The sequence below is a fragment of the Seriola dumerili genome, unplaced genomic scaffold (genome assembly GCF_002260705.1).
Source record: "Seriola dumerili isolate Sdu_G_001 unplaced genomic scaffold, Sdu_1.0 BDQW01000073.1, whole genome shotgun sequence".
NCBI lineage: Eukaryota > Metazoa > Chordata > Actinopteri > Carangiformes > Carangidae > Seriola > Seriola dumerili.
In genome coordinates this window covers 1,762,669-1,871,826 of record NW_019174328.1, presented here as the reverse complement: position 1 = coordinate 1,871,826, position 109,158 = coordinate 1,762,669, and the positions used below count along the sequence as shown (strand labels likewise).

Here is a 109,158-nt window from a genome sequence, read left to right as displayed (position 1 = left end):
TTTTCACAATAAAAGATTTCCCAAATAGATCTACTCAGACTCCCACATGATGAATCTCCTCCAAGGGAACTCAGTCTGGGTTTGCTATGATTTGGTACACAATTACATAACTGTGGTGCTGTGATACAATGTGGGCACAGTGACAACTCTAATGACAGATCTTCCTTAATTACAGGACTACTCCAATTCAGCCTCATACCATAAGGGAAATGCTAGTAAATTAGAGGCATCCTCACTTGGCCCGAAACCAATACAGGTATTTTTAGAGATGCTCAATAGTGTGGACTTTACAATTGAAGACAATTGATTTTTGTATTTTTGGACACCTGGAAATGGTGAGACAATTGATAATTACAAAAATAGCCTGTAGAGCAAATTCCTGTAAGGATTTTTTATAAGTTATTAGCCACACAATATAGGAGATAATGAATCATAAAGTAACCAGATCAAATCAGTCTGACCCTCTCTTGAATCCCTGTGTTTGTGCACTAGTGACACAAACACTTCTTATTGTGATTTTCTTTTTGCTAAGGGAAAATGTTCCAGTCAGTCATACATTATTCAGTTGTATGTGCAACAACAACTGATGCTTTTAGTCAGTGGAATGATTTATACAGTGATAAATATCATTGACAAATGATTATTAGATTCTTCATTCAGTGCTGACGTTGATGTTTCCACAATATTTCCAGAATATTCACATGCATCTCTGGCTTTTGCAAGCCTAGCAGCCAACACTGATAAGATATGAATCTGGTAACCAATCATCCTGCCTTGACTCCTCTCTGAGGTGACTTCTAACAGAGTAAAGACCTCAGTGTTACTCAGTACAAATTGGAACCACTAATCCAATTTGTGGATCCTAATCCAATCCTTAATGCAAAAAGTCATTGAAGAGAAACCGTTGCTATTTCTATGTAAATTTTCAATTTCAATTTAATAATTACACGGGATAACTCATACATATTAGCCCTTTAATTAAATGATTTCAAAATAAAAGCACTTGCCAGACGCTTGTTAAAACCACTATGTGGGGAAAAAAAAGATTTTATTCCTATCTTTGTCGCCCCCTATTGCTATTTTTAAAAGATACTGTGTGGCAGACAGCAATACATGTCTCTCACTTTTATTCTTTTTATTTATTGATGATCATAATTGCTGTATGTTCATCTGTAGCTGATAGATGCCCCTGTTCTTTTGACAGTTCTTAAGGTTTAGGTCTATTCTTACCATATTTCAAATAAATAACATTTATCCATTTTGTTTTTATTTTATCTATTTTTTTTTACATACAATTAATTAATTGATTAATTAGTTAAATAACATGTTTTTATTTAATCAATTATTTGTTTGTTTGTTTGTGTAAATAGACAGTCTGTTAATTTATGTAGAATAGACTGATACAGATATGTTTTCAATTAAATTTATTGCCCTTTTGATACATCAGTCAACACTTAAAATACTTAAATACACTGTTTGCACAGTTAGAATAACACTGCTTTAAGCCAGAATTTGTTAGTCAAATCATGAATGTGTTATTCAACACGTTCTCACACTGTAGCCTGAGTCAAAATCTAGAAAGGTCCCCGAGGTTCGAGCCATTGGGAACCGTCGAACACCGGTAATTAAAACAAGCCTACCCTTGCGTTCTACTTCAAAATAAAAGTCTCTATTGCAAAGTACTTCCCGACAGTACCAAATGTGACAAAATGAATATAGAATGTGATCGCTGTTTGGGCTTTTGTAGTTATTAATTAACCAATCACCCCCGATAAACACAACTATCCTGAATAAATGTATCATTTCCACTGATGAAATTGTAAAAATGCTGGGTTTTTGTTATTTCGCCCTGACCTCGCCGGGGCTTGTCATCACGCACGTTCTCTGGACTTCCAGCGTGACGTATGCCCTAGCGCCCGGTTAGCTAGCTTCTAAGCTAGTTAGCTAGTTGTTGTAGTTGACAGCGTACACGGGAGTCGGTTAACGTTAGCTAACTAGCTTCTAACTAACGTTTTCTGCCCTGCTGACTGTCGACATCGGTCATGGACGACGAAAGCCACCCCAAAACCCTGTAAGTAATTTTAGGTGTCTTATTGGTATCGTTAGGTATCGTTAGCTTCGCTAGCGCAGGGAACCGGTGGCTAACTTAGCTACCCGCTGTCTTCACAAACCTGGTGAATACTGTTAGACAGCATAAAAATGTAATGCTCCACTTACGCCAAGGTGGATAATATAAGGTTAAATTAGAAAAACAACACTCTAATTTAATGTGTGTGTATGTAATCTGTAAGCGTCAACAGCGACAGCTGTCTAACGATAGTCGTTACGTTGGGCCGGTTTATAAGTCAGTTAAACAAATGTAAATTTCGTCACATTAATAACTCACCATCAGTGACCACAAGGTATCAGTCGAAGTAAGCTGTCAGTGTTTCAGTTTAAGTGTCATTATCTGTAAGAGCCCATCGCTAACTAGTAAAAAACTGTAACAGATTGCGCATAAAGAACCTCTTGTTTTCTCCTTCAGGTATGTGGGAAACCTCTCCAGGGATGTAACAGAAATTTTGATTCTGCAACTCTTCACCCAGATAGGGCCTTGCAAAAGTTGTAAAATGATCACAGAGGTAAGCAGCCACGATTTTCAGGTTATATCCTCTTGTGGGCCGTTTCGTTTTCCTTCTATGCTCCAAGCCCAGTAATTTACATTAAAACGGTGACTATGTATCACTTTTCTCCTAAAAGTTACAAAGAAATGTATCTTTAACTAAAGCAGTTCTGTTAAATTGCATCCAGTGTTGAGAAATGTGGATGCAATGAAAATGGACAGTTGTTTTAAATCGCAGGTACATCACAGTTGTGTACAAAATAGTAGAACCAACCTTTTGAACCACTGTGTTTGACTTTTTCCCTTGCAGCATACAAGCAATGACCCCTATTGCTTTGTGGAGTTTTTTGAACACAGAGATGCTGCTGCAGCCCTTGCAGCCATGAATGGGAGGAAGATATTAGGAAAGGTAGGCCAACCTGTGTGATCTAAAATTAAAAGCGAGATTAGGAAGTTCATCCGTTGTCAGAATTCCCCTGTGATCTTTGTTCTTTGTGTAGAAAATTTCTTTTTTCCTGGCTTTCTATTATAACTTTAAATCCTCTCTGTGAACTCTCTGCTTTCAGGAGGTCAAAGTAAATTGGGCCACCACTCCAAGTAGCCAGAAGAAAGACACATCCAGTAAGTGTTCACCTATTGACTTTCTGCTCTGTTGAAATCAAAGTTCACCAGAGAATAGTAAATGGTTTCTTTCCTTTGTTTGTTTGTTTGTCATTTGTTTTGTTCTAGATCACTTCCATGTTTTTGTGGGTGATTTGAGCCCTGAGATTACCACTGAGGATGTCAAGGCTGCATTCGCACCTTTTGGGAAAATCTCGTAAGTTTTCACTTTGAAAGGATATTTCTTTTTATGTGCAGTGAAATAATTTAATTGCTACAATGTAAGCATATTGATTTCTCTAAAGTTGGGCACTATTAGGGTACTTCAAAATAATATTCTGTAATTTTATGCTGAGTGGAAGAACCATCTGTGACCATGTTTACATGCATATGGCATGGGTATTGACTTAACTGTAAAGATAAAGATATTTATAAATATCACATATTATAAGAAAGATTGTTTTGAAAGGACATCCTGAAGGTTTTTGTTTCTCCTAGACAGTTCTCAAGATACTGTCTAATCTCAGATGAATTCTTTTATTTTGGGATAAAAACAAGGGTTTGATATAATAGAAAACACTGGGACATCCTCGTGTCCTAGGTGTCAAGGGGCTGACACTGAACTGCAGTGTCTCCAGTTTGACTCTTGCCAGTGACCTTACTGGCATGTCACTCCCGTTCTCTCTCTCCTCTTTCCCTCTCATCTCTGCTGGCTCTCATGGCTATACAAAAAAGGCATAAAATACCCCCCCCACCCCCACCCCCCACCCCCTCACCCAAAATAAATAAACAAATTCAAGTAGCACTTAGCAAAGAGCACACAAGAATGAATGACTCATAAACTGTAAGGGGGAAACAAAAGCTCGCATTACACAAGGAGGCTTAAACTACTGATAGAGCATCTGTACAGATGGATGCAATTTATAGTTTTGATTGTTGATCACTGATAATCAGTATTATATGTACACCTTCTTGTGAGAATAAATTATTAGGTAGACAGACTGATATATGAGCAGGTGTTCAGAGGACAACAGAGATGGTTAGTGTTCAGGAAAACAGCTTCATATCTATTTCATCTTGATGTATTCTTTGTTACATTTGTATTATGTGCAAAAGACACCACATGCTTGCATGTAAACATAGTTAATGATGGACCAAGATAACCATAAGCATCATGTCAAAGTAGATATCAGAATGGACTTAACCTCTTTTCAGATGTATTGCTTTGTTTTGAAAAAACATTCTTGACAGATTGGAACATATTCATTTAAGTTATTAATTACAACACAAGTCCTGTAGGTTATCAAGTACTGTATTGCAGATATTTACTTGTGGTCTGTGTATTGTGTCTCTCTGTTTTTATGACTGAAGTGTGAGCTTTTAGCCTACTCTTGATTTTCCTTGCATATTTAGGGTGTGGTAAGTAAACTGTACAGTATGTCAGCAAAATGTTAGCTGTGTGTATGAACGTGAACAGCTTTTAGTTGTGGGTCTCAGTGAAGTAATAGCACTTTGGTTATTTTACAGAAATGCTCATAGGATTGGACAGGAGCTTGAAGGCTAACAGCAAGGAACTGTGCACTCTGGAGACACAGATGTAGTTTTTTTCTCTATTTATTCCATTTTTTCCATATGTCTTTATTTGTAGATGCTATGTATTAACATGACCTAGCTTAGATTAACAAATTCCAATACTCAATGTATTCCTCTAAATCTATGTTTAAATTGTCTCATTTGATTTGCATAGTGTTGTTTGTAGTGTAATGATCCTCTTCCAAAATTACTGAAAATGTCAATTTCTCAAAATTTGCAGCTCCCCAAACTCCATACTCCATATTGGTGGTAAAGAATTGACCAGGAAAAATAAAGAAATCTGTTAACAGGCCATGTATGCCGTTTAATTCCTTTTTTCTCTTTTGATATTTTCTATATATTTCTATTTGTAGGAAGAGCACCAACAGCAGATTTTAAGAATGCATGGTAATCCATATAATCTGTTCCTTTGTGAATTTAAATCAGTAGCCTACTGTTGAGAGGAGTGAACAAAAAGTGGTGCTCTAGAGGCAAGGATCCATTAATACATCTGAATTTATTTAAAAACAATACTGTAGGCTGCATGTATTTGTACTATTTGTTTTTTTTTTTGTTTTTTTTTTTTCAAGTCTTGCTTTGAAGTTACATTATGAGTCAGTGCTCAGTACAAGGCCATGATAGCTAACATACCTTAATGTAGGACAGAGTAGAGGATTCACAGTTCAGTGTGTTTTGCGTGGTTCCTTTTTTTAGTTTGAAGCCTTTAAAGTGAAAAGTGCACTGAAGCTGTTTTAACGTCTCCCTCCAGGGATGCCCGTGTTGTGAAGGACATGGCGACAGGCAAATCAAAGGGGTATGGATTTGTGTCCTTCTACAACAAACTGGTAAGGCTCCAGTGCAAGAACACAGACTGAAGGTTATTTCTATTTTCTGTTTATTATCTTACTTAAATGCATTTACAGTAATTAAAATAGAATTGATCATAACCCTAGTCATAACAACTTAAATCATCTAACATTACAGTTTCTTGTTTACCATCACCACTTTGAATGATACTTAGATTAAAAACAGTATATACATTCTCAGAACTGACTATGGTCACTAATAAACTTTACAGATTAATCAAATCCAGAGGCTTGACTGTGTTTGATTTGGATTTATAGGATGCAGAGAATGCCATTATTAACATGGGTGGACAATGGCTTGGAGGACGCCAAATCAGGACCAACTGGGCAACGCGTAAACCACCAGCTCCAAAGAGTGCCCAGGACAGTAAGTTAAAGGCTACTTCAGCTCTACAGCCACACAGGGGGTCTCACTTAATTTGGATGATTAGAGCTCTTCTCACAACAATGTTGGAGTTTGCACACTGTGTTTGACTGATCACTTCCTCCCTCTCCCCTTAGCGTTGTTGCACCTGCTACAAATTACACCTTTATCATTATTTGTACATGGAGTCCAGTGAACTCATGTTAACACCCTGCATAGTTGTGCCCAGAGCACAGGTCCAATCAGCCACAATAAGAGAAAACACCTCTGTGAGTGTGCAGGACCATAAAGGGAAAATGAAATCCTCGACCTGCAGCAGGTGGATGGGGGGACAAAATTAGATTCCCAGTACCTAAATATTATTAATGTGACAATATTTCGGCAGTTCTTTTAGAAGATACACACCAGCGTTTTGAGAGATCGTCACTTATATGGATGTGATGAACAGAGGCAGAAACATTCACAGTTCATTTTTCTCAGCTAGGACGAATAAATTGATAAAATTCACCTTAAGGTCCATGGCTTTTGAGTATTTAGGTACATTTATCATGTCATTAATCCCAGCTGTGACGTAGGTTTCATTGCAAGCCTAAACTTTGTGTATAAAGAGAGAAACATTTTTTCAATTTTCCAAACGTTGTTTGTTTTCATTTCAGACGGTTCGAAGCAGCTGAGGTTTGACGATGTAGTGACTCAGTCCAGTCCACAGAACTGTACCGTGTACTGTGGAGGGATCCAGTCAGGATTATCAGGCAAGTGTCATGTTCTCTAAAGATGCCATTGTTAGGGCCCTTAGTCATACTGCAATAGTAGTCTTATTATTTCCCGTACACTTCCCTCAAATAGCCTGAGAACTAACCACATGAACCTGTTTCTGTTTTTTTTTCAGAACACCTCATGCGACAGACCTTCTCACCTTTTGGTCAAATAATGGAAATAAGAGTTTTCCCAGAGAAAGGATACTCTTTCATCAGGTAGCGTCTCTGTCCATTGCAGCATTTGGCCTCTAGATGTCAACACAAACATTTTGCATGACTTAATGACAGGCCAGTTAATTCCACACTCAGTATCAGTGACCTTTTCTGTTAGGCTTGTCTTCACCGCTTTAATGAGGGATCAGGTAGCAAAGTTTTTAATGCTGTGTATTTTCTGAATTGCCTGATATAAGTCCTATGAGATAAATCTTCCTGCTAAGCTGCTGTTTTCCTTTTAAGGTTTTCCTCCCATGACAGTGCTGCCCATGCCATTGTTTCAGTAAATGGCACAGCCATCGAAGGGCATATTGTGAAGTGCTTCTGGGGCAAAGAATCTCCCGACATGGCAAAAAATCCACAGCAGGTATTTATTTTTTTCTGACAATAGGTAGATGACAGGAAATGAGGGAAGATATGGGAAAAACAACATGCTACAAAGATCTCTGGTCAGACTAGAACCAGGGAAATTACAGTCTGTGTCTTAACAATGGCCCTCTGAAAGCGATAAGTCTATGAAGGTGATTCAGATCTTGAATTAATGCAGTTAAAGGAATCCTGCTTTTTAGCCCAAACTATGAAACGGAAATAGAAGCTTTATTACAAATTCCAAGATATGTTGTCAGACTGAAAAAATGACAAGGGCACTTTCCATTTCTTTCATTAATATGACCCTTTTCTTGCAGTATTTGTAGTATCTACTCCTGATTGAACATAGAAATCATACCTAATGGGGCAGCTAAGATATGTGTTCATTTTCCTGTGTTGGGTTCACTCAGGTTGAGTACAGTCAGTGGGGGCAGTGGAACCAGGTCTATGGAAGTCCACAGCAGCAGTATGGGCAGTATGTGGCCAACGGGTGGCAAGTTCCCTCCTACAGCATGTACGGCCAGACGTGGAACCAGCAAGGATTTGGAGTAGAGTAAGTTTTACTCTGTAGTATATATTCAATTAATACATAATAAACCTCTTGACACCTGTCATTAATGACTCTGAATCCTGATGGATGTTAACTTGTCTCTAAGATGGACACAGCATACAGCTGATCTGTACAAAGTGACCACAGTAGCCGCGTTTCCACCAAAAAGTACCTGGAACTTTAAGTTCCATGTACGCCAGGTACTAACTAAAAGGTTCCTGTGGCCTATTGTTGTCTGCGTTTCCACTGCGACCTAAAGTCCCGGGAAGATTATGCAAAATTATTATTAATTACATTATTCACAGCATTTTGAGGACATAACATGAACGAAAATGTGTGTTTGCTCGCTCACTGCGGACATTTAAACTTTGCGGGTGAAATAAAATGCAGCGAGTACTCGACCAGTCGGAATATGTTCAGCACTGCAGACCACACCCCCCAAAGTTCCTGCACCTTTGGAAAGTACTACCCCCCGACCAGGTACCTTTTTGGGGGTCGATCAATTACCCCGGAACTAAATTTAGACCCTGGTTCCTGCGGTGGAAACCCACATAGTTCTCTAAAGGTTCCTGGTTCCTGGGGAAGGTTCCTGCTGTGGAAACGCGGCTAGTCATACTAATCAGGTATTTGTGGGATCTCCGCAGGCAGTCCCAGTCACCGGCCTGGATGGGAAGCTTTGGATCTCCATCAGCCCAGGCTGCAGCCCCACCTGGTCCAGTCATGTCCAACCTGGCCAACTTCAGCATGGCTGGCTACCAAACGCAGTGAGCTGGCCCTGAACTAAGTGTAATACCAAGGGGATTTTGTCAACCCTTTAGACCACATAGCACTCTTTCATCTGGACAGCTGCTCTGGTAAAAGAAGGGCGGGGCCATATTCACAAAGCCTTTGTAGCTAATAGTTGCTCCTAAGCCCGTTTAACATTATGTTTTAAATGACTTTGTTCATTTCACTTAGAACTTTTAAAAAGTTTATTTGATGATAATTTATAGTTCTGTTATGGAAAAGTGCTCTTGGGCTTCTGAAGTAAAGCCAAACCAGCCATCTTTGTCTGTCCAGTAGATGTTAAAGGACATACCAATCTTTTGAATGTTTTGCCCAATGAGAATCATACCTAGTAGGTGACAAGAGGATTTGCAGCATTAGCATGCTAACTGGTCAGGTATCTAACAGACACAGATGCCCTTCCTCTCATCACACATCAAAGACAACCATCAAAAAGTCAGTGTAGTACTTCAAAACTAATTGTTCCCCTCTCAGATTAAAGATACGAACAAACTATTTTGTGGAGCTAAAAGCACACTCACTACAAGCCATCATGTTACTCCAACAGCTCACTGGAATATGACAGATTAAAATCCCCCAAAACCTCAAACTTTATGACATTAATATTGAGTCATTCAACTATAGCAATATCTGCTCTCAGTTTGCCATCATGGTGTTATAATATTTTAATATTTAAGTGAGAACTCTTTGTTACAGCCTCGTCAAAATGTTTATTTACTTGTCATACTAGGGGCATTTTTCTGTCATTTTATACAACAGAGGACAAAAATCAAACCAAGTCTTCATGCATTGATGAGTTAGTTTTTGTAAGATATGTCAGTTTTTAAAACAGCACGCAGTGATCACAGTGTTGTACAGGTCAAGCAGGTATGATCAGTCATCATGAATTTGTGTGGCAAACTGCAATGAGCCACAAGAATGAACCGACCTACGAAATGTTGGTCTGGGCTTCGCTTCAGCTCATGCAGTGTGTAGACATTTCGTCCTATTTTCATATATTAATGAAAAATGCTTTGTGAATAGAGGCCCGGGGACAGTAGTTAATCTTTCCAGTACATGTGAAGAGAGTATTTGTACAAACAACTGTGGCTTTAAAGGAGACTTTAGTGAGAGGTGGTATCGTATCTCTTGGGTAAATTTTGTGTACAAAGAAAAATTTCACCTACACAGCTCTCAAAGCAAAAAAGAAATATGTTTTTCATGTTTTGTATCAGAGTGATCAGCATGTTCTTTGCAGACTTTTGATGGATTTTAGTTTACACCTTATGGTAGCCTAGATTGGACTAATTTATAATCCTGTGTCTCAAGGGAAAGGCTATAGCACATGCTTTCTGTGTAAAGAAAATATTGTAAAAACAGCGTAAACCCCCAAACTTTGTAAAGGTAACTGACGCTGTGTGCTGATTCTGGGGCTGGTTTCCTAGAGGAATATTGAATCTTAAATATTTTCTTCCTCCTTCCTTCCTCTTGTTAACCTCAGTTAATTGATAGTTATCTCTTTCTAATGGCTGTGAGAGTTTGCGAAGAACTTTAGATTTAATTTAGCAACAAAACCAGCCCCTAACTACATTGCATCACGTTTTATATCATTCAAAATGTTGTTTTTCTTTTTTTAGTCATCACCGACCTGTGTCAAGACAAATGTTTTAGGCTTATGATGAATTGGGATTCTTTTATTTTACTTTAATTCCACTGAAAGTGGAAGGTTTCTGCAATTGATTCATTAGGGCAGCAGGAACTTCTGCTTCCCTCAGTGCATTCACAGAATACTTCTATATATCCGAAATAAACTATTTAAAAATTACTGACAAATTGTGACAAGAGGATTTCTCAAAGACGTCCTGCCATTTGGATTTTATTTGCATATGTGCCATTTTGTACATTGTACTACACTCCTCCTAAGCTCACTCTCCCTTCCCTGTTGTATTAGCCAACATACATGATAATGTTTTTGTTTGTTTATTAGAGCTGGGGGGTGTTCACTTAACAAAACAGGGTCATGTTGGCTGAGAGTGTAAATACAAACCTTGATCACAAACCTTCATAAAACTTAAGAAATAATGTACATACTGTAGGTAGAATGTTATGAAAAAAATGCCATCATTAAATTTCAGCAATATAATTTATGCATAAGCCTTAATTGATGTGTTGGTAAATTCAAACTTTGTGTTATTTCCAGAGGCTCCATTACTAAATTCTTTTCCACTGTGGATTTTCCCATTTTTAAGTTTGTGTGCCATTTTGAGGTCGTAGCAGCAGGCGGGTGAAGTTTCAGCTTGAACTGCACGCTTATGACATGTAATATATTTCTTGCTTAAAATAATGAATGTAATTGCAATTTGCTTTTAAGACAATAATTCATGTAAGTTGAACAACAGAAGTGATGTTTAATAATAAAGGATGAAATCTTTTTTTTTTTCTTTTTTTCTTTTTTTCCATTTAACGGAAAACCTCAAGAAGTCACGTCAAATAAAGAAACATTTGAACCTGCTCATTTGGTACATTTATTAGACACTAATAAAATGTGCTTTTACACAGACATCAGACAGCAACACATAAATACACTGCAAAGTTATGTCCTTACAGAAACTCTACCAGACACAGGAACAATTACTAAACTGAGGGTCTGAGATTTTTACCATCTGAATGACAAATTCATTAGACCGCATCTGTTTTCTATACATTTGGCTTCATAATCCTTCTACCCTTTTTGTTCTGCGGCAACATTGGAAAGTATGACACCTGAAAGATTTTATAACAACACCCAGTCCACTGGGATAAAATGTCCCAGATCCAAGTATTTAATATTTAACCTAAATATGATTTTACTGAAGAGCCAGAGACACTGTCATCCATCAAATTTGCTGTTACAACTTGAGGTGGACAAAGTTGATGAATAAATACCGAATGATGTGTTACATATAGACATAAAAAAAAAAATACACACATATATATATGTATATATATATGGGTATTATTTTGAAGACTTCCACTAAACTGCAAGGGGGTGAGAGCTGCTGAGGAACTGCATAAACATTAAATGACTGAAGAAAAGCAAACATTCAGTTAGTCAGATGAGTGGCACATTGCACTGCCTAATATTGGATTATATTGCACAACTGTCTTTATTCTAACCTACTGTTGAAATAAATGTATATTACACAACACTAGCAATATACAGATTTACATTCAGGTCTCATCTACAACATTGTAGTATCCTATAAATCTGATTTTAAACCAGTTTATTATATTGGCTCTAGTGAAGCTGCCTAGTAAGCAAAGAAATTCAAAAAAAGTATTTACACAGTATTTACATATTCTCATGAAATGAATGGCTGAGTGTGTAAATCATACTGTCAATTTATTGATGATCTGAGCACCTAATTGTTGTTAGTTTGAATTTAGGAAAAATATTTGTTGGTGGGTTGACCCGTACATCCTCATGTGTCAGCTGACTTCCAGATAACCCGAGATTCTTTTCCCCAGAGGTTAATCACATGTGACAGTCATATGTGGAGTTGGTGTGACCTGCTGCTCTCCTGGACGACAGCTCGGCCTTCATGCCTCTGTCCACACAAACCAGGACGCTGCCATCTGAGGCAGTTTCATCACTCTGGATAGGGGTAAATGAAATTGAAATATTTTGTAATTATCATAAGAAAACTAAGAAAGTCTAATTTGCTGGAATGCTTAAATATAAGACATTTTACAATCTGTAAAATCTGTAATATTTGTAAGGTGAAGCCTCCTAGCTATTCAGTCTTCCATTGAAAAAGGAAAGCATTTGATACAACAAGGTTTAAGAATTTCTATAATTTATTTCCCTACTCACATCATTACTGGTCATGGACAGTTTCCCTGCTGTTTCGTTCCCTTTGGCTTTCTCTTGTAATCCCAGTTTCTCCATAATCAACTCAATCCTGGTTGTGATGCCTGCTACAGAGCTCTCAAGGTGGAGAACCTGTCTGGCCAGTCTTTCATGGGGAGAGAAAGGTAATTCAGATTTTGGTTAATGTTCGTTGTTATGAAATTAAATTCTCTTAGACATATCATAGGTTAAATATAAAAACCTTTCCTACTTTAGAAACTGTTCCCGATCCACCGAGGTTTGACTGGAGTGGTTCTTCTGCTCATTGGAGGTTACAGGAGGCTTCTCCAGTAATTCTTTCCCATAATTAATTCCAAGATTATTGAGTTCAGCACTAAGAGCATCCTGATGAAATACAGAAACACCATCATGAAAACAGCTTTCACTGCATTCATTCTTACATTTACTTTAATGTCTGTCCAGCCAGAGAAGAAATTAGTCAAAAAACAGATTGAACCACATTTATCCTGTAAATCAGGTCATACAATGAAGACTGTTGCACAAACCCTCTTTTCCTCCAGCTCGATTTTCATCCTCTCTTGTTCGTCCTCGTCTAGAATTTGGTTCCCGTCATGGTCAAACTGTGAGAAGGCTGCAGAAATTTCGTGATCAGCATGTCCCATCCTACAAGATTATCAGAGTGGTGAGGGTTACATTTAACACTAAATTCAGCATGTGCTCCCCTTTAAATATATTGTCACTTACTCTTTCAGAGTTTCTCTGAAGTCCTTGAATTCGATTTCTCCAGAACCAGACCGTAGCGCCTTCTGAACATCTGATATTTTCTCCTTTTTGAGTTTCAGCTTCATAAATGTCTTCATATAGCTCTGAATTACAAGGAGACATCAGTTTATTTATTTATTCATTGATTTATCTATTTCTAGATTAATTTCATTGCCTTTACCTGTTTGATGATGTCTGTAATCTGCAGCTCATCTTTTTGGGATGAGAGCTCCTCCTTAACCTCAGAATATGTGTCATTAATGATGGCCAGAAACATGTTCTGAGGAACAAACGCGTGAAGAGATGAAGAGACTTCTCATTTGTATAATTTTTAAATCAAACAACTTGCGTCGCACAATGACTTACCAGCAGAACAAAGAAAACAAAGAACACGTAGGTGACAAAGTAGATTGGCCCGAGAACTCTGTTAGCTCGGTCGATGGCGTCATAATCAAAGTCTCCAAGAATAATCCTGAACTGTGTGAAGCTGCAGGAAGGAAAAAGGGAGAGGAATTAAGTAGTTGACGCTCAATCGTCCTATTTAAATGTGTCCTGCCGAGCTGCTGTGATTGACTCCTCTTACATGCACTTTACGAAGGTGCTGAAGGATTCAACTTCTGTCCCAAACAGCAAATATCCGAGCTGAGCATAAGCGAAGAAGACAATGAAGAACATGATGGCAAATCCCAAGATATCTTTAGCACATCGACCCAGTGTGGAGGACAGCTGAGTCATGGTCTTATTAAAACTGATGTACTTGAAAACCTACGAGGACAAGAGGAGAACACTCATTCTTTAGTACGATGCCAGAGCCAGATCAAGTAATGAGTTGAAGTGATAGATGTCTGTGCTTTACCTTGATCCACGCAAAGAACAAGTTCACAGCGTTCATGTTGTTGTACTGTGTTTGCCAGAACGCCAGAAATTCAAAATCAGCATAGATATCAGGGTGTTCCAGCAGTTTGCCAAGCAACTTGTCCACTTTGACAGTTCGGAAAACATTGAAAATGATGGCAACGATGGCGAGCTGGGAGGGAGAATAATTAAAATTTTGAGTCGAAGCTAAATCAGAGAAAAGATCATGTTTGAATCAAATAAGAATTATATTTCCTACCATTATGACAACAACGTCCAGTATGTTCCAGATGCTTTTGAAGTAGGACAACTTGTGTATTCGCACTTCAAGAATCTCCTCCACAACATAGTAGAGGATGAACAAACAGAAGACTATCTCACAGCCGAGGATGAAGTAATCCCAGTAGGTGATGTAGCGGATCAATTTGACCGTTCTGATCTGATAGGAAGGGATCGCTCCACCGGTTGCTGGGAATTCAACCACCAACCTGAAAGAAGTACATAAAATGTTGGTAAACCAATGAATGGATACCAACCAACTAATGGATAAAGTTGCTTCTGTTAATGGTGCTCCTTACCTGATGACGCAGAACATGTTGATGTTTGCATTGTAAGTGGAGAAGTCGATGAAGGCAGCTCTGGTTCCTCGGTCCAGCCAAAGGTTGTCCACCAGTTCCCTCAGTATGACGGCGCTCTCCTCTTTGGTGCGACTCAGGTCTTGATAGTATCCCGCTCCACTGTAGGTGGTCAGCAACCCCCAGTGAGAGGAACCCTTCATTTCTTTCTCTGTGTGGTAACTCCAGCTGCAGATGCACAAAAAAGCACAAAAATAGCTAAGGAAAGCCCTAAACTTTGGTGCAGTTCTTGTCTATAACAGCACAGAGTGGCTTACGCAGTGCCATTAATGAGACCAAAGCTGAAGTCTTCCTCCTTCTTCTCATTGTAGACATCGAAACATCCCGTGATCTCGTCTTGGAAGTCGTCGTGGACCTTGCAGGAGTTGTTCTTGATCTTGATCTGCCTCATCCTCGGGACTCCCAGCAGCATGTTCTCATAGTAGATGAAGGACTGGTCCCCGCTGTCGAGGGACTGGTTATTGTACCATTTAGTCCAGTAGAGGCCGTCCAGTAATGGTCCCTGGGCGTACTGTTTATATAAAGAGACGGTGGATGAACGCAGATTGAAATTTCATACTCTTATTTTTTACTACGTTGACAATGGAGGAAATTAATATGGCGGGAAACTCACAGTCCAGAAGTCGGCCATGGTTCCAATGGACTGAAACTTAACCCCACTTTCACCGGCTGTATTCACAAACAGGTCCGTCATGGCTTTGGTGTAATAGTAGGTGCTTGAACTGGTCATACCATATGTCACTGAAAGACAACGTAATCACACTGTTGACACCCAATAATTGATCCCTATCTGGCTTTGCTCAGGCTCAGCTCTAAACATTGCTCCATTCAACAGTCCAAGATAAGACAGCTCAGAGGCAGACATGCAAAGCCTCATTCAAGACTTGCTGTTTGGCTGTGTTTATGTCACCGCCATCAAATTGATTCAGATTAGAAGCTGTAATTTGTTTGAAGAGAGAGCACGCTGACCTGACACAAATAGCCTCATCAAACAATGTAAATCTAACTCAGACAAAGCAACAATGGACGAGGCCTAATGCTCTTATCACTAAAAGGCAAGAGAGCAGTGCCCATGTCCCTTTCACTCCTAAAGCTCAGCCGGACAATGCCTTTCAGGCAGATGGATGGGAAGGGTATTTGTGGTAGGCATTAAAGCAGGGTAAATCAACAGTCCAAGTGCCCTATACAGTAACATCCTGCTAAATGGTGGGCAGTGATCAGCGCTGCTAAAAACAAAAAGTTGATTGAAATATACTGAAGTAGGAACAAGGTACATGAGTACGGGAAAGAAAACATGTAATTCACCTATTTGAAAATACACTGTTATGCATAAGATGTTTGTCAGACCCAGAGACACATTTGAAATCTCTTTATGGATCATGAATGTGTCGCATACATTTGGGATATGAGTATCTAGAAGTACTTTAACAGGTTGTATGATGTAACTTAAATCCAGGAAAGTATTGAAGTATTTAAGTGTAAATCTAAACCACAATTTTCCTTAAAATAACAATTGATGCAGAAAAACACTTTCCCATGTCAAACGTTGGAAGAAATAAATGTTTGACCGCTGAACTGAACATAGTTTTGGGTCGGGATTGATCCAGACTGTTAAAATAAGTGCGAGTCAGACATTTTGGTTAGAACACTTACAGAGGCATATGTCTACCAGGAACACCAGATAGACCAGTAACTCTCGTAGCGTGGTTCGGACAAACAGTTCCCTGTTGTTAGAGGTGTTTTCGGTCAATGTTGTTCCCCACAAACCTACACAAAAAAAATATCAATGAAAGTCATCAGTCATATAATTATGATGCAAATGTATTTTTGCAGGAATTGTAAAAAAAATTACCAAAAGTTTAGAGTTGAAGTTGAATTAAAGGAAAGCAGATGCTTCAAGAAAGACTAAAATTGTTTAGGCAACAAGGTAGTTCAGACATTTTAAGTTAAAAAACAATATTGAGACATGAAAGTCTCCAGTGAGATCAATTTTTGCTGAGATTTATCCAGAGAAGTATAATTGATATTCAAAGCAGAAATACAGTGATGAACTCCTACCTTTGATAACAGAGCAGCAGCCTCTTTTCTTCACCAGGCTTTGCTCAGTAGATGGTGGCTCCTCTGGTGGATGGTGGAACGGCCCGGGGGTGTCCAGTTTGTAAATGCTGTCCATGGAGCCCTGGAAGAGAGGCTGAGGGTTGTAGATGGTGCTGACAGCTCGGGCAAGGGGCGGAGGAGAGCCACAGTAACCCTGGTTCACCCAGGCACCGTTGCCCACGGTGTCCAACTCGCACTCCACCTGTCCGCTCAGGTGGCTTTCAGCCCGGTTGTTCAGGCACTTCATGCTGTGAGACGCCGGTTTGTCTGCTTATGAACTGCTGCGGTTTGGATCAGGAGAGAAAGTGAAGCAGGGCAGCGCAGGCAGCTTCTGAACACCTGCTGGAGGGATGATTATAAAGAGTTGATGACATAAGCTTTGTCGAGGGAGGAGCCTCTGGTCCTCTGCTGGAGCTTTTGTAGTCTTGAGATTGAGACCCAGCTACAACACATTAAGGTGATGGTATAATTGGTGTTGTACTAACTCAACATTGACATAGTTTGACAGGGTTTCCCCAAATACAAGAAGTTTAATCTTATTTTCATGAGGGGTGCAATCAGTGGTAATCAATAAGAGCTCATATCTTGTCCTTAGCTGTTTCAAACTTAGGGATATTTTTAGATATTTTTGTACTTTTATTGGCCAGGCACCTCTAATAAATTTTGTATACAGTAAATAATACTTTTCATTTTAATAAAAGGCAGAGAATTTGATAAAATACAATAAAATAAATCATCACTGTCCTCCCTCTCACTATCAAACCTCTTTCAAACTGGCAGAGAGAAGCTGAAATGACAGCTACTACCTCATCAAATTGAAGGAATTTCATTTTGTAGTAGCGATCTCTACATTACCACATATCCACCTATAAAACTGCTGGAAATGTCTTGTAAGAGAACGGGAGGCTAAATAATTCAGCAGTTAAAAGACATTTTAATTTGTTTTGCCCTCTCAGTTACATACATGCTGAGCACATTGTTGTCACCATTGATTAACAACTCATCTGGTGACGCGCTCCTATTGAGGAAATCAATTAATTGCACGTCGATTACATTTTCTGTCACCAATTGTTCACCACTCGCGACTGAATTAATGAAGAGCGTAATTGCAGTGTCACCGATGGTCTCCGCCTCATTACCGCTCAGCACTTTTGACTCTGCCATCTATTCATTTTTGACATGCCAACTGTCAGAAAGCGTTTTGTTAGGTATGCAAACACTCAACGTGGCGTGTGATTCATTACGACCATCTGTATCAGTGTTTGGCACCTTGTCCAATGTCGACCTTGCCTGCCAACCCAACAAGCCCCCCTGCAACACTTCTCATGTATTTAAGTGTTCAATGATTAGCAGATAAATTGTTTAATACTTCAGCTATATTTTATTTTTGTTTTCTATGATTTGATATATGATATCCCTCTACATATTTGTCTTTGTAGCTTTTCATGCGTTTGTTTATTTTGTGCAGGAGTTTAAACCAAACACACTGGAACATGAGCTCCGTCCAAAAACATATTTCCACATTTTACCACCCAAATCAACTGCACGTTAATAAGATGTGTGAAGTGTATTAGCAGTTCGGACAATACAGTTGATGCGCCGCTGTAGATGTCTTCTACTTAATCCAGATAGAGTTTGGGTCCAGCTATGGGCCTTCATGCCTGAGCGGCTCTGAACAGAGCGATTACACACAGCCATTACCACACAATAGAGTTTAATTTCTGCTCCCCCGCTGAAGCCGTGGCAGGATCTGGTACACAGGCTTCCTTAATCTGCTGCGGCTTGTGCCACCATTCAAACTTTTTCAAATCTGTAACAATCACTTTTCAGTGGACGATGATTGCCATTTAAATCTGTAGCTGTGTTGGCTCTAACAATGGACGGAGCGTGGATCATGTAGCATCCTGGTTTATCTCTGGTTACACTGAACTATCCTGTAGCAGACTCCAAGAGGTGTTATTTCTACAGAGAAAATTTGAGAATACAATAATTAAATGATAGTACTTTGTCCTATAATGGAGTCTATTTTCAACATTTAAACTTTGGTTACCCCACTGACGTAACAGTATCTTATCTCAAAGCACAGGAGCTCTGGACAAAAGGATGATTTATTCCCCTGAGTGCAGATTGAGGCAGTGCAGCGGACATGACCTGCCATCACTGCTACTGAGAACCTGACACAGAAACAAAGCATGTGCTGTAAATTACTTGTTCTCTGTGATAACCCTTGTTTTAATACCAGACAAAAGTGAGGGCTTAAATGCTAAAGCTAATTGGCGTCTAATTAGACGTTTTTCTTGAAATGAGAAAATACGCCATAAATTTCACTTGTATGCTCTAAAAGATTAAGAAATTTAAATCTGCAGTATGTCATATTTTTTGAGGATGAAAAGGGAAAATCATGTTAATAAAGAATGGTTAAAAATAATAAAAACTAGTATACTTAGCAAGTAGCAATTACATATAGGAGATTAATATTAAGTTGTACTATGAGAAGAAACCCATATTTACCATATTAACTTATTAATAGAGACGACGACAAAGAACAAGAGAAATTTTTTTCATATAAAATAGTTTTTATTTTTAATCAAAAATTATAACTCAACAAAATAGAGGTCTGCGTGTGAAAAATAACATAATATTTTTCAACTCTACAAACATGTACACTTTGACAGAATAGTTACATATTGACTTTTAACCAAGACCACAATGATTTTCTCAGAATCCATTGAACATTGCACAACATTTTAGGGCCATATCAAAATAACTGATAAAACTTACACCATTGCCTGTATCTTCAGTACAATCTAATGGTCATTATAATGACACTACATTTCTTTCATTGCTATTCTTTGAACAAAAAGATGCTCAACATTGCTGGGTTACCTAGCAAACAATAAATTAGACTTCAAACTTGAATAGAAGCTTTTTTGATTGTCATACCAATACTAGATAAATACAAAAGGAAAATAATGCAATACAAATGTATTTACTGTCTCCTAGATTGGAGGAAGAATATTCGCAGTCACTCACACCCAACCACATGACTGATTAACAAATGGCGGCAGTTTATGCGTGGACCTGATGTCCATCAAACTCATAGGAGAAGGACGAGTGGATATACTCCTGTCCGGTCGGGGAGTCGTACCTCATGAGGCAGGAGTAGTTTTCAGGCTGCACACAGTCAAACTGCAGGTCCAGCCACTGCCTGTGAGGAGCGTTGTGCCTCCTGGCGTCGGTCAGGATCCGGTTGAGGGCCATAATGTAGCTGAGGGCCATCTGCAGGGTTTCGTACTTGGACAGTTTTTTGTCCTGGCCCCACTGCGGGACCACTTTACGTAAGCGATCAAAGGCTGTGTTCAAACCCTGCATCCTCTTCCTTTCTCTGGCATTGGCCGCCATCCGTCGCCTCGTGGCAGTCTCATACTTCTCTGGGCTCTTGGAGTCCGGTTCTGAGGACTCCGATCCAGAGTCAGTGCAGCTGGGTCGACGAGATTTCATGGTTTTTGTTTGAAGAATCAAACCGGTGATTGTCCTCAGATCAGAAAGACTCAGCTGTGAGTCAGTGGTTGTCAGAGAAGTTTCCAGTTTTGGTTTCAGGGTTCCACAGAGGTCTCCTCTACGTCACAGCCTGGCTGATGTCCACGCTGTGTGTCCTTTGTGTTGAGTGTCAAATATGTGTAACCCGAGATAGTGGACAGCCTGAAGAGTCCAAGGTGTCTGTGATCCTGGAGACAGTGAGGAGCAGCTTTTATAAGACAGAGCAGATGAACAGGTGGCAGCAGGTGGAGTCCCTGCCCCCCTGCTCCCCATCCTCAATATTGCTCATAGAGAAACTCACCCATACAGACTCATATACACCCACACCCACTCTCAACACACCCACACACACACACACACACACACACACACAAACACACACAGAGAGAGGCATATATATGCACACTCAGCACACACACAAACAAGACCTTAATGAAATTCCAATTATCTTGGGCTGGGCTATCTGGCCGTGGCTTCACTCAGAGCCATGTGTCACAAACACCAAAGGTCTACCATCTGGTAGCTCAGCTCACCACAGCTGATGGTGCAAACAAACTTTTAAAAGACCAGGACTCTGGATGTTTCCTTCTTTAACTTACATTCCCACCAATTATGTAAAATCACTAAAAACCTTGTAATTACCAATTAAAGCTTGGACTCTTAATTAAGCTTTAAAGTAAAGGAAATATTGACAAATAATGTAAAATACATAATATTAGGTTTAAGCAGAATACATAAAACAATATAGATATCAGTTGTTAAATGGCAAAAAAAAAAAAAGAAGCACCGGTGTCATTTTGATAGAATTTAAAATTCACTCTTCTGTGTCTAAGAATGTATTTTTCAAATTTGATTGTATATGCAAAAATACAGTATTTTACCTCATTATATAATAAAATGTTTATTTATTTCTTAATCAATATTTTCTCCTTCTAAAATACAACCATTTTGTTTGGAAATTTTAACAAATTTGTGACTAAATCTTTATACTTTAGTAAATAAATCTGTAGTTATCACAATTTAACATCAAATCTATTTATAGATTAAATGTGACATTTTTCTTATTAGGTTTTATTAAATTACATAATCCACTAAGAAGTCTCCTTTCACTTCTCATGTAACTGGTCTCCATGTGATAATAACCATAATCTGAGATTAGCCCCAGGCAACAGAAGTGTAAGTGTGGCCTGTAATTTGAGGGATTTTAACAGCACATCAGGGGATTAACAATACTAACAATATGGGCCAAGATGGTGTAAAGATTACTGCAGCATCCGAGGTTCGGAGAGCTGTTTGTGTGCTGGTGTAGACACTTCTTCTACTTTATGTTATTGAAAGCACACCGGTCGGTGAGGATGTTTCATCAGTGCCGTGGTCTTAATGAATCACAGTATGTGGGATGCATTAATGTTCCTCATGTAGTGGGGACCACATGTGAAATAAATAATTGATCTGTGTAGTGGTCCGAGAAAATGAGACAGACAGAATAATTTGTCTGTCTGTCCTCCCCATCTGCCAACATTGAATTCTGTAATACAGGAGGGTAGTCTCCTGTCTCTCTCTCTCTATCTCACACACACACTCTCTCACACACACACACACACACACACACACACACACTATTTACTGTCACTCAAAAGCTCCACACATGACTTCTCTACTTTAACCACACTGTGCTGTTACTCTAAATTTAAATAATAATCACATTAAATTGATGTTTATCTGCACAAAATATGAACTACTGAAGTGTAATTGTACTTTGAGTATTTTAATTTTATCCTACTATGTACTCAACTACTTTTTGTTGGTATTGAAATTTTTGCTCATACATTTATCTGTCAGCTGTTTATTTTGACATACAGCTCTTAAAAAATATTATGTAATTTGTTCTGAACTACCCAACAACATACAGTTTAGTTTAAATGAATCAGACAAAATTGAAATACTGTTTACATATGAATGTATCAGTAATAATAATAATCCAATATCGTAATGATGTATAACAATTTGCACTGTAAAAATGAGCCATTCTGCATAAGAAGTACATTTAATACTTGAATACATTTAGAGGAATCCACTACTTATGTCCTTTTAACTTCAGTAAAACGTGAATGCAGGACTTTTACTTGTAATGGAGCCTGTTTACGGTACTGTCACCACGTAAAGGATCTGAATGTTTCCTCCACCTCTGCTGCTTTAACTTCTGCTGTCATCTTTGTCGTCCTTTGTCAGGAGGGACACACAGCTCCTGTCCCTGTGTATTGACTCAAACTCAAAGCTTGGGTGTAGAGGCAGGTTATGAATGATTAATCACTGTCAGAGGCCTAGAATAATGCCTGTCTCTGGTATTGGGTCATGCACACAAGCTGATGCTGTCTGGTCATTTTGGGATGGACTGGTTAGCTGTGCAATTAGGCATATAATCCCATCTACCAGTTGGTTCATTGATTACAGATTGATGTAGTTTGCCAGCTGCTGCTTGTCTTGTCTGAGGGCCTTGTCTGAGACGTGGCCCGGCCCTTCCGTGTCTTCTAATTTTTTTTTCATGCAACCTCTCACATGATTGGCTTGTCTGAACACCGATGGCTGAGCCATGCCCTCTGTCAAAAGCCATATGTCACAACTGAGGAGTGACCCGTCTGCTCTGACAGAAACACGTACCCTCATAAATCCAGATCTCCTTATGGAGAAATTGAGATTAGGGAACAAAGCGTATGTTTCAGTCCAGGAGAAAGTGTAAATCTCATTATCATCACAGTATTACTTTAAATGAGCAGCGTGATTAAGCTCATACTTAACTTTTAATAAGCACGAGGAAACGCATCACAAGTGTGTCAGTACTTTAGTTTTAAATGTGTAGACTTTGAAAATCGGGACAGAAAACTTTGTTACGACTGTTACTGTTGTTGTTTAGGTGCTGCAATAATCACGTTGAGCGCACGTAGAAAATATAAAACATCATCTGAAACATCGTGGTAATAGTCAGTATAAGTCATCTACAAGAGAAATAAATGAAAAATTAAAATTGAAGTTTCCAAAGCATTGTCCACAGATATTTACTTCTTAGCATTAACACATACAGCACCCAGTAAACAAGTATGTCTGGCAGCTGGTGAGATGAGGCTGGAACTATAATTAGGTCATGTAAGGTGAATGTAATTTTATGCCTATTTGAACGCTCTTCCCCTCTAATTGGACTGATTAGCAATGCTTAATTGGCTTCTGAGCTCTCTTATTTGTTTTAAATTTGGCATCAGTTTAAGCTAATAGGGCTCTGATTACAACATAGTCACAACAAGGTCTCCATAATGACATGATTTGAACTGCCTGTTTCCCTCTTTGAATGGATATAATGTTCTTAAATACAAATTATTTTCATGTCGAACACGAGATAAAGTTCAGGAGCAGTGAAAACGGTGCAGAATCGTTGTAGATGCTGTCTGTGCAGCGTGCAACAAAACCACTTGTTCCACTCATTTGAATAAATATAACTTTATTCTTAGGAGGACAAAACTATTTTACAATGTGCAACTTTACATCAGTTGAATATGTGCTTTCAAACTTTTCTCCAATATGTTTTCAAACTGATTTTCTATTAATCAAAGTCTATCAAAGTTGAATAGTAACCTCTGCAGGATACATTTGACTTGTTGGTGCCTTATCACAAATAAAACTCAGGAGATTTTTTAGTTTTTAGTCTGATGTGACTCATTCTTCGGATAATACGTCCTGAACTGTAGATATAAGTAAGGAGATAAATCTTTGTCAATACAAAGATGAATTAAATCACCTGAAAGCAAAAAAAAAAAAAAAAAATCAAAGTGTTTCAGTGTTTCATCTACAAACTATGAATTAGACTCACCTAACAACGTACTACTATTATGACTGTGAGCAGACACAGTGCGTTTGTCAAGTTATACAGTATTGCATTCTCATCAGCTATCGGCATGCACATGAAAAATATGGTGCAAAACTGTGAACCAGTGATGGGCATAAAGAAATAATTTAGTAAAGTGTAGAAAGAATCCCACCTTGCTGGAGCCATTCAAACTGATCTAAATGGCACATTCAAATGTCTATTAATATATATCAACTAATGTACTCAGATTATTAATAAACAATAACTTATGACTACTTTTTATATAAACTTTAAAAGAAACTAGTACTATCAGTACAGGTGCAGTGGCTTCAGGAAGTATTCAGACCCCTTCACTTTCTGAACTTTATTATGTTGTAGATTTAATTAGCGGTGGATAAAACTACAAACCACATAAAGCATCTGTGGAGAGACCTGAAGATGGAAGCTCAGACTCCTCCCATCCAGTGTGACAGAACTTGAGAGGATCTGTTAGGAAGAATGGGATAAACTGCCCAAATCCAGATGTGCAACGCCTGTAGAGACTCGCCCAAGAAGACCGGAACTGCTGCTGAAGAAGCTTCTGCAAAGTGCTGAATTAAAGGTCTGGATGCTTTTGTAAATGAGAAATTTCAGTTTTAGATTTTTGTTAAATATGCAAAAATTTCTGAAATCATGTTTTCACCTTGGATGGCATTTGTGTGGTGTTTGCATGTTCTCTTTGTGCCTGAGTGGGTTTCTTCCAGCTTCCTCCCACAATCCAAAGACATGCAGGTCAACTGGCAACTCTAAAGTGCCCATAGGTGTGAATGTGAGCATGAATGGTTGTTTGTCTCTGTATGTCAGCCCTGTGATAGACTGGCGACCTGTCCAGGGTGTAGACCGCCCTCGCCCCAATGTCAGCTGGGATTGGCTACAGCGCCTCCCTGAAGGATAAATGCTATGACGAATGAATGTTTCCACTTTGTCATTATAGATTATTGAGTGTAGATTGGTAAAAATTGTAATTTTATCCATTTTAAATTAAATTTTCAAAATAGTGGTGTGCAAAAAGTGAAGAGGTCTGAATACTTTCTGAAGCCACTGTACATGTAACTTGCAATAAAAAGAAGTGGCGTTAATACCACTTTGAGACTAGGACTAACTATTAAGAACAGATGTTATCACTTACATTCAGCAACAATCTGACTATAGTAACTAAATATGATGTAGAAAACACATGTAGATCATTCAGAGAACAATATTCCACTCCACTGATGGCTCACGAGCTAAGACTTTGCAAATCTGTCATTTTTCTGCATGTGAAACACTCTTCATACGACTTGAGTAAATAGGAATGGTGACAAACCCACTATCGGTGCTGATAGCTTCAACGCAGCAATTCTTTGCCTTTCTATTCTGAATGTATCACTTCAAATGCATCACACAAATCACATGACAATCTGCTCAGATAATCATTCTCCTTTAAACCCTCTACTGTTTATGACATCCTGCTGCTGAGGGTCACCATGCCGGAGTGATTGCAGAGAGCTCACAGCTCCTCGCTCTCCAGCATGAACTCAGGAGGGGAGCTGGAGAACAGGAAGGGGCTGGTGTCCGACGTGGGGAAAGCTGACTTGATGTCGAGCCCCTGGCCGGTCAGAGCGGCATAGCGGCTGCCTGTGCGCGGGGCTTTCTTCATGGGTGCGGGGATGCTCTGATGCCACTGTGCTGAAGGTGCAGCAGACAGCTAGTATTACTACTTAAGACTGACGTGCTGAATATGTGGCACATCTCTGACTGGAGCTATACAGAATATTTACCATAGATATCAAGCCTGCAGGTGCAGGACACAATTCCTGCCTCATTTTTTGCTGACACCGTGTACCAGCCAGCATCGTCTTTTGTTGTTGGCTGAATGAGGAGACACACGTATCCTGTGGCATCCTGGGTCATGCTGAAATAAACGGAGAATGGAGAATCCAGTTAGATTCCAGTAGATATCACGTAGAGTGGAGACGTAGAACTCCCACTTACCTGATTCTCTGCTTAGTTTTAGTGACTGTGTCATTGTCTTTCTTCCAGAAGATGACTGGGGGGGGCATACCCACCACCCGACACTCCAGCCTGACTGGAGTTCCCTCAGGGATCCCCATGTTCTGAAGCTTCTCCACAAACTGGGGAGGGTGCTTCGTCTCTTTCTCTGAGGTGGACATGACTTAGATTACTGGAACTTCCAAAAAAGGCGTGGGGCGTTACATCAAAGCGTTCAGCTGAATTGCACATGAGTAATTCATTCCTTTTCATCATCTAACAGACAGGTCATTGATTGTATCCAGTCCTTACCCACAACTTTCAGTTCTAGGCTAAAGGAGCTCTGTCCTGCTTTGTTGCTTGCAATGCAGGTGTACGTGCCGCCGTCATTCTGCGTCAGAGGGTCGATGACCAGGGAATGGATGCCGTTCTCCCGCACCAGCATCTTGTGGTAAAGGTCTGGATAGATTGGCCTCCCGTTGACCAACCACATCAGCTCTGGGTTGGGTAGTCCACTCACCTGAAAGACAAGAAAGCTGACAGTAAGGTGAGGTAAAAATGCAATGTTTTAGTGACTGTATTTCGTGCCAGGACAGGCTACCTACCTTACAGTCTAGTCTGCACAGTCTTCCCTCGTGAGCCAGCATGTCGCCCGGAGCCTGGAGGAAGTGAGGCCGGAAGAAGCGCTCCTGGGTTTGCTCGCTTTCAACTTCCTGTATGCGGGTTCGCACCCTGACAAAACATGAAGAGGTGAGCACGGACCACGGGCACAAACGCACACTTCCACGTTAATCCATCCGTCTCAGTTGTGCTGCATGTTAGTTTTTTAGTACAGCTGTAGTTACACAGAGGGATTCCTCTGCAGATCCCTCTGCACACTCAGTCCGGCTCACCTCTGGGAGTGAATCGGTGCCAGTCGGTTTCTGGGAGGTCCTGTTTGGACGATCAAATGACCCGAGCAGCTGATTCGTCCCTGGTGGTCATCGAATATCAAACAGCAAATCAGATTTTGCAGCTGGAGAGAAGGTGTTGACAACATAAACCTGAGAGTGAAGCACTACCTGTGGATTAGCTGCCATGATGGTGTAGTTGCCATCATCATCATTGGTTGTGGACTCTATGTGTAAAGCGCAGGTCCCGTCGCCCTCTCTTATCTTCTTGTAATGGACGTTCTTCCTCAAGATCTGCTTGCCATCCTTGAACCAGTAAACCTGAGGAGGGACACAGATGTGAGTGATGCATGTTGGGGGGGTGAAAGTGAAAGATCTTGCCGTCATTTGTGCAGCACAGTTGTTGACCCCTCACCTTTGGAAGAGGGATTCCCACAACTTTGCATGAGAATGTGACAGGCACGCCTTCCATGGCCCTGAAGTTCTTCAGCTTCTTGTCGAATATAGGCGCGATGCATTTTCCCGTAGGGACGTCGTCGTGCTGCACCTCGTCGTCCGACTCCTCCACCGGCGTTCGCTCCAAACGGAACTCAATCTCACTCATTAGTCTCTGCTCAAAACTGGACACTTTGTACTCCTGGAAAAGGAAAACCACTACATCAAAGTAATCGCCACAGTCAGTGTTGAATTACTGCATGCACCATCTGTCTTTGTCTCTACACCAAAACTTCCCCTGGGAGTCGATTTAATGTACAATACAACAACATGCATATTGAGATAAAAAAAAAAACAAACGCTCCTGGAGAGGTGTGCAGCAATGAGGATCAGGAGGCAACGTGCATCTGTTCACCATGAAGCAACAGTGGGATTAAAGTAAACAATCTATAACTCAAATCTCAAAACTAAAAAGGTTCAGATTGTGACTTTAAACCACCTGATGACAAGGATCATGCAGTGGCATCTGTCGGACAGTATCACTCCTGGATGGTAAAAGAAAAAAAAAAAAAAAGGCTCTTCCAACCAAAAAAACAAAATAGGGCCGAGGGTAAAACAGAGAACAGACAAAGACGAACTTGCAGAGATGAGAAACATCATTTCTAGATATTTAAACACCTTATTTGATTCATACTATGAAGCTTTTGGCAGCTTTTTCATCTGTGGGTTAGCAGAGAGGTTAAAGGAGCAGGAGATAATTAGAGTGTGTGAAATGTTAAGGACAACATGTGGGTTTGTGAGATGAGTGTTTGTGTAATGAACTATGTCTTTTGGGAAAACTTAACATGAAAATCGGGAAGACCGGGCAGCAAGCTTCAGTGGGAAACTGTGAAATCAGTTAACTGAAAAACTGGAGAATATTAGCTAGAATTAAAACAAAAAGTAGTTTCATTACATTTCATTAGCTTCATGAGTTTTAACCCAGAAATATGCTCAGATGGTTCGTGCAGGTTATATATTAGTTAACAGAAGCTTGAATGCTTGATTAGAGTTATTAATTAACCATGGTATTATTTACATAAGTAGATGAGAATATCCAAAGTTTCCTAATCTCAGGCTGAGACGTTAGAATAGTAACCCAGACAGCCTCGAGCAAAGCAGTGCTTGGGACGAGAAGATCCTTGTACCTCATCATAGTTAATGACAGTAGCAGGAATGTTTGGTCCAAGCGGTCTGCTCGCTGTTTTCCCCTCATTACTCAGCTTCTATGAGAGGATAGGGATGGATGATGAGCACCAACAAAGACACACAAACCGTACATACAAACGTGTACTGATGGAATAGCACACGAGCTATTGTTAGTAGCATGCGTAATTTGCTACGGTAAATCGACACACAGTGATGGATAACCATGAGTGGCTGGGGAGGGAATGGTGGCCGACGCTCTGTTATTCGCTGCCTGTGACACAGTTTCAGTGATTTAATGACTCTTTATGATTTTATATTTTTAAATATCTGTTGAGAGAAGTCGTCTATGGAGCTTCAAAGTAAATCATTATCAAATAATCATATGAATATATGGTGGAAAACATACAAATGAAAAATAAATTGTGAAATTAACAGAAAACATTGTTAAAGTTCAACTTATTATTATTTCATCCTTCATTTTTCATAATAAGAGAGTTTTGTATAAGACTGGTCTCATGTACTGTATCTATGGTTTTATGTTTTTTTCAGTTTATATATATATATATATGATCAAAAAAGACATTGAATATCGAAATCTACCTTTATACAATATGAGACCAATATGGGCTGCAAATGCTACCTACCTAGCTGGCTAACTAGCTAGATAGGGTTGTGAGTTTGGATTATTACTCATCATTTTTGCACAATTTAATCATGTGATCATTTCATAATTATTTATTTGTTCATTTAATTGAAGACTTTGTTGTTCCATAGGAGTCAAGTGAGAGTCTTTGGTTAATATACAGTAAACTTTATCCTCTGAAGAATAAAATTAACTAGATTGTGACAGTTGGTTAGTTAGAATTAGTGATATCAAATACTGACATGTAAACAAGCTGATCATTTTCTGATATCATATTCACACAGTGGTCTTGTATCTGTGCAGGGATGTAACAGAGGCTGAAATCAACTTCACCTACAATCCAGTGGACCCACCTCACGGGCTGAGTTACAGCTCGTGAAGATAACATATTGTTTACGCAAGTAGTAGTTTGCATTATTATGTGTATTCACCACTACATCGCTGCAACTGAGGGTCAAAAAAGGAGAAATCAACCAGAGCTGCAGAGCTGGAGAATACTCGGTACCTGTTGATATGCAAAATGTGGAGTTTCGTCTTTAAATTGAAGCTTTTTCTCGATGTCATGGAGGAGGATTTCTTTGCTCTCACGAATGTCTTCAATTGAGGGGAGGCGCACCTTGGGTACCTTCTTTTGTAGCCTGAAGACACAGATGGGAAAAAACATGTATTACAGCATGAGTTCACCAATCTTATGAGCATCGTCGTCCATCAGAGAGGGCGTACCCTAAAGGAGCTCCCTTGGGCAATCCCATTGAGTTTGTGGGATGACTCGGGGTCAGGGACGGCAGGACGGAGCTGAGGAAGGCCACAGGGTTTTGAATGGGGCTGGGGGTGGAGCTGCTGGAGGTGGGAGAAGAGGCCTGGGGAGGCGACTGGGCTCGTACGGCGAAGGTGCTGTTCAGGAACTGCGCTGATCCCGGTGTGGGCGAGGACACGAGGGAAGGAGGGCTGGTGGGAGACATCAGCACCCTTGTGGGGATGTTCCTGATTGGTGGGGGAAATGGCGGGAGAGTCGGGGAGCTGGCTGCTGAGGAGTTGAGCTCAGCGGCCAACTCATGGAGCAGGGGCACTGGGGATTCAGTCGGGGAAGGACTCCTGACTGGTGAGAAGGTCTGAGCAGCTATGAACTCCTTAGGCCGGGTGTAGTTGAAGGTGAAGGAGGAGGCGGTGAGGTTCATGAGGGAGGCGTGGGTGCTTCTCAGCAGAGCAGCAGGAGAGGTGACCTGCTGTAAGGCCGGGGTTGAATCTGTGGGGACTGTATTGAGCTTTGGTGCAGGAGGAGAGGAGAACTGGAAAGTGGGTGCACTTTTGGCAAGAGCTGCAGGGGACAGGTTGAAATGGGAGGCATGGATGGTGTTCATCTGGGTTATAGGAGCTGCACTGAAAGGAGGCGCTGTGTTCAGCTGTGGAGCAGGTGGAGGAGAGGTCACCAGTGAGGAGGTCTTGAACTGAGGGATAGAAGGAGGGGAGCTGAAAGGAGGGGCAGGAGAAGTGTTGAGAAGAGGTGACAAGGTGGCGTTGAGCGCTGGAGCGGAGCTCAGTGAGGGAGCAGGGGGGGTGGTGGTCAGCGGAGGCGCAGTGGAGCGGGGTGTCTGCTGAGGGGGAGTCGTGGTGTTAAGGTAGGGCTGGAAAGGTGGTGGATGGGGTTCACGTTGCATTCTGGACGACCACAGCGGACCTTCGTGGGAGCTTTGGACCTCGTGCTGGATCTGGATCTGGAATGGGGGGTGGGACTGAGGCTGGACGTGGGTTTGGGTCGGAGGTTCAGTCTCCTGCTGCTGCTCCATGAGGACTTGGTTGTGCAGAAGCTGGAGCTGGGCTGGGTCCCTGTCGGCCAAGCAAAAGCAAATTAACAGATCAACCACCAAAAAATGACACTATACATGGTGAGGAGGAGAGAGGCTCAGTGCACTGCTCTCATAAATTAGCTCCATGCAGTAAACCCCAGCAGGAATGAGCCAAAGTCAGCATGGAGAATACTCTGACCATTTATGGGACTACTAACAAGTAGCCTACAAACAAAACACTCTTCAAGCTCAACATACTTTCAGCTTTCACTCTAAACAGGATTCTCTGTTTTATTTGGACTGACTGAACCACATGGGACAAAGTCTTATATTCCTCTTTGCTGTTTCAACCCAATCACACCATGAACAAAAAAACCACAGGGAACAGCTTATCAATTTAAAACCATATAAGATCATATTTACAACCAACATTATCTGAAATATTAGATGAACAGAAATGCATAGAAGTAAACTTACAAATAGAAAATGCCATCCTTTGTTTTAGAAAGCTGGAAGGTCCACATTTGAAGTCCGCATGCATTCATTTATGAGTTGCAACTGATTACAGCTGCGAGTGGAGGCAGAGGAGGAGGAGGAACCTCCCACCTCTCAATACAGCCCATCTTATCTCAAAGTAAGGACATGATCTGGATCTGTACAAAACCTGTTTTCCTCATACTACACCACTCTGGCCTCCTTGTGTTAGTTCAGTTGTGAAATTTCTCAGACTCATCTACTTGTTTTGTTCTCGCTCTACTCACAGTTTGGGTTTAGCCAGCACCGGCGGTGGTTCTTTGTTAGCTGATGCGTCAGTGATGTCTTCATCACACTCACTGGATGCGTCACTTTGTTCATCCTCTTCATCCTCGGGCAGTTTGAAGTGCACACGCAGACCGACTCTGGAGCTGGAGCGTGAGTCTTTGTGGTTTGTCATAGTGCCTGTCTTGAGGCAGGAGTTGGGAGGAGGATCGGGGAGTGGCACCACTACGGGGTGCCCGTTCTGATGGCTCGGGGTCCCCTTAACTTTAGCGCTCATGTCGGGCGATGTCAGCACATGTCTGGATACTTCCTGCTCAGCTGAGGTCTCCGTTGCAGATAGAGCAGTGAAGGGTTTTGGGAATGAGAGCACCTGCCCGCTGCTCTGTGGTTCTGGACGTGCTCCACTGGATCCAGGAGGCTCCTGGCGGAGGTGAAGAGGATCTAAGTTCGGAGTGCTGGTGCTGCGAGAGTTCAGGAAGGAGCTGCTGCTGCTGCTGCTGCTGCTGCTGCTGCTCAGGCTGGAGGGTTCCAGACTGGGCAGGCTGGTGCGAAGGGGGTCTGGTCGCAACATGCTGGAGCTGTGGGGGGCCAGACGGAGGGTGCTGGTGTTTAAGGGGTCCAGGCGTAAGGTGCTGGAGACGAGCGGGTCTAGGCGGATGGTGCTGGAGTGGGGCTTGATGCTGTTGGTCACAGTAACCTCTGGTTGAGGGTTTACGGTGGGGGCTGATGGGGACGGCTCCTGGATTCGACTGGGCTCCATTGTTAAACTGTTGAAAGGCCTCACCTGGTTGCTGTTTCTGCCATTGCCTGGTGAGAACCAGAGACGTGGATACATCGACATTTTTGTGAACTTTTATAAGAACATATGATGACTTTTGCTGTTTTTGAAAAGCAAAACTGAACTGTTACCTCTGACCCTCAGTGCAGCAGTGCTGGACACAGTCCCATACTTGTTGCTTGCTGTACAAGTAAACACCCCCGAATCTTCCGGAAAGACCTCAGCAATGACCAAAGTGCATATTTCCTCTAGAGGTAACGGTAAAAAAAAAAAAAAAAAAGATACTCACATAATCAGGTTTAGTATGACTGCATCTTAATACAATGAGTTTGTGTTTCCAAAGCCTAGCAGTGGGGTTTCTCTACATCACCAGGGCTGAGAGTCTATCTGCAGCCACAGGTTGAAATGATCTGCCATGGTGGCTTGACACAGGATGAGAGACTACCTTATATGGTTCAGAGTCAGGGAAGAGCAGCCCTGGCTTATGTACAGAAGAAGAACAGACGCCTCGGCCAATGACTATAAACACTGGAGCACAGTAATATGTACACACTGCAGCATCATATACAGACAGACAGCTGCTCTGGTGCAGCCAACACTTGTTTTTGACAGATGAAGATTTCATGAAATGTGTACCTGATTCAGCTGGAGATCTGGGCTCTGAAATGGAAAGAAAAATCATTAGGAAACTGTGATAAAGTGCAACAGCTGAAGTTATGGTTCAAGTATAATCAGCACTTCTCTAAGTCTCATGTTATTAATGATTAGATACCACAGTCAGTTGAAGCAAGATGATTCATTTTTAATTTTAAAATGTCCTTTAAGAAATATAATGAAGTGTATTTATGCTGCTAATTCCACAACTGTAGAAACATTTAATTTAATTCAAGAAAATGTTTTTGTTCCCAGGGGCCAATTAAAAGCTTTTTTGGGCTCATTACAAATTCACACCACCAACTTTTTTGTTGTTTTTTATGTCTAATAAACATAATAATGTATTTTTTATTATTTGAATGTGTTTTTGTTTTCTTGTCTGCACGTCAAGGTTCTTAAGAATCACTAAACTATAAGATCACTAAAATATATTTGAATTAAGCTGAATGAAATTGACTTATTGAAGGTGGAATGAAGTCTTTATATCTTGCATCTTCAAAGACTCCAATGGAGCTGCAGCATAAATACAAAAGAAACAAGCTCTTTGCACTTTTAATACGACGACAGCAGCAGCAGGACTTACTTTTCTGCAGGACCCTGAAGTCAGGAGAGTCCTCTATGATTTTCCCCTCCCTGTACCAGTCCACTCTGGGTGACGGTGCCCCCTTCACACGGCACTCTAGCACCACCAGCTGGCCTTCTGACGCAAAGAGCTCCTGCAGGCTCTGCAGAGAAAAGACAGGCTTGATGTAACATCAATAAATACACAGTATAATGGACAGCAGAAGTGGACACGCTGTGCACACTGAACCTACCTTTGTGAATACAGGGGCAGCCATGATGGGTTGCCCGTTTAATCCCTGTAGGTAGTTGAGGTTGGACGTTTGACTCTGAAGACGAAAAACCCACAGAGGAAATGTTGATTAAAATATACAAAAGTAATCATTTCACAAAGATTATATTGGAAGGAAGTGTTTGTGCTGCTTCACCTCAGGTTGGGGTGTTTGTGTCGGAGCTTCCTGGACAGGAAGCACAGGTGAAACCACTGGATTCAAAGGCAGAGATGTAGCTATCGCCGTAGCTACCTGCCGTGGTGTGGATGTGCCTGGGTCAGATGCTGACTCTTCCTGGGACTCTGAAAGTTCTGTGTCGCCTTGTGACAAAGTAGGAAACGCCTGTTCAGGCAACACAGTCAACTGCTCCTGAGCAGGCTGAGCAGGCTGAGCAGGCTGCGCCGGGGACACCACAGAGACTTTTGAGACGTCTGGGACAGAGAGTACTGTGGTGGTCGTCTGGACCAGTAGAGGAGTTGGATCAGTTGATGGTAAGGAGGGATCTTCCGCTTGTTCCTCTGTGGCTGCTGCAGGTTGAGGTGACAGAAGCTCTTCCTCTTCTGCAGAGAAGGTTTGGTCTGATGATGGAGGTGAAGTTGGAGATGACTCTTGGGTTTTCAGCTGCAGCCTTTGAAAATCACAGAAGGAAGAAAAGAATGATCTCATTTAGAACTGCAATGAGGCAACTTCAGATACATATACATTTTTGTTTTTTTTGTTTTTTTGTTTTAAAACTCACTGGGCTACATGTTCAAAGTGCTGCTCGCCCTCAGAATCCGAAGAGGAAGCACCTGTAGGACCAGAGAACAAACAAGTGTACGCAGTTCATCTCCAATCATGTTTTCCATTAGCCTGTAAAACTGCTAATGAGAAAAAAAGAAACATAAGAATCACCTTCTACGTAGATCTCAGCTGACGTGGAGTCGGTACCATAGAAATTAGATGCAAAGCAGGAGTAGCGTCCGGTATCTTCCTCGAATGCCTCTGCGATGATCAGAGAGTGAAGCTCTCCGTTGGTGATGATCTGAATGTCTGGGCTGTTCTCCAACTCTTTGCCTTCACAAAACCACCTGCAAATGAAAATATACAGAAATCTGCTCAGTACTACTCAAAATCGGAAGCTTCTTCCAGTGCTACAGTTTACAATAACGTCCTGTTATTACTGAAAATATGTTGAATGTAAAAATCTTCTTTAGTTTCTTTTGTATTAGTTTTAAAGGTGCCCTGTGGAGTTTTTGACCACTAGTATTGCTAAGGAGGGATGTTTTCTTGAGTCCCCGTTTTGTCTGTATGGGCGCACACACACGAGCATGCATGCAGCAGAGAAGGAGACGACTGCTGGGCTGTAAACATGGACATAAACAATGAACAATGCAGAATATTTATTTATGAGGAAGGAGATGCGTTCAGTGTTTGTTAAACCTCAAGGATACACACAATGCATTTAGGTGAGAATCACTGAATGTAAACATGACTCTTACATGTTTACAAGAAAACGCCACAGGGCACCTAGAATGAAGTTTCATTCATTTCCTGAAACATTTCAGAGGAATTTCAAAATAAAACCTGATCAAGGAAGTAAGGAGGTCATTCATTTATATTTCAAAAACTTTTTGGTGCCTTTTGGTGGATCAGATAGAAATTGGAATCACTCTATATCTATTGGTCAGAGGTTAAGTGCTCTCATTTCTGTAACTGAATAGAGTAAATTTCATGTTCCTATGTTCCTCTAGTTTTGGAAAGGCAAGGATTAAGAGTATCCTGTGATTACAGGGCAATGGACATGGACTGGTGGGTAGCGTATATTTGTAATGAAATGGTTATAGTCAGAACACCACATTAGCATTTTCATCCTGACCACATGTACAAATGTATAAGTCAAAGGAAAAACAACATTACGTGTACGTGTCTTTGTAAGGGTTTGGGCTCCACTTCTATTGAATAGGCATAAATTCTCCAAGTCTGTGGAAGCTCTGTCAGTCAGAGGGATAAACACTATTCCTCCAAACACATGCCCTCATTTATATGATTCATATCATTTTCATACTCATTGAGTGACCTTCATGACCTGCAATTGTTGTGTTTCTGCACATTTGTATTCAGGATTTTCCTTTAATTTGCCACCTGTCTGTAACTTCCACTGTCATGATAGTGCTGTCAAGTGACTTAACTATTATTTCAGTGAGATATGACTCTCCTACCATTGTTTTACAATTTAAAACCCCACCCACCAGTTCTCTTTTTACTCCTATTAACCCTCTGACACTGTGTCTATGAGGCTGGTACCATGTGGTGTCTCTCCCAGTTGCCTAATAGTGCCTCTGGCTCAGTGCCATCCAGTAGAGTTATGCAGGCCAAGAGGAAAAGGTTTTGATGAGCAAGCCCTATCTCTTTCCCTGTAAGACAAGAAGCAACACCAGCACAACATGCCAGTTTGGAGGCTGCTTCAATTCAATGTTGATGTTATGAATCTAAATAGATTTAAGGCACCTAGGGTAATGTGTTAAAGTGAATGAAAATTGTGTGAACCTAATTATCTAATCAAATAATAAACCTAATCAATATTGTAATCTATAATTTCATACAGTCAAATTAGGAATAAAAGGACAAAAATCATATTGAAACATGTGATAAATGACACCCACTACCTGTCTAACAGTACACACCTACATTAGTCCTACTTAGTAATATCTTTGGGTGTTATCCAAAATTTAATATCTTGATACAGCCCAGACCAAATATCGCAATATACGATATTATACAATATTTTTATATATAATAAAATTATTAATTATCAAGCAAAGCTGTGAAATGAGGGTCGGAGGTGGCAGCAGAGCAGACTGTGCAAAACTACAAAAAGAAAAACAAAAAGGGCCCGAACCTACTTAGTGGTATCTAGTATCTTGGAGTGGCAGTTGGCAACAGGCTATTTTTTATTACTATAATAGTAAACCTGTAACTTCCCCCCTGCCCTGACCAGCAACATACGCAGCAGCCTCTACGTCTAAGTCGGATCTATTTTGAGCACATGACACCTCGATGCTTCATCAAATCCAGCCAATAAACAAACAGGAATGAGGCGCTGCGTTACCCTCTGTCATCATACAGTCATAGATCACATCCAGTGCTTTCATCAAACTCATAAATCGCTAAGATCAGATGCTTTTTCTTGTAAATATGCAGACAATTATCCTGCTTAGCACTGTGACCAAAAATGTCTCAAACCCCACAGAAAACAATTCCTCTAAACACAAACTAAGCTCCCTGTGGGTCTGTCAACTAGTCCGATCTATGGAGAGAAATTCATTTAAGTTTTTGTATTTTAAAAAAAATTACAGTGAAAACATGAAGCCACACTCGAGCTGTGTTCCTGGTACTTGGATGCAACAGAAGCGAAGTTGCTGGAATGTGCTTTCAGCCTTCTGCATGAGCTGAGCTGATGTCCTTTCTAATGAGAATGAGTAAAGGTCTAAATTGAAAGCATGAGTAGCAGAAGGGGGCGGCTGGTCTGTGAGTCAAAGACCTTACTCGCTCACTTGCTCGCTGCACCTGTCGGGGCTATTTTCCCTCTGGAGATCAGAACCAGAGAGGAGATTCCCTCTGGAGCCCGGGAGCTCTGACTGGCTGACCCAGTCACATACGCACAACGCTAAACATAGATGTAGATTACACACAATGCTACCCGGACACACCAGAGACAGTATACTGCTGCAAAATGATGGGAAATAAGAAGCTGACAACTCTCCTTTAAGTCACACACACACGCACACACACACACACACACACACACACACACACACAGTGGCTGCATGTACAGGGAATCAAGCACAAACTTCCCACTAAAGTCGATGAAAACTGCCTCTACATGTTAACAGAATAAGCAAAATAGGAATCAAGCTTGAGCACAGTTTTAACAAAGTCACATTTTAAGTAGAAAAAACAGCAACAGAACTCACATCCTCAGACACTGAGGCCAAAAACAAACCATATAAAGTTATACACCAAGCAAAAACTGTATAAATCATCTCACCAAACTCTTCATGCTTCTGTCACGAGCTCGCTCGCTTCCATTATCAGACGCAACTACAGCTCCCAGTGCCAGTCCAATCTAAAAATGGCCGAGAGCTACATTCTCCCCGAGCAAGTATATGTTAGTGGCTCAACAATGTTCAGTAGGACTAACAAGCCCATGCCCCCCTATAGTCTGACACCTCAGCCTCACTCAGTCAAGTCTTTGTTGTCCTGGGAGGGAAGCTGCAGGTCCACCCCGAGCTTTAAAACATATCTGACAAAACTGCCATCAAAGAGCAGAAGACAAGCGTTACCTAGAGTTTAAACTGCTGTGTCATCTTAGGGTTCAAAATTTAGACTGTATGAACTTTTGACTGTTGAACACTGTAAATTTCCCCACAGTGTGACTTATCTTATCTTATCTTATCTTATCTTATCTTATCTTAATTAGGATGGCACTCTGTTAAGAACCTACTGCTATTCTTCTTAAGAACAACAGAGAGCCTGATGTGATTTTTGTCCCAGACACAACCCTGACCCCACACAAACACACACTCACACCTTTCAGAATCAGCTGTTGGCTATCATCACATGTCACATGTCTGTATCCAACAAACTGCATCATTCATCTTAACTCACACTTTTTATAATACTTAGTTATTATACTGCATGATCTGAAGCCAAGACACAACATAGCTCATGATGTGGGTCACAAGTTATAACAAATTATTCTTTAAATAATACAAGATCCTGACTGATACAGGAGGTAAAAATCTGATATATAATACATCAGCTGCTATCTGTTTTATATAAATGTATAATATCTATAAAAACTTTTTATTAAGAATCTCTTAAATTTGATTTTGAACCAACACATTTCCTGAGTGGGACATTTTACAGCTGAAAAATAAACTTGTCAGTGATCTCTGGTGGACAAACTGACAGCGACACTGTTCCTGAATTACCTCAGACATACGTATGTTTAGTGCTGCTCTGCTGCAGTTTCTTGTAACATGTTAGCAGAGAGAGGTGGCAATACCGATGTATGTATGATAAGTTATATTGGATAATAATACTAGGCGCTACTATACACCCTGTATTTCTGTGTGATCATTGTCATCATTTAAAAGCATGTTTTACAGCTTTTTCATCTGCAGAATGACTTGTATACAATAAATTATGAATTAAAGTATATTCATAAACAGTCAAATTAAAAGTAGCAGTACTGCCAAATGAAAATTCTCCATTACAACACTGAAAATATGATTAAAATAAAAGTATAGAATTATTAGCAAAATGTATTTAAAGTATGAAAAGTAAAAGTACCCACAATTCAGAAAAATAGCCTCTGAGTGCTAAACTATCAGATATTATATTACTGGATTATTAGTGCTGATGCCTTAATGTGTCAGTTTTGTTGTAGTTGGTTTGTGTCTAATTGTTAGACTATTATATATGCTGTTGGGAGTTAAATATATAAAGATGCATTTGTTTTATAAGCTCTTCATATGTTTTGTATGTAAAATTTTCATCTTTAAATTAAATCAAATGTTATGGAGTAAAAAGTACATTTGTGGTGGAGTAGAAGCTCCTCAGATTTATACTCCTGTACAGAACATCATTCTTTATTCCACTCGTGAATAAAAGTAAAATCATGTGACCTGCTCTGACATGTTACCCTCATCTCTTGTTCTTGTAACATCTTCCCAAAACAAACAGGTTTCCTTCACTACACTGTGAAATTTCCAGGGGGAAGTCGACTGCTGACACAAAGCACACTGACCCTTTACATTTTTTCAGTGAGACGAACTTGGACTGATTTTGAAGGAGCCTGAAGCAGGAAGTCTTATTGTATCTGCTGCAAACTGAGACATAAACTAATATTAGCAGATCAAAGAGTGCAGAAAGTGTCAGGTTTCACTTACCGGACTTCAGGCACAGGGAGTCCTCTTACAATGCAGTCTAACTGGACCTTGCTTCCCTCTGGAACCTCCCTGCTTTTCAGTTTCTGGATGAAATGAGGAGGCTCGCACACAGGCTCTGCTGGGTAGGGAGGTTCTGTCAAGGCACAGCTTTCATCCTCCTCCTCAACCTCCTGGGAAACACAGTCGTACGGCTGCTCTTCAGTAATCCTGCAGTCCTGAAACTCCACGTGCCCAGCCCCAGAGTCCAGCTGGACCTCTGGTTGGTGGCTGACAGCAAGGCTGGGTCTCTCCATCTCCACCTCAACGGGCATGACAGCGCGCTCCCTGTCGTCTGAGCTGAGGGGATAAACTACCTCATCGTTCTGGCTCTTGTTCTGGACCCTACTCCTGTGAGTTTTGCACGTTCTTGGTCGTATCCGTTTGGAGCTGTTGGCCTTGAAGAGAGAGGAGAGCTCCTCAATGAAGTCCGCTGCCTTGTTGAGGAACTCCTTCTTGGACTGGGTCTCCATCCCGTACGGGGCGTTCCTCGCTGACCTGTTAACATCATTGAATTCTTCACTGGAGTCCCTGCTGTTCCTGATCATGTGGTCCTGCCGTGTGGAGGCTTTATGCATCTTTCTGTCTGATGTGAATGTTGTGTGTGCTGCTGGCAGTTCTTTGATCTCAGGGGCTGGCTGGGGGAAGGCCACAGTGGCGGGGGCAGCAAGAGGAGCGGGAGAGGGGTTAGCAAGGGGAACAGAAGGGGGTGTAGAGGAAGAAACTGAGACGGAGGAGATGTTAGAGGGGGTTAATGGTGCTACAGAGGCCTTGACCTCTGCTCTCTCCTCATGAGGCTCATGTCCGATGGCCTGGCGAGCCAGGTTCACGCTCTTATCCAACTCCTCCTGGCTGAGGAAGGCTGAGAGGTCTGGTAACTGGGGGTCATTGTGGCCCACAGAGTCCTCAGCTTTGCCTTTGAGTGACCCGTAGATCTGAAGACGTGTGGAGGAAGCATCTGAGCGGCTCATCTCGCTGTGGCGCTGCTGGGCTCGGGCCTCTGCCAGGTAGCTCTCTCTTAAGAGCTGAGACAGTGACGGTGGCTGGTCAATGTTGTTCTCTTGCATGCTGGGGAAATAATAACAAGGCATTCAATCACATTCAAGCTCACTTTCCATCCTCCAACACATAGTGTAGTTTTTTAGTGATTCCCTACCTCACAAGTAGGACAGTGCAACCCTAAGAAACCCTGCACACTATATCATTTGTATTCTCTTTAAAGCTCCATATTTTCCTCTTCTTCTGTGTTTTATTTGAAGTGTTGATCCATAAGAAGATATATTTATGGTTTTAAGAACCAAAAACCATCTCCATGTAGTTTTACTTCTCCTCTCTCAGGCTTCTCTCTGGAGCTCTAGTAACAACAGGTCGGTGAGCCAATCAGAAGAGAGGAGGCTCTGAGCCTCTCTTCTGATTGGCTCACTGTTTTCTGAGTGATTTAATAAAAATATAGCAGATTTCAGGTAAACAGTCAGAGAAACCAAATCCTGCGAAGTTGGATGGTGGGTCTAGGTAGGCGTGGCTTATGGCACGACTGAGAGCAGTAACTGCTTTGTTGTGACATCACAAAGTTCCAGAAGTCCTGACGGCTGGTTTTAAGGCTCAGTTTCTGAAAACAGGCTGTGTGCATTTCTCTGTGGTCTGAGGCTTTGATACTTTCACAGTATTAATACAGAACCTAGACCTGCTTTATAATCAAGCAACACATGGACATCTACCTTTAGACTGTACGGGACCTTTAAGAAATGGCGTTTCATTTTTTTGGTCCAAGCTGCATTCAGATGATCACATCTTTGTCAGAAAAACTAAATATTGAGGGAAAACAACTGATAATGTAACCAAACAAAAACTAAAGCTAACTAAGGTTTACTCTGATGGACAACCAGTTTAGTGCATATTTGGTTTTACCCACTGTACTGAAAATGACTGAAACTAGTGGCTGTCTGGAAGATAGGACATTGATCTAAAATATGTATGATATAATAAGCAGAGGAGTTGAAAAGATTAGTCAATTAACTGATGACTTGAATGACAGAGAAGTAACTGGCAACAATTAATGACATTTTTCAAGTAAAACTGCTATAAATGCACAGCTGTCGATTTACTGCTTTCTTGTCTTCTGAAACACTCGAAACTAAATACTTTTGGATTCTTTTGACAATTTCTCAGAACAACAGGAGAACAAGCAAGACGTCAGCTTGAGCTCTTTCTTTCTTTCTTCTTTTCTGACATTTTATAGAACAAATCATTTATCAATTAATCGACAAACTATCTGCAGATTGAGCTGCTAGTCGTTGCAGCCATAATAAAGCAGTAGTGTAAAGAATAAAACATACATGATCCTTGAAGTCACTGACATGTCTCACACACCTTTAAGTGCCCAAAGGAAGTAAAGGGGGAATGACTTATGGCCAGATCTCAAGAAATGAAAAGCAAAGCCTTTGTTTTAGTCCCTGCACATGTCAGTCATGTATCTGATAAAACCTTATACATGTGTGCATCATACATGCATTAATATTACACTAAAAATATTAAAACAATCCTTTGTGAAATATTTAGTGCAAAGACAGAGCATGTATACAGACACCGTAGTTAAAAGCAGGGGATATGTGGTAAAAATAGCTTTTTATTTTAGCCTAATTTCAGCCTTCCTCTCGTCTCGACAGGGTATCAGCTTCATGTGCTGACACCAGATCTGAGGGGATAAAGGCAGGCGGGTTTCTGCCCCTCTGCACCTCACGCCAACAACACACTAACATGTCGTTTAGCCTTCGCACAACTTTTTGACACTGGGCATGAGCAAGTTATTGAATACAGACATGAGATAGGGTACACATATGCTACTGACACTCAAATCAGCGCAATTAAGAGAGACAGCAATGCCCTTCCAACAGACCTGAAGCTGCAGCTGTTGTGTACATTAATCCTTTGCAAACAGCCTCCGAGCCCACCAAGTCATATCTAATAATAGCGAGGGGTCAGTTTACATGAAGAAAATCAACAAAAAAAAAAAAAAAGCAGTCCCTCTCTTCCTGTGTGCCCTTGTTATCGTGATTTTGATCAGTCATTAATTCAATTACACAAACAGAACTATAATTATCATAAATGGGACACTGCTGAGTGAGATAACACACAGTCCTGGCCCACACAGAGGAACGGACCCCTGGCTAAACACAGCACCACCCATCCAGGCAGGTTAAGATAATTCAATTAAATAGAAGCACAACATTCAAACAGAAATAGACTCCAGCTCATCTGAGGCTCAATGTCAGAGATTTTCTGAGGCTATACACAGCATATTAGGCTGATGCCAAACACAGTCAACGGGACACTGAACAACAATTAAATTAGGGGGGGTGGTATGCTTTACCTTCAGAATCAACCCAGCTGGCCCCCCGTGAAGGACCGGTAAATCCTCAGGGTGCACCTGTGCTCAAAGAGCGAGATTCCAGTCTTCCCGTTGCTGCCACCTGGGGAAATCTTGGACACAGGCGGCTGCCCAGCCTTCCTGGTTTTTTATCGTGCAGAGTTAACCTTGGAGTTTACAGGAAAATATGGAGCCGAGTAGCTAGGGTAACCTGTCACCAGTAAAAGTAGCAACATTTGTCAGTGCAGTAGTCGCAGGTTATTTTTGGGGGGAGGCCTGGCCCATGTGTCTGGGTAGCGTCCCTGCTCATTGGCCAGGGGGGGCGTGCTGTAAAGGGATTCCTCCTCCAGTGGCCCATCAGAGACCTCTGTCCTACAGAATTAGAAGCCCCTTGTTGAGACTCACACACACACGCACACACACACACACACACATTAATGTTAACACAGCAGACACACACAACAGTGATAATCATTTCTTAAATACTTATGTTGCCTGGGAGACATCTGGCTTCAACATGACAATTACCTTGATTAGTTTTCATATAAAAAGATTCTCCACCACAGATTCTGAAACAGCATTTGAACCAAGTGGAATTTTATTCATTTGTTTCAACATGGATATTGTTGCAGCATGTTAAAAGACAAAGTGATATAATCTCAGTAAATAACATAATACATCCAGTGTTTGGCATCTGCAATGATTCTGGTTTCCTTCTGCTTCATTAAGTTTACAATAATGCCTACTTATTGAAGAGAACATCACTTCTCAAGATCCAGATTTAAAAATACTGAATAGTGAAAAGTAAAATCAACTGTGTCCCAGGGTTAATGAAGTAAGTTTATTTGAAAGATGATGAGAACCATTTCCAAGAGCACAGACGGAAAAGAGGAAGCAAGCCTGAGCTTCTATTTACACTTAAAACAGTGTAAGACCTTGTATCAAATACTTCTATTCAAGTGACGCTAGTGTACGCGGAGCACTATCCAAAGACAAAAACTATTTACATCATGAACAGGCCTATAACATGTTAGGAACACTTAATGCACAGGTGTGCCAGACTTAGGTCAAAACATTATTTGCATATCATTTGTTTCAATAAATCCATGAAGCAACAGGTTGAATATATTTACAGTTAAGGGACGATTTAGGCAAGTTGTCAAACAGACTGAAGGACAATTAGGAAATTCTCAAACACTGTTCTGTGGTTGTCCAAGCTTTCTGGCACTCTGTGTAATGTTCGTACGTGGCAATCCCTGCCAGTCCTACATGTGAGGCTAAAACAAATAAGTAATATTCAAAGTTAGAATTTGACTTAAGTCTAAACAAACAAACGGGTCAACCAAAGCTCAAAACGTGTTAGTATAAAAAACTGAAATGGCTCAGACAGCATACAACATTAACAATGTCAGCTTGAATCCGATGTATTATATATATATATAAAAGAAAAAAAAAAACAAGTACTGCAAATCCTCTTTGGCGTAACTGGAAAATACAATCCGGTTTACCAACACAGTAAAGGCAACATGAAGAAGAGAATCATAGTTGAGGTCAATGATTTAGTTTCCATTTTTCTCCATACTCACTTGTGTTGACTGTAGCCACTGGGTTACACACACAGTGGGTGAAACCAAGGGATTTGTAGTATTAACACATGGACAGTATTATTAGCAGCAATAGAAAGTCTTGATTAGCCCAGTCTATCAAAACCACACAAGACACTTCCATGTTAAAGGTTAGGAATGAAATACCCACCATCAGCCTATCCCCTGTCAGGATACCTGATCAGACAGACATGGTGAAGGCACTCTTCAAATGAGGAGAGCATGAGGAAAACAGTCTGAGGACACACAGCAGCATCCTACAAATACTGAAGCTGGATGCGTCATAATCACAGAGGAAAGCACCATAATGGATGCCTGTGTGCTTGTTCTTTAGTGCAGTGAGATTAAGCTTCTGCTCGACAACTCAACATCATGTTCTCTTTGTTGTTCACAGTGTTTTGTGACCTTGAGTCGAGGGAGATGAAACTGACGCATTGTTAACATTGTACCTAGTGCAGTGAGCCAACTTGTGATAAAGATGTAGGAGGCACAGTAATAGTTCCGCAAAGGATCTTGTGGCACCGGCTCGGCCATCAGGAGTCATCGCTGGCACGCTTGCGAGACTGGTCACCTCTGGAAAATGAGGACAGCACATTAGTGGTTTAAGGCAAACCTTAACCCGTGTTATATTTATTAAGACTGTGATTAGCCTCCGAAAACTTACCGTGGAAATCCGTTCATGGAGAGTTCCATCTGTAGCTTCTGGTCATGAGCAGCGTAGTCAGACAGCAGAGACTCCACAGCAGGAGGGTTGATTTGGGGAATAAACCCAGAGAAGAGAGCTGGGGCTAACTGGGCCCATTCTGAAAGAGGAAACAGAAAATCTATTAAAAAGAAGAGCATGTGTGGAGCAGCTGATTCTGCTGGAGAAATGAATATATGTGTCAGTTTTGTTTGCTGTAGTGGAGAGAGAAAGACTGAATTAGCTTGTACTTAAGTGACATTTAAACAGATAATACATAGAAAAGCTTTCTGGCAGCAGAACAGGTAAGAACCATGAACGAAGCTCACCTGGTTGGAGGCTGTAGAGGCCTTTAACCACACTGGCCATTGTAGATGGCTGCACTTGAAATGGCATGGAATGAGCTTTGATGAGAAGAGCTGAACGAGAAAAAATAAAATAAATAAAAAACACAAATATTTCAAAAGTCACTCCTACATTTTAGCAAAAGGGTCAGGTCTTCTGTAGATGCAGTTTTGTTGCACAGTCACAGTTACAAGCAAAGGAACAATTTTCAAAATTCACAACAGCCATCAGGGCTTCAAATGAAGAAATACACTCACGCATCAGTGTGTTCACATGTTTTTCTGCGACGTGATCAGCAAACAGCTTCATCAGATCGTCTCTTAGGTCTCTGTTCAGCTTTGACTCGATGTAGAACTTGTTCTGAAAACATTCAAAATGAAGAAATTGAGAGGCCAGCACAAAGGTGTTCAGGTTATGTATTAATATTTGTTGAATATGTGTTATATTTTAGAAAAAGATGCCCACCAAGTACATAAATACAGGAACTATACATTGAAGAGAAGCTGTGTATTGTGTCAGTGCAACATTGAAGTTCTCAATGAAGTTCTCAGGTGGGCTGGTCTGGAAAACAATAACAAAAGTGTTAGTTAATAGTGTCTGTATGTGCTGCATATGATGATCTCCTTGTATCTGGATTTCCTTACTTGTAGATGGGTGGAGACGTGTTGAAGATGAGTTGTTATTTTTGATGTCAAATCATTGTAGAGCAGCTCAGAGTGCTGCTGACAAACACACTTGTAGATGTAACTGAGAAAATAAAGTAAAAGACCATTAAAGAAAAGCTGCATCTCAACTGAAACTACCAGTGATGTACGTGGCAACTTCATGGGTCTCAGCAGAAATCACATTCTGTAGAAAAAGCTGCACAAACAGCTCGTGTGTGTTTAATCAACATCCCTGTACGTGTAAAGTCTCACCTGTATATCTGTGCATAAGAAACAGAGATGTGGTCTGTGGGATTCTGAACCAGCAGACGGTCAATTGCCTTCTCCAGATTTGGCCAGTGGTTTTTCCGGTAGTCTTCTACTGCCATTGCATTCAGGACTGTGTGTAAAGAGGAGAGAGGAGGCCTCAGAAACCAACATTATCAGTGACCTGCCTGCCTGGCAGGGGCATCACTCTGTAGTCCCCCGGCAGCTCGGCCTGCTGTCGGGGGACTACAGGATTTCAGGCCCCGCTGCTTAAAGTCAACTTACGGAACTTGGAAGTAGAATCGAGGGTGAATTTTCCCTCGGCGGCGGCTGGCGGAGCCGTGCAGTCAGTCTCACTGACTTCGCTGTTCTCACTCCCTGAATCCGAGTCCATGAACTTTGACCCTCCTGTGCTGCCGGACCGTAGCTTCCCTCGTCGAGTCCCCGGTTCCCCTCCCGGTACCGGTGGGCAAACGGGCTGCGGGACCGTCGTTACATCCGACAGTCGGCTGCTAAGATACGTGCGGACCTTACTGCTGCTGCTCGCACAGTAGTTGTGGTTATGGTCGTCTTTTACGTCCAAACTATCATCCTCCATGGCCTCCATCTTCACAACCGGACCTGTGTACCGAACCCTGGCGTCACTAGATAGCGATAAACATTTCAGATAACAAATAAAGATGAAGACAGAAACTGTCAACCGTCTTTGGTTGAGTCCATCTCGGATTTGGTGTTGTTGACTGAATTTTTACGACATGTCGCATCACCGAACAGTCGAGAGAAAGCAGGGAAATGTAGTTCCAACGACTGGATGAAGAAAAGTTGCCAAGCCTAGCTTATTTGAACCAGTAAAAAGAAATTAATAAACGTACTATCAACACATTGAGTAGTTTTATATTACGGCATTACAGATTAAGCATAGAAAAATCATGTTACCGTACTACGCCTGAACAAACTAGTGACGTTTAGCTATAGAATCCCCCAAACGTTATCGACTACACAACGTTAAATGCTTACGTATTGTTCTGCTGTCTTAAAACACTTTCCTGAGAATAACAGGATAACAGTATCTAAACGAAATGCTACTCTCGCAGAAACCCTCTCACTCTAGTTAGTATTTGAAAGAGGAAACAGGAACTGGCAGGATGTGTTCAGTGGCGCTGGGTGACGCGCTTTTCACGCCTGCGCCATCACCTGGCAGGTGTGTTTGAAGTAACAGAAATGACTGGTCAGTGTTTTTCATTCTTGTTTTTACTGAGAACCCCAGGAGAAATAACAACTATAATGATGTAAAAATGTTTTTCCTTAAACCGTAAACAAAACATTACCTTGTAAATGGCATGTGAATTATGTTGGTGTAGACACTTATCCAACACATTGGCTCAAATATGTCCATCTACCAACACTTAATCTTTACAGGCAGCAGACTCTGTATGATGAAGGTAACTGTTTTTTCTTTTGTTTTAACTCTATGAAAAGTGACAGGAGCAACAAAACCGGTTTCATAAGAAGGAAAAAAGTGCTGCTTTTCAATGTGAACTCATTGAATATATTCCTAAGGCTTAATATTACAACTTAGTATAACTTTGTACAGATAAAATCACCTACTCTTCGATGAGTATGTCTCACATCAGAGTATAAAAATAAGAGGCTTGACCATAAAAAAGTAGCTGCCACATGTCAGAAGGAACACCTTGTCAATAGTTATATTTTTCTTCCAAGATTTAAATGACAGGTTAAACATACAAAGCTTGTGACAACGTAGGAGCGCGTTGATGAAGTGTTCTTTGGTCTAAAATTAAAGAGTACTGTTCCTTTTTCCAGCATTTACCCTCAGGAAAGAGCAGAGCTGAACTTTTTATATTGCAAGTTAGAATGATGCCTTCAAGTAAACCATCTGAAGATTTATGTATGTGTCTGAAACTCATAGTACCCACTATTTAGCAGGCAGTAGGTTTACATATTTACATGTTTCCCAGTGGTAACAAGAACCAACTCTGAAACACATCATTAGATCACAGTTGACATCACACTATGGGCTGAGATTCACATTTGAAGCCTTTCCTTGTAATGACTGCGATTTAGGAATTAAAGCTTAATCTAGTGTTGCATTTGTGGTATGCCGCAGTAGATGAGAGAATCAGCTAAATTTCTGAAAATGTAAATGCAAAATCAGACTAGCACATGGAAAGAAATCCTAAAAAAAAAAAAAAAAAAGAAAAAAAAAGAAATTAAAAACACAACTACTGCATTCTATTTAGTAAGTAGCATACAGTATGATGTTTCAGACACAATGCATGTGACCAAAGTGGGCACAGAAAAAAAAACAAGGGAAAAAAAAAAACTTGATGCATATTCACACAAAGTTGTCACGCAATTTCAACTTTATGAAAAATAATAGTAAGGTTGATGAGTCAAAAATATACGAAACATATATATATATATAAAGACAATTAGTGCTTTGTTGACAGGGTACTTTACATTTAAAGGTGTGTGGTGCTCTGTGTCTTTTCAGTATTGTCTGTCTGCACACTTGATGTGGCCTCATTGGCTAAAGTGTGTTGTATTGTGTCTCTGAGGCATGTGTCTCCATCTGCTGCTGCTAGTGCATCCGCTTCGTCTGGCTCACTGTCCTCTTCCACCCCGTCTGCACTGCACTCGGACTCGTCACTGTCGCTGCCACAAGAGCTCGACGTCTCATCTTCAGAGTCGGAGTAAACCTCAGCCCCATGAAAGACATAGTGATTCGGTGCTTGGAACAGATACTGGCCTGCTGTGGGAAACAATACAAACAATTTATTAAGCTGGAATCAATATTTGGAGAAAATCATTACTTCACAACTTTGGCATTTATAATAGGCTTACTCTCAAGGCGTTTGCTGATTGGACTTCTGTTGATTCGACTCATCCAGCATCTTCTACGAAATTCAAGGTTGGAGGTTTGGCTCTTAACTTCAGCGGCCTCCTCTTTTGGTGCATCGTCTGCTGGTAGCTCTGAAGGCTCGGCTGTCCCTTCACTGGGACACTGGGCATTTGGACAAGGCTCTGGAGGTGTAACATTATTACCAGCAGTCTCTGTGGCATTCAGACTTTCTGTCTCCTCTGAAGGCTTAGTTACTGAGTCTGTACTGTGCTGCTTCTGCTCCTCCTGAGCTGCGTCGCTGGAAGCAGGCAAGGCCTCGCTTGGTGGTTGTTCTGGTAACCGTGGGGGTTTCTCTGTGATCTCAGTGAGTCTTACAGTGTTGTAGCAGAGCTGCTCAAAGTCTCCACCCAATCGATGACAGAGCTCGTTGACAATGACATCACAGTCCCCAAGTAGCTCTACATCGAAGTTGAGGTGAGGCAGCTGCTCCCTATTGATCAGGACCTGAGGCACTTCATGAGGAATGGAGTCTGGATGGGATGAAGAAGAGAAAACAGTTATGTATTACATGTTTACATTAACTGCAAGCACAATGGAAAAATGCTGGTTATTGCATGCATCTTATAAAAGAAATCCATTCATCTGATGAAACCATACTTGGGATGAGGGCAACTGGTCGGACTTTAAGAGAAGAGCCAATGACTATCAAGAGGTCCACCTCATCTTTATCCTGCTTCATGGCTCTGTGGAACATTTCTGGAAGATTCTCTCCAAAGAAGACTATGTCAGGTTTCATGATTGCCAAGGGAATATCTGGACACCGTCGACAACGAGGGACAACCTGCAAGAAGAATTTATCTTATTAGCACTATAACAGAATATGGTGTTAAAGGAACGCAATGCCAAACGTCCTCCTTACTTTGGTAGGGGGTTGCATATCTATAAAATCCACAATATTAGCTAATGTCTTCTTAGCAGGCAGCTGTACACCCCTGATTTACTTCCACAAGTGACTGAAAGTTGTACTATCATGGATCTTGCAAAATCTCTGAATAGACCTGTTCATGCAGAGATTTCATTTTATTCTTTCTGTAGTGTTCTGCCAGTTTGAGCTTGAGCTGACAACCACATGTCACATTTTAAAGTATGTTCATTACATATGAAAAAAAAAAAACTAAAAATACATATAAAATATAAAATACACATTTTCATTCTTACCCCTGATGAAATGTATTAAGCAAACAGCTTTAACAAGTATTTGACATCTGCTGCTACATGTCCAATACAATGAAATTGAATTACATTTGAAAAGTTCTGTATTTTTTTGGATGAACCAACCCACTACAAACATTATTTACAGTGTGTTAATGATGATGGACAAACTACCTGAAAAACATTTTCACTGTCATTAATATAACACCACCACCACCACCACTAGAATCTCAAAAATGACTGTAGAGTTATTGACACTGGTTGATGCTTATAGTGTTTTAACTGCACCATGTTTGGGCAATACTGATGACACTCATCTATCAGAGTATAGATTAAGAACTTAATATGTCATTTTGCAGCATAAATAAAATTCAGACCCTTTTCATTGAAGAGACTTTGAATTCTCAAAGCAGGAAAATGACAGGTGGAGCTTATTACATAAACCATGGCCCCCTTCCAGCAAATGATGGAACACAGTGCAGCGATTAATAATTATTTGTTACCCCTGTGTCAAAGCGTCCAAATTGCTCCTCCTGGTCATGTTTGTCCCAACCCTGGAGTGGCACTTCAGTGCTAACACAAGTGTATGACATACACAAAACATCTTACAGTCAGCAAATGTACACTGATCAGCCACCTACGGCTCTGTAAGAGTTTTGACTGGAAGTTGATTGTGAAGGAGTTGCACTGACCCTGAAATTCTAGATGTTACTGTTGGACAACACAATTTGTACATTTTCATTTAAATTGTTGCAGCTGTTTCTTAACATGCATAGTATGTAATAGGCTTCAGGATTTGTGGGGAATACTTTGATAAAATGGCAGTGTCTTGTGACTTTGATGACGTGGTATCCAACAGTACATTAAAATGTGTTATCCTGGATCAGTTTGTAATGCATAAATACCTGGTTAAAGATGTCTTCCCTTACAGCCTCACAATCCACTTTGTGTTTACAGACGAGACAGGACGCAGTTGCAAACGACCCTGAAATAAAAGCATTATTTTATTTTCATTATCACCACAGACAGAACTATATACAAACTAAGATTCAGGATTAGCTGTATCACTTACCATGACACTGGATAATCCGCTGAACTCCAGCCACTTGTTCTAATGTATCAATGTTTTGTGTGTAATTGCGAAGCAGTTTCCCTTGCTTATCCAACATAGATATAAATTTGTGACAGGGTGAAGGCTGGAACTGACCAGGGTAGATCTCCTGTAACAAAGAGGATGCATTCAGCACTAGCGGACAGAATCCAAAGCTTGCTACATATCAGCTCTGTTGTGGCTTCACTGCACCCTTCATCTTTTCAACTGTTTAAATCCTGGTTGAGCTTAGTCTCGGAACATAAACTGGAGCTTTTAACACCAAATAAATATAAATGCAGCACAGTGGCTGAAGGACAAGTTGTACTTGCTCTCCAAAAGTTTAATGTTATGACAGCAGATGCCTCTGAATTTGCTGAAGCCTCAAAATGTTCACAGCAGAGAATCTTTTAGAGAATGTTATCCTAGAAATTGAGGTAAACAAGTTCAAAATCTTCTTTTAAAACATTTTGTATGCACCAAACACGTTTTCTGCACACAAGGATCTGGTGCACCATATATTATTACATTAAAAGCTTTTGTTCATAGACCTTTCTTCAGTCAAAGGGCATGTATCTCATCTCATACCCAAGGATAAACATTGTTTCATATTAGTACTATAAAGGGTAAGAGCTACAAAAATGGAAGCTACAGGATACTATGTATAATGATGCACACTCTTCTACAGTCATGCACCTGGAATACATAGATGTGCTTGTATGATGCTTGCATGTATATATTACTTTTCATTACTTTCTGTGTGCAGATATCTGCAACACCTTGCAAAGGTTCATATGAGCATATTTAGTTTTGAATACATAACTAAAAAAAAGTTTATTATCTTATTACACCAAACACTTGGATCTTAGTTGCAGGCAATCAAATCATTTTTCAATATTTTGTGGTTAACTTTGAGTCTGCACACGAGTAAGTGGACACGATGAACAAACCTTAGCAAACTTGAAAAAGGGTCTTGGGTCCCGTCTGAAGTATTCAATATCAAACATAGCTTGAGGGTCTGGAAGATCTGGGAAATCTACAGCGAGCCGTGCATAAATTCCATCTCTGGAACGAAAGTCTGGTATTCCACATGAAACGGACACCTATAAAAAGAGAATACAAGCTGACTTAATAACATTAACACTGCTACTAAGTATTAAATCAAACACATGGTAATCTTAAATATCTGTATACTTTATAGTACTACCGTAGATGCATACCCCAGCACCAGTCAGCACAAGGATCCTTTTACTTTCATGGAGTAGCCTAACCACGTCTTCTAAAGTGTTGATGTCCTTTCGCTTTTTTCTTTTTGGAGGTTCTGAGATGTTGATGATAATCTGCCACAATGTCATGTCGTCTAAGTCTGGTGGAAGTACAGTCTCAGGCAGCAAATCCCTCAGGATGGTCCTTGGATCAGTCTCTCTGATGTGTTGCTGGATGAAGCTGTAGGAACCTGGCCAAGAATACAACATCTCAGTATGTCTTGTATTCCCAATATGTATATCCTGTACCAATGCTTTAACACTTTCATAGTTACAAACTACACACTATCAGAGGAGTGTTAAAAGCTGCTTCAGTTTGTGGCAAGTGCTTACCTATTTGCGGTTGAGGAGTCCAGTCGCTGGAGCTTGCGTGCGAGGATCTGTCATCTTCCTCGTTGATGTGGTCCGGTGTGACAGCCAGACCGTTGGAGGGGAGATCATCGCGTTCAAGAAAATCTGAGCACAGAAATATGGGAAATGAACAAATAAAACCAGAGCTAAGTGGCGCCTATCTCTGATAACCACTATCATCAGTTAAAATCACTTTCCATGACAACAACTTCAGTGTGGTGACGTTAAGTGAACGTTGGTGGGAAACAGATATAAACCTTCTAATAAATGCTAAGTTGCTATCAAAGTTTAGAGCCGTGGGTCAGGTTTCTCTTCACTTCCCAGCGTTAACGTAAAGAAAAGCGTAAGTGTTCGTCTTGAGAAGTACACATCTCCTAACAATCACACATATTATCTACTGCGTGTAACGTTAGCTAATTAACGTTAACTTATCTTCTCTTTCAAATTTAGCTAACTCGCCGGTTAAGTTGGTAAAACAAGCACTGCCCGCTTTGAGCTGCGTAAATACTGAAGCTTTGTTAAACTGCCCGCCTGTTTTCATACCAGCACCCTCCTCGGTTGTCCCAAGTACAGCGCTGTCGTCAAGCTTCATAACTGGTTTGTGCGGCTCGGAGACCAGCAGTCCCAGTCCATTGTTGTCTCCGCCTAGCGCTGCTGGGGCCTGCTCTACCGCCATCACCGGCTTTGCTTCCTTCTCCGCTGGCTGCGCACAATTCACCGCCGCCTCCCAGCTCTCTGTGTCCGCAGAGACGCACGAGAATTGATCTGCTTCGGTTCCTTTGAACCCGTAGTTCGTTCCGGGACTGATTTTCGACCTTTTCGCGGCAGGTTCGTCCATTTCGGAGGCGCCTGAAAAGCCCGTTCCGAGACTGTTCTCTCCGTCCGCCATCTTCAGCCCGCAGAGCTGCTGAGCAGATCCTTCCTCTCCGACAGCTGGCTCATTTGCATAGCGCACGTGACCCGTTCTCCACCAGTAGTCACGACTGGAACGTCCCCCCGGTACATCGATGACATAAAACCATAACAAAATATTGATGCCTTCAAACACTGTCTGGTGAATTTCGAGCAAATGTAAAAGGCTGTGAATAACATCACAAAGTTTTAAGTAAAGTGCAGAATCAAATATTTTTCATAGTAGACTGTGAGCCATATCAACAAACACCATTTATAACTTTTGCATTAAATGTACACGTTGAAATTTTAATTACAACCTCAATCACATGCCTCATGCAAATGTGTCCTTGTCATTTTACCATCTATGCCACCTGCCGTGTAGTCCCGTCATCAGAGTATGATTTTATTACACAGTCATTCATTATGTTATCTAATTTTTTAAGGCTACCTTTGCCATTGTTTCATGCCTGTAAGAATTGTCGAATTTTGTGGGACTTTTAGTCAGACACTTGAATGCAGCATACGTCATATGGTTAAAAAGGACAGCTCAGTTTTGCCCACAACTCAGGAGAGAATTCCCTTGATACTTGTAAGCGTTTAGCATTCCCTCCGTTAATTATCCAGCGCTAGCTGACAAAATAATTACAAGATAAACTTGTGAGTGAGTGAGCCACAGCAGCGGGGCGGGGAGTCCATCAGCAACTTGAGCCAAGCAGAGCTGTGATCCAGGGTAACAGACGAGCTGTTCCGCTACAGAAAACCACACACATTTCCCCGACAGATTTTATGGAGGCTATTTTGAACTGCAAACCAGAGGAATTGGAGGATTACTACGGGTTATTGGGCTGCGATGAATTGTCGTCGGTAAGTTCTGGCCAGTGGGTTTAGGCTCAGCCTATTTGCTGGGTGACAATGATTGTGTTGATCTACAAACCAAAATGTACTGTAATAAAAGCTGTGAAGTGGACGATAATGGAATATGCTGGATGTACGCAAACGATCAGCAATTTGTAAATTGTTGAGTTGAAAGATTGATGAATTATGTATACACCAGAGGTTAGTTTGAGCCAACAGATACCTGTTGATGCTTCAGCTAAAGATGTCAGGAACTCGTGCGTCATCCAGAGCCTCCGTTGAGCTAGTATTTGGGCTCTGTGATTCACTCATTAAACATGTCCACATGTGTAACAGATGTAATACACGTTCAGCATAATATTTCATATTCAGATCATTAACAGTAGAAAGTATGACAACAGCAACTTCCGTGATGGGAACATCAATATGCATCTATAATAGACAAAATTGACAGTAACGGTAATGGTGATATCATGATACATTAAAATGTCTACATTGTTGGTACACTAAGAAAAATGTTTAATTTGAGCAGTAAACAAATGCATTTGAAGGCCATAAAATAAACTAAACCAAATGATGTCCTTCAAAAATAGAATAAGTGACTGATTCCCGAAGTACATATATTTATATTGGCAAAAGTACATTATATTTATTTAATCTGTTTGCAGACTGAACAGATTATCAATGAATACAAGATCCGAGCCTTGGCGTGTCACCCAGACAAACACCAAGGCAACCCAAGAGCAGGTAAATATGCGGTCCACTGCTGTAACACACTGGTGTGTGTTTAAAAAAAAAAAAAAAAACTCTGACAAATAAATAGAAAAACATATAATAAAACACTTTACATAGCCAGAAGTGTGATCTGGATTCAAGATGAACCCAGCCTTTTATTTTATTGCCTTTTTAATGATGTTTTTTGTCATTGTATCTTAATTTTTCTTACTTATCCCACAGTCAGTGCCTCTTTCTGATGTCTTGACTTCAAAGCAAATTATGTTAATGGGGAGCTACTTACAGCTGCATACAAAGAAGAGGGAATTTATTTCTCCTAATTCTGTAAGCATAATGTTCCATCTTAGACCCCTGATCATTTCTTTTTTTGTGACAGTGGCAGATTTTCAAAAACTGCAAGAAGCCAAAGAGGTTTTATGCAATGAAAACAAAAGGAAAAACTATGACCTGTGGAGAAGAAGTGGTGTCACTATTTCATTCCACGACTGGCAAGCCTTGAATGACTCCGTAAAAACTGTATGTGATGTCTTTTCTCTGGTATAGCTTTTTAAAAAATACTGTGTAATCTGTATGAGAAGAATTCCCAGTGATACATTTGGTCACCTGTTTGCAGTCGATGCACTGGGCTGTGAGAGATAAGAAGGAGCCGATGCTGGAGGCGTCAAAAGCAGAAATCCCGAACACTTCCCAAGCAGAGGACTTTCACTGTGAGCAGGAGGCATATGATGCCATGCCATCCTCAAGTAAGTATATTTCAAATTGTTCAAAAGCACTGGAAAGTACAGAAACCTGAATTACCTTTTATTTGAAATACTCCTGAAGAGCCAAACACAACATTGAAAAAAAACAATATGAGCATCTAATCCTGCATAATATAGCCTAGAAATAAAATATGAGGCTAGGAATTAACTTGAATACGTCCTCAATAAATTTAAATTAATATGTGTTGAATATAACTAAAATGACAATATCTGTAGCTGAGATCTTGATTTATAGAACAAATAGAGCACAAGGTGAACAAAAAGCCTTTATTTTTCATGGAGATGTACCAGCATCTGTTCTTATTAATTATACATTGATACAATTTTCCTGCACATTTTGGATTTTAAATATGGAAAATGTCACATATGCATCTGCGGTAGTGGTGGAAGAAATATTTGGCTGCTTTTAAGAAGGAAAAAGTTCATACCACAGTGTAAAAATACTCTGTTACAAATAAAATTCCAAAATTAAAAAATTTGCTTCAGTAAACTAATTAAGTGTTGCCAACAACGTCCTTAAAATAAGGGAGTGGCCTTTCAGGGGACAGAAATACTGGTGTTCAGCAGTGCCCCTAGCATCCTTACATACCTCTTCCATACTTATGGTAAGGTCACACCAGAGAGGCACTTGATAATCAGAGGAGCACTCTGGGTAACTAGAAGAAAAACTGGGGCTGCTTAAGAGCCACTCTGGTGTAGCATTTGGTCCATAGAATATTTTTCAAAAAAGGGGTGCACTTTGGCACTTCCATAAAAAAGGTCTTTTTTTCCTCACACTCTTCTTTGGGAAGCGTTCCACTTTAATGCACTGACCTTTGAGAATTTGAGTCCAGAAAAGTACAGGGAGCATTTCTCTTCAGTCCGTAAACACTTAGGAGAGCGTTTCTTTCTGGTTCGGATGCTTTGTTATTGTGATGTTTATTCTAGTGAAGGACCATTTGTAGCTTTAGACTCTAGTTTTCCATATGTTTCATTCAGTTTTCCTCATTAGTGCAGAGGGCTGCAGCTGGACCTGCTGCTCTGTTCCAGTTAACTGAGTTTGCCTGTGGTCTGAGAGAAAGTTCAGTCCTTTCAAGATGGTTAGATGGAGACATTAAAGTAGAAACAGCTGCCACACTGAAAGTTAAACAATGCTGAGTGCAGAATCTTCAAAAATGTTTCTAGTAGTTGTTACATCAGTTAAACTGTAAATCTCATCTTTATGAACTCATAATCATTATACAATAAAAGGTGATAGTATTACATTAATAAAGTTGAACAATGTGACTATACTTAACACATTATATCAGCAGATCTGATCTTGTTCTCCTGTTCAGGTTTCACTTTCTAACAACAAGGTGTATCTATTGTTTACAAGAGTATTAAATCCAATAACATATCAAATCCAATTAACAGACTTTTCATCTTCACTGTTTAGGTGATTACTGCCATCGGCGTTTCCGTTGGGCCGCTGACTCTCCATCAAGCCTACTGCAGAAGTTCAGAAATTATGAAATCTAAATATATCACCTGCTCTATTTTGTTTAAATGTTTGTGTTTTTGTCTCCTTGTTGTGACTTACTAACACGAGACCCTGGTAACTGTGATGTCAGTGTGTGTGAATATGATCTGGCTGTAAATGTGTCTGTTACACATGTGAAATATTTTGTCTCATGAAAATCTGATAGTTTAGTATTAAATCATGTGAATGATATATGTTGTTATTTGTCTTGCACAGTCCTTAACCATGTTCACTAACACACTGGAGATTGGAGAATCATGCCTGCTACTGGAGTACCTGAATGCTGTAATGTGTATTTTTGTGCAGTTTAGTTCACAATGTTGGGAAAATAAAACCGAAACATGTCATGTCCATTATTTCCTTATATGCATCATTTGAAGTCTTCAGCTGTAATGAAGAACATAAAAATCATTACTTCAGTCGGAAACAGAACATCCAGTTAGCTACTTTCGTGCATGTGCATGGCATCATTATGGCTACAGTGATTTACAGTTTAAATATAGAACCACTGACTTCCATCTTTGCATAGCTGGCATGAAGTGTTGTCAGGAGTAATTCAAATCATCCAGCAAAATCAGATTTACTTGGAGGTTTGTCGAAACAAATGTTGCAACCGACTGGCAGATGACATATCCTTATATCAAGTCAAACCTTTGTTATAATTGTAAAGTTTAGTTAGTGAACAGATCATATGAAACAGAGACTGGATTCCAAATGTTACATGTAATGAGGTTTAACGGTCCAGAAATTAGTAACAAAGCTGGAATTGTTGCTGTTATTTACTATTTCTCATATAACACCATAGGGATCGTTTTGAGCATATACTGTTTTCATGTCAGCTGTACTGCAAGTGGTCTTAGATGTATGAAGGCTGGCTTCACACTATATGTCTTATCTTTAGTCATCCATGTTGTAAATCATGCAATAAGGACTGAATGAGATGTGATAAGTTAAATAAAGACAGAGACAGAATAATGATGAAGTTGTATTGATTTAAAAAAGTAGATTAGATCTGAATATTGATCAATCTGAAGGTAGGAATGAACTGAAATTAACATGTCCTCTGTAAATTTAAATAAATGTGTGCAATATGATAAAAAGGACAATATTTGTAGCAGTCTACTTCTGGTTTTAAAATGTCATCACCATCTATATGATTCTGCACTGTCCTTCAGTGGTAGATGTTAAATGCCATATCCAAAGAAGAGAGGTCTGCTTACCTAACAAATGTATCCAACAATAAACATACTTCTTCACAGATACTGCTGGAGTCTGTGGTTGATTAATAGCAGAAATAGAGCATGAAGTGAACAAAAAGCCTTTGTTTTTCACAGAGATGTACCAGCATCTGTTTTCTGTTATCATTTTATACATTGTTACAATTTTCCTGCACATTTTGAATTTTACATATGGAAAATGTCACATATGCACCTGCAACATTGGTGGAAGAAATATTTGGCTGCTTTTATGAAGGAAAATGTTCATACCACAGTGTAAAAATACTAATAAAATTAAATAAATACAAATAAAATCCCCAAATTCAAAATACTGGCAAATAATGATAAATAAAACTAAAAAGAAATAAAACTACTCAGTATAGAGAGCAAATTATAACCACTTATTTTACTGTTTGATATTCTTTATTCAGTAATAATGCATCATATATTGTATAGGGATCATTTTGTATTTAAAATCTTAAAGTAACAACACACCCATCTTCTCCTTATACAAAATTAATACATATATATATATATATATGGAATAAAAGTGGAATAAAAAAAACATCATTTCTCTCTGAATTATAGTGGATGTGTAGTTTAAAATAGAATAGGCCTTAAGAAAAGTACAAATATTACTAAATAGTCGACTATTTAGTACTTTACTCTCTACCAGAGTTGACTTTGACAGTTTCATGTTTGTAAGGAAGGTTTGCACATTAATGACTTGAGGCAATGAAGCAGCAGCAGGTAGATTCTGCCAATAACAGTATAGTCACATACATAATCAAATGTTTTACAGGTGTGCCGGGGGGTGGGGCTACATTTGGTTCTAAATGGCGGATAAAACCATCAGCACTTACATATTCACATCATAAGGCTACTGCGCTAGCTTCATAATGTGCCATCACGGACTGAAAGCTGGCCAAATGCTACATAACCTTCACCACCAGATGGCGCCAGACTTTTTGATGACGTCACTTTTGTAAAAGCTAAAAGCACCATAAGCGTAACTGCTTCTCGCCGGGTGCGGTGGCGCGCGCCTGTAATCCAAGTCACTGGGAGGCTGAGGCTGGCGGATCGTTTGAGCTCAGGAGCTCTGAGCTGCTGCGGACTATGCCGATCGGGTGTCCGCACTAAGTTCGGTATCGATATGGTGCTCCTGGGGGAGCCCGGGACCACCAGGTCGCCTAAGGAGGGGTGCACCGGCCCAGGTCGGTAACGGAGCAGGTCAAAGCCCCCGTGCCGCTCAGTAGTGGGATCGCGCCCGTGAATAGACGCTGTAGTGCAGCCTGAGTAATACAGCGGGACCCAGTCTTTTTACACTCCTTTATACTGATCAACAAACAACCGGGACACACACACGGTCAAACATCACCTCTTTATATGTTACTGCAGCTTCTTTATCTTCTTATTTCCTCAGAAAGCAGAGCTGTTTGTTGGTCCTGCAGCGCCTCCACCTGGAGTAGAGGAGCAATCACCATCAATCACATTAAAAATAATTGGGGGGGGGTTTGGATCTAAAGGGCTCTTGAGCTATTATTTCACAGTGTGGACAAAACTCTTTTGCCCCCCCCGAGAAGTTGTTGGTGTCACACTATTGCATGAGTAAGAGTATGGTACAGGTTAAACCAACGAATAATATAAAGAAGCTGCAACACAGCTGCTGATTACAGAAAGTGTTGAGGAAGCCAAATACTGTAAAGAGACAGATAAAGAAGAGTCAGTTCCTCGCTTATCGTTTGATAATGTTTAAAGCTGGAATAAAATCAGCCAAAGGAGAAAATCCTGCTGATATTTATTTTAGTCTCGTGTTTACACCCAATATTCACCATAGAGGGTGTAGGGACTGTATATTACCACAAGATGGAGCTACATCTCCTAAAATCCAAATTCTCAAAAGATTTTCGACAAACATCCATGTTTTACGTCATATGAGGTTCAATTTTAATTAGTGAATCAAATTAGTATTTACATACTAAACGCTAAATGACAGAACCGGAGGAGATTTCAGGGCGTGCCTAAAATGTTTTCCTCTTTCGAGAGTGGTATATCTCAGCAGTCAGCACATACAGGGAGTCCCAGGAGGCGATGCTGATTCATCTGAACAGGCAGAGCAGAGCAATCATGGCTGACTCGCTGTTGCCAAAGGGCAGGAAGAAACAGCTGATGCAACATTTCAGGAGCCTGCTGTAGATAACAGGGATAAAAGAGAGGTGTTGGAAAAGAGCGATGTATGAAGAAATGAAGGAGATCCTGCATAATTTAACTGACAATAACTTGGCATTAGCCTGTATTTTTTAAAAGTCTACAGACAGTACCTACAATAAACATCTGTCCAAATCATTTAGCTATTGTGCTGAAAAACGAAATTAACAGCACCTTTTATCAAGAGAATCTAGGAATACTGGTAATACTTGGACATCTGGATTGATAACACAACCTTTAGCGTACATACTAAAGTATTCATTGAAAAACTAAAGATGAAGTTTAAGCTGTTTAACAGAGATGAGGTTTGATTCCCCAGATGCTGCAAACAACTGGCCTCCACTCAGAATTATCTGTATGTCATTTACCACTCTGTACTCTCAAAACTAAGATTCAAAACTAACTCCTGTGGAGTTTTTAATGATTTTTATTGAGTATGTAAGAAGTAGTAAGTTTTTTAATATGTAAGACTTATAGAACTGATGACTGATGTGTTCCAACCATGCACATATTGCATCACACTGTTGTAGAGTGAAAATGACAACATGTGAGTTTATGTCAGGAGTGTTCAGAGCATTTTTTTGAAAAAAAAGAAGCCAAATCAAAGGGACTTTGTTTCCAGTCAGGTGGGTGTCTGTGTGTGGCAAAGTATCTGACAGTACGTAGGCTTGGAAAAGAAATAAAAATGTGTGCATATATTCAAAATCCACTATGCATATGTCACTATAGTAATATCTGTGATAATAGCTGTACAATATATTACTGTATGTAGGCTTTAAGGTTACATCAGCACCATGGACAGAGCATACCAGGTACTGAATCCTACTGTAATTAGCATTATTGCAAGTACTTACAGAATATTGTGTAGGCTATCAATGTTGGCTATTTTTGCAAGTACTAATATACTGTAGTGCTGCTTGCATCGCAGGTATAGGTGGTAAACTTAATTTGAGGTTCCTTGTGAAGAATCCCCTTGGATAGGTCCAACACTGGAGACACCTGGTGGAAAGGTGTCTGTAAACTTGTGCTGGACATAAAGAAACATTTTTTAAAACACAGATAAAATAAAAAACATTAACATCAATAACTTATTTTACCTGTGGATAGAGCCAGGCTAGCTGTTTCCCTGTGTCCGATCTTTATGCTAAACTATAGCTAACTGGCTGGTGGCTCCAGCTACCTATTTAGTGTGAAACTCTCTGCAAGAAAGCTAAAGCTAGGCTGGTTGCCTCCTGGCCCCTATACCATTTATTTTGCAACTAACTGTCAGAAAAAAGAAATAGCATGCTTCCTGAAATGCCAGTCTATTCCTAAACACGACCTTCTGGGTTTTTCAAAGATCACCAGGTATACATTTTTCATCAAAACAATGCTTCGCTCTACTAGCTAGGTCATAGCAAGGGTCTTTCAATTGTCTGGATTAAAAAACAACTTCTTCTTCTTTATTATATCAACTTAAAATGCTTTGTACAGTAGACAAAATGAACACAGCTGTGAGAAGTGCCTGACTTCCAGGTATGTATGATGCTGCCTCTGTTCATCACCATGAAGCATGTGTTGACATGCAGCAGGTTTACTGTTCTAACAGTCAACTATTGATCCACTAAAATGTTTTAATTTTTCAGTTACTTTTGTTCCTTCCTAAGACTTTTTTCCTCCAAAGTCAAGGCCACTGTTATATGCATTTCTTCTGCACTGTGTCAACATACTTTCCCCACAGTCTCTCCCTAAGCTTGAACTCCCCCGTACAGCACTGTGGCAGGAGCGTCAGGGGGCGTGGCTCCGCTGTATGCTCTCTGCTTCTCATTGGTCAGTTCAGATGAAGTGGGCGGTGACGGAGGGGAATTCCCGGCCGGTTCTGTTCAACAAATATTACTTTTCCTGTGTATTGTCACCCATTCAGCTCGGGCTTCTCTGAGAGACAGTAACCTGTGATACAACCGAGAGTGAGTGTATGTTTGTGTGTGCGGGTGTGTGCACCATGAATGGTGAGTAGCAACACATTATAATATACATTATACTATAACAACAACAGTGCCGTTTAGACTGAGATGTTAAGGCAGAATTAAATACATACTGCTAATGTCAGTGATGTTCAACGTACTGACTCAAGTGTAAGTTATTGTTTATTTTGATAACTGAAACCTTTATGTAGAATAGCAACACTAGTGTTTAATTCGTAAGTTAAATAATAGTTGCGCTGTTTATTCTAAGTCTGTTCATCAACACAGTGAAACTTCCTCCTTTTTGCAATGATTGACAGCGTCATTGGAATCATTGTCAGTAATTACAGGATTGCTTTAGCAGAAGTGAATGCTCTTACAAACATTACAAAACAGTTAGAGTGAAATGTTAATACTTTTTCACAGTATTACTTCCACTCAGTACAGTTTTGCATGTGTATATATTTGCCTAATTTGTTCCTATATGATACATTTTCTTCCTCAGTTCTTATGTCCTCCATGCTGGGAGACGATTCTCACCTAAGTAAGGACATTTTACTACCTCTTGTGTCAAAATTAGTTGCCCGTCCCCACAACTTAAAACTTATACAATAAGTTAAAATCACAACAAATAACTTCCTCAATTTTTTTTTTTTCATTTTGTTTAGCTTTTTTCAGACCTGTGGTGTGAGTGTGTGTGAGAGAGCCTAAGGTTCTTGCAGTCATCATCCTTTATAGTTTGTGGTGTATAAGTCTATATATTGTGTTATAAACGTCTGTGTGTGTGTGTGTGTGTGTGTGTGTGTGTGTGTGTGTGTGTGTGTGTGTGTGTGTGTGTGTGAATCATCTTTCAGTTTTGTGTTTGTTAATGTATCTACAAAATGAGGAAGGCAGGACATGGCTGTGCCATTTTTTTTTGGCAAACACACATTTCTTAATTATGTCAGAAATGTGACATGACTTGTTTTATCCTGGTCTACACAACATCTGTATGTGAACACAGACTTTGGTATTTTAATGCTTAATTGTCACCTGGCTGTCATCTCCACTAAACCATATTTCTGTGCTGTTAAATCATTGGAAATGCTGTACACCAAAAACAAATGCACTTCCCGTATCAGTTTTGGTTCCTCTCTCACAAAGGCATCATGTGGTGCAAGTTCTTTTCACACAAAAGGGTCAAAGAATGTCAAAGAGTTTTGGATGCAGAATGTCGGAGGCTAGAAAACACGAGTGGGATGATTTGCAGGTTAAAAGATAGTATACCTCTAGTCGGGCTGGATTTGAATGAAAACTGACATCTAGGTCACATATAATGTTGTTTCCACAGTATGTCAGCAGTTTCGGTGGGCAACACAACTGCATTCTCACTTTTGAATGTAGACCTTGAGATCTCACATGTAAAGACGACTTCTGTCACTTTTCAACCAGATTTTTCAACCAGACTAATTGCAAAACACTCAATCAGTGCTTATTGGACTATTGATCCAGACATTTTAAATCTAGCTGTTAAGATGAGATGCACAGGTACAGTAAATTACACAGGGATTTAGGCACCAATGCCCATTTAAACTGAAGACAAAAAGGGGAAACAAAAAAGTTGTGAAAAAAGAACGTTAATCAGCAACCTTTTCCTGAAAGTATCAACACTAAAAACATTTTGCACTATTTTCTGACATTAAAACAATTTCTACACGTTCCACAGCAGCAGCACATTTAGACCTCATAGCAGCAATCACACAGGTCTTGCTATTTAACATTAATGATGATTCCCACTGGAACTCAGCCATAACTCATTTTATTATCCGTACCTGTGCTTTCTAAAGTCAAATTTCTTATTTTCTTTTTTTCGCCCAGTTTTAACGTGCATATCTAGATGCCTTTTGACCTGCAAATTATTAAATGCCAGAAACACGGCTAATGCCTATTGTACCATAGTTTATCTCCTGACTCTTTGACCCTGTGACTTTTGTAATTCCAGCAAGGAACAAAAATGAAGCAAAAATGAACAAAATCAGTTTGGTAGCCATGTTTGGTAACCACTTTGTCCTTCGAATCTTATTTGATAAAAGTATTTTTGTCACTGAACAAAACCACTCGTGCAAACAGGAAAAACAAAAAGCAGAGAGTTATGTCTTGTTTGTCAACTTGGCTTTGCTTTATTGCCGACCTCTGTTTTCTCATCCACTCATCACTTCCTCTCCACATCCCCTTCACTGACTGTTCTCATCATCTGTGCTACCTAGTGGCTGAGCCAGCGATCCAGATCTTTGAGCAGCCGAAGCAGAGGGGAATGCGCTTCAGGTACAAGTGTGAGGGTCGCTCAGCTGGCAGCATCCCTGGAGAGAAGAGCTCCGACAACAACAGGACCTACCCCAGCCTGCAGGTCAGTCCGCTCCACGCAAAGATTTACATGTTTAATTGTACATAGGAGCACTTTTCACCTCTGCATGTGTCTTTCCATACAAGTTTGCATGCATGGTGTCAGTATATGAAACAACCTCCTCCTCTTCCTCCACAGATCCTGAATTACTCTGGTAAGGGTAAGGTGTGCGTGTATTTGGTGACGAAGAACGAGCCGTACCGACCGCATCCACACGACCTGGTGGGGAAGGACTGCAAAGACGGATTCTACGAGGCAGAGTTCGGTCCAGAACGCAGAGTGATTGCGTGAGTTCACCTCCCACAGTCGCCTCTGTCCAACAGCACTCTGTCGCTGTATTCTCACTGTCACTGTCGTCACCAGAGTAATTATCTCCTCAGTCTCAGTCTTAATCAGCACACACACACACACCACAATATATTCAGTTCGCTCTCTATTAGTGTATTTTGTGTTTCGCTAGACTGTTTCGGAAGACACCAAGAGAAAATAGGTGACCACTGATACAGAGGAAGAAACTCATACACACACACACACACACACACACAGAGAAAGCATATTTGTTAAACCATGTCTGAGATGAGGATGGCAATATGGGAATTCCCCAAGTGACATCACCCATATTTGCTGTGTGTTAGAGAGGGAAAACAGTGTGTATGTGTGTGTGTTTGTTTGTGTGTGCGCCTGTTGTGTGTGCTTTGCTGCTCGTGTGCTGTATGTGTGTGTGTGTGTGTGTGTGTGTGTGTGTGTGTGTGTGTGTGTGTGTGTGTCTGTGTGTATGACAGTGTGAATGAGTCAGTATCTCTTGGGGTGTATAATTTGCAAATCCCTCATGGTTTTCTGTAGTAAATTCAGATTAATTTAGATCTTTGTGTGTGAAGTGAACTCCTCCTGCAGATCTGGATCAAGTCTGATCAGAAAGTCAAACCAAATGGGTGGTATTAATTGTATCATTGCTTTGACCTTAACAACAACAGCATTTATGTCATACGTCATTCAGGCGTGGCCCCGTGTGTTTTGTTTGTTGTCATCAGGTTGTTGTTGCAGTTGTGTCACTCTTTCATGCTAATGTTGTATGTTGTAATTATTGACACAGCTTCCAGAATCTGGGCATCCAGTGTGTGAGGAGGAGGGAAGTGAAAGACGCCATTGTACAGAGGATTACCAGAGCGATCAACCCCTTCAACGGTGAGTCTCAAATCCATCTTCAACTGTTTTATATCCTTCATAGTGAGAACGATTCACACTCACTGTAGTTTAACACTGGCATGTCAACATATCAGCTTCAGAGTCTGACTGATGCTGGATTGCAAATGGATATGTTCAGTTCACCAAAAACATGAGCATGTTCAATGAACGCGTTGATCCACAGCACTGGCCACAGAACTGCATTGTTGTCCAAACATTACTGAGAATAGTGAGCTGGTTTTACTCCGGTATCAGTAACGTTTGTTAAAAACTACACTGGTCCGCTGTTTTTGGAAATGAGTGAACCCTTAAAAAACATTAAAATATGTTGTGATTCGCTTCTTTATGACAAACACAACAAAATGTTTTAAACATTAATCAAGAAAATGTTGTACTGAAATTTGTGTTTGCATATCTGCCATAATACTGTGTATGCTGATACCAATATATATCTGATGAGCTAATATCAGCTCATCAGCTCACTCATGTATCATTCAGACTCTAGACAGAATAATGAGTGTCATTGTATACGTGAAGTGCAGACTGTATTCTGCTGTTGTAATCGTTGCTGCCGGTCACTGTTATTGCTGTTGCTGCTGTTACTTTTCCTGCTGTTGTTGCTGGTAAACGGGTTCAAAACAATTCAAAAGAATTGTTTTCAAATGCTGGTTGACCCAGTTCTCAGGCAGATGAGAAGATTTTCCTAACATCAAGTCAAAAATCTGTCCGTGTTACCGCTGCACTATCTACAGTAATGCCATTTCCTCTGTGTGCTTTCACTCTGCGGTCCTCCGGCGCACACAGACAGCAGTTCTCGTGTACAAACAGGCGTTGAGCTACTTCCCCATTCTTGTTCACAGTTGCTCAATTCAGCACAGTGCAGGATGCCACGTGAGAGCTGGGAATGCAGGATTCATTAAAAGGGGGGGGGGGTGGGCCGAGGGGGTTCCCCAGCTCTCAGAGATGATGATAAAAGTAGGGTATGGTGCTTTACAGGTCTGTAAAAGCGTAGAGGGAATGGAAGGTTTATGAGCAGTTCAGGTTCACTTTTTGTCTCTCAAACATACAATCATGTTCTCATACAATCATGATCTCAGATATTTGTTATTTGCTCAGTTGTCCTGAAACTTTCTGCGTTTGCAAAAGTGTTCTTACCTAATACTCGACTGTCACTTGGGCAAATCCTGAAGGGGCCTGGGCACCATGTACAGAGTCTCATAGAATGACATAGTAATGACCTAAAAATAAGCATCAAAACGCTCAGATGCAGATGGCCTCTTTGTGATATGAACCCCTAACCCCTGCTGACACTTCAAGTCTTTTGCTCTGTCTACTGAACTTCACCACAAATAACCACATATCTGCTCTCTCACCTGTATGATAGTATTATAGTCAACGAAATAATTTAGGCACATAAGTTCTTAGAAGTTGAAGCTATATCTGACAACTGTCGTTTTATTGTGTGATTCCTGTGGTCCAGGACCATGACATGAATATTTGTAAGCTCAGACATATCTTCCTAAGCTAGCTGCTTGATTTTGTAGATAAAATATTTGCATTTCTTTGCTTGAATGAGCACAAAATTCAAATGAACATTTATCTTTAATACAACCAGATACATTTAGATTTAGATTTAGCCAAATTACAGCTTACCCATCTTATTACTTAATAGAGCGGTTTTAAATTTACAGACTTTGGCTGATTATTGTCTTTGATAGATGGATCAACCATGTGAAAAACATAACAGAAGTCCTAAATGTAATATTATTTTTCTTTAAAAAGAAGTGTTTTCTGCATATAGGGAGCACAGGGAGGTTGAAGGTGACTAGATAACTTGAGCTTTGATGTCTAACATGGATGAGATCATATCAGAAATATTGTCTGTATTTTGTCCATAAAGAGCCATTCTGATAATGAAGTGTCATCATCATCTGGAAATTAACCATCTAGTGACTGTATATTTGCTGAGAGGGTGGATTTAAAGACAGGTACCAGATCATTGGAGTGTATTTTCAATATTTTTTTCATAGTTTTAAGAACCAAAAACCATCTCAATGTAGTTTTACATCTGAGTTTTACAACAACAGGTTGGTGAGCCAATCAGAAGAGAGGAGGCTCTGAGCCTCTCTTCTGATTGGCTGATTGTTTTCTGAGTGATCCAATAACAATATAGCAGATTTCAGGTAAACATTTAGAGAGACCAAATCCTACAAGGTTGGATTGTGGGTGGGGCTTGGGGCATGGCTGAGAGTGGTGACTGCTTTGTTGTGACATCACAAAGTTCCAGAAGTCCTGACGGCTGGTTTTAAGGCTCAGTTTCTGAATACAGGCTGTGAGCATTTCTCTGTGGACTGAGGCTTTGATACTTTCACAGTATTAATATAGAACCTAGACCTGCTGTATAATCAAACAACACATGGACAAATACCTTTCTACTATATGGAGCTTTAAGCGATTTTACAACCAAATAACCAGATTCATAGTGGTGGCATTGTGACGATGGGTGTAAAATAGTCTTGTGACACTCATGTGATCATATTTAGTGAACACTGTGTTATTAGTCAGGTAGACACATTACGATAGACACGGATCAAGTATATTTACTCCCACAGACTCTTTAATGGGCAGCTGGATGTCTTTTTCACGTGGTTCAAACCTTCCCCTCTCTTCAGCTCACTTCTGCTGTGAAACTCAGCTGCTTCCTGTGTTGGGGGGAGATAAGCTAGCCCCCTTGCTCACTCCCCTACACTCACCCCAATGCACTTGCACAACGACCTTTACACACTTACACACATACAAACCCGTCTGACCTCAGCTCATGCATGTGAAGCTTTGTTCAAGCCACATCGGTGCAGTTGTCTGTAGAATATCTGAGACCTGATGAGACCACCGAGCGAATGAGGTCACATCACCTGAACCAGTGAAGACACAGAACTGAATACTGTGTGTGACGTAACAATGTCTTTCTCTATTACTATTCACTCACATGTCACAGTGCTGGGGTGGTGCACCTGCTTAATGTGTGAAGTTTTCTCGTGGGACAGTGTTTTCTTTTCCACGAAATCTAGTCAAAGACACAGCCCATGATCATTTAAGGTAACAGGTGTATCTGTGCAGTGCAATAAGTTCATTACTGAGTAACAGACAGAGGAAAAACTTAGGCCTCAAATAAGTTTCTATAAGATTTTGTGGATGTTCAGAAATGATTTTAAAGATTGCGGCTGTATATGATATTTAAGCTTTAAATCTCTATTCCGGCCTTCACAAGAAGACTCATTGTTGATATAATTTTATTTTTTTCATTTCTTCAACAACAGGTGTTGAATTTCACAGTTTTCTCAGGCTCTCAAAGGGAAACTGTTTCCAAACTTCATTTCACAAGCTGAAAATCTTACTAATCTTTATTCAAGCCCATCGTTTTGCCTTTGTCTGCTGCTCAGTGATATAGAAGCAATAGTGATTAACCCCTCACAGCCATACTTTATATCATTATGGAGTGTGTTGTAGAGCAGGTTTCTCTTTTTTTTGCCACCACTTTTCTCTCAGGAAATAATGTCATCTCAAAGGCTTCCTGATATCTTATTTGAGCCCATACCAAACATTTTACTTCTATTTTGAAGTTGCGCTTCCCCTTAAAGTCAGTGCTGGATGCTGGTTGGTCAGTGCTTTGAAGAATATTATCATGAAGCATTATTGCAATTTTTTTTTTTACACCACTTATCCTTCCCCTGTTTGTCTTTACTGAGCTGGAGGTGTTTCTTCCATCTGCCTTTTACTCTCTCTGTTATTTGCCATTGCCAGAATACTTATGCTGTTTGTATCCAAACATCATGTACCATTTTAAAGCAAATATACATTTCTATATGATCTAACTATACTATAGTGTATCATTCTGTAGTCACAAACTGAACGTTGTGTGTGATGAGTCCCGGTGTAATTGTGAGTCATGCAGTGGAGACACAGTTTGAGGTGAAGCTTGGCACCTGCCTCCCCTTCTTTCTCACTCTCACAGCATGCTCCCACATTCATACTAACCACTTACCACTCACCCCACCCCCCCCACCCCCCCGCCTCCCCCACCCCCCCCACCGTCACTAGCCCCATCACTGCCACCACAGCCAATGACCTGTGTCCCCTTGCCGCTGCTGCTTCATGCAGCCAGGATGCCCAGTGACTCTGGGCCCTGTTTGTTTCCATCACACAAATTCAGTCACCGCTAATTTCACCTACAACCCACTTTGCTGCACCTGTCCGCCACCTGCCTCGCTCAATAGCACACTCCACAAACACTCACACATACAGTAGGTACACCACGCACAGAGACCAACTTAGTATGTTCCATCACTATTTGCTCTGACAGTTCCGCTTTCATACACAGACAAGTCTGCATCTCTCCCTCCTTCAGTTTCTCCACTGTGTCTCTGTCTCTGCCTCCTACAGAAGATAAACCTGATGACCAAACACAAAGCTGAAACAGAGCAGAGCTGCACGCAGCTGCCACACTTTGTGCAGAGACCATTCAACCTCCAGAAGTTTATATTTAAGTTTATATTTTCACAATGTCGTTTCTGTTGTTGTTGTTGTTGATAGACTCCTTTCCTACATCAAAATTACATTTTCTAAGAAAGGGAGCACCTGTTATGTCCTGCCATAGTGATTTGTCATAATAAATGATGTGGCAGCACTCCAGACAAAAGTGCCATATTATTTATGTTGAATTATGGACATTGACTCATAAAAACTGAATGATGGCGAGGTGACTGACTGATCTTTATTTCAATCTCTAAGAAAATAAATAATAATAAAAACAAAAAACAGAAAATGTCAACTTTCAAAATGTGAAAAAGAGTATACTGAAATAAATAACACCTTCTAAGCACCTTGAAAGGCATCTTACAATAATGACCAAATGAAGCTAGTTACATGCCACTGGATGATATTTTCCGATTTCCTAATTTTTGTAATGAATGCAGTGCTTCTCAACCTTTTTGTGCTGCGACCCCCTCACAAACTACAGATGGGTGTTCACATTTTTCAGTTACACTTGATAGTGTAACATTACTTTCAGTTGGCCCACCTTCACATATCTCTTCTGGGTCTCATCTGGAGCTGGCAGACTGGAAGTATGGGAGATTAAATGGGCAAACATTCTCAAAAATATTTATGCATTTCTTTATTATTTATATATTTATTTGGAAAAACGTCCTGCGTCCCCCCAGGAGGGTCTCAACCCCCGCGTTGAGAACCACTGAAATAATGCATCAAATATAATGGTTTTAAATGTCAATCGTCCCCTTTCTGTAGCTTTCGTGTTTAACAGGCAGATGTGAGGGTGGCATCGATCCTCTCGTCTGACTCTCAGAGAGAAAACAAATAAACCCAAAATGTTGAACAAACAAACAGAAAAACTGCAGCTGGTATAAAGCGGGTCAGACAGTCCTAGTGCTATAACACTGTAATAACAGTCAGAGCCAGACGGACATGTTTTGGTTGAGTTTGATATTTAATATCAAGGCTTGTGAACAAATCTTCATGTCAACACCAGACGACTTTTGTTTTGTGTTTTGTCTCATTTCTCACTGAACATGCTCAGGGAGACGTGGAGAGAAGCTTATTAATGCCACAACTGTGGACTCAAGTCACACATTCGATGACTTCTGACTAAGCAAAATGCAAACAGACTTGTTACTGCACTTGTGACCTGTGACTTCAGTTGGAACTGAGCCTTGATAGAATAATGGCTCGTGCCAGCAGTGCATGTAGAGACAGAGCAGGAAAAATACCTCGTTAGCTGTCTGTGCTCAACAGGTCACATTCAAGGAGTATGAGGAGTTTCCCTACATAACTGAACAGCAGACTTTTTCTTTTTTTTTTGTGTGTATATTGTAGTGTTTCTGTCCAAACCAAACTCTGTTTGAACACACTGTTGAAAATGACATTAAATTTGGTGAGAAACTCAAAAGACAAAATTTAAGACTTGACACTCGCTCATGTCCCACCACTTTCACACACGTCAGGAGCCACCATGGTCACTCATACAGGAGTCTCATCTCTTGCCTGTGTGTTGTGCAGACACTCACACTCTTTCCACCCTGAGGTGACGTCGCTGAGCGTCAAGTAGCGAGTCGTGGGCGGGGATGGCCTCGACAGATAGAAATTGAGAGACGGAGGAAGAGAAAGTAGGCAGATGTGAAAGCCTGGTGCGTGTGTGTGTGTGTGTGTGTGTGTGTGTGTGTGTGTGTGTGTGTGTGCGCGTGTGGGTGTCTCTCAGTAAAAGCTCTCCCCGCGAGGTGTGTGTTTGTGTGTTGCCTCTGAGGGCGGGATGTGTGACGCTTGCATGTATGTGTGCAGATGAGACTGTAGGCTGGGGACACTTGAAAAAGATTATCTGTGACGTGTTCATTTTGATCCAGAGTTGAGGTTTTGGGGACAACCTACAGATGTGACAGAGGCTTGAGAACATTCTAGAGAATGTATCTACACTATCTATCTATCTGTGCTTTAATAATCTCACATTTATACTTTTTCAATGCACTATATATTTGACACATTGGTTTAGTATATCCATATACATAAACCAGGTTTAACGACCAGTTTGCAACAGATTTGACTCCCAGCTCACCCAAATTAAAAAATAGACGTCTTTCCCACTTACCTATAGTCATGTCTGGGCATGCAAATGTTTTGTTGCACTGACATTTGGAAATATCCAAATTTGAATTTTTTCTGTCACATTTGTGACATTTGTTTGTGGTGGCCAAAGCAATGAAAACCTACACTGGAAAAATTCAACAGGAAAGTGCATTTTCATAAACAATGTGGTGGTTACTCCATAATTCACAGACTGTGCAATTAACAGTTTTCATAGGGACTTTTATTGTCAGTAGAAGTTAGTTCCGACGACCTGTTCCCAAAGTTGTTGAATTTTTTATTTCCCAATGTTTTGATTACCACAAACAAAAGTCCATTACCTTTTTCATTATTTAAGGGTTGTGGCTGCAGAAATCTTACTGTCTACCTACCACTACCCCTTGGATACAGTACATTGACTCAATAACTGCACTTAAGCACTAAGTTGAAACACTTTATTGTAAACATCTACTTCACTGTAGTCCAGAGGGAAATATTTTTCATTTATTTAACAGCTGTAGTTACTAGTTATTTTACAAATTAAGATTTTAATTACAAAACATATGTTGAGATATGAATTGTATATTAAATTGTTAAAATTAGCTCCATCTCGACCAACAACTGTGAAATACTACTTATAGAAGTATATGAATGCATCAATAATAACAATAATCAGAATCCAATAATATGATATATAATGGTATAAGAGGGCAGTGTATTTGCAGTCTAAGCACTTTTAATTTTGATACATGAAGAACATCTTGCTGATAATACTTACATACTTTTACTTAAGTAAGATTTTCAGTGTAGGACTTTTACTTGTAATCAAGTATTTTCATAGTGCAGTATTAGTACTTTTTTAAAAAAAACTTTGCAACTTGTCATTATTTGGGTGAACTGGGCCTTTAAATATAAAGTAAAATCTGATGTAAGTGATCCTTCCATTACATGGCTGCTTATATGTCAGGTATAATGCCTTTGATAAGCATCAGTTTGTTTTATATCATCCACTGTGCCTGTGATGTTGACACTCATGTGTGTATATGTGTGTGTGTGTGTGTGACCTCAGTGCCACGCGAACAGCTGCTGCAGACAGAGGAGTACGACTTGAACGTGGTTCGCCTCTGCATTCAAGTTCTGCTGCCGGATGAGAACGGCCACTACACCCGCTCACTCAACCCCATTGTCACCAACCCCATCTACGACAACAGTGAGTGTCTGAGCTCTGACTGTATCTACCGTGTTCATGCTGGCGTCATGTTAGGCAATTACAACATTATGAAACTGCCATATAATTGCACACACGGGAAATCCGGCTGCCTGAGGGTAGGTGTGTTCACCTAAGGGTTCAGGTAATGGTGGATTCCAATAGCTGATGATGATATAACTTTAAGTAAAGATGCAGATATTTTGTGCTAATGTTAATGTCATTTCTAACACTTACCTTGAATCTAATTAATGTCCTTCAAATTGAAACAAAGTAATAATAAAAATATTATGCAGTAATTGAGGAGTTATGTAAGTAGGTGTGTTTGGACATACAGAGTATGTACCTGCAGCTGCAGTGTTTGTTGCAAGACCTGTGTACGTGTGTCTGATAGATATTTTCTCAACACTGTTTCAAGTGTTGCACTTGGTGAACTAGTTCAGTGTTCCTCACATGCATTGAGAAAGGGGAAGTTCTTCATATACACTAACCCTCAAACAACACTTGTTACCATGGAGCACTTCCTCTTCTGACAACAGGCATGTGACATGTGACTCAACGTGGTGAGGCTTCAACTGTAAACTCAATGTGTTTTTTTTTCTTTAGAGGCAGATATTGAAGCAGCCACAATGAGTCACTTAAACTGGTCACAACAGTACAACAATAGATCAGAGCAAAATAAATGCTGTCTTGTGTGTAGTATGCACTCTTATTGTTAGATTTGTTGCATATCTGTTGGGTTACATGTGTGTAACTTGTTTCCACCTCTTCAGGGGCACCAAACACAGCAGAGTTGAGGATCTGTCGGGTCAACAGGAACAGTGGCAGTGTTAAAGGCGGGGACGAGATCTTCTTACTGTGTGACAAAGTACAGAAAGGTACATACTATCAGTGCTCTGCATATGTTTGCAATGAATCAGTCAGCATTTTATTATTTTACACCTTTTTACAGTGTTTTTCACACAGTTTGCATCTGTTTTCTCTTCATTCATCTTCATTCATTCAATTTATCCATGAATCCATTTTGCTTTTCAAAGCCTTAGTGCCCATCTCTTTGCATGTTCATTCAGTTTTCCATTCCTGTCATCCTTACCTCCAGATGACATTGAAGTGCGGTTCTTCTCCTCTGACGGCTGGGAGGCCAAAGGCTCCTTCTCCCAGGCTGATGTACATCGCCAAGTGGCCATTGTCTTCAAAACTCCGTCCTACTACAACACCTCCATAACAGAGTCAGTCACAGTGCAGATGCAGCTGCGGCGGCCTTCCGATCAGGAAGTCAGCGAGCCAATGGATTTCAGATATCTGCCCGACGACAAGGGTGAGCAATGAATATCTTCTTTCTGTGACTGGTAAATTCAAACCATCACCATTCTTTTGTGACCAATGGTAGTGTCCTGGAAACGGGACCCAGTTCTCAGTTGTTTTCAGGTGATATATGTGAGCATTTTGTGTTTGCTGTAGATCCTTACGGCTACAACGAGAAAAAGCGCAGAAGAGAGCACTTGATGAAGATATCAGGATTGCAAGGTAAGAGATATTGTACAACCCATTTGATGACTCCACACGTTTGATATGAGTGTATGTATTGTAACAAAGTTTTGTGTCTTCCTTTAGGTGGTCCTTTTGCTGGTCTAGCGATGAACAGGCCAAAGGCAGTGCCACAGAGTACCATGAGTCACATGCGGAAAGGTAACTGGTTTAACTTGATTTCCCTCAAATTGCCAGATACAACATTTCCATCCAGATTAGGATAATACTGCCCTGCTATCACACTAAAAGTCACTATATGTTTTACAGACCTCAGCAACATGTACCTGAGACAACAGCCTCCACCTACGATGCAGCAGCAACCGACTATGTTCAACCAGCCCTACCAACCCGGGCCTCAGAATATGATGATGACATCACAGGCTCCTAATTTACAAATCAGCCATTCATGGGCAAATCCCAACACAGCACTCTCAATGGATACAGTCACCATCAACCCCTCTGGTGCCATGAGCAATCTGCAACGTCTTAACAACAGCAGACAACAGCAGCCAAACCGTGTATCTGGTTACCCCCAAAGAGCGGAGCACAACAGCTGTGAGAATAATGCCCTCCCCCAGCTCTCCATGAGGGACTTGCAGTGCCTGGATTCAGTCAGCCAGGCACCTGTAATGAGCCAGACAGAGTCCCAGCCACTCTTCCACCTGCAGCACCAAAGGGATGAGCTGGTCTCTGAGACCCGGGCCCAAAACCATCTAAGCAACCAAAACCAGGGTCTCCAGACTGGGTGGCCGAACTTCAGTCAAGTCCAGAATGCCTTTAATGGATCAGTACCTGGAGGAGGAGGTGGGTCACAGGTGCTGGGCTCTTTCCCCTTTCTAGAGGGAATGGATGGGGAAGATTTTCTGAAAGGCCTAGTAGGAGGAGGTTCTCAGACTGGCTTCCAGCTGAAGCAGGAGCCCCAGATCATAATGGGAAAAGAGACACACGCTTCTCTTATGCAATCCCCAAAGGAAAGCCAAGGAAATACTTATACCAACTTGCTTCCTCGTCCAATGAGCAATGGCGCAAACATGGATCCAATGAGGCAAGATGGTAGTGGCAACACCCAGGCTCTTAAAAATCCGCAGAATCCTTACTCAAACAACAGCATGGCCACAGAGGAACACTTTCCAACTTTGGTTGACTGGATCAAAGCAACTCGCCCAAGCGACTACAAAGAGTGACATTTTTGATATCAAGAAATAAACAGAAGCAGCTCCATGGAGTACACCTGCCTTGTTTAGCCTTGTGCATCCAGAAATGTTACTTCTCCCTTTCAGACCTGGTAAGGCTCAGTGGGCATTTGCTTGGGTTATTACATCTGTGGGCATAAGACCAAAGTTATTGGCAGCCAACTGGATCCATAACCAAACAAATGCAGTGTTTCTAGGTGGTACACATGATTACTATCTAGTTCCCTCTTTGGCAAAGACATCACCAGGAATACTCCTACATCTGATTGCTCAAACGTGGCACCTGGTAGGTTGTCATTCCAATTATTATTCTTTAAATAGTTTCCAAAACTGATCAACCAAATTTGGCATCTTGGCAAAGAAATAGGCCCTACAGTTCCAGAGCATTGCCTCATTTTATATCAAGGACACCTTGTTTCATGATTGGTGTAAAGAACAATTCGGTACATGTTACACCCCAACTATTAACCTCTGAAGTGTTGGCGTGTTTTAAGAGGTGCCAAGTTGCATCATCACTCCAATCACTCCCCTTAATTAGTTCTAAAGACTTGTCAATAAAAGTGAGCTCACATTAATTAAACTGGTTTCTGCAAGGCTAAAACCTGTACGTGGATGAACCCCGCCTTAGGTTGTATTGATGATGACACTGATGGGTTCCCAGCCAACGCTTCATAAGAGGTGAATGTACTGCTTTCTTTCTTTGCCTATCTCAGGTGACGTTGGATTCACTGTCAACATACTGTATAGTAATGAATGTTTTGTTGGGTGTTTGATGTTGAAAAAGAAAAAAGAAAAAAAAACAGGGGTAAATGGATTTTAGGGATTTTGAAAGTACAGCATAAAAAATTGCTTATTATGATGGATTTACTTGTTATTGCTTTTTAAGAGATTCATACATATTATACATGTCAGTTAAGGTATTTCACTGTTTTATTGATTTTTTAAAAAGACTTTTTGGTGTTAAGTGCACTCTGTACATACATGTTAGCCATAGTTGAGAGTGAAAGCATATTTATGCTGAAACACTCAAGAACTGGCAAGGTACTGAAATTTCCAATGAGGAAGTGGGAGGAAGCACATTCAAGGGTGTCTTTCCTTTGTAATGACTATGTCATACCAGTGATCACATGTGTTATCCAGAGTTCTCAGAGCATTTCTACCAGATGTTTTATAGATACAGATACAGAAATTTTGTGTGTTATTGTTTTATTTGTTCAGCTGATGCTCTGAGGGACAGTTACAGAAAACGCTTTGGTCGAGATCAGTTTGATGGGACACATGGCTGGTGATGGACAAACACTTGTCACCACTAGCGTAGCTCAGCCTAATATGTTTTCTTGACTTGTATATAAGCAGGTGCTTTTTGGTCTTAAATAAAAAGTTAATATTTTGATGACAACTTTGTAAGTCTTGCTATTTTTGCTTTTGTTGTTTTTTTCTATGGGATCATCAATAAAGAATGTCCTTTTCCAAATCTCTTGTCATATAATATCATGTTCACATTGTATTTTGAGAAAAAAAACTGTAAATGACCAGCACATGCAACAATACATGTATGTAAGTGATAATGCACAACAAGGTATCTAGGCCAAGTGCATTATTTTCCTTACTGGGACACTTCACAGTACTTTATTCCACATTAAAAAAAAAGCAAATTAATTTATCCTTTCTCCATATAAATTATTATCCATATAATAATATTGTGTCAAATTATGATATCAAGATGTCATGGTTAACAGCACAAAAAATCAGCTACATCATAAATACTTGAAAACTTAAATTTTTGGAAAATAATATAATCTGGTTAAAGTAAAACAACAAAAAGTTCGACTCACTTTGATTTTGAATAATTTATTGTATTTATTTATTATGTCATTTATTTAAATAATTATCTGGTTGTTATGGCACCCTTTAACTAGTTTGGCCTGTGGTAATGTATTACAGTAAAGAATTGGTGACATTGCCATTGATACCTGCTGTTTGGAAGAACCTGCTAGAGGTGGTTAAACCGACACCTGCCAACAAATCAGAAACAAGTATTTTCTATGTCGATGGTAAACGTAAAGGTATAATCCCCAACTTTGTTAAAGCCCCCAGTGGTGTGTATGTACAGCACTTTGGTACCTTCTGGTTGTTTTTTAAAGTGCTTTATAAATAAAGCTGGATTGGATTGGATTGGATCTCTTTAAGTTTCTCTCATTTACAAGAGGGCATCATTGGACTTCATTAAGCCGTAACTAATGTCAGTCGTATCTCATATGATGAACATGTCCATTTGAGGGGATGGACAGATAAATGGATAGATCACTATGTATAAATGAGCTGAAGCTAAATTCCCAGATTGTCAAATAAAGGAAAGAGTTTATAGAGTGTAGTGCTGTATGGCGGACAGTCCTGGCCATTAGCTGTGATAAAATATTTCCTCTGGTAGAGATAACAAGGTGTTGACAACCTGACATTGCGCAAATCCTCCTGACATGTCTCAACAACAAAGTGATGACTAGACTGAGCCACATGACTCTGCACTTTCAGTTTGAGATACACTGAGAATTTGCATTACTTTTCATCATGATTTTTGTCAAGGCCGAAACATTTGCTTCCCTTTCTGAGTCGAGTCACACAAAACAACAGCAAAAATGAAATGAAAGTGAACGGTGTGAGCAGTGAAACCTGGCTTCAGTGGCCTGATTGAAACCTGTTACTTTCATGTCCAGGCACAAATATAATGTAATATAGACTAGGTCAGTTATACTACTGTCACACGCTCATATTTGTCAGTCAGCCATGAAGCAACAGCCAGGAGACCATCAGCTTAGTTTAGCATAAAGACTGGAAGCCAGGGTGACACCTAACATGTCTGAAGCTAACAAAATCTGACTCGTCGTACACTCTCTGTATGGATAAAATAAACAAGATATAACGTGTTAATGAGTGAGCTTTGGTTCTAGATTTTGTTACCTTCAGACGGAGTTAGCTGTTTCCAAGCTAAACTAACCAAATCCTAGGTGTACAGACATGACAGTAGTATCAATGTTCTTATCTTTGCCAGAAAGCAAATATGCTCTCTGGCAAAATGTCAAACGAGTGCTTTAAAGTACAATATTTCTTCATATTAAAACTTGTTCAGTAAATCCTAAGCACTCACTATATAACTATTTCAATTCCTTTTTAACAAAAATACATATGTGTTTATGATGTTTAATGAACATATAGCGCACTGAACTTCAATAAAACTGTGTGTCTGAGAAACACACTTCCTTCAACACTTTAAATCCTCAGGTTTCTGTCACAACGGTCCCCAGGCCTTAGTGTTTTATGTCTGTCTTGTCATTTCCTGTTTTATTTTGGTAGTTTCCCTCTTGTGTCTTTACTTCCTCCCATGTGATTACCTGCCTTCTCCCTCATGTGTTTCACCTGTGTCTCGTTATTCCCAACAGTATTTATGCCCTGTGTGTCCCTTTTCACTTTGCCAGTTTGTTTTCTTCCCCAGTGAGTTACTTACCAGCGTTTTCCTGACTGCCATTTGGAGAGAGACCGTTTCTGTTATCCGTTTCCTGAGATCTGCCTGTTCCCTGTCGGTACCGTTGCCTTCTTCTGCCTGTCTGTGTTTCGACCCTGCCCGCCTGACCACGTCTCTCAGTTTTTCCCCCCATTGGATTCCTCGCCTGTTTCCTTTGGGCTTGCCAGTTTTTCTGGAACGCTGTTGTCAGGATTCATTGATTTAGATCAATAAACTGCTCTATTGTTAACTTCCTCTCTGGTCGTGCTTTTGGGTTCAACTTTTGTGTCCTGAGCCTGACAGGTTTCTATAAAGAATATGGTCAAATTTAGAAGTAATCTGTTTCACAATGAAGAAAAATTGACTATAATTACAATCAGTACTACCAGCTTTCTAGAAATGCCCCCTTTCACCTTGTGTAGCACCATAATGCAACTTACTTGATATCTATCGACTCACCTTCTAAAACCAAAAACAGGCAGAATCTGTTTGATGCCTTTTCTTATGACTTACATGAGTATCAGATAAAATCTATAGGACGGCAAAGTCCCTGTGTCATCTCCTCTTATTTGTGTAGAACACTGGTCATTAATATGAATGAACATGATTTTACATGAAATGACGTGCAATTCTGACAAATGTGAAACTGGTCATTACATCATTACCTCAAGATTTCCATGATCTGATGGTAAGAATGTGTAAACTGAATATTTATCTGATACCTTCAGTGCCAGCCACTGGAGCTCACGGATATGCAGTGTCTTGCTCAGTGGCACTTCAACAGGGCAAATGCTTTCCATCATGGGCAAAATCATGTATCTGAAGCTGCAACTAAATGCATCTATTGACATTTGTTAGTACAGAAATATATACTCAAATCTGGTTATACTGGTTTTTATTAATCTTAATTGCTTCCAATTAAACTTAAGTTTTACTGTTTTATTGATCTATTGTTAATCTTTTGTTCCAACATGACATCAGGGACTGACAGTCATGTAATAGTCTTTTACATTTGCCTGTTTCAAACTGATTTGTTGAAGGTAAGAACACTTTGTGAACTTTGCCACTTTAATGCATCAGTTGTCATAAAGCTGCTGATATCTCTCGCCTTGACTACTGACGCCTTCTGGCAGGTTTCCTTTCACCCACAGTGAAACCTTCAAGGATGGTCCAGAATGAAGCAGCTCATCTGGTCTTCAATCAGCCCAAAAGTTCGCATGTCACTTTCTACTCAACCTACACTGGCTACCTATGACCGCCTGAATCAAATTCAAGTTACTAATTTTTGCCTTCAGAGTGACTTTCGAGTCTGCACCATCTACTTGAACTCAGCCTCATGCTCCTTCTCTTCCACTGTGTTCCTCCAAAGAATGTCGCCTGGCATCACCACCCCTGCACACAAGACAGTCTCGGTCCAGACTGTTCTACTCTGTGATTCCCCAATGCTGGGACCAGCTACCAAATGCTATCAGAGCAGGGACGTTCTTCTCTGTTTTCAAGAATCACTTGAAGAATCATCTCTTCCGAGAGCGCCTCCTCTCCTAAGTCACTAGGGATAAACGTGTGCCAAATGAGTAAATGTAAATGTATGTCTGGCCATTAAGGTTCTGTGTGGCAGTACTGTAACTCTGACCAAGACCGATTTTCCCAACGAACAATAAAGTATATCTTCATTTTGATACTGATCATCAACAGATTGAAAAGCAGACTCTCTAAACTTGGTCACATATTTTATTTACTATAAGTACTTCTGATAAGAGATATTTAGATGTACTGCATTTTACAAAGCAGACTAGGCCGTTTCTCCATTTTAACCCTTGACCCATGTGTCAAAATATTAGTAAATCATTAATCACAGCATTGACATACTTGTTTAGCTTTGACTCACATAGACAGTGCTATAGATGTGAGGAAAACATCAAAACAAATTTTTGTAATGACAATGATGATGTTAATTTGATATGTTGTGTTCATTTTTACATCAGTATTGTTCACATTTTCAATCACAATTAAGTGATGAATGTTGAAGTGACAAATAAATATATTGATTCTAATCTTGTTTCTTGTAAAATGCAACATTCACAACAAGTAATTTACAAGCAGTGTGTCCTGAAGCGTCATTACCAAGGAACCCAGGATGTGCTACACTGGCGACTTTGGTTTTCTCTTGTATTGGGAGACTGAGGTGAAATGCTCTATGTAGCTTCCTTCCTGTCTCATTGTAAGGAACCACAGTGAACCCTTGATTTAACCTCAGTGCACAGGATACTGTCAACAGTCCTGTCACAGTTTTAGTTTTGATTGCATGGTCCCAGCTCCTTTGCAGACTGCATTTGTTATTTGTTGTCCACAGTATTTGTTAGTTTGATTCAGTCAGGCTATTGAACTGAAGCCTAAAGGAGCTATTTTTAACTTTTGTTATTGCTACATAGCTAATATTACCATTAACAGCTGTTTACTTACCAGTCTAGAAGAAACATGATGAGTTCAGCATCAAACTTCATTCTTTTACACTAAACACTAATGTTAACTCTTGTCCCTATCACGTCTTTTCTGCTACTGAAGTTAGCATGCTAACCATCTAGCTATTTTGGCACTTTTCAATAGCGACTCACTGTAGCCTCCAATCTGCCTTTAAGACGTAGTGCTGCTCAGAGGACGTATTAAAACCTCTTGTCTTGTAACACAACTGATGTTATAGTCAAGTGACAATCACCACCACCCGCTCCTGGCAAGAAACCACGTTCGGCGAAAGAGAAAACTTACAAATAGCCCCTTTAAATGACATTAGCCCCAAATGGTTGTAATATTAAAACATGTTGATATGACTCATATGTTAGCAAACTATTACCATATCCAGGAGACAAGCGGCAACCTTAGCATTAATTTAAAGTAGTGTTTTTGCCACCCTACCTAGTCTGCTAGATGCTAGTTGCTAAATACTCCAATATGTTCACCATCTTATCACTGATTTTGTTCGTCAGCTGTTTTTAATTGGGAAGATACCAACAAGCAGGTTTATCAGAGCGTGTTTGCTGCACTTAGACACAGGATTGATAGATTGAGGGATGAGTAAAGACCATAGAGTAGCAGCTGTAAACCAAAAACAAAGAGCTGAAAGATGCTAAAACGCACCCTGGAGCTAATGGGAGCAGCATAGTCAGGTATGTATCTGCAAGTGACCTCTTCGATATTACACAAATATTTCTGATATAATAGTTCATATTAAAATATTGGTTAATGTAGCTTTATTTATTTTATTTTGACATGGATCTTTTCAAATTAAGTTGAATGAATTTTGGACAAAAACAGTAACAGTAAACAGTCGCAATGCTGGAGATGAACCCTCTTGTGGTCTAGCAGCCACTTGGCCTTTTATGATTTAACCTTAATGGTTTATTATTCTTTTTCAGACTTGAGTCTAGGACTAACTAAACACTGTATGATTATTTTCAGGTTTATTTTCCATTATATATTATAGGCTTATTTATAAGACATCATTCTGAGGATCTTAAACTGAGTTAAAAAATACAAGTGTTAAAAGAGTTTAAGATAGCACTGCGCTGTGCAATGAAACATGGTATTACAACATCAAATTGAGTTTATTGGTAAACATTAAAAGCACCAAATGTCCTCACATAGACCTATTGATGGAGTAATTATTTGATAGTCAGGATGTTTCACTTCTGCATGGAGCTTTATTCGTATTAGTATTTGGGCCTGGCAGAAAATTCTAACGACACAACACTGCATGATTGTGTTGATGCACATGCTTGTACAGTGTGTTTTGTCTGTGTGTGCTCACATGTTTGTTTCTCTACGCACATGCAATAAGTTTGTCATAGACACTTGGTGCAGTGTGTCTCTTTCAATATTTCCTAACCATGTCCTGGAAAATACATGCTAGACCTGTTTAGCCACCTATTTCCAGTAATGCCCCTCCTCTGCTGCTCTGTCTCCTCCCCCCTTCTCTCAGCTCCCCCCCTCCCTCTCTCTCCCCTTCCTTTGAAGCTTGCAAACCCTCTCTCACTGCAAGTGGTTGCTGACAACAGTGGCATCCGTTCACACTCCACCTGAATGAGCATTCTATTATTTCACTAAATTAGACTGGGGTTACTGTGGGGCAGACTCGTCATCAATGTATTCAAGCAACACTGCACTCACAGGGGTATCACAGCTTGCAATACTGATCATAGAAAGTTAGATTTTAATGGTATTCATCCACTTCCACTTTGCATTTATTTACATAACATTACTGGAGATCTTATCTCATGTCATCACACATATACTGTTATGAGTTTGATATCCATTGTATGTATATTGACATTAAATTGAAACAAATTAAAAACAAATCAGACATCTTGAATTTTATATTACAACATACAACCATAAATATGAATATGAATATAAATATACTTTATTTGTCTTATTGTTTGCAAATTTCTTGCTTCTCTCCCATTGATATTATTACTATTATAGTTATTAGTTTAAACTGAATGAATGAACTGAATGTTCAAACTTTATCATACATCACTCTGCATGCAGTTATTCACCTTTAGCCCCCAAAAGCTCCATTCATTTTGTAAATTATTTACATTATTATTATTATTTAAGTATTTGTCTATGTCTGTCAGTTCATGCAATGATGTTCAAACAATGTCATAACCACATGCAAGTCATCTTTACTGCCTATATGATCACTGAGCCAACACCTCAGTGGAGAACAGTTATTACTTCCATTCTCTGAGTGCAATTTCCCTGATCCTACAATTTGCAAACTTCCTGCGGCATATTTTAATTATAGGTAGTGTACCTCATGTATAGCTAGAAAGGCTCCTCATGCAAGACCTAACTCATGTTTCTGAGCAGGGAAAATCCCACCAAGTTCTTACTGTGAATGTTTGACCAGAACAGTGTATACATGCGGGCATACACAGTGTTCAGTATATATAGCAATATTGTTTTTAGATATATTACTCTATAGGTGAGTACTGTAAGTCATATGAGTCACCATACTTCCTGCTTATGTATGCCATTGTGGATAGAAATTAGTGGAATAACTGCTCCTGTAATTAATTCAACACTGATATACAGTGAGCAAAGCCACAAGACAGCCACTACAGATATAGTCAATACTTTGTTAAACAGGGACACAATTTCTTGGCATCAATGGGCAAAAGTTCCATAATCACCTTTCAGCATATTGTAATTTAAGAGACAATGGTATTGGCTTTTCTACAAATGCAGATGTGTGTGCACGTCCCTTAGACATGAGTTGATATCTGTGAAGCGTTTCAGAGATGGAGAGAACTTGTTGTACTTCTCCTGGACAGGTAACAGGCTGCTTACTTCATTTTCCTTTAATATATAAACGTGTTGTAGCGGTTGGTTGTTTGTGTAGGTAGATTTACCATGAAAACAGGAAATGAACTGACTATGTTGAATGTTACTAAGAGTTTAGCTTTCTGCTTATCGTAGCCAGGCTGCAGCTGTGTTACTTGTGTTGCGTGCGTGTGTGAAATGTGTGCATATGGTGGCTGTATCTTCAAATTCTGGCGTTTTTTTGTTTTTGTTTATTCTAGAATTCTGCTTTAATTTTTTGAATGAATGATATATATATATATTTTACATTTAATACTATTATGCCATAGAAATGTATTTTTTTGGGGAAGAAATTTGCACAAACAAAAATAAAAAAAGAGAGGTAAAAACCAAACAGCAAGCCTTAGCTAAAGCTAATTTATATATGTCCTACAACTGAAAAATCTGTTTTGTTGCCCCAAGGTCTTAGCATTTGAGTTTGTAACGCTACATACACAAGACAGTAGCTAAATGAAATCATATGGGAGAATAAAGTAAAACAGATCATGCTAAAAGGTAACTCGCACAGCATAATAGATTGTCCAATAGAGTACAGTATTTGATTTCATCCTTATATAATCATCCTCGAAAGGTATTAAGTATTCACAACTTATTTATCTGTTAGACACTTCTATCGTCTAAGTTGCCTTGAGACCCTTTTTTTCAGCTTCATTTTCTGTAGTTACTGCACTCTGCCTTTTGCCACATACAACTGAGAGAACAGGACTTGATAATATTATATACTGCCTGTGAGTCACTACGGTGTTGTTTAGTTTGACGTTGCAGAAACTCATTGTGTTTCCTTTTTTGACAAGCAGCCACACAACAATTTCAACACCTCACTCTGTATGAGCTCTGTATGTTCCACCAATATTTTCTCTTGACAGTTCCACTTTTGTACAGGCCTCCATCTTCCCCCCCGCCATCCATATTTTGTGCAATACCCGCGTACGTACAAAACACGCACACACACTAACACTCATACACTCATACACACACACACACACACACACACAGCGCAAGGGGGAACCAGTGCTTGTGAAAAGTACACACATCACTTTCAGGCCAATCCAGCGTGCTGCCCAGCAAAAATACACCACATAACCAGTTACAAACACTGGAATTTCAGAGGCAATGAAGGAATGCTGTGTCAGAGTGAAGTCATAGGTCTGGTTGGACCACTTTACTAAATCTGAACTCAGGAACAGAAAGAGATTTGACATATATAGGTTATCAGGGGAAGCTTAGGGATTCTTTGAACTATTTCATGGTGTCAGACAGTCTTTCATGACTGTCATCTCTTGTTGTTGTATAAACACGGGAACAGACAGGGTAAGTTTGTGGCTGCCCCAGCAAATTTTCTTTTCAAACTTTGTGAAATTTGTTGGTAATAATAGACAAGCTCCTAGAGAGGATATTGCAACGGTCCCAAGTTGGACTGCAGGTGTGTTTCTTTTGCTGCATCTTAATTTTAATGATTTTTCGCGGATTAGTTTATTTTTCTTAGAATTCACAAACATTGAAAAATTCTGTCTGTGGAGCTTATACTGCTAAATTCTTCAATTTCCATGCATTATCTTGTCTTAATTAAAATCAATAACACACGATATGTCCAACACACTTTAGACACCACTTCAATTTTTGTGTGGATTAAATAAACACAATATAATGTGTTAATTACTGAGCTTTAGAGGTGCTGGTAGGTAGATCTTTTTACCTTTGGACAGTGAGGCTCGCTGTCTCCATCTTTCTTCATATGAAGCTACGCTAACCTGTTTCCTGGCTGAATGTGAGCAGTTCACCTAAAGGGTTCATTCCCTGCTAAGATTTCATTTGAATAGTTTCTACAGTAATAATGTTGCAAAGATTTGAGAAAAGTCAGAAAAAAATAAACGTGTTTTCTTCTGCTTTTCTATCTTGTCAATCATGTTTTGACCTCTTGGATTTTTTTAAACCACTGAGGGTACTTGAACCACTGCTTTAGACAGCAGTGTTCTTCCAACTTGTTACAACAGTTTGGGGAAGGCTATTTCCCTATATGTTGCCAGGTCAACGAAGGAATGTTTTTGTCAAGTTTGGTTTAGAATAAACTGACTGGCCTGCACAGACGCCTGACCTTTGGGATGAACTAGAACACAGAATGCCTTTATCACCCAAAATAACTGTTAGACCTCATAAATGCTCTTGTGTCTGAATGAAAGTAAAGACTTGCAGCCAGGTGCCAACATCTGGTGGAAAACTTCCAAGAAGAGTAGAGGCTGCAGATTATTTACATATAGCGACATATGGGGGTTTGGGTGTCCACATACGTTTCACCATTCAATGTGTTTCTAATGGTCATTTTTACACGTTTATTTTTTTGCATATATGAAACGATCCTTTATATTCTTTGGCTTTCCTATATCATCACAGTGCAAAAGGTCACAGATGCACAAACCCCAAATACCAGGGCCATCATCAGCCCAAGCATCTTCCCACACACAGCGACATCACAGGCCAACACTTTGGATTCCCACCTTTCACCCAGGATTCTGAATCCATTATGTCACAAACGGCAGCCTCACACACACACATACACACCTACATTGCAGCTTCACACAAGCATACTGTTGTCATACCCTAAGAGAATCTAATGTGACAGTTCTGCAGACACCCCCCCCACACACACACACAAACACACACACACACATACACACACACACACACACATAACACTTGACATCACAGGACTCCCTCCTAAAACCACACAAGACACCTCTGCATTCACTGTTTGTGCGCAAGAGGAGCTCTCCTCACCCTCACGGCAGCACAGTCACAAATCGCCCCCTCACAAACCTTACTATAGGGTTAGCTGACAAACACTGGGCTTGACGCTGAGAGCTAGTGAAAGCCCAGAGGGGAATCCATCCCATGTCATTGTAAGTCAAATCTCAGAGCTGCTATATCAGCAATAAAAGGAGACTGATGTAGGAAACTGTGCTCAATGTGACAAGATAATATCAGTATATTTTTTTAGATTTAGGCGTACATGCATTCTGCTTAGCAAGAACAATGGTTTATGTGAAATGACTGAACTATTTCGGATAAGTGTGAATTAAAAGTAATGTCTTTCTTAGAATGGATTTTCAGAAGTAGAAGTATCTCTTGGCGGATCTTAGCACCTACAGTAAAGTGTTAATAGAGGAAATCATGTGAATCATGTGAAAAGCTATCTTCTCATAAAGCAGAATCAATCTGAGGACAGTACACTTTGTGTATCATGTGTACTTTTTTTTTTAAAGTTTATTTATTTATTATTTATTTGATAAGGACAATGCAATTTAACATAGTTTCACAACAGGGTGAAACTAATGTGTTTCACAAAGAGTTTATAGCTATTGCTAATACTCGACTCCTGTCCCTAGTTGGGCTTTTACATGTGTAATGAAACAGTCAATAGCAAAAACAACACAAAACAAACAACACAATGGATAATACCCTACAATGAGCTAAAACATACATGAGAATAGTCTAAAAAGAGGCAAGAACAGCACAACAAGCTACAAGTAGGCTAGTCAAACAAAGACAAATAACAATACATACTTATCTGTTCATTCAGTTTACATTTCATGTAAGAACTTCCCAGGTTGCAGGTTGGGCAGTTATATAATACGAACCTCAGGAAAGAGTTAATGTTTCTTTATATGAAAAAAATCACAATTTGAATTTAAATTCACTGCTGTCGATGTGACTGGACATTAGTTGGTAAGATACAAATGAAAATTTGCTATCTTTGTTTAACTACATTGTATTACTGAGGAGGGAAACTCCCTTTTTATATTTATTATTGTAGCCTGAAAACGTGCAGGATTTTCTTTTCTCATAAGTTACATTGCCCTCTGCTGGACCGAGGTGAAAAATGCAGGTCATACTAATCGAGTGGAGAAAAAGTGGGGAAAAGTAAGCAGTGACAAATTATAAAAACATGAACAATAATTTACAGTGGCCACTGCTATATATTTAGGTTTACAAATACCAAGTTTCATGAGGTAATGCCAACTTCTGTCATTTATACCGGTTTGACCACAACACTTCCGCCAGTCACAGATGGTGCCTTCAGGAGCTGTCAGGGAAATTCCTTGGAACACTGGAAATTCCATTATATCTTTCTGGAGATTAAAATCTTGGAATCCGTGTCAGCATCTAATAGACTAAATGATATGTACCAAATAAATTCAATATTGTTTAATGCCATTTATAGTCCCTTTAGGTGTGATCCACTGTCATACCCATGAGCTGCAACATTACAAAGTAGAAATTACGAGGAGCACAGGAAGGCAACAGCAGAAACAGTTAGGGGGACAGGTTCCGCAGTATTTCTATACTTTGTGGATATATACATACATTTATCGTGATGGATTCACAGCCTCCGCCAAAGCCATGGGAAAGACGCATTCCAGGGGCAATGGCTGCACCTGTAAATTACAGGTAAACGCTCTTTCGCCACGTTAGCTAGCTCGCTAACGTAAAATCACTTTTGTGTTTACTAGCTACAATTGGGTCGCTGTTGTTGATACCTAGCTAATATAAAAGTTGTGGGATGAGAAACCCAAAACTAAAGACAACGACAATATGGCAGAGCTTCGGAGCTATCATTTAACAGTTGACTAGATAGGTAAATTGCTAATATACCAATCGTATTCCCGTTTGTGAGTTAGCTACCTAAAGAATTTAATCGAGCAACGAAACCGCTGTGCTAATAGCTAACCTATGAGCTAGGCCCAACAAGGCCCTGTCATGTGCCCTTTACTGGTGCATGTAACTGAGTTTCTCGCCAGACTTCACAAATGATTCCTCCGATACCTCTTTTACGTTCCTTATTTGTGAATGGAAACACCACATAGTGCATTAAACGAAACCTAGTAAATGTACCTTCAAGGAGGTTGTGTTTTGTGATGAATTACGCAAATTCGATCCGATTCTTACTGAACCCGGTGAAGGGATTGGTCAGGGAAGAACCCAGTAAATATTGGTGCAGATCCAGATTATTTATTATCCATTTTTTCCTCTGAAGTCTGGTTTATGTAGTTTGACATTGGCCCCTCTGGGTGCCCTTCATGCTCCTGTTAATTATTATTAATTATCATGAGGCACCAAGTTACCTTACTGTCTGTAACTGGAAGCAGTTTCATACCAGTAACGTTTTGAGGGTTTGAGGAATCTTATTTTCAATTTGTAAGGTTGTTCTGTAAACCCAAAGGGTTGTTTTGAATATTATTTACCTAATATCTGCTGTAGTTTTAGGTAAACATCACCCTTAGCCTCATCCATGACCTCCTGCAACGACATATTAAGTAGCTCATACTATTATAAATTTAATGTAATTATGTTAATCCTTTATTCTATCTTGGCCTTTTCATCAAATAGAACTGCAGATTTTGTACCAGCTGTAGGACCCCCCACTTCTGCCGGCCCTCCTGTCCTGACCAGGATGGTGCCCCCAGTGCCCCCTCGTCCCGTCCAGCAGTCCTACCGTCCATCCTACAGCTCCTTCACTTCTTCTTACAGTCCCTATGGGAGCTCTATCTATGGTGGCTACAGCCCTTACAGCTATGGTGGGGGCTATGGCATGGGAGGGTACAGCCGCCTTCCCCACACGGAAGACGTTGCCCCCAGTAGGTTTGTGCAGCAGGCAGAGGAGAGCAGCCGCGGTGCCTTCCAGTCCATTGAGAGCATCGTCCAGGCCTTTGCCTCAGTCAGCATGATGCTGGACGCCACCTTCTCAGCTGTGTATAACAGTTTTCGTGCCGTGCTGGACGTAGCTAACCACCTAACGCGGCTGCGTGCACACCTCACCCGAGTCTTGTCAGCCTTTGCCCTGGTACGCACCTTGCGATACCTCTACCGACGGTTACAGAGGCTGCTGGGGCGGAGGTCAGATGCTGAGGTTGAGGACTTATGGGCAGACAGTGCTACGGATGCCCTAGCTACTAGTGCATCTGGAGGATATGGACCGGGGATGGAGGATCAGACTGTCAAATCCTGGCCAATCTTTCTGTTTTTTGCTGTAGTCTTGGGTGGACCCTACCTTATCTGGAAACTTCTAAGCTCCAGCCCTCGCTCTGAAGAAAATGGTGAGACGTACAGCACATTCGAGATTATTTACTTGTAGATGAGATGTGTTTCCACATTTTTATACAAATAACTATTTAAGCTCAAGAGTGGTCCCCTCTTCACAAACTCAGTAGCAGCCTTTTTGGGACTTTCTTTGTACTTTAGATCAGCAGCTCTCACCATGACACATCAAAGCCCAAGACTTTACAGGTGTTTTTCCAGCCAATCTCAGTGAATGCTAGATTTACAAGTTACCACCACTGTTTTGTGGCTCAGTGGAGACAGTTGAGAAGCACTTCTCTAGATAGTATGTCATACAACCTTCACTGATCATTGGGAAAGAAGTTGGAAAACATTACAGATTTCCATCAGTTGTACCCAAGGCAACAAATACTGTCAGATGTTTTTTTATATTCGATGCCAGAGGAGGTGATTGTCATATTGGTTTATGTAGCCAATCTTTTACTCCAAGCGATAAGATGTAAAAATGTTTTGTGTTTCTATTTTAGCCACTGACTGGGCCAGCGGAGAGGATGACCATGTAGTGGCTAGAGCAGAGTACAACTTCTCAGCAGCATCTGAGGAGGAGATTTCTTTGCGGGCGGGAGACATGCTCAATCTCGCCCCTAAAGGTGAGAACTCTTTAATGACTGCTGGCCATTATTTCCTACCTTTATGTTTCCCATTTCTGGGTGCACCAGGCCTTTTCAATGTTGCAAATCTATGAACACATATATGGCAATATTGGATTTTAGTATGATTTTTGCATCATGTCTCTCATCTGGTTTTTTTAATCCATTAAAAGTTTGATTTTCCTAAACATTATCATGGAAGATAATGTGTGTGTGTGTATATATATATATATATATATATATATATATATATTTTCATGAAAAAACTTGTACATGTTTTCCATGATTGAGGATTGTATCACCCACTCCTTGTCTGGGATATTGTGGTAGATTATTTGCTACTCTGTTTTACAATAGGTAACATTCAATACGGTAAATGGTGACATTTCCTATTTTTTTTTTTTTAAACTTATATAATCACACAATATTATAGACAACTTTTGTAAAGTTAGTCAGATTTGAGACACATTTGAATTATACGAGTGAATAACAAAATTCTTATCTGTATTTTTAATGTGGTCCCTAGAAAGAATACTTGGTGCCATGGTAACACATAAGCCTCATAAATATTAGAAGAGTGTGTTAAAGTGTGTTTTCCTGTCCATGTAGTATTGTAGAGGCAAGCATTAAACTGTAGGTAATGGAGGAGGAAGGCAATGCTGCCATGCAACAACAGACCAGTGATTATGCGAAGAGAAAACTGAGAGTCCCTCTGATTAACTTGGTGACCAAACGTTCCTTGAAGTTGATGAGCTCAGACTTTTTATTCTTTCCTGTGTGTAGAGCAACAACCCAGGGTGCGCGGCTGGCTGCTGGCCAGTGTGGACGGTCAGACCACAGGGCTTGTCCCAGCCAACTACGTCAAGGTCCTTGGTAAGAGGAGAGGCCGTAGGCACCCAGAGATGGAGAATCTTTCTAAGGTCCAGCAGGGGAACACGCAGGCCTCCCAGACAGCCAAGGCTGCACACCCACAACCGAATCCTGCCCAAGTCTTTACCCCCGGCCTCGGCTCAGCCTCCACCTCAGCATCCTCAGAGGAGCTGCTAGAGTCAGTGTACACAGAAACACCAGCGTCCTTCAGTCTGGGAACATCCAACTCCAGCATGCCCTCCAGCACAGTGTTGAACATCCCTGAGAAGACTGACCTGTGATGTTGGTGTGCATGTACATATCTCTGCATGCAGGTCTGCGTGTGCTCATAACATTGGTTGGCTGAGTCAGTACGTGCTTGTAATGTTTAACTTGACTAATAATCAGCTCATAATAGATATTTGGGGAAACACCATGGACTTATGGAAGAATTGCTCAAGTAGTTGTAAGAGTCATCTATAATGATTCAAATCATTTAACACAATCTGGACCTTCTGATAAGGTTACTGGTTATAAATGGTTGCACTGTTCTGGTTAGAGCCCATGTGTTTCATATTAGGAGGTTATCTTTACATTTCTTTAGTATTGATATATCACCTGTATGACTGTGTAAGAACAACACCAATGTGTTCTTGTTTGGTGCTGTAATAATGTAACCTTGTGTTTGGTCTTGGCCCTCACTTGTAGGCTGCTTGGTTCTCTGTATTGTCTTTGTGAAACGAATGGGAGTGGATTCATTCAGGTTGAGGAGGGGCTAATTTTGCACATTTTCAACCATTAGCAGGAAATAATTTTGTAAATATTTAATATAATTATTTTGAAAATAAATATTTTTCAAAATCATTTTGTCCAATATGTATCATTACCACACACACACACGCACACACACACACACATTTAATTGATATTGATGATGATGATAATAATAAGAAGGATAATATCAATTTATCTTTTATGTTACTGAATTTAGTTTTGTCAAAAGTCTATGGATGATTTATGGCAGAAACACTGGATTTACGACCCCTGTCTCTTGGCAACAGAACGCATAACCTGCTGCACTGCGTCAACGAGGACGAGTCACTGCTGTAGATAGCGACGGAACCATCCAAACTGTTTATTCGTCTAAATTATCTTATGACTTGACCGCTGCGTTTGTATTGTGTCAGTGTAGCCTGTCGCTAACAGGTTTCCCGTGCTACTGGGTTTAAAAATATACAAACACCTAAGTATAAGTACGTACTTACTAGCTAACTGATATGCTAGCTGATTGAAGCTAAGGCTGCCTTGAAGGACTATCGGAATTACTGGCGTTATGGATAGAATTGAGCTTTAAGGTTCATTCTTGACCTGGTAAATAGTTGTTTGACAAAAGACTCCTAAGTCAGGATCCACTCTTTCTTAAATATCTCACATTATTGATTGCATAACTACTTTACTCATGGAACTTGTGCAAGATTTGTCCACTTAGATAAAAGGGAGAAAATTGTTAATGGGGTGTATATCTTACAATTCGTCTTGACGTCACTACATAGCAAGTAACAAGAATAATTTGGAGACAAAAAACAGCACACAACAACTGAGCAATACCATGCCACTGACCGCATCATTGGCGGTCGTGACGCTTTTTGTTGGTGATTAGGACTTTACTAGGAGTACCTGAAGGCAGCAGATCCTGTCCAGCAAAGTTAGCTAGCAGTACCAGAGGATGCAGTTAGCCGGTAGGAGAAGACCGCAGCATCAGCATCATCCGTACACAATGACATAAAACAGACACCGGCTTAGTGTACTGTTTGAGACGACGGGGAGGAAAATCTCTCACACCAGATAAGTATGTCAACAATATTTTCTCCTTTTTGTTGTTTTAATTGTGAGTAGCGAACCGGTTGAGTTAGTTTGATCTAAAAGCATCAGAGCAGGAGGAGGACAGATGGACTCGGCCTGCGCTAGCATCACTACCCTGTTGACCCTACAGATGAATTTATGTCATTTACCTGTAGCAGCAATTGTATTTAAATCCTCATCGACTGTATACAGTCATTTGGAAAAATGCACAAATACTCTATCTACTCTTGGCTGCTAACAGTATCTCAAAGTGAAGCTACGCATAGCCCTTGGGGGTTTATTTAATGATTGAAAATCACAATAACTCTTGATTTATAGTGAATGATGTATAACACAACCATTAGTCAATTAGATGAATTTGAGACTACTTCATGTAACGTTTATGTAAATTGTGTGAATTTACCATTTGAAGGTTAAAGTTAGTACAGAAATACGTCTAAACTTTATGGAAGATGGCTGAAGTTGCTACTCGTGAACCAGTATCAACACACTACCTCACAAATGATAGTTTAATAATATGCGTATCACTTATTGCTCACATACCACATTTCACTAGAGGTAAGGAATCATAAATAATTTGGATAAGAGCTTCAACTAACTATTATTTTTATTATTGATTAAATGGTGATTATGTTTTAAATTTTACACTTTCTCATCTGGGTTATAAAATGCCAGAAAATAGAAAAAAAGATCCATCAAAATTTCCCTAACCCCTTTGTTTTGCCCAACCAACAGTCCAAAAACCAAAAACATTCAATTTACTGCAGCATTCATACTTGAAAAATGACTTAAATGATTATCAAGATAGTTACCAACTAATTTTCCATCGATCAACAAATAATTTCAGCTCTAATTTGGATATGATGATGAAACAGAGGGATTCAGTGTTGACTCACTGCCACTTGTTATTTATTTCTCTGTTTGTTTAGAGATGAGCCGCTTCTGCTCAGACAACAACAACTTTCCCTATGACAACAACGTCCTAGTTTTGGACATGGTGCTGGGCTCTCTGTGGGGAGTACCCCAGCCCATAAACTGGGACAATGTAGCCAAGCTGGTTCCAGGCTTCACTCCCAAGGAGGTAACTGGGATGTTGGGTAACTATGAATGTTTCCATCCATCCACCCTTCCATCCATCCAGCCCCTTCCACCAGTCATTACATGATTTAGCACCATAAAGCCTGACTTGTTGATAAGAAATTATATCATGGCTGATGTGACCTTGCAGTGTGCCCGTCGATTCGAGGAGCTGAAGAACAGTGGGGGTTTTCCTCATGTGGACAACCAGTGTAATACCCTGACCGAAGGAAACACCTGCCCTTCAGACGGCCTGTCCACGCTGATGGACACTGGGGAGATGGTGGAGACAGGTAGTAGCCAGAGCACCAGCAAAGTTACAGGTTAGTCAGTGCCACTCTGAGCAGATAAAAAACCTTTTCTTGACATTGTTATTTTATTTGCTGCTTTTACAGCTTAGCTTCCTCTCATAAATCATTGAAGTTTAATTGAATTAATACTTTTTTTTAACTTTTTTGTTAAAACCAGGCTGAGATCACTTTTACTAGAAGGTTCTCAGGCCAATAGAAAACACAGACTACTGGGACACTCTGATATTTTAGAGCAGTACAATACTTATGAAATGTATGGCAGTGCCCAGAGATGTGTAGCTACGGTATTTTTTTTATAACTGGGTTCAGAGTGTATCTACATTTTTGTCTGCTGTGTAACCAGGCTCCAAATCGACGCTCTCAGGCAGGGTTGGTGCTGTGGAGAAGAAAGAGAAAAGAGTCTCAGTAGAGGAGGATGACAAACCTCAGAAGCCACGAGAGTAAGTTGTAGTAACTCATGCTCAGTCTTTACAAAGTGCTGTTTCCTATAGCAGTAAAGCCAGCTAACATAAATAAAAGATACATACAGATCTGCTCTATGTTAACATGATACTCAACCCTTGTAGACTGGAAAGGCAGCTATAAAAAGTTTTGTAGTTTTCTTTAGTGGAAACTTTTACTGACTAGTATATTTTTGCAAATAATGGATATAGACTTTTTCCTACAGTCCCAACATGGTCATTCATGTGTGTGATGAGACCAAGAACCTGAAGCAGGACTTCACATGTCCTCGAGATCTTCTGGTTAAAGAGATGCGTTACTTCGCTGAGTACTTGTCTGTGGACCCCCAGAGATGGGAGGAGGTGGACATCTCTGTGCACTGTGACGTACAGATCTTTGACTGGCTCATGAACTACGTCAGGAGGAACTCTGCAGGCGAGGGAAACAAGGACAAACCCCGGCTTGGTAAAATCCCTGTAAAACAATAACAGATACAACATTATTCCACATGGGAATGCCTGAGCTGTCACTTCTGGCACCTGTTAGACGGTGCTTGATTTATTGGTCACTAAACGTGGTGTGTGTTTGGTGGGTCACCGGCTGTGTGTTCTGTGTTGTTTGTTGGTTGTGGGGTTTGCTTGGTTGGTTGGTCATGTGGTGTTTGTCGGTTACAGAGCCCAGCAATGTGATCTCAATCCTGATCTCCTCCGAGTTCTTGAAGATGGATACGTTAGTAAGTGTTGTGACGTGTGATGCTAGATGTGGTGACGTGCTTCGGGCCCCTTGTTTTTCAGATGTAACTCAGGGAACTTACGTTGCTGTTTAGAAGGTTGAAATTGAATGGTGGAAATGTTCTTACAAGCTTTCTCCTATATTTACATTTATGATATAAATAGTTTTCTGTTTTACAACTGATCATTTTTTGTTCAGGGAAAACAAGAGGCCCATAGATAGAGCTTTGTTAAATTGATGTTGCATGGATGTTAATAGTGAAGATGTTATTTAGTTAGGTAACTGCTGTACTTCTTTAGGCTCTGTAACATTATAGCAGTGGTGTTTTATCAGTATTTGTGACAGTAGGATTATAGAAATTTAAGTTAAAGTCCTTGCAAAAGGCTCTTATAAAAGCGGTACATCTTTGTTCATGTTCAGGTGGAGGAATGTATCCAGTACTGCCACAAACACATGAGTGCCATCGTGGCCACACCCTGCAACATGAACTGCATCAACAGCAACCTAGCAACACGCATCGCTGAGCTCTTCAACCACAACGAGGCCGACGACATCAGGGACAAAAAAGACAAGTTCAAGAGGTGAGATCAGAGTGTAAACAATCAACACAACGTTCAGTCAGTGTGTGGGGTGCGTGTGGCTGAGCAGTGAGGAGAAACTACACATTAACAGGGCTTCCCCAGAGCACATCATAATACCACCATAACTATCCTTCCTGAGTTGATTGTATTTTTTGAAAAAACGCAGAAATACCATCAACATTTAATTTAATTTAAAAAAGTCACAGTGGACTCATTTCAGTGTGCGGTGGTTATTTTGATATACATTTACATATATGAATATTATATAATATAATATAATATATGAAATATAATATATGAATATTTATTCCTGTAACCTTAATTAAAGAAGTACCATTGATTCACTCTTGAAACTGAATAAACTATTTTAAAGCTATTGTGAAGTTTTTTAAGCAGTTTTTGTGTGTAGTAATAAAACAGAAAGATTTGTTACTGGTATAAACAGTGAAAAGTGTGAACACAATGGTTGAAGTCCTGTATAAGTGGTGTGTTGGGAGTGTTTGGACACTGGTCTGGGTTGATGTTAGATTCCAGGGATGAATTATTATTTCAGTTTGGCCCTGGCTTGAGTGTCATGTTGCAGATGGTGAATCTTAGTGTCAGCAGGTTACTGATATAACAGCGGTGGGGGGCGGTCAGGCCTCAGATGACAAGTCATCCTTACATATTCAAGGATTGAATTCTTCTTCAAATAATATTTGATTTTTTTCCTTACTTTATTTCCTTTCACCTTTAAAGCAAATTGTTCCAGAAGAAAATTGAGCGTCTCTTTGACCCCGTCTATCAGAGCAGAGATTCACCGGGGAACGCCTTGACTCTTTACAGGTGAGTGGGAACAGTCGCTTCTTTGTTTCTCCGCGCAGTTTCCTTCAAACAGGTTATTAGTTTCTCACATGAGAGAGTTCATGAATAGTATTTGCATTTTTTCTGTTTGGCAGATGTGGTCTGTGCCTTAAGCTGCTGACCAAAGACACAGAGAGGAAGATTTCTTGTGTTCCAGGGAAAATCAACATTGACGCTCATGGAGAGATCATCTATACACACACCAGGTATTACAGCAGCTGTTGACTGTGATTCTGTTTTAAAGTAATGAACAAAAGCCAGATTCATATAATCACAGTTCCTGTATTTATTTTACTCTCAGTTATAAACAGAGAGAAATATTGTTATTATTATAACAACTTTCACTTCTTCATTTCCTGCCTCTTCCTGCTTGTGTGTGTGTGTGTGTGCGTGCGTGCGTGCGTGCGTGCGTGCAGGCAGAAGAGCTGGGATGTGCATGAGTACATCACTGGTCTGTATGATGACCTCAAGTCCTGGGTCCTGGTCTACTGGAGAATCTGGGGTACCATCAACTACCTCACCTGCTCCCGATGCCAGCAGGTTAGTGTGTGTGTGTGTGTGTGTGTGTGCGTGCGTGCGTGCGTGCGTGCGTGCAGGCAGAAGAGCTGGGATGTGCATGAGTACATCACTGGTCTGTATGATGACCTCAAGTCCTGGGTCCTGGTCTACTGGAGAATCTGGGGTACCATCAACTACCTCACCTGCTCCCGATGCCAGCAGGTTAGTGTGTGTGTGTGTGTGTGTGTGTGTGTGTGAGACTATATGTGTGTATTGCAGAAAAAGTTAATATGTGTGATTTTCATATTGTGAGAAACATCACATTGTCCAATAATGTGTGTGAGGGAATGATTCTATCACAGCAGGTTAGTGTATGTGTGTGTGTGTGTGTGCGTGCGTGCGTGCGTGCGTGTGTGCGTGCGTGCGTGCAGGTGTTTGTGTGTGCAGAGCTGACCTGCTGCAAGTACCACCCGGACAGTGTGCTGTACCCCGGCCTGGGTGCAGAGAAAGGCCTACATGGAGCAGGAATCTACCCCTGCTGCAACCAGAGGGTTCTCCGCTTTGATCCCACTGGTATGCCCAAGGTATGGACACACATACACACACACACACACACACACGCTTTTTGTTGTGTGGTAGTGCAACAACAAGCATTTACTGGGTAACTAATGAATATTTAGCTAGTATATAAATAAAACAAGGTTTAATTGAACCATTATTTGTACTTTTGTGCGTCTGTGCCCTCCACCCACTACATGCTGGAATGGCCACTGACCTCTATTATCCTCCATGGCTATAGAGAATGGATAAATGCAGCTCACAGTTCATGACACAGAGATTAATGAGAGCTGAACTGCAGCACAAAGACACCGTGTGACAAATGATGATACAGGATTAATTCACTTCATCACCACGTCCCTCCACTGACCCAGATATTTATTGTACAGCAGATATTTGTGGCTGCAAACTGCAAAGAAAAGCTTCAGGCATCACTGATTTTTATTTGAACATTAACAATACACACTATTCACCTCTGCAGTGGTAATACAACACAGTTAATCCAATCTGTGATCAGTTACATATGAAAACTTCAGTTTGCAGCACATTGCAAACATCTACACCAATGATAAGAAGATGACATTCAGTCACTCCTGGGTGTTAAAGTTTTTCTAGTGCTGCTTCAATCTGCTGCTGCCTTTCTGTCTGGGATTCTAGCTAGAGGAGGAAATCTTGATGCAGCTAAGTGTTCAGTGTGTGTGTGTGTGTGTGTGTGTGTGTGTGTGTGTGTGTGTGTTCAGGGCTGTAAGATGCGAGACCACATAGTGAGCGTACCTGATGAAGAGAACTGTGATGAGGTGACCTCGGCCCAGACCAGAATCCTTAATGACCTGCTGCTGCACAGAGACGCAGTGTGTTTGTCCAACACACCTCCTGCAGATGGGTGAGCACAAGTCTATGATCACTTGAAGATGATTGTTTTTCTGGCAGTGTGCGTGTGTTTGTGTGAGAAGTACAAGGAAATGCTGTTTACTGATGGTGTGTGTGTGTGTGTGTGTGTGTGTGTGTGTGTGTGTGTGTGTGTGTGTGTTGTGTCAGGGCTGAGGAGAGTCCATCCAGTACAGAAAAGGTTCAGGACTGTGATGTTCTCCTGGAGCCAACACTCCTCGGACCTCTGAGAGGAGACGGCAGCACTGTAAGTGCTCTCTCTCTCTCTGTCTCTCTCTCTCTCTCTCTCTCTCTCCCTCTCTCCCTCCCTCTCTTGTACCTGTGTGTTTCTCTGCCTCTGTCCTTTTTCTGGTTCTGACCTCAGCTACTTTCTCTTTTTAACCAGTTTTCCCTCTTGAAAAACTGGAGTCTGCAACTGGTAGGACTTCTCCCTCATTCCCTTCATTTTACAGAATCAGCTTTTATTCTGGTGTTAATCATGTTCTTATTCACAATTACAAACATGGTTGATGATGAGATCTTTTGTTAGCCGTGAAGTCATAAAGCAGCTGAATGTTAATGTGTGTGACCTCTCAGAGGCAGCAGTCTCTCCTGTCAGAGGATGAGGAGTACACCACGGGGTCAGAGGTCACTGAAGATGAGGTGGGGGATGAAGAGGAGCTGTCCAAGAAACAAGGTGGAGTAGATGACACAGATCACACCTGCGTCATGTTGTTAAATCTTCATTCTGGAGCTTGAACCAAATCTGTGACGTAGTGTTAAACGCCTCCCATTTTTGTCCGTGCAGCTTTGATCTGAGCCACACTTTAGATTATTAGATATTTTTTTAACAAATCTTATTTTAAAGGAAAAGTGAGTGAGATGAGTGAGTGGGCCAGAGCTGGAGCCAGGACTTTGTTAGCTTAGCTTAGCCTGGAAGCAGAAGAAGACAGCCGAGCTTTGTCCTCTGACACATCTAAAGATGACAAAGTAAGATGAAGTCACGTGTTTTATCTTGTACATAAATAGAAAAGTAAAATAGATCATTTGTGGTTTTATGGGGGAATTTTGTGCTGAAACTATTTTTTGATGAACAACAGTGAATTGATCCCGTCAGCACTTTAGTGCAGATGTGAAGAAGACTCCAGGGTTAGGGTTAGGGTCTCCTTCTTCATACTACTTCACACACTGACATGAGATTAATATTAATTTTCTCTTGACTAATTTGCTTAATTAATATATCAATTAAAAATATAGTTATACTTTTACTTTAACTCTTCTTATTAATTGATTTTGATCAGCAGTTAAACTCAAGTATTTATTTCATATTAGAAATACAGAGAAACTAATCCTTTGGTATTTTCACTTAATAAATTACTAAAATTATTTATAATCAAATTTATAACTAAAATGACTTACATTAAACTTTCTGTTCAGCTAATTGAGTAATAAACTCGTCATTTCAGAGCTGCAGAGTTTCAGTTGTGAACAGATTGAATAGACAAAAGATTTTTTTCCCATAGCAACAAAAATCAGATGTTTGACCTTCACTTCTTTTAATCAGTGGTTAGATGGAGATGGATATTCATGATTCACTCATGATTAAAATGCTGTTGGGAGGTTTGATTACAGGCTGGTAACTGTACTTGTCATCACTATTAGAACCACAGTGTGGTACCGTGATGACAGTTTAATTGCAGTTTATTTGGTTCATTGTGTGTCTGCATCAGTGGGCTGTGATTGAAAGTCATGACAGTTATGACTGACGTGATGCTGAGAATATTGTGACAACAGAATATTCACTCTGTAACTGTTGCTCATCTGTTACTTTCTTATCATCAATAATCAGACTATGATTATACTTATGTAGTTTCTGCACTGATTTTCATTTTATCTGAGGACTGGGAGATGAAATCACTCGAATGAAATGATAGAAGTAAACATGCTGCATCACTCTGACTGACTTTTACCATTTAACATGTGATGCCTTCAGGTTATGTATTGGTGTGACTAATCACCTCTGTCCTCATAATAAATGTCACGTTTATTTGCATGTAATGTGTCAATGAGTTTTGCTTCCTGTGACCCTTGTAGTGCAGCAGCGTCAACACCGAGTCGCCGTCAAAGTTTAAATGATGAAAGTGAAGTGGGGACACGTGATGAGATGCTGCTGTTTTTAGCACCTTGCCTCCGTTCCACTCTCCCTTTACATTTTCATCACGTCTATTTTTATCATTTCATTGTTCCAGCTCTACATTTTTAAGACCGGAAAATAAAACAGTTGCCGTCTTTGGCCAGGAGGTGGCATCAGAGGCTGAAGGAAAACTCAACAGGTTTTTTTGTTTTCTCTTTCTCCAGCTGCTAAAAAAGCCAAGAAGGCCCACAGACCTCTGAAAAAACAAATTTCCTCTCCAAACTTCCAACGCAAAGACCGACCGGAGAAAGTGAGTCACTGATTTTATTCATATTCAATTCAAATTCAACCTAAATATCTGAAACATCTGTTCACTGCTTTGGTCTTAAGGAACAGTATGGTGCAAGGTGGTTCTGTAACAGGGTGTGTCACTTATAGAAATGTCTTAGTTATTGATATACGTAGAAGTTAATTTTCACAATAAAGTGACATTTATATCTTATATGAAGTTAGGTAGACACTCTGGAAGTTGTTTATAATTTGTTAATCCAAGCAAAATAATTTAGCTTCAGAGAATTTGACTCTAGGTTTATGCATGACTTCTCCAAAACATCTGCTTAAACAGACACAGTTCAACATCATGTCCCTGAACGCATCTTGTACACTTGTTATTTATGGTTCCTGAACTTCCATTAGCTGCTGCAGATTCAACCAGAAACACTTTCTGATTTTAGATGCTCTGTTCTAATAACACATACAGTATTTTACACTTTATAACCTGCACTGTCTCTTCCCCTCAGTCACAGACCAGGGACAACACACCTTTCACGTGAGTTCATCTGCAAACACGATCATATAAAATATCCTCACACACACACTTCCTCGTTTCTGTATGTGTCACAGTCATCATGTAGTGTGTGTATGCTGTTTGACCGAACTGTGGTTTACTCTGGTGCCTGTGGCATGTGTGTGTGTTGTAGAGTGAGCGTCCAGAAGAGTAAGTGGGACAGCTCTCGTTCCATGCGCTACAACCAGGACGCTCAGAGAGAGGAAGGTAAAGAAGGACTCTACAGGAAGTGAATGTTATTAATACTTTTATATTTTTAGGCGTATCAGGTAATGTACCATCAAATCAAATCAGGCTGAGTCTTAGTCTTTCTGCTCTCACTGTTATTATGTTTTTACTCCGTTTACAGCAAGTTCAGCTTGTTGTGTTTTTATTCTTTTTGCTAAATCCTTGTCTTTATGAACCAGACCAGCGTCGCATGGTGGAGATCATCGGCTACTTGACTAAGATGAGATTTGGAGACCAGGAACACAGCAAGTCTAAAGACACTAAAGAGGTGTGTGTGTGTGTGTGTGTGTGTGTGTGTGTGTGTGTGTGTGTGTGTGTGTGTGTGTGTGTGTGTGTGTCACTTGATAGATGTTAAATGATGTGTAGTATCACAACGCTGGAAATGCAAAAGTTTGACCAGGATCTTTTCACATCATGTGACGGTTGATGTTGAGCTGTCAGCCCGTTGTCCTAGTTTTTACAGCTGCTTGATGTTGGATTGTTTTTGGTCCCGACTGTGTGTGTGTGTGTGTGTGTGTGTGTGTGATGTGTTGTGTTTCAGCCTGCAGGGGGAATCTACTCCAGACTGGAGTCTCAGTTTAAGAGTGCCTCTCAAGCCAGACAGAGTTCAGAGAAGACACCCAGGTACAGTCCTGTACACACACAGACACACACACACAGACACATAGACACATAGACACACAGACACACACACATTTTCACACACACAGAGACACACACACACATTTGCTCATCTTCAGTTTCATAATGAACCGTCTTATTCTCACTCTGGCCCTGCAGACCTAAAATACGCTACGCTCAGATCCGGACAACATAAAAGACCTGATGGGAAAAAGCTGCTGAAGAGACAAACTGATGAAGAGTCAATAGAACACAGAGGATGAGCGAGATCCTCCTACGAGGGCTCAGCACAGCAAAATAACTTCCTACTGACAGCCCCTCTAGCACGGCCACCTCCTATAACCTAGCTGTGGACCCTGTCCTCAACCTCACTCCCTGTCAGCCCCCTTCCCCTCCCCCCTCTGCTTAACTCAGGTGACTATGTATGGATCACCATTAACTGCATCCTCTGTCACTCAGCTCGCTGTTTATTTGTGCAGCTGTGACCAGTCCTTGGAAAGCAGGGAGAACTCTGGATCCGGCTCAGCACTTAGGAAATGCACTTTGACTGATCTCAGTGTTTCTTCAGGACCCAGACATGTGGGGGTTTCTGCAAAGGACAACATGAGAAATTCTAGTTGAGGCAGCTGAAGTCCTCTCCGTCTGTTGTCTGACTTTAAGATCTGAATTGTTTAGATCCAGTAAACACTTGTGTGAGTAAAAGTCCAGATCCTCCATCTGCTAAAGGCCAGATGGGAAGATGAAATGTTTACTGCATCAACACAACTCGGCTTGTTTCAGTTAAACTGATCGTCACAGTACATCAGTACATTAAAGTCTGTACTAATTCTCATTGTCCTCTGTGGTGAAGCCCAGCCATCTGGATTCAGACTAAATACCCCCCCCCCCCCCCCAACCCCAAGTTCTGGTAGAGGTATAGTTCTAGTCATTTCTATCTGTACTGGAGTGTGTGTGTACTGTACAACACTGGGACCAATAAAACATGAACGACACTGAACTCAGGCCAAACCTTCATTTGATACGTTCTTTCTGCTTGTTGTCCACTGGGTGGCAGTACATCACCTCAGAGGAGACACCGTGCCCCTCACAAGTCAACTTTGCCCCAGTTTGACCACAACCTGTCACCTCTGCTCCAGCTGACAGCCAGGTGGTGTCACTTTCTTCTGGGTAAAAGAAGTTGTGATTTTCCTTCATGCTAACTGTGTCTTTTTAGTTTTTAGCCTTCTAGTTTTTGTAGAAACTGAAAGTCCTGATCCTCGGGGTGGAGGGTCACCCCCCCCCCTCACCCCGATTGAGAGGCACCGGTCGGCGGGTGTGCTAACCTGGCTCTTCCTGTCAAACTTACTCACAGGGGTATTAATAACCTGCCTGCCCACAGTGCAGACACAGAGCAGGGCATAGGGGGGCACAGAGCGTAGAGCGAGCAGGCGGGCATTTCTTCTTTTTTTTTTTTTTTTTTTGGTGGGTAGGCGGGCGCTACCCCAGCTGTTCCCTCTTCTCCTCGACAGCAAATGCCGAGAATGGCTGAGGATCTCTGGATCTGGGTCAGGAAGGTAGGGAGGGGGTCCAGTTACAGCCGGACTGAATTATAGTCCTAGAAAGATGGCAAGATATAAAGCATCAAAGCATATGAAACTAGTAATACACCGGAGGGAAGAGATGCTGAGTCCACAGAAGAGAACAGGTCATGTAAAATGTAGATTCATTGCTAATAACCACAGAAACCTTCCTTTGCAGGGGAGCTGGGACATAAGGACCAGGCCTCTAGAGCCAGAGCTAACTGAAAACCCACACCTGACATTCATGACTTCAAACAAAATCAACCATAGTAAAGTAAAATAAACAGTTTAACGTAGAATTTAAAGTCTGATAATGACGATCTGCCGGTGTTTAAGTGCACCAGTTTCCTCTGTGGTTGCATCACAGCTGACAGGTTGTTGGGATTGCATCAGATCAGTGTTTCAACTTTCAGTGGTGAAGCATCATCATAACCTTTAATGTAATACCAGTAAGTTAACAGGGATTAGTGGCAGGGTCAATTTACACAGCACCAACCTTGGCCAAAGATGTCTGAGCAGCAATGGCCGGATGCCACAGGAATACTGCGTGTGACAGATGACATCCGTCATCATCGCCATCATCATCTACCTTTCCTTTTAGGATTTATGTGGATGTGGGAAGAGAGGCGTGTTTGAGCCCAGGTCAGAAAAGTTCAGGTGAGTCTGATCTGGATTTGTCATTCTGCAGCCACTACTGTACAGATCCTTTTTCATGTATCAACCTTTTTGTTATTACTACAAATGTAATGGTTTAAACTGGTTTAAGTTTTTTTAGTTTGATTTTTGGGCATTTTTTGCCTTTTATTTGATAGCCACAGGGAGAGAGAGGAAAGTCAGGGAGAGAGAGGGGATGACATGCAGCAAAGCGCCACCGATCAGACTTGAACCCAGGACGCTGCAGTTGGGACGAAGCCTTTATGCTACGCTGTCTAGCAGCTCTGCCACTGGGACAACATTTCCTCGACAACTTCTCGTTACACTGATGTGCCAACGTCTTGATTAAAACCAAAAACTTCTCATAACTGAAGTTGGCAAATTGTTTTAACAAGACACCTTCTGGAGCGTCCCGATGGCCTAGTGGTTGGGGCGTGTGCCGTATGAGCATGATGAGCCCTGAACACCAGCAGCAGGTCCCTGGTTCTACTCCAGGCCAGCTGGACCCTTTACTCCAGGAAAAAAAAGAACAAGGCACATTCATGTTTTTATTAGGGGATAAATTTCCCACTCTGCCTAAAGAGAAGACGGGTGGAGAAACAGTTTAGTTCACTTGGTTTAGTGAAGTTATTTTTTTTTTAAGCTTGAGATAAGACAAAATTCTTCTACCGTAGTATTTTAAGCTTTATAGAGCTGCACAGAAGATGGAACAATATAGTTACTAAGATCTTTAAATTCAGTTTTCTGATTTTTTAATGTGGTAAGAACTACT

At 40.5% G+C, this 109,158-nt stretch overlaps 10 protein-coding genes across 13 annotated transcripts; 5 read left to right on the top strand and 5 right to left on the bottom strand.

Moving 5' to 3' along the window:
- Positions 1-1,919: 1,919 nt before the first annotated feature.
- Positions 1,920-11,170, top strand: tial1 (TIA1 cytotoxic granule associated RNA binding protein like 1). 2 transcript variants are annotated; one of them, XM_022743732.1, is made up of 12 exons: positions 1,920-2,071; positions 2,525-2,621; positions 2,913-3,011; positions 3,169-3,223; positions 3,332-3,419; positions 5,544-5,619; positions 5,899-6,007; positions 6,661-6,756; positions 6,894-6,978; positions 7,219-7,342; positions 7,755-7,897; positions 8,539-11,170. In XM_022743732.1, the coding sequence occupies exons 1-12, from the start codon at positions 2,043-2,045 to the stop codon at positions 8,660-8,662; spliced, it is 1,125 nt and encodes a 374-aa protein (XP_022599453.1). In that variant the 5' UTR covers positions 1,920-2,042; the 3' UTR covers positions 8,663-11,170. The 2 variants fall into 2 exon arrangements, with proteins under 2 accessions (XP_022599453.1, XP_022599454.1); XM_022743733.1 differs by lacking the exons at positions 1,920-2,071; positions 2,525-2,621; positions 2,913-3,011; positions 3,169-3,223; positions 3,332-3,419 and adding an exon at positions 4,780-5,090.
- A 1,003-nt stretch (positions 11,171-12,173) lies between these two features.
- Positions 12,174-17,105, bottom strand: pkd2l1 (polycystin 2 like 1, transient receptor potential cation channel). The gene is made up of 15 exons (XM_022743990.1): positions 16,820-17,105; positions 16,415-16,528; positions 15,375-15,502; positions 15,019-15,272; positions 14,705-14,929; positions 14,386-14,614; positions 14,128-14,298; positions 13,855-14,036; positions 13,638-13,758; positions 13,453-13,551; positions 13,254-13,375; positions 13,055-13,172; positions 12,760-12,893; positions 12,513-12,654; positions 12,174-12,293 (listed from the first exon to the last, which is right to left on the bottom strand). The coding sequence occupies exons 1-15, from the start codon at positions 17,103-17,105 to the stop codon at positions 12,174-12,176; spliced, it is 2,445 nt and encodes an 814-aa protein (XP_022599711.1).
- A 2,822-nt stretch (positions 17,106-19,927) lies between these two features.
- On the bottom strand, positions 19,928-20,359 carry atoh7 (atonal bHLH transcription factor 7). Its single transcript, XM_022743989.1, has one exon. The coding sequence runs from the start codon at positions 20,357-20,359 to the stop codon at positions 19,928-19,930; it is 432 nt and encodes a 143-aa protein (XP_022599710.1).
- A 4,771-nt stretch (positions 20,360-25,130) lies between these two features.
- LOC111220652 (myopalladin-like) lies at positions 25,131-41,273 on the bottom strand. Its single transcript, XM_022743816.1, has 20 exons — positions 40,171-41,273; positions 35,129-35,304; positions 34,974-35,025; positions 34,391-34,862; positions 34,217-34,291; positions 33,985-34,126; positions 33,384-33,407; positions 32,879-32,995; positions 31,972-32,776; positions 30,147-31,250; positions 29,929-30,061; positions 28,780-28,857; positions 27,573-27,794; positions 27,329-27,478; positions 27,161-27,240; positions 26,873-26,999; positions 26,580-26,787; positions 26,271-26,436; positions 26,057-26,190; positions 25,131-25,964 (listed from the first exon to the last, which is right to left on the bottom strand). The coding sequence occupies exons 1-20, from the start codon at positions 41,271-41,273 to the stop codon at positions 25,786-25,788; spliced, it is 5,547 nt and encodes a 1,848-aa protein (XP_022599537.1). The 3' UTR covers positions 25,131-25,785.
- A 2,873-nt stretch (positions 41,274-44,146) lies between these two features.
- On the bottom strand, positions 44,147-48,220 carry cacul1 (CDK2 associated cullin domain 1). The gene is made up of 8 exons (XM_022743749.1): positions 47,401-48,220; positions 47,122-47,248; positions 46,849-46,951; positions 46,670-46,765; positions 46,462-46,564; positions 46,189-46,278; positions 45,842-45,980; positions 44,147-45,750 (listed from the first exon to the last, which is right to left on the bottom strand). The coding sequence occupies exons 1-8, from the start codon at positions 47,720-47,722 to the stop codon at positions 45,711-45,713; spliced, it is 1,020 nt and encodes a 339-aa protein (XP_022599470.1). The 5' UTR covers positions 47,723-48,220; the 3' UTR covers positions 44,147-45,710.
- A 144-nt stretch (positions 48,221-48,364) lies between these two features.
- sirt1 (sirtuin 1) lies at positions 48,365-54,819 on the bottom strand. Its single transcript, XM_022743938.1, has 9 exons — positions 54,440-54,819; positions 53,879-54,001; positions 53,501-53,736; positions 53,231-53,383; positions 52,263-52,410; positions 52,096-52,175; positions 50,636-50,819; positions 49,981-50,508; positions 48,365-49,888 (listed from the first exon to the last, which is right to left on the bottom strand). Exons 1-9 carry the CDS (start codon positions 54,783-54,785, stop codon positions 49,599-49,601), a joined length of 2,088 nt encoding a protein of 695 aa, XP_022599659.1. The 5' UTR covers positions 54,786-54,819; the 3' UTR covers positions 48,365-49,598.
- A 509-nt stretch (positions 54,820-55,328) lies between these two features.
- On the top strand, positions 55,329-58,993 carry dnajc12 (DnaJ heat shock protein family (Hsp40) member C12). Its single transcript, XM_022743835.1, has 5 exons — positions 55,329-55,654; positions 56,314-56,392; positions 56,757-56,896; positions 56,994-57,123; positions 58,559-58,993. Exons 1-5 carry the CDS (start codon positions 55,577-55,579, stop codon positions 58,639-58,641), a joined length of 510 nt encoding a protein of 169 aa, XP_022599556.1. The 5' UTR covers positions 55,329-55,576; the 3' UTR covers positions 58,642-58,993.
- A 4,979-nt stretch (positions 58,994-63,972) lies between these two features.
- Positions 63,973-79,612, top strand: rel (REL proto-oncogene, NF-kB subunit). Its single transcript, XM_022743929.1, has 11 exons — positions 63,973-64,055; positions 64,516-64,554; positions 66,257-66,396; positions 66,532-66,680; positions 67,487-67,578; positions 75,278-75,418; positions 76,189-76,293; positions 76,515-76,733; positions 76,877-76,942; positions 77,030-77,104; positions 77,213-79,612. Exons 1-11 carry the CDS (start codon positions 64,022-64,024, stop codon positions 78,127-78,129), a joined length of 1,977 nt encoding a protein of 658 aa, XP_022599650.1. The 5' UTR covers positions 63,973-64,021; the 3' UTR covers positions 78,130-79,612.
- An 11,681-nt stretch (positions 79,613-91,293) lies between these two features.
- pex13 (peroxisomal biogenesis factor 13) lies at positions 91,294-95,376 on the top strand. The gene is made up of 4 exons (XM_022743804.1): positions 91,294-91,465; positions 92,405-93,111; positions 93,601-93,723; positions 94,507-95,376. The coding sequence occupies exons 1-4, from the start codon at positions 91,392-91,394 to the stop codon at positions 94,872-94,874; spliced, it is 1,272 nt and encodes a 423-aa protein (XP_022599525.1). The 5' UTR covers positions 91,294-91,391; the 3' UTR covers positions 94,875-95,376.
- A 397-nt stretch (positions 95,377-95,773) lies between these two features.
- On the top strand, positions 95,774-107,043 carry kiaa1841 (KIAA1841 ortholog). Of its 3 annotated transcripts, XM_022743782.1 has the most exons (21): positions 95,774-96,421; positions 97,365-97,516; positions 97,664-97,835; positions 98,167-98,263; positions 98,491-98,729; positions 98,939-98,997; positions 99,417-99,577; positions 100,316-100,402; positions 100,516-100,626; positions 100,837-100,960; positions 101,350-101,502; positions 102,217-102,359; positions 102,515-102,611; positions 102,750-102,782; positions 102,941-103,040; positions 104,702-104,787; positions 105,278-105,306; positions 105,458-105,531; positions 105,732-105,820; positions 106,094-106,176; positions 106,333-107,043. In XM_022743782.1, the coding sequence occupies exons 2-21, from the start codon at positions 97,367-97,369 to the stop codon at positions 106,367-106,369; spliced, it is 2,124 nt and encodes a 707-aa protein (XP_022599503.1). In that variant the 5' UTR covers positions 95,774-96,421; positions 97,365-97,366; the 3' UTR covers positions 106,370-107,043. The 3 variants fall into 3 exon arrangements, with proteins under 3 accessions (XP_022599503.1, XP_022599504.1, XP_022599505.1); XM_022743783.1 differs by lacking the exon at positions 102,750-102,782; XM_022743784.1 differs by lacking the exon at positions 95,774-96,421 and having other exon boundaries at positions 97,513-97,532.
- Positions 107,044-109,158: the final 2,115 nt, after the last annotated feature.

Coding starts and splice junctions, on each gene's coding strand:
- atoh7 (XM_022743989.1), bottom strand. CDS start 20,359: ATGAAATCTCGTCGACCCAGCTGCACTGACTCTGGATCGGAGTCCTCA.
- kiaa1841 (XM_022743782.1), top strand. CDS start 97,367: ATGAGCCGCTTCTGCTCAGACAACAACAACTTTCCCTATGACAACAAC. Junction 97,517..97,663: donor CAGGCTTCACTCCCAAGGAG/GTAACTGGGATG, acceptor GTGACCTTGCAG/TGTGCCCGTCGATTCGAGGA. Junction 105,821..106,093: donor AGTCTAAAGACACTAAAGAG/GTGTGTGTGTGT, acceptor GTTGTGTTTCAG/CCTGCAGGGGGAATCTACTC.
- rel (XM_022743929.1), top strand. CDS start 64,022: ATGTTTGTGTGTGCGGGTGTGTGCACCATGAATG. Junction 64,555..66,256: donor GGGAGACGATTCTCACCTAA/GTAAGGACATTT, acceptor TGTGCTACCTAG/TGGCTGAGCCAGCGATCCAG. Junction 67,579..75,277: donor AGCGATCAACCCCTTCAACG/GTGAGTCTCAAA, acceptor GTGTGACCTCAG/TGCCACGCGAACAGCTGCTG.
- tial1 (XM_022743732.1), top strand. CDS start 2,043: ATGGACGACGAAAGCCACCCCAAAACCCT. Junction 3,224..3,331: donor CCAGAAGAAAGACACATCCA/GTAAGTGTTCAC, acceptor GTTTTGTTCTAG/ATCACTTCCATGTTTTTGTG. Junction 6,979..7,218: donor AAAGGATACTCTTTCATCAG/GTAGCGTCTCTG, acceptor TTTCCTTTTAAG/GTTTTCCTCCCATGACAGTG.
- sirt1 (XM_022743938.1), bottom strand. CDS start 54,785: ATGGCGGACGGAGAGAACAGTCTCGGAACGGGCTTTTCAGGCGCCTCC. Junction 52,411..53,230: donor CCTTTTTCAAGTTTGCTAAG/GTTTGTTCATCG, acceptor TCTTTGTTACAG/GAGATCTACCCTGGTCAGTT. Junction 49,889..49,980: donor AATCAGCAAACGCCTTGAGA/GTAAGCCTATTA, acceptor TGTTTCCCACAG/CAGGCCAGTATCTGTTCCAA.
- pex13 (XM_022743804.1), top strand. CDS start 91,392: ATGGATTCACAGCCTCCGCCAAAGCCATGGGAAAGACGCATTCCAGGG. Junction 93,112..93,600: donor CCCTCGCTCTGAAGAAAATG/GTGAGACGTACA, acceptor TTTCTATTTTAG/CCACTGACTGGGCCAGCGGA. Junction 93,724..94,506: donor GCTCAATCTCGCCCCTAAAG/GTGAGAACTCTT, acceptor TCCTGTGTGTAG/AGCAACAACCCAGGGTGCGC.
- pkd2l1 (XM_022743990.1), bottom strand. CDS start 17,105: ATGAAGTGCCTGAACAACCGGGCTGAAAGCCACCTGAGCGGACAGGTG. Junction 14,930..15,018: donor GGTCTCATTAATGGCACTGC/GTAAGCCACTCT, acceptor GTGCATCTGCAG/CTGGAGTTACCACACAGAGA. Junction 13,759..13,854: donor AGCACCTTCGTAAAGTGCAT/GTAAGAGGAGTC, acceptor TCCTTCCTGCAG/CTTCACACAGTTCAGGATTA.
- dnajc12 (XM_022743835.1), top strand. CDS start 55,577: ATGGAGGCTATTTTGAACTGCAAACCAGAGGAATTGGAGGATTACTAC. Junction 56,393..56,756: donor CCAAGGCAACCCAAGAGCAG/GTAAATATGCGG, acceptor TTTTTGTGACAG/TGGCAGATTTTCAAAAACTG. Junction 56,897..56,993: donor TGAATGACTCCGTAAAAACT/GTATGTGATGTC, acceptor ACCTGTTTGCAG/TCGATGCACTGGGCTGTGAG.
- LOC111220652 (XM_022743816.1), bottom strand. CDS start 41,273: ATGCAAGAGAACAACATTGACCAGCCACCGTCACTGTCTCAGCTCTTA. Junction 33,408..33,984: donor CTTCAGGGTCCTGCAGAAAA/GTAAGTCCTGCT, acceptor TTTCCATTTCAG/AGCCCAGATCTCCAGCTGAA. Junction 27,479..27,572: donor TGGGAATCCCTCTTCCAAAG/GTGAGGGGTCAA, acceptor GTCCCTCCTCAG/GTTTACTGGTTCAAGGATGG.
- cacul1 (XM_022743749.1), bottom strand. CDS start 47,722: ATGGAGGCCATGGAGGATGATAGTTTGGACGTAAAAGACGACCATAAC. Junction 46,279..46,461: donor ACATGTGAACACACTGATGC/GTGAGTGTATTT, acceptor TTTCTCGTTCAG/CTCTTCTCATCAAAGCTCAT. Junction 45,751..45,841: donor TCCATGAACGGATTTCCACG/GTAAGTTTTCGG, acceptor CTCATTTTCCAG/AGGTGACCAGTCTCGCAAGC.